The sequence below is a fragment of the Drosophila miranda genome (assembly GCF_003369915.1).
Source record: "Drosophila miranda strain MSH22 chromosome Y unlocalized genomic scaffold, D.miranda_PacBio2.1 Contig_Y1_pilon, whole genome shotgun sequence".
NCBI lineage: Eukaryota > Metazoa > Arthropoda > Insecta > Diptera > Drosophilidae > Drosophila > Drosophila miranda.
In genome coordinates, this window is record NW_022881603.1 from 4,543,421 (window position 1) to 4,687,599 (window position 144,179).

Consider the following 144,179-nt stretch of genomic DNA (forward strand, 5'->3'; position numbering starts at 1 on the left):
AAACGTGTAATATGTATAATAGAGCTTGAACTCAGTTTATTTTTGGTATATTTTTAAAATTAAACGGTATATTTTGATATATTTCTGAGGGTGGGACGGTATATTTGAGCGATAAGTCCGCGGTCACACTGCAGACGCGCGTCGCATTGCCGCCATTTGAAAAAAACGACTGGAGAATCGAGAAAAAAAGGAATTTGTTAAAATTTGTGTAGATTCTCATTTGTGCCAAATGGATGACATGTTGGATATAATGCAGCCGCTGTCGCGGCTGCAGCTGAAACTGGAGGCAATCCGGATGGTATTTTTCGGCTGCAATGGACATAGAACACGGCGATCAATATGGCGGCGCGTTTGTTTTTTTGCAGGCTCACTTTAAAGAGCTGGAAGAACTATTCTACGGCGTCAAGACCAAAGATGCCAAGGCTGCGGACAATGCCCCGGCGCAGAGCGAAACCTCCGCGGTGACACCACAGCAGACCAAGAAGCGTCCCAAACGGCTGACCGCTCTGACTGAGAACACAGATGATTCCGAAGGTGAGTTGTGCTGTGGGCCAAAGGAGACCAAGACTCACCTTGCACTCTCCCTAGATGCCCCCGATGTCACGGCAGAGTCCTCGGGCCGCCAAAGTGCGCGGTTGAGCAACTCCCAGCTCTTGGCCATTGCCGAGGTGGAGAACCTGAACAGCACAGCCTCGTTAATGCCGCCGCCACCGGCACCGACTCTAGCCGACACCACCATGAGCTCGGGCCGGCCGCAGCGGGCTGCCAAATTGAAAACGGTAAAGCTGCTCAAGGAGCACTCTCTCATCCGAAAGATGCGTCGCCCCAGCGAAGAGGATTCGATCCGGGTGAAGGTGGAGAGCGAACAGCGCGTCTCGCAGATCAACGGCAGGACGCACAACATAGCACCGGATCCCAAACCGTCAGTTGTGGAGGAGACAAAGCCACAGGAGGCACCACCAACACTACCAATAGAGCCCATCAAGAAGCCAGCCGAAGTCTTCGCCTCCAAGAATGTGTGCGTCAAAGTCAAGCGGGAGAAGTTTACCGGCGAGATGCCGCCGCCCCTACCGGCCACAGATACCACATCCACAATTTTGGAGACGGATGCTACCAGGTCGGATGAGACTGCATTCAGCCGTACTACAACGGCATCCGAGATGTCCAAGAAGGGGCGAAAGAAGAAGAAGGATGGCGCCTGCCATCGGCCCATCAAGGTAGAGCAATTTAGTGAAATTGATCAAAACTCGCCCGTCACCTCGCGGACACGCAAAAACAGCACCGAGTCGCGCAACCAGGAGCGCTCCATCTACAAAGACGCCCTCGAGGGGCCGCCCATCGAAGAACAGCAGCAGCAAGCTTCTGCTGGCGCCGCCATTAATGAAACGAACACCTTGTCCAACGCCACAATGGTGCTGGGTCCGGCTCCCACCGATGAAAGTCCCAACATTGCACCGGCCGACGCCACCTTCGAAGTTATTACTAGCAGTCTCCTGACAGAGGATGAGTCGCTGGACGACAGGGTACCAGTGGCGAAATTTCTCTCAAATGTAAAGACCATGAAGCTGCCCGGCCGCACCCATGAGCTGTTTAAGTGAGTATGAGTAAAATCTGGAGACTATTTGAATTGGAGCATCAATACTTCCCTTTTGACCTGCCCACAGTCTGCTCTTGCAGAGTCCAGTGATGATGCGCGTGGAGGCCTTCGAAAATGCGGCCATTGCCCAGAGCAACTTACGCTCCCAGCGAGCCAAGGATACGGTAAGAGTGCAGTGTTCTCCCTCGTTTGTTCGGAAATTGATGATTGATTATCCTTTTTCAGGGCACGAACACGAGCAACACGCCCAAGATTGGCAAGTTGCAGCCACCGACTGTGGGGCGCTTTAATACGCCCACTCAGACCTCAAGTCTATTGCCCGTGAGCTCGGCCCAGCCCAAGACGGCCCCCATGAGTGCCTCAAAGGCAACGACGCTGCTGAAGACTGCCACCGGGACCAACCTGAAGTCCACCAGCTCTGCATCCACCAAGAACCGGTTACGCGAGAACAGCGGCGAAGACTTCCGCAAGGGTCTGCACAGCCTGGCCGAGGAGCGCAAGAAGCTGCGTGAGCAAAAGCATCAGCACGCCGGCCAGCAGCGAGAGGCAAAGGAGCGGGAGCGAGCCGAACGCATTGCCAAGCAGACCGCGGAACGCGCCAAGAAACAGGAGGAACGAAAGAAGCTGGAGGAGCGCAAGCGGCTGGAGGTTGAGGAGCTGAATCGTAAGATGCGCCAGCAGGAGGAGGCCGAGGCCCTCAGGAAAGCCAAGATCCGGGAGCTGGAGAATCAGAAGCTGGCACAGTTGACCGGGGCCAAGAAGAAGATGCTGCCACCGCCGCCGAAGACAAAATACACATGGGACATGCTGCACGAGGATGACTCCACCGATGACGAGGGCAAGGTCACCCACAAGAGTCCGCCAGCACCCACCTGGAGTCGCAGTAAGTTAGCGTTTTGTTTAGCCAGTGTCTGATCTAATCTGAAATTTTGTGACCCATTTTCAGGCCATGTACGCGGCGAAGCGATTGCCATGCAGAGCCACTGTCCCACCGATGTCATCGACAGCTTCTTCTCGGTGGCCCCCACCACTCCGGACCTGAGACTGATTTTCCCCAACATCGATCCCAGCCAGCTGAAGCGCAACTCCAGCGTGCTCTGGTCCACGCCCCCACGCTACTCGGAGCTCCCAAAATACTAATTATACACAAACATACGCATGTATATAAAAAAATCACCTGTTTTTCTTACTGTTCTATGGAAATATAAATGAAGTTTAAATTAAATAAATTTATTTGCGAAAAGTAATGGAAGATACCGCTCGATACCACTTACATTCCACTTGATTCCCACTGACACTAATACCCAACTGCTTAAGAACTATTAAAGCCGCCGGCGTGCTCAATTAATGGTCTTCTTGGTGTCTTGCCAGGGGGCTTGATGTTTTGATGCCCCGAGGTGTTTCCATTAACAATGAAGGTGCTATTGTTGTTTTTGCTTCTGCTGCTGCTGCTGTCGATTCGTGAAAAGTGTGGAAAGGCGCAGGTGAAAAAGAAAACAAGCAACAGACACATTTTCACTGGTCATGGGGCATGGTTTTGTGTCATGATGAGCTGAGCAGCGGCAACAATCTTCGATTATACGAGTTAGTCTGATTGCCTTCATCTCGCGTTCGCGATTTTCCCGACTCCCCCCGACAGGGAAGATTTTACTCGCAACCATTCTCGTTTTCAATTGCTTTAGCTGGAAGCGAATCCGCAAATCGCAACCAAATCCCAATGGATTTCCATTTTATTTCGTGCGTTTGCAATTTGCATGGTAATTGCTGATCTGATGATTGGAATGGGATCGGATCCGATCCGATCCACCTGGAAATGGCAATTTAGCCCCGCTAACAACCGTCCCTGGATTCCCTAACTAAGGACGTTCAGCGGAGTCTTAATCTGGATCCGGATTAATGGTTGTATATTCAATAAATTGTCACTTTCAATTGTTATTGTTTCCTTTCAGGCTGCGGCTGACGTCGGCGACTTTTGGTTACCATAACATAACATAAAAGACGACATTTTATATTAGTAGCTGTTGTTTCTTATCCATTTAATTAATTATACCCGATACTCAAAATGAGTATTGGGGTATATTAGATTTGTGGTAAAAGTGGATGTGTGTAACGTCCAGAAGGAATCGCTTCCGACCCCATAAAGTATATATATTCTTGATCAGCATCAATAGCCGAGTCGATTGAGCCATGTCTGTCTGTCCGTCTGTCCGTCTGTCCGTCCGTCCGTCTGTCCGTCTGTCCGTCTGTCCGTCCGTCCGTCTGTCCGTCCCGAGCTAGAGCAACGATGTTTTGGATCCAGACTTCTGTGATATGTCATTGCTACAAAAATATTTCAAAACTTCGCCCCTCCCACTTCCGCCCCCACAAAGGACGAAAATCTGTGGCATCCACATTTTTAAAGATACGATAAAACCAAAAACGCAGAATCGTAGAGGATGACTATATGTTCTAGAGTGTAAAATCTGAACCAGATCGTATAATTATTATAGCCAGAATCAAGAAAACAATTTCATTCTTTCTCGCTCTGTCTCTCTCTAACACACAGGTTTCATGGTCGGTTTTGCCAATTGCAAAATATGAGTTCAAGGATCTCAGAACCTATAAGAGCCAGAGCAACCAAATTTGGTATCCACACTCCTGTGATATCGGACCTTGACCGTTTCGTGTCCAAATTTCGCCACACCCCCTTCCGCCCCCGCAAAGGACGAAAATCTGGGGCATCCACAAATCTCAGAGACTATTAAGGCTAGAGTAACCAAATTTGGTATCCGCACTTCTGTTAGATCTCACTATAAAACGTATATCTCAGAATTTCGCCACAACAAAGGACGATAATCTGTTGCATCTACAATATTGCAGATTCGAGAAAACTAAAAACGCAGAATCATAGATAATGACCATATCTATCAGACTGCTGAATCTGGATCAGATCGGATCATTTTTATACCCAAAAGGAACAAATCAATTTGCACTGGCTACGCAGCGCCCGACGTCACGCTCAGACTGATTTTCTGTCTCTCTCGCACGCACTCTTTGTCGTGCCGTTTAATATTAGCGGCGTCTGCCGGAGGAGAGCCATACTGACTAAGTATCGGGTATAACTGTAGAGTTGCGGTGTCCGCAGCAACTCACAACGTTCCCCTCGCTTTTATTTTATTTTCGATCACTTGCAGACAAATAATTTCAAAGACATCTCATATGCTGGACGATCTTTTGAATATCACGAAAACTAATCTAGTTAATATACAAATTTATATGAAAACTATTATTTTTTCCAAACAAAACGGAAGGCAAACATTCATTAATCGAGTCTCTGACATGAGAAAATGAAAATGCACTGAACGACACCGAAAAGTGTGTAAGCAGAAATGGAATTTGGGAAGTTATTGGTTTTCCCCCCTTTCTGAATACCTTGTTGGATGGATTCCTTTTTTATTTACTGTTTCATTCAGGAGATATTCTTCTGGCATAATTTCTGCGCATTTAATTGAGCTCCCATTTGATCTTATAGAAGTTTGGGGTCACACATGTCCATCGTTACGTGGACAAACATCACCAACTCTCGGTACCAGCTTTATTTCTTACATTTTCCGTAGCAAACGTCATCTCAATTCGTGTATACTCTTTATAAGTGCCACCAATCCGCTCTTCACCGATCGTTCCTTTTGGTGTTTCGTTTCTTTGCTGTTCCCCGACTTGGGGCTCTTGGGGCTCACCTTAGTCAGTCTCTGGCGATCGAACGGTGCACACCTGCTAGCGGGGTTTTGGTAAGACAGCGTCGACGCTGACGGCGACTGTGAAGAATGATCGTGATCTCGTGCGAGTGCGTGAAGCGTAGAAAGAAACGAAGAAGCAACAAAACAAATTGAAGAAGCCACTGCCGGGCATAAACGTGTGCACATGTGTGTGCGTGCTTAATCTATGAAAAGTGAATAACTAAAACGAGCTCAGAGCAACAAAAGTGTGTGTGCGTGTAAGAGAGTGAGTAAAGTAAAAGAAACCAACAAAAATTAGTGTTTCTTGTATCTCTAGAAGAAACAGCCGCAAAAGGCAAATACATATGCAAACATATACATAAGTGATATTTGCGTGTGGCTCAGTGTGTGTGTAGAAAAGCAAAAATATGTAAACTTTTAATAGCACGGTTTTATTATATGTTCTTCTTTCTTGATCGCCGTATTCGAATGAATGTGTGTTGGCATATCGATACTTGTCGAGGACAAGTATCGATATATCGAGTACATTGGTATTTCTTATAATACTATCGATGAGTAAATCTTAAACTAATATTCAAATCTTATAAACTAATATTCATATCTTACATTCGGGCAACCTGACTACAGATCGCCCACGATCTACACACTAAGGCATACAGTTGGTTAAACATTTCTTATTCGGTATTGTCTTACTTAACATACTATTTCATCGATTAACAACATGAGACCATGGTTTTATCCTTGCACTCTACCCAGGGTTTAAGCCTTGCTGGTTCTAATATACTTCGGAATGGCATTTGCGTCAACTGACAGTCCTCAATGTCGACAACCTCATAACGATCATTATCCAATACTCTATTGATCCTGTACGGTCCTCGATACTTTGGTGCGAACTTCTTATTGATCCCCGGTGTTGTGTCCACATGCCGGACTGCTACATAGTCACCAGGTTCATACTTTAATGGGGCTCTATGTTTATGGGCATACTTCTTCTCATTTCTTTTCTGCAACAACCGTATGTTTTTTTTTTTTTTTTTTTTTTTTTTTTTAAATAATGAATTATATATTTAAAAAACAGTCCACAAAACGGTGACATTTTGCTTAATATTAAACAAAAAAAAATTAATATTAAAAAAATATTAAAGAATTGGACAACTTAAGAGTAGAAAAAAAATACGATTGTACGATACGAACATTTTAAGAGCAGGAGCAGCAAAACAACATACATTCATACGCCACATACGACACAGGGGGGACACAGGAAAGTGCAGTAGTAAATGATTTACGGTGATCAAATAGGAATATACATATTCTATATATGTATCTATGAATATGTATAGCAATATAGCTAAGGGAAATTGCACATTGGTGGCCATGGACGGGCCGCGTGTTACGCCTGTGGCAGGTTCTGATAATAGTTGGCCAGAATTTTCCAGGCTTCAGGCTCCATGAATCCAACGGGCGGACTAGCACCAGTCTTGGCCAGTGTGCGCATCTTGGTCCCCGATATAAACTTGATATGTTCTCACTTGCTATTTCTCTTATAGTTTCCAACTCTCTAAGTTCTGACGCTAACTTCTCCTCTAGGTATTCGGTTAATTCATCTACAACGGGTCCTTTCTGGGGTATTCCAAATAACAATGTGCTAGGTGTCTTTTTCGTACTGCTGTTAACGGAGTTATTAATGGCGTGCTCTACCTTGCTCATCAACCTATACCAATCGGCTTGCTCAAGGGGCTCTGACAGTTTTCCTAACATAGGAGTAAGAACACGACTCACCCGCTCCACTTGGCCATTCGCCTGCGGTGCACCTGTAGCTACCTTAATGTGCTCTATCCCTCTCTCCTGCAGAAAACTAGAGAACTCTAACGAGGTGAAACAGGTCCCACGATCTGATATTATCCTAGTAGGGCGACTATAGAAATCAAAATATTTACTTAAGGCATCCTTCGCTTCCCGCGTGCTGGTACTATTAACCGGGAACAATTTGACAAACTTAGTGAATGCATCTATTACCACAAGGAGGTGTTTTCGCTTAGATCTAATACTCGGCAACGGACCCAAATGATCAACATGTAGGGTATGAAAAGGAACACACGTCTTTGGGATACTATGGAGCGTTCTGTTATGGATTGTTTTAGGCATCGAGTGTAGTATACACGGTAGACAGTTTCTGATGAACCTTGCCACTTTACTTCTCATTGACGGAAACCAGTAGGTCCTCAAAAGGTCACTCACGCACTTCTCTGCGGCCAGATGTCCTAGTTTTTCGTGTGACCGCCTTATCAACTGCTCTTCCATACACATTGGTACATAGAAACATAGTTTGTTTTCACAACTTTTTTCTCTTTATCTGAATTCCTACTACTAATGTACTTTACTCCCCCCACCACATCGTTAACGCTTCCTCTACATTGGCTCAAATCTCTAATTTCAATCTTCCATCCATCCTTTTCCCTATACTCACTATTCTCTATGTTATCTCTACAATCACCACCAAGGTTCTCTCTATCATCAGACTTCCACCTATTTCCCAATCTACTTCCTACTGCACTTGATTCTCCACACTCAATCGCAGGGTTCTGTACGGTACTACTACGCTCTCTATTGATATTTAATTCTCTACACTTAATCACAGGGTTCTCTACGGTACCTCTATGCTCACTACCAGTGTTGTCTCTACTTACACTATTCCTTGTATATTGCTTTCTACTCTCATCTTTTTCTAAATTAGACTTTTCTAAACCGTATTTGACTCTATAACCATCCTCTAACATATTCGTCACTTGATCTTGTCTGCTCAGCGCATCAACGTGCGCCATACTGGCCCCAGGTCTGTGCATAATGGAGTAATCATAGTTCTCTAACTCTAGGGACCACCGTGCTATCTTAGGACTAATTGACTTTCTGGTTAACGTCTGTACTAACGAATTACAATCCGTGATTATTTTGAAGGACCTATGCTCCAAATATGCTCTAAAACGCCTCAATGCATAAATTATAGCCAATGTCTCTAGTTCGAAACTATGATAACGTGATTCTCTTTCTGTTGTTTTGCCGGAATAATAGGACACAGGGTGCATCTTCCCATCATCTTGTCTTTGCATCAGTATTGCGCCATAACCGTATGAACTTGCGTCTGTATGTAATTCCGTTTCTCTATTTGGGCTAAAAATGGCTAATACCGGAGGATTTGCCAACGCATTCTTAAGAGTTTCAAACGTCTTCACCTGTTCTCTATTCATGGGAAACGGACCACCTTCTTTTAACAATTGCACCAAGGGCTTAGCTGTCGTCGCAAATGACAACATGAAACGTCGAAAATACGAAAAGAATCCCAAGCATGAGTGCAGTGCTTTTACATTTTGAGGGACTGGGTATTTTTTCAAGGCCTCAATATGGGAATCACTAGGAACTATTCCGTTTTGATTAACTTTATACCCCAGGAAATCGATGTTTCGATTGACAAACCTACACTTTTTTAGATTTATCTCTAAATTTTGCTCGCTAATCCGAATGCATAGTCTTTTTAATATATCCATGTGTTCTTCAACTGTTTTAGTAGCTACTTATATATCATCCATGTACACTACAATGCTTTTGTTCCTAATAAAGTCTCTCAAGAGCTCCGAAATAAATCTCTGAAAAATAGCGGATCCATTTTTTAACCCAAAGGGCATTCTCAAGAACTCATACTGTCCTTGCGGTGTCACAAGCGATGTATACGGAACTGATTTTTCTTCTACGCCTATTTGATGATACCCACTTTTCAAATCTATAATGGAAAAACAGCACTTGTTTTCTAAAAACTCAAGACAGTCCTTAATAAGGGGCAATGGGAAATTATCTTTAACAATTCGTTTGTTCAGACCACGGTAATCGACACAGATTCGAAGTTCTCCTGATTTTTTTTTTTACTAGGACCAACGGGGAAGCATAATGAGACTCACTATGACGGATTACTTTCTTTTCTAACAGATCATCTACTATTTCAGCTACTTTCTCTCTCTCATGGTAGGATAAACGACGCGGAGTACAATGAAATGGTGTTGTTTCTGTTACACGAATCTGCATCTGATACTTTGGTGGTGCTTTAAAGTTAAATTCTTTGTGTAAATAGTATGTCTTAATAACTTCCCTACACTTTTCTGCAAGAGTGAGGCCAAATTCGAAACCTACGTTAATATGTTCCTCTTCATCAATCTCTACCGACGCACAAAAGTTACTGAATTCGTCGCCTTGATTCATATTCTCGATGGCCATTTTGTCATTCCTTGAGTTTTCTTGTGTCTGATTTTTAAATGGATTAGACCGTTTGATTAGCTCGCTTCTTTCTGATTGATTACCATCTAACTTATCATATAGTCTTATGTTAATATTATTTTTACGTTCGGTGAATAAAGACGCGCAGGTTAAACTAATAGCTTTTTGCTTTAACGAACTTAATGATGTGTGTTGCTTCGCATTGATATTTTTCTTATGAACTAATTTTACTTCAATAACTTTAAGGGCATCGCGTCCCAACAATACCGGCAAAGGCAGCATGTTATCATCTACGATGTTTAATAAAACGATATATTTCTTTGTGCAAAATTCAATATGGTACTTAAATTTTCCCCATATGGGAATTGGTTGTCCTCCTAGTCCATAGTATTTCCTAACTTCATTATAGGCTTCAACTATAGCCGACTTCGGTATCAAAGACTTATGAATAAAACTTACAGGGCTACCTGTATCAAATTCGTCGCCTTGATTCATATTCTCGATGGCCATTTTGTCATTCCTTGAGTTTTCTTGTGTCTGATTTTTAAATGGATTAGACCGTTTGATTAGCTCGCTTCTTTCTGATTGATTACCATCTAACTTATCATATAGTCTTATGTTAATATTATTTTTACGTTCGGTGAATAAAGACGCGCAGGTTAAACTAATAGCTTTTTGCTTTAACGAACTTAATGATGTGTGTTGCTTCGCATTGATATTTTTCTTATGAACTAATTTTCCTTAAATAACTTTAAGGGCATCGCGTCCCAACAATACCGGCAAAGGCAGCATGTTATCATCTACGATGTTTAATAAAACGATATATTGCTTTGTGCAAAATTCAATATGGCACTTAAATTTTCCCCATATGGGAATTGGTTGTCCTCCTAGTCCATAGTATTTCCTAACTTCATTATAGGCTTCAACTATAGCCGACTTCGGTATCAAAGACTTATGAATAAAACTTACAGGGCTACCTGTATCAAATAGACTAAAAATACTGACGCCTCTTTGTTCACCAAACGGAAGTCATAAAGTGATTAACTGGAAAGCCGCTAAATCGTCGTTGTTTTTTTCTCCTGGTCGCTCCTCATCTTGAACTGCAGCTACCCTAGTGGCCATCTTTCGTTTCGGGCACTGCGAATATAGGTGGCTGGTACTCCAACAGTTAAAACATGCCCCATCCGGTCTCTTTGGCTGACTGCATTCCTTCATAACGTGCCCAAATTGCCGACAGTTGTAGCAACGCATTGCGCCACCACCTTGCTGCTGCCCAACTGCCATACTCACATTTAGTTTTCCCTTTGTCATACCTTCGCTACGAATTGCTACGACGCCAGGAGCTCTTCTGACCTTATCATAGGTGACCATCTTGTCACGCAACTCGTTGAGTGTGCTGCAATATAGCATGGATGCTGCCATGCCCGTCTTGTCCTGCAGTCCCTCTACGATGAATTTGAACACATCGCTCGTGGCCATGTCTGCTTGCGACGCTATGCTGCGACGAAATATTGCAATGCGCTTTCATTATTTGCAATTTTCCGTGCCTCCAGTCGCTTTCCAATGTACGCCTTCGCCGATCCGCCTAGCAGCCGCTTCGCTAATATCCAGCATTTGGACTCGGATACACCATGGAAATTCATAATGTCCTCAAAGTTACTTATCCAACTGGTTACTGCCTGGTCGTCATCTCCAGAAAATGGACGCATCAACGCCTCAATGTGTGTCAAGTCGATGCAATCTCTCGTCGTTTCCAACTCCATAGCCTCTTTCTCCGTTTTCGATATGCTTAATTTGAGATCAGCTAAGCGCTTGCGAGAAACGTACAATTGTTCCCACTGCTGCAAACGGCGCGATTCTTCTTCGTATTCATCTGATCGCATGGTCAATTTCGAACAAGCGTTGTCTTGTCGCGGCATGAATGCTTCTCGAGCCTTCTGCACATTTTCACCATATTCTTCTGGCGCCGCTTTTACTGCGTGTTGTGCACTACGGTTGTCTCTATCTATCTCGCGCTCAACCGGGACTGCAAAAATGTCTGCCTGCATAGTCTCGTCTGCGCTTGGCGCCGTATTTCCTAGCTCATGCGTGTCTTCCATGATTTTTTTCACTGCTGTACGTAATTGGTGTATGTTGGCATCTTGATCAAAATATACGTTATGTCGCTACGCAATATGTCGCTAAGTTCACTTTTGGTTTTCGCTCTTATGTCTGCATTGTTCATCGCAGTTTTTTTTTTTTGGGCAAACCCCACACCTGATATGTAAACTTTTAATAGCACGGTTTTATTATATGTTCTTCTTTCTTGATCGGCGTATTCGAATGAATGTGTGTTGGCATATCGATACTTGTCGAGGACAAGTATCGATATATCTAGTTCATTGGTATTTCTTATAATACTATCGATGAGTAAATCTTAAACTAATATTCAAATCTTATAAACTAATATTCATATCTTACAAATATATATATGTATGTATGTTGTATGTATGAAAGCAGCAACAAAAACATCAAAAACTTTCTTTTTTTCGCGCTACCTTTTGGCTGGTAACTTTGTTTTTGTGACTTGCGGCTTTTGTTTATTGCATTGTTGTTGCCTGCTGCTGTTGCCTGAGTGTCGCTGTGAAATTTGTTGCAAATTTGTTCCACGGCCAGTCTCTGGAAAAATGTTGAAAAGAATGTGAATAAATTGAAATTTGTGGAAGGAAGGAAAACGATTTAAAATAACAATAAAAACAAAACTGCAGAAAATGGAGAGAGACGCTGCGCCACTGCACTCCTAGCCGGATATGCTCCTCCGTGGTCAACCTGTCTGTCCACACACACAGGCATACAGGAACGCAAGCACACACGGATACAGGCACACTTCTCTCCCTGTCTGTCTCGCCTGCAATGTGATCCGGCCTGTCCACTCCGCTAAATTGCCAAGAGCACTTGCCCCCCCTGCCCCCCTATGCACTATGATACTCACCACTCAAGTGTCCCGTTCCAGCATTGAATACTGTTACTTGTGCCATTTTGCGCGCACTTGTGCCAATTTTGTATGCAACAGCAGTAGCAGTAGGAGCCTCTGCCGCTTGCCTCTGCCCTTCCGCTGCTTGTCGCTTGATTTTTGCTTTTCGATAATTTAAAGCTAACATGCCTTCGAGCCGCAAAAACCACATTTCTTGCAAACCCCATTACCCGCCTCGGTTTGGGGCTGGCTGGCTGGCTGGCTGGCTGGCTGGCTTTTGGAAATCTTCAATTTGTTGTGCATTTCCGTTTTTTTGCAGTTTTGTTTGGGTGAAATTCGTTCCGTTATTAACGTTGCTTGTGTGCAAAAACTAATTGAAACGAGGGGGAACGTTGTGAGTTGCTGCGGACACCGCAACTCTACGGTTATACCCGATACTAAGTCAGTATGGCTCTCCTCCGGCAGAAGCCGCTAATATTAAACGACACGACAAAGAGTGCGTGCGAGAGAGACAGAAAATCAGTCTGAGCGTGACGTCGGGCGCTGCGTAGCCACTGCAAATTGATTTGTTCCTATTGGCTATAAAAATGATCTGATCTGATCCAGATTCAGCAATCTGATAGATATGGTCATTATCTATGATTCTGCGTTTTTAGTTTTCTCGAATGTGCAATATTGTGGATGCAACAGATTTTCGTTCTTTGTGTGGGCGGAAGGGGGTGGGGCGAAATTTTGAGATACACGTTTTATAGTAAGATCTAACAGGAGTGCGGATACCAAATTTGGTTACTCTAGCCTTAATAGTCTCTGAGATTTTTGAATATCCCCAGATTTTCGTCCTTTGTGGGGGCGGAAGTGGGAGGGGCGAAGTTTTGAAATATTTTTGTAGCAGTGACATATCACAGAAGTCTGGATCCAAAACATCGTTGCTCTTGCTCTTATAGTCTTTGAGCACTAGGCGCTGAAGGGGACGGACAGACGGACAGACGGACGGACGGACAGACGGACAGACAGACATGGCTCAATCGACTCGGCTATTGATGCTGATCAAGAATATATATACTGTATGGGGTCGGAAACGATTCCTTTTGGACGTTACACACATCCACTTTTACCACAAATCTAATATACCCCAATACTCATTTTGAGTATCGGGTATAAATATCGTGCAATAGAAAGAGAAATAGAAAAAATAGAAAAGGATAGCATTAATCGAAAAACATCAATCACAAAAAATCGCATGATTAATGGCAGCGTTTTGAGGTGAGTCTGAAATGGAAGAGAAAAATAAATGAAGAAATCTGTGGACTTACGAGGGAGGGTCTGACTCAGAAAAGCATTCTGCAATCAAATCTGAGATTTGCAGAGTTAGCGCCGATGCATATGAATCGGACAGTCACAAGCGTCTTATGCAACACTCTCTCCTGCTTCTTGCGGCGGCAGACTCCACTCCTCCTCCACTCTCTCAAAAAAAAATGATGGTTACGCAACAGAAAGAGCACCAAAAAAGCTTTAATGTAATCCCATGAGTCATTTAACCCGAGAAGAAGATGGAAAAAAGCAAATGTAATTACCAACTTCAACTTCCGTTGGGCGTTGAAAGAGTCTCGAAAAGAAAGCAAATCTGGTAAAATACATACGTACTTCGGAAGAAACAGAAGTTAAGCCTAAACAAGCGCCAGCGTGGGCGAATCATTCATTGGAAAAGCCAGAGAAGAAACAACAGGAAAATGACGAAATGGAGTCATTTAATGACAGACGACGACCCGACAACTGACAACAGGCAACAGACACAACAATCCCAAAGCGACAACACGCCCACGAAACAGCAAATTGCTTGTTGTTTACAAGAAAAACTTTCTATTTCATTCGCGCTTCTCCATGCGTACCATTGCCCATTGCCTTTTTCAAGGTTCCACGCGAAAATCCCTTTCGGTTCCGATGTCCCAGACTAAACAGATATTAAACAAGAAAGAAGAGCAAACTTCAGAGACCGAACATTGAGATACCCTTTACCAGGTGTGAAAGTAGAGAGATATTGATTGAATTCTCCTGGATATAGAGACCGTCATGTACATATGTATGTATAGTTTGGTTGGTAAATCGTCTAAAACTTAAACTGAAAGCCAGAAATGCTTCCCTCTCTAGTCAGCAAACACATCTGCTAAAACAGAGTATACCCTCTGTCAGAGAATAGAAAAAACAGAAAACTGCCAAAAATCGTCTGCGGGCATGACTCAACCCCCTGTTGCACATGTTACCGGCTGAATCCGGTCGTGTCCGGCTCTGAGATCACGTAGCAGAGCAAAACAAAGCCAGCAACCTTTACCTTTACCTTTCCTTTCCTTTTCTTGCCTTTGCTTCAGCTCTGCTCTGTCTTTGCCCCCGACTGTTGCCGCTTCTCTCGATGCTTTCACTTTCCATCTAATGCTCGGCAATTGCTTTTGCGGTTTGCGAGGCCTGATCTTGTTTTGGCTTCTGATTAGCAGAGACTCGAGACACATTCGGTAATCGTTCGGTAAGGCCGCAGGATCGATTAGAGATCATAGCATCGTAATGGCTTTGGAGATCTACATATGCGAGTGGTTTGGAATTTCACTTTTGCTTTCTGACACCTCAAATTGTGCCCCAAACTTTCGCTGCAAGCCAATTTCTGTGCGCGCAGACTCTGGACATCAATCAAAATTAGCATCTCAATCAGTTGAGAGTGCAGTTAGTTTTTTTAATGGAGCCTTTAACTCGAGACTTTATGCAATCTTCGGAAAGCTGTTTCTGAAAGTATTTCTTTTCCATTGAGCCCTGGAGATACAACACCAAACAGAAACAAAGTTGGAAAACGGATTTACATAAGACAGGGGCAAGGGCCAAAGCAATTGTAGAGCACTCGGGGGGCTTATGATGGTCTCTATGGCCTGTGGCTGGCTGATGTAATACCTGCCACTTTTAATGGCTTTTAATGGTATTCCCCATCGGATTTCGTGGCATAAACAAAAGACTCAAGACACAAACTCTAGAATACATTTTGATTATTTTTCTAACCAGTTTTTTCTACTTTTTTGCAGCATAAATCTACGTGAGAAGAGCAGAAAGATGCCACCACTAAGTTCAATTCAACAATAAAAAACTCTAAAATACACAAAACAAAGCAACAGAAAGATAGAAACCCTCAAAGAGTGGCACAGAAGCGAGGAGGCACGCGAAGGAGCATTAGATTTATGCAAAAATGCGACGAAAGCCACAAAACCTAACAGAAAGTAAACAATCGAGCAGTAGAGACGGAGACGAAGACGAAGGCGGCGGAACAGTCCATAGAGGTGGCACCTCCGCATCGTCAGCAAGTTCCAACGATTCAAACAATAGAATGCCAAGAGACCATCGACACATGATGGCCGTGTGCCTGGCCTTGCTGCTGCAGCTCGTCCAAGCAACGGGTAAGTAAAGAGGGATGAGGGGGACATACAGTGACAAGCGCAACAAAAGAACTTCACATGAATTGAGTTAATAAATTGAACCTTAATTGTGTGGCAGGCAACAAGCTGCCAACTTTACCGATTTGAGAGGATGAAAGTTGCCGATAGAGCCTTTGCACGTGATCCTAAAGTACCTCTAGGCCTACGCTTTCCCACTATTCCTATTACCAATAGAACCAATACCAAGAACCAGTTAAATTCATAATATCTACTTAATTTCCACGGAATTCTGAGCGTTAAAAATGCATGAAAAATAACATAAATTCTCCCAAAACACATACATACATACATTCATACGAGAATGCCTGTGTACGTGTGCCGATGAAGATGCTCCAACACGGCTCGTACGTGCCCCGTCTTAAGCTTTTTAGAAAGCTTGCGTTTGCTGCATAATTTATTAGGCGTTACTAAGAATGCGCATAGGTTTGGAGGCTCCCCACTGTTTTGGTCTCGTTGCAAGCAAAAAACTGTGCCAAGCGTAATGAAGTGTGCCCTAGGACTGTACCTGTACTCATAGGCACAGTTTACCTGTCTGTCTGTCTATCTGCACACCCGCAGAGTCGTGTTAAATTGTTTGCCAAGAGTTTGTTAATTTTTGCTCTTTCTGCCACTGAAATACGGGTTTGACCCACTCTGGTCTGCCACATATGTATGTATCTCTCTGGAGAGTGGGGGTGACACATTTTGAAAGGTTTAAATATATTGAGAGTCGATCTCGAAACTGGGCTGCCTCCTAGAGCCGATTCCATCATCGCAGTTATCAGGGGTGATTCATTCCGGGTTTACTTTGGATTGCACAATCGCGATTATTCATGCCGCAGACATGTCTTGGACATGGGCTGGGACCTGGGTTGGGTTTTTTGTTGCCTGTTGGTCGGTTTTCTATGTCGCTTACCAAGTGCGTGACGTGCGTAAGCTCCGAGTTAATTAAAGTTTATTATGACTTGAGCAGACGCGGGTCGATAATCGCCAAGTGTCACAGCAGTGGGGATTATATAAGTAAAATTGCGTTAAAATGTAAATGTCATTAAACGGATGGCAATTGGCTTTAAATTGATGATTACGGCTAGAAGAACTATTGAAGAAATTGAGGAATATTACAGAGAAAAGTATCTGCAATCGTCTAAAACGAGGAAAATACATATACATACTGTGAGGAACCGCGGTTCCCACAGGCCGAATTCGACCAAAGCATAGCCGGATAAAGGCGGTGGGACGGTCTGATAAAGGCTGATGGCTAGCCGGATAAGGCGAAGGTCAGTCCGCATACCCACGGATATCCGGATGCGGCGAAGAGGCCAAGGGCCCCGAGAGGAGAAGTGTCCCGCTCTCAGAGAGAGGCAGAGGAGACGGCGGGATCGGGCCGGCAGTGATCCGACGCATGACCAAATAAGGGAATGGGATCACGCCACCGGCCAGGCCCCGTTACGAAGGCCGTGGAAACCAGGAGACGGCGATGGAAAATTACCGACGCCGAGCCGGGTCCCGTTAAGGCGGGGTTATAAAAGGAGGCTGCAGCGACGAAACGAGATCTTTTTCGTGGATGAGTGATCGCGCGCGCACAATTAAACCCCGCCGGAACGTAAGAGTGATACCCGGTACGGTTCGAAGAAGTGCACTGAAGTGAATACAGCACCAGGAAGACAGGCCCCGCCTGCCCCCAGAGTGAGTCTAAGTTAAGAGGTGATCCACATTTACCGGCGGAAGCTAAGGGGGAAGTGCGAGACGTGGAGTGCGGATTTGAGTGGCGGGCCAAAGGAATAGCGGAGGTCAAATTGCCCCAATCGTTAGCCTCAACGCTGCCACACCCGACGAGAGCCCGCACGTGGTGGAGATTCGTAGCTAAGTAAAATTGTCATATCTAGCCCTAAGTTCTATTATAACTACGAATAAAGCGAAATTAGATGGAAGAGCAAGGTCTTATTATTTGTCGTTGGGGGCAACAATAAAAATACGTTGCGACGAATCTGCCGACCGCTGAGCGAGCCCAGCAAACTCAAGCGGCCCAAAAAGGAGGTACGTTACAACTGGCGCCCAACGTGGGGCCTACAACGACGAATAGTAGGACAAAGGGAGGACAGATATAGACAGGAAAATGGGGAAGGGACAATGGATCCACCGGTTGAGAAAGGAGGAGCTTGTCCAATGCGGCCACGCCTTCGGCGTGCGGCTGGAGGGCACAGTGGAAAATGAGAAGAACATTTAAGGAGTGGATGAGGGAACACGAAGATGAGTCGGAGTGGGCCGATCTGATTGAGGTATGGGAGTGTCGGGCGGACAGGTCCTCGCCGACACCCAGGGCGGACGACAAACAAGCCGCGTACGAGCACCTGGCACCCCCACCCGGCGCAGCCGCGGCGGCGCTGTGGAGGTCCCCAGTCGACATACAGAGAGAATTGATCGCGAGTCTCTCAGTGCCAATACCGGAACGCTCGCACACAGGGACGCCTAGCAGGCCCCGCCACCAAGGAAGGGATCGAATCCGAGAGACCGAAAGAGGGATAACCGAACCAGCCACCATACGGCCAGCACAACTGGACTATGCTAGAGTGGCGAAACAGGTGAGAGAGTGGTCGTTCCGGTTCGACGGGACGACGAAGCCTCTCGAGTTCTTGGAGCAGGTCGAGTGGTCCGCCGAGACGTACGGTCTGGATCCGGATCTGATCCCAAGGGCGATGCCGGAGCTGCTAAAAGGGCGGGCGCTGATGTGGTTCGTGGCGAACAATCGACAGTGCAGAACGTGGAAAGAGTTCTCGTCCAGCTTCCAGGCTTACTTTCTGCCGCGGGGATATTTTGAGAAGTTGCTGCAGGAAGTGAGGATGCGGAAACAGAAATGGGGCGAGCCATTCAAAGAGTATATGGTAGAGATGCAGACACTTATGCGACCCCTGAAATATCCCCAAGAGGAGCAAACGGAGCTGATTCGTGAGAATAGCATGCCCGATCTGAGAGCGTATATGAGGCCGCACCGGTGCAAGGACCTCGACACCATGATGGAACTGGCAGACGAGTTCGAGGCGTTGGAGAGGGACCGCCTAGAGTTCCAACGGGAGAATCCAACCGTGAAAGCCCGGGCAGCGAATCCCTTCCACAAGCCAGCCGAGACGACGGCATGTCGGCGATGCAAAGACGGCCCGCTGGACGGAGCAGCACGGGAGGAAAGGGGAGCGCGTGTCCTTATGCCGACACCGACCAACGGCAATATCGAGAACGGATATGTCAAGAATCCGGCCCAGGCGTGCCGAAGGTGTGGGAGCGCGGATCATTGGAGCCGGGAGTGCAACGGCCGACCTCTCACCTACTGCTGGAGATGCGGAAAAGTGGGCATCTCGGCATGACAATGCTGCAGGAAGACGGGAAACGCCCCGCGCCCCACGCCGCGGAGGGCCGTGCCAGGGTCGCAAGAAACGGTCCCTCAAGCCTAGTCGGCAGGCTGACCAGCGAGGAGGAACAGTTATCCGCAGTAGTGGAGGTCGCGGGCATGGAACTGCAAGCCACGGTGGATACAGGAGCTACCAGCAGTTTCGTAAGCCGCGAGCTGGCGGACCGACTAAAGGGTGAAGGCCGGGAGGCGGCGGCAAGGAAAAGGGTGAGGTTGGCCGATGGCCATAGCCAGGAGGTCACGTGCCAGATTGAAACGAAGGTATGCTTTGGGAATAAGGAGATCCCAATGGTGCTACTCGTATTGCCGGGTGTGATTGATGAGTTAGTGTTGGGATGGGATTTTCTCCGCGCGGTCGGGGCAGTGATGACCTGTGCAGGGCACAGGGTGGTGATCCCTGCCCAAGATCGGGAACGAGGAGACCAGGAGGAAAGACTGTCCGTGGCGAAGGCCGAAGCAGGAGACACGGCTCCGGAGTCCGACAACGAAACGGACACGACCCTAAGAGTGGTCGCCAGAGGGGTGTCAGCGGGCATGAGGCAGAATGAGGGGGCGAGGGAAGAGTCAGTGGAGGAATTCTTAGCCCGAGAGTTAGAGGCATTTTCCAAGATCGAGGGGTGTCTAATGTGGCGGTGCACACAATCACCATGAGTGACCCGCAACCGATTAAGCAAAGATATTACCCGAAGAACCCCAAAATGCAGGCCGAGATTAACCAGAAAGTGGACGAACTATTAGAAATGGGATGCATAGAGCCGTCAAAGAGCCCCTACAGTTCGCCTATAGTGATGGTAAAGAAGAAAAATGGCAAATGGAGATTGTGCGTGGACTTTCGTCAAGTTAACGCGAGATCAGTAAAGGACGCGTACCCAATGCCCAGGATCGATTACATCCTCGATCAACTGCGGGAAGCGAAATTCATAAGCAGCCTAGATCTGAAGGATGGATATTGGCAGATCCCCCTGGCCGAGAGCAGCCGGCCGATCACGGCGTTCACGGTGCCCGGAAAGGGGCTATACCAATGGAAGGTGATGCCGTTTGGGTTACACTCCGCGTCGGCCACCTTTCAACGGGCGTTAGACCAAGTGATTGGGCCAGAAATGATGCCGCACGCGTTCGCGTACCAGGATGACATAGTGGTCATCGGGCGAACAGAGGAAGAACACCGAAGAAACCTGAAAGAGGTGTTTCGACGGCTGCGCTTGGCTAACCTGCGGCTGAACGCAGACAAGTGCGAGTTCTTTAGGAAAGAGCTGCGGTATCTAGGCCACAAGGTGACCGGCGAGGGGATATGTACAGACCCCGAGAAAGTCGCAGCCATAGCCGAATTGAAACCGCCGACAAATGTCAAGGAGCTGAGACAGTACTTGGGAGTGGCCTCATGGTACCGGAGGTTCGTGCCCGACTTCGCCACCCTCGTGCAGCCCCTGTCCGGGCTCCTCAAGAAGAAGACGGAATGTGTCTGGACACAAGAACGGCAAGAAGCATTCGAGGAGGTGAAAAGACGACTAGTGGCGGACCCCGTGCTGGCGTGCCCCGACTTCTCGAAGAAGTTCATCCTGCAGACAGACGCCAGTGATTACGGGCTGGGTGCGATTCTCACGCAGGAGACGGAAAGGGGCGAACGGGTAATATCATATGCTAGCAGGACGCTAAATGGACCCGAAAGGAACTATTCGGCGACCGAGAAAGAATGTCTGGCCATTGTATGGGCCATCCGCCGGTTGAGGCCATACTTGGAAGGATATCGCTTCAAGGTGGTCACGGACCACATGGCTCTGAAATGGCAAAATAGCATAGAAAGTCCGTCGGGAAGAGTGGCGAGATGGGCATTACAGCTACAGCAGTACGACTTTGAAGTCGCGTACAGGAAAGGACAGCTCAACGTGGTAGCCGACGCACTCTCCCGACAACCGGTGGAGGAGCGTGGCCGTCGGATAAGAAATGAGGAGGGAACACAACCAGTAGGCGAGCCGCCCTGCAAGTGGTTAGAGGGCATGGTAGAAAAGATCAGAAAAGAATCCCCGAAGTACCCCGACTATGTGGAGAAGGGGGGAAACTTGTACCGGCACATTCCTCACCGGGCAGGGAGCGAAGAAGTCGCCTCGTGGAAGTTATGTGTGCCGAAATATGCCCGAGAAAGGGTTTTAAAGGAAAGCCACGATAGCCCGGAAGCAGGCCACGCCGGCGGAAGGAGAACCGCGGCACGGGTGGCGGCAAGATATTACTGGCCAGGGATGTACAGGGACGTGAGGGCCTACGTGCGGAAGTGCGAACTATGTCTTCGCTTTAAGCCAAGTCAGCTACAAGCGGCAGGAGAAATGTTGACACAGGTGCCGGAAGAACCATGGGCAACGGTATGCGCCGACTTTGTGGGTCCTCTGCCGAGGTCGAAACATGGGAACTCGATGCTGTTGGTGCTGGTGGATCGATTCTCCAAGTGGACCGAGTTGGTGCCGCTGAGGAAGGCCACAGCAGAGGCACTAATAAAGCCCTGTCGAGAGCGCATAATAGCCCGTTTTGGCACGCCCAAAGTCTTCATTACGGACAATGGGGTGCAGTTTGTAAGCAGGGCATTTACAAGATTCCTGGAGCAGCTAGGAGTTCGCCACCAGTTTACGGCGCCATACACGCCGCAAGAGAATCCGACAGAGCGAACGAACAGAACGGTAAAGACCATGATAGCTCAGTTCACCGAGGGTGATCAAAGGTGTTGGGACGAAAAATGGCCGGAGCTGATGCTGGCCATGAATTCGGGAGTGTCGGATACAACGGGATATTCACCGGCGTTCGTGGTGCAAGGAAGGGAACCCCGGCTGCCAAAGGCCGTATATGACGAGGAGACGGTAGGCACGGGACAAGGCACAGAGACGCCGGATGAAAATGCGAAGAAATTAAAGGAGCTGTTTCAGTTGGTTCGACGCAACTTGGAAAGGGCAGCCCAGGATCAGGCCAGGCATTACAACCTGAGAAGAAGACCGTGGAAACCCAAAGTGGGAGAGGTCGTGTGGGCCAAACAGCACCACCTTTCCAATGCAGCGGAGGGATTCGCCGCGAAGCTGGCACCAAGGTACGATGGGCCATACCAGACAGGGCCATACGGACTTTATATCCCCGGTTATCTGCAACCTAAGAAAGGAGGGCGACAGGAAGAAGAGAACGGCACACATACGAGATCTGAAACCCCAACCCGAGGAGCGAGAGACACAGGGGTGAAGGAGAATGGCTGTAATAGGTCGCCCTAAAGGGTCACGCAGGACCAGGAACGGTAGAGTGCCACGCAGGACACTGGGGAAGGGTGCCGCGCAGGACACGCACGAGACTCGTCAGCACGCAGGGTGATGGACTTGTGCACTTAGATTAAAAAAAAAACGAGGCGGAACGTTGTGAGTTGCTGCGGACACCGCAACTCTACGGTTATACCCGATACTAAGTCAGTATGGCTCTCCTCCGGCAGACGCCGCTAATATTAGACGACACGACAAAGAGTGCGTGCGAGAGAGACAGAAAATCAGTCTGAGCGTGACGTCGGGCGCTGCGTGGCCACTGCAAATTGATTTCTTGCTTTTGGCTACAAAAATGATCCGATATGATCCAGATTCAGCAATCTGATAGATATAGTCATTATCTATGATTCTGCATTTTTAGTTTTCTCGAATGTGCAATATTGTGGATGCAACAGATTTTCGTTCTTTGTGGGGGCGGAAGAGGTTGGGGCGAAATTTCGAGACACACGTTTTATAGTAAGATCTAACAGGAGTGCGGATACCAAATTTGGTTACTCTAGCCTTAATAGTCTCTGAGATTTTTGAATATCCCCAGATTTTCGTCCTTTACGGAGGCGGAAGGGGGTGTGGCGAAATTTTGACACAAAATGGTCAAGGTCCGATATCACAGGAGTGTGGATACCAAATTTGGTTGCTCTGGCTTTCATAGGTTCTGAGATCCTTGAACTCATATTTTGCATTTGGCAAAACCGACCATGAAACCTGTGTCTTAGAGAGAGACAGAGCGAGAAAGAATGAAATTGTTTTCTTGATTCTGGCTATAATAATTATACGATCTGGTTCAGATTTTGCACTCTAGAAGATATAGTCATCTTCTACGCTTCTGCGTTTTTAGTTTTCTCGTATCGTCGAAATTGTGGATGCCACAGATTTTCGCTCTTTGTGGGGCGGAAGTGGGCGGGGCGAAGTTTTGAAATACTTTTGTAGCAGTGACATATCACAGAAGTCTGGATCCAAAATATCGTTGCTCTAGCTCTTATAGTCTTTGAGCACTAGGCGCTGAAGGGGACGGACGGACAGACAGACAGGGCTCAATCGACTCGGCTATTGATGCTGATCAAGAATATATATACTTTATGGGGTCGGAAACGATTCCTTCTGGACGTTACACACATCCACTTTACCACAAATCTAACATACCCCAATACTCATTTTGAGTATCGGGTATAACGAGGGGGAACGTTGTGAGTTGCTGCGGACACCGCAACTCTACGGTTATACCCGATACTAAGTCAGTATGGCTCTCCTCCGGCAGACGCCGCTAATATTAAACGACACGACAAAGAGTTCGTGCGAGAGAGACAGAAAATCAGTCTGAGCGTGACGTCGGGGGCTGCGTAGCCACTGCAAATTGATTTGTTCCTATTGGCTATAAAAATGATCTGATCTGATCCAGATTCAGCAATCTAATAGATATGGTCATTATCTATGATTCTGCGTTTTTAGTTTTCTCGAATGTGCAATATTGTGGATGCAACAGATTTTCGTCCGTTGTGGGGGCGGAAGTGGGCGGGGCGAAGTTTTGAAATATTTTTGTAGCAGTGACATATCACAGAAGTCTGGATCCAAAACATCGTTGCTCTAGCTCTGATAGTCTTTGAGCACTAGGCGCTGAAGGGGACGGACAGACGGACAGACGGACGGACGGACAGACAGACAGGGCTCAATCGACTCGGCTATTGATGCTGATCAAGAATATATATACTTTATGGGGTCGGAAACGATTCCTTCTGGACGCTACACACATCCACTTTTACCACAAAACTAATATACCCCAATACTCATTTTGAGTATCTAGTATAAAAACGAGGGGGAACGTTGTGAGTTGCTGCGGACACCGCAACTCTACGGTTATACCCGATACTAAGTCAGTATGGCTCTCCTCCGGCAGACGCCGCTAATATTAAACGACACGACAAAGAGTGCGTGCGAGAGAGACAGAAAATCAGTCTGAGCGTGACGTCGGGCGCTGCGTAGCCACTGCAAATTGATTTGTTCCTATTGGCTATAAAAATGATCTGATCTGATCCAGATTCAGCAATCTGATAGATATGGTCATTATCTATGATTCTGCGTTTTTAGTTTTCTCAAATGTGCAATATTGTGGATGCAACAGATTTTCGTCCTTTGTGTGGGCGGAAGGGGGTGGGGCGAAATTTTGAGATACACGTTTTATAGTGAGATCTAACAGGAGTGCGGATACCAAATTTGGTTACTCTAGCCTTAATAGTCTCTGAGATTTTTGAATATCCCCAGATTTTCGTCCTTTGCGGTGGCGGAAGGGGGTGTGGCGAAATTTTGACTCAAAATGGTCAAGGTCCGATATCACAGGAGTGTGGATACCAAATTTGGTTGCTCTGGGTTTTATAGGTTCTGAGATCCTTGAACTCATATTTTGCATTTGGCAAAACCGACCATGAAACCTTAGAGAGAGACAGAGCGAGAAAGAATGAAATTGTTTTCTTGATTCTGGCTATAATAATTATACGATCTGGTTCAGATTTTGCACTCTAGAAGATATAGTCATCTTCTACGCTTCTGCGTTTTTAGTTTTCTCGTATCGTCGAAATTGTGGATGCCACAGATTTTCGCTCTTTGTGGGGGCGGAAGTGGGCGGGGCGAAGTTTTGAAATATTTTTGTAGCAGTGACATATCACAGAAGTCTGGATCCAAAACATCGTTGCTCTAGCTCTTATAGTCTTTGAGCACTAGGCGCTGAAGGGGAAGGACAGACGGACGGACGGACGGGCGGACATTCGGACAGACGGACGGACGGACAGACGGACAGACAGACATGACTCAATCGACTCGGCTATTGATGCTGATCAAGAATATATATACTTTATGGGGTCGGAAACGATTCCTTCTGGACGTTACACACATCCACTTCTACCACAAATCTAATATACCCCAATACTCATTTTGAGTATCGGGTATAAAAAGCAAAAATTAGTAAAAAGAAAGGAAAATAAAACGAGAAGAGGAAAAGCTCAGCAAACCTGAACAGGAAACGCGTCACCCAAAGCTGGGCGGTGAATCCATGGTCGGGGAGGGTAATCTCAGACAGCGGATGACCAGGAAAAACCCAGGGGCCAGGCTCACGCCTCAACGCGGAATCACGGGGCAACTACGAGCGTCGGGCCGGAACGACGGGTGCCGCTCATGCGTGGACTACCGGGCGAGGAGTCGGATGATCCTCGGGTCCGAGCCACTGTGTGAGGGAGACCCCTGTCAAAAGAGTCCGGCCGGTGGCGCATAGGAGTTGCCCTGGGATGTGAGCCCAAGATTCCAGCCCGGGCGGAGGGTCGGAGGACCCATTGTTCACGAGCGGAATCGCGGCAAGCGGCCCGCATTGAGGGAAGAGGGCGAGCTGGAAAGGGAGAAAGGATTGAGTAAAAGTCATCCGGGTCGGGAGAACTCGCCCAGGCCAAGGAGGGTCCGAGCACGGGATGAAGAAGACAGGTCGGCGGTGGAATGTAAGAATAAATAGCAATTTTTATAACGATTAAAAGTAAATAATTTGCAATCCATTAATCCATTAAATAGCAATTAAAATAAACAAGAATAAAGGGCTAAATAAAAATTGTGAATAAGCAAAAATAAAATGGGGGAATAAAAAGCAAAGTAATCATGAACGGGAAGGGGGTGGGTCCATCAAAGATGGAAAAGTGTTATCCATGAGCCAACAGAGAAACGCGGCGAGAACACAACAGTATCCAAAAAAAAGGGATAAGGCGAAATCGGATAGAGAGCGGAGAGCGCGACGGCACTCACACAACCAGGGGAAAGATGCCGTTAGAGAGCGCGGCCGGCAGAGAGACGAGGCTGAGGGCGATGAGTACAAACGCAACAACCGTTAGAACCAGGCAGGAGAGACCGAAACACGGAGCACCGGCACCGGTAGAGGGAACGATTGGCAATGCAACGCGTGTATATAGGCGGGGGGAAAACGGAACAGCGAACACTTGAAGGTAATTATCACCAGAAAGAACGCAAGAAAAGCAGCAAGAAAAAAAATGGAGATGAAACGCGGGCTCAACCACGAGGATGGCAGGAAGAAGATGGAGGATATTAGGGCCTTCCTGGAGGAGCAACAGGCGATCGTGGGAGAAGGGGGCTATCGCGCCGGTACTTCTCGTCAGCGACGGTCGTCTCTGCTCTCGCGTAGCGACGAGGAGGATTGGTGCGATGGCTCCCAGTTTCTTCAACTGCTGGCCTCGCCGTTGGTGTCACCGGCGCCATCGGAACACGACTCGGTGTCGCCGACGGTGTCATCGGATGAGGAGGAGGAGGACGACGACGAGGTCATATGCACCGAAGGCCCGCGCGCGCCAACCGCTCAGGAGAAGGCCAGATGGAGACGGCAGCAAAGGGCGGAGCCGGAGACGAGGAATGGAAGGCCGCTGACCCTGCGCGACAAAATCGAGGCGGTGAGGCGGAGGTTTCAGTAGGCGACGCCGGAGGAGAAGCAGCCCCGGACCGACGAGGCGGAGACCGAGGGAACGCCGCCCCAGGCCACGGGCAAGCAGGCTACGAACCCCGAGGCCGAGTGGCAGCGGCGGCTGCAGCAGGCCGAGGAGGAGGAAGGCCAGCTGTGGCAACCTACGCCACCGGCCGAGGATGACGAGGGCCCCGAGAGGCGGCAGCCGCAGGCCGAGGAGGAGCAGCACCAGCAGCACCAGCAGCAGCAGCACCAGCAGCACCAGCAGCAGCAGCACCAGCAGCACCAGCAGCCGCATCACCAGCAGCAGGGGCAGGAGCAGTGGCAGCAGCAACCACAGTGGAGGGGACCGGAGGCGGCCGTAATGGGACCGTATGTATCGCAGGAGGTGCGGACCGCCGTGCGCCAGGGGATGGTGTGGCACCACCAGACCCTGCACATCATGTGGGCCTCGGGGCCCGCCCCGAGCGAAGCCCAGCCAGAGGCCGGCGCCCGGGTGTGGGAGGAGAGTCCACGCGGCAGCAACAACAGGGACCCGCGGAGGAGGGACCCCGGACCCGCCCCCACGACCTCAGCGGCAGCAATGGCGACGGCGGAGGCAGCGACGCGGACTGCAGAAGCGGCGAAGGTGACACCAGAGACTCAGGCCGCGGAAATGGCGACGGCGGCCCAGACGGCGACGGCGGCCCCGACGGCGACGGCGGCCCCGACGGCGACGGCGGCCCCGACGGCGACGGCCGAAGCAGCGGCAGCCACGGCGACGGCGGAGGCGGCGATGCGAACGGCAGAGGCGGCGACGACGGCAGCAGGGACGCAGACCGCGGAAACGGCGACGGCGGTCCAGACAGCGACGGCCGAGGCAGCGGCAGAGGCGGCGACGGCGGCAGCAGGGACGCAGACCGCGGAAACGGCGACGGCGGCCCAGACGGCGACGGCCGAGGCAGCGGCAGAAGCAGAGACGCGGGCCGCGGAAACGGCGACGGCGGCGACAGCACCGACGGAAGTGGAACTCGAGGCGTGGGAGCGCGGACCGTGGGTGTGGCCCGCACCGGAGTGGTCGACGGCGGCCGAGCGCCCGGCTCTGAAGCGGCAGGCCTCCTGCCCGGAGCCCTGTGCAGGACCGAAGCGACCGGCCCTGCAACGGCAGAGCTCGGCACGGGCAGCCATGGTCCACTGGACGGCGGCGGTGGTCCGCGCGCAGACCCAGATTCGCCTCGTGGGTAGGAGGGTGAAGAAGCTGGTGAGCGAGCTAGGTACCCGGTACCGCATTGCGATGTCGGCCACACGCACGGAGGTGTTCCGCGAACAGAAGTAAGGAAAACGAGGGGGAACGTTGTGAGTTGCTGCGTACACCGCAACTCTACAGTTATACCCGATACTAAGTCAGTATGGCTCTCCTGCGGCAGACGCCGCTAATATTGAACCACACGACAAAGACTGCGTGCGAGAGAGACAGAAAATCAGTCTGAGCGTGACGTCGGGCGCTGCGTGGCCACTGCAAATTGATTTCTTGCTTTTGGCTACAAAAATGATCCGATCTGATCCAGATTCAGCAATCTGATAGATATAGTTATGATTCTTATTATCTATGATTCTGCGTTTTTAGTTTTCTCGAATGTGCAATATTGTGGATGCAACAGATTTTCGTCCTTTGTGGGGGCGGAAGGGGTGGGGCGAAATGCTGAGATATACGTTTTATAGTGAGATCTAACAGAAGTGCGGATACCAAATTTGGTTACACTAGCCTTAATAGTCTCTGAGATTTGTGGATGCCCCAGATTTTCGTCCTTTGCGGGGGCGGAAGGGGGTGTGGCGAAATTTTGACACGAAACGGTCAAGGTCCGATATCACAGGAGTGTGGATACCAAATTCGGTTGCTCTGGCTCTTATAGGTTCTGAGATCCTTGAACTCATATTTTGCAATTGGCAAAGCCGACCCTGAAACCTGTGTGTTAGAGAGAGACAGAGCGAGAAAGAATGAAATTGTTTTCTTGATTCTGGCTATAATAATTATACGATCTGGTTGAGATTTTACACTCTAGAACATATAGTCATCCTCTACGATTCTGCGTTTTTGGTTTTATCGTATCTTTAAAACTGTGGATGCCACAGATTTTCGTCCTTTGTGGGGGCGGAAGTGGGCGGGGCGAAGTTTTGAAATATTTTTATAGCAGTGACATATCACAGAAGTCTGGATACAAAACATCGTTGCTCTAGCTCTTATAGTCTTTGAGCACTAGGCGCTGAAGGGGACGGACAGACGGACAGACGGACAGACAGACAGGGCTCAATCGACTCGGCTATTGATGCTGATCAAGAATATACCCCATATACTTTATGGGGTCGGAAACGATTCCTTCTGGACGTTACACACATCCACTTTTACCACAAATCTAATATACCCCAATACTCATTTTGAGTATCGGGTATAAAAAAGGGGGAAAGGGAAAAAAAAGCAAAAAGGAAGAAAAAAGAAAAAAAACAAGGGCGAAACACGCGGGAAGAAAATGAATAAAGAGAAGACGAACGAGGGGGAACGTTGTGAGTTGCTGCGGACACCGCAACTCTACGGTTATACCCGATACTAAGTCAGTATAACTCTCCTCCGGCAGACGCCGCTAATATTAAACGACACGACAAAGAGTGCGTGCGAGAGAGACAGAAAATCAGTCTGAGCGTGACGTCGGGCGCTGCGTAGCCACTGAAAATTTATTTCTTGCTTTTGGCTACAAAAATAATCCGATCTGATCCAGATTCAGCAATCTGATAGATATGGTCATTATCTATGATTCTGCGTTTTTAGTTTTCTCGAATGTGCAATATTGTGGATGCAACAGATTTTCGTCTTTTGTGGGGTCGGAAGGGGGTGGGGCGAAATTTGGACACAAAACGGTCAAGGTCCGATATCACAGGAGTGTGGATACCAAATTTGGTTGCTATGGCTCTTATAGGTTCTGAGATCCTTGAACTCATATTTTGCAATTAACAAAACCGACCATGAAACCTGTGTGTTAGAGAGAGACAGAGCGAGAAAGAATGAAATTGTTTTCTTGATTCTGGCTATAATCATTATTCGATCTGGTTCAGATTTTGCACTGTAGAAGATATAGTCATCCTCACCGATTCTGCGTTTTTGGTTTTATCGTATCTTTAAAAATGTGGATGCCACAGATTTTCGTTTTTTGTGGGGGCGGAAGTGGGCGGGGCGAAGTTTTGAAACATTTTTGTAGCAGTGACAGATCACAGAAGTCTGGATCCAAAACATCGTTGCTCTAGCTCTTATAGTCTTTGAGCACTAGGCGCTGAGGGGGACGGACGGACGGACGGACGGACGGACGGACAGACGGACAGACAGACAGGGCTCAATCGACTCGGCTATTGATGCTGATCAAGAATATTTATACTTTATGGGGTCGGAAACGATTCCTTCTGGACGTTACACACATCCACTTTTACCACAAATCTAATATACCCCAATACTCATTTTGAGTATCGGGTATAAAAAGAGAAAAGTGGAATACTTACTGGGGAGAGATATCGAGTGGATCGCCTAAACAACCCTACACCTTATCGATAGGCGGGGATTCGGCCCCAGCCAGAAAATTGCAAGGGCTTCCAGCGCCGCCTGAGCAAAGGAGCCAGAGGGCGCCAGGGCGCCCGTGATCCCAGATGCAGTAAGAAGCGCGCGTAAAATGGGGCCGTTTGAATGGGGAAAACACCCTCCGTCGCAAGGTCGCGGAAAACGGGAGTATTCCGCTGCGGGAAGAAAGAGGGGGGCGTGAGGAACCGCGGTTCCCACAGGCCGAATTCGACCAAAGCATAGCCGGATAAAGGCGGTGGGCCGGTCGGATAAAGGCTGATGGCTGGCTGGATAAGGCGAAGGTCAGCCCAGATACCCACGGATATCCGGATGCGGCGAAGAGGCCAAGAGGAGAAGTGTCCCGCTCTCGGAGCGAGAGAAACCGCGAGAGGCAGAGGAGACGGCGGGATCGGGCCGGCAGCGATCCGACGCATGACCAAATATGGGCATGGGATCACGCCACCGGCCAGGCCCCGTTACGAAGGCCGTGAAAACCAGGAGACGGCGATGGAAAACTACTAACGCCGAGCCGGGGCCCGTCAAGGGGCTATAAAAGGAGGCTGCGGCAACGAAGCGGGTCACTTTTGCCGTGGAGAAGTGACCGCGCGCGCACATTGAAACCCTGCCGAAACGTAAGAGTAGTACCCGTTACGGTTCGAAGAAGTGCAGTGAAGTGAATAGCAACAGGCCCCGCCTGCCCCCAGAGTGAGTCTAAGTTAAGAGGTGATCCACAGTTGCCGGCGGAAGCTACGAGGGGAGTGCGAGACGTAGAGTGCGGATTTGCGTGGCGGGCCAAAGCAATAGCGGAGGTCAAACTGTCCCAATCAATAGCCTCAACGCTGCCACACCCGACGAGAGCCCACGCGTGGTGGAGATCCATAGATAAGCTGAATTGTAGCATCTAGCCCTAAGTCCTAATATAAGTAGGAATAAAGAGAAATTCGATTAAAGAAAAGGAAGGTCTTATCATTTGTCGTTGGGGGCAACAATAAAAATACGTTGCGACGAATCGGCCGACCGCTGAGCGAGCCCAGCAAACTCAAGCGAACCAAGAAGCAGGTCCGTTACAATACATACATATATACAATTGCATATTAAATTGTTGTAATGAGAGTATTGTGTCTTTTGCTGTTAAGAATACTTTGCTAAGCTTTGTTAAGACAATCCATTTTCATTTGCCTGAACATACAATCCCATTCCATTCCACAGCATTTTCCATGCATTAAAACTACGTGCAAATTCCCCAATTAAGAGCCATACCCGCATGTTTGTGGAAGGCATTCCACATGCTCGTGCGATGCTTGCTTATGCATTCCAATAGAAAGCACCCCAGCATTCGGCATTAGGCAGCCACTGTAATTGCGTTTAATTGCGATCCACAACACGTGGGGAAGGGGAATCAATTAAAATTAAAGCTAACTGCACTGTTTACTGGGCCATTTAAGGCAGCCCCACTTGTGGCTGCAGCTGGAGCTGGAACTGGAACCTTTCATGCAGCTAATAAGCATCTCGTTTCCTATCCAAGCGGAATTTACATAAGCCTGCAAACAAGGTAGCGGCTAAATTGGTTAAAGTGAAAAGATCAGTGCGGCAGCAGCAGCAAACTTAATTAAAAACGAGAGGGAACGTTGTGAGTTGCTGCGGACACCGCAACTCTACGGTTATACCCGATACTAAGTCAGTATGGCTCTCCTCCGGCAGACGCCGCTAATATTAAACGACACGACAAAGAGTGCGTGCGAGAGAGACAGAAAATCAGTCTGAGCGTGACGTCGGGCGCTGCGTAACAACTGCAAATTGATTTGTTCCTATTGGCTATAAAAATGATCCGATCTGATCCAGATTCAGGAATGTGATAGATATGGTCATTATCTATGATTCTGCGTTTTTAGTTTTTTCGTATCTTCAATATTGTGGATGCACAAGATTTTTGTTCTTTGTGTGGGCGGAAGGGGGTGAGGCGAAATTTTGAGATAAACGTTTTATAGTGAGATCTAACAGGAGTGCGGATACCAAATTTGGTTACTCTATCGTTAATTGTCTCTGAGATTTGTGAATATTCCCAGATTTTCGTCCATTGCGGGGGCGGAAGGGGTGTGGCGAAATTTTGAAACAAACTCGTCTCGGTCCGATATATTAGGAGTGTGGATACCAAATTTGGTTGCTCTAGCTTTTGTAGTCTCTGAGATCTAGGCGCTAATGTATTACTCTAAGCAAAGCCGCCTATGCTACGTGTGTGTTAGAGAGAGACAGGGCGAGAAAAAATGAAATTGTTTTCTTGATGCTGGCTATAATAATAATACGATCCAATTCAGATTCTGTAGTCTAAAAGATATAGTCATTCTCTACGCTACTGCGTTTTTGGTTTTCTCGTATCGTTAAAATTTTGGATGCCACAGATTTTCGTCCTTTGTGGGGGCGGAAGTGGGCGGGGCGAAGTTTTGAAATATTTTTGTAGCAGTGACATATCACAGAAGTCTGGATCCAAAACATCGTTGCTCTAGCTCTTATAGTCTTTGAGCGCTAGGCGCTGAAGGGGACGGACAGACGGACAGACGGACGGACGGACAGACGGACAGACGAACGGACGGACAGACGGACAGACAGACATGGCTCAATCGACTCGGCTATTGATGCTGATCAAGAATATATATACTTTATGGGGTCGGAAACGATTCCTTCTGGACGTTACACACATCCACTTTTACCACAAATCTAATATACCCCAATACTCATTTTGAGTATCGGGTATAACGAGGGGGAACGTTGTGAGTTGCTGCGGACACCGCAACTCTACGGTTATACCCGATACTAAGTTAGTATGGCTCTCCTCCGGCAGACGCCGCTAATATTAAACGACACGACAAAGAGTGCGTGCGAGAGAGACAGAAAATCAGTCTGAGCGTGACGTCGGGCGCTGCGTAGCCACTGCAAATTGATTTGTTCCTATTGGCTATAAAAATGATCTGATCTGATCCAGATTCAGCAATCTGATAGATATGGTCATTATCTATGATTCTGCGTTTTTAGTTTTCACGAATGTGAAATATTGTGGATGCAACAGATTTTCGTCTTTTGTGTGGGCGGAAGGGGGTGGGGCGAAATTTTGAGATACACGTTTTATAGTAAGATCTAACAAGAGTGCGGATACCAAATTTGGTTACTCTAGCCTTAATAGTCTCTGAGATTTTTGAATATCCCCAGATTTTCGTCCTTTGCTGGGGCGGAAGGGGGTTTGGCGAAATTTTGAAACAAACTCGTCTCGGTCCGATATATTAGGAGTGTGGATACCAAATTTGGTTGCTCTAGTTTTTGTAGTCTCTGAGATCTAGGCGCTAATGTTTTACTCTAAGCAAAGCCGCCTATGCTACGTGTGTGTTAGAGAGAGACAGGGCGAGAAAAAATTAAATTGTTTTCTTGATGCTGGCTATAATAATAATACGATCCAATTCACATTCCACAGTCTTAAAGATATGGTCATTCTCTACAATTCTACGTTTTTGGTTTTCTCATATACTCAAAATGAGTTGGGGTATATTAGATTTGTGGTAAAAGTGGATGTGTGTAACGTCCAGAAGGAATCGTTTCCGACCCCATAAAGTATATATATTCTTGATCAGCATCAATAGCCGAGTCGATTGAGCCCTGACTGTCTGTCCGTCCGTCCGTCTGTCCGTCTGTCCGTCCCCTTCAGCGCATAGTGCTCAAAGACTATAAGAGCTAGAGCAACGATGTTTTGGATCCAGACTTCTGTGATATGTCACTGCTACAAAAATATTTCAACACATCGCCCCGCCCACTTCCGCCCCCACAAAGGGCGAAAATCTGTGGCATCCACAATTTTGACGATACGAGAAAACTAAATCGCAGAATCGTAGAAGATGACTATATCTTCTAGAGTGCAAAATCTGAACCAGATCGTATAATTATTATAGCCAGAATCAAGAAAACAATTTCATTCTTTCTCGCTCTGTCTTTCTCTAACACAAAGGTTTCATGGTCGGTTTTGCCAAATGCAAAATATGAGTTCAAGGATCTCAGAACCTATAAAAGCCAGAGCAACCAAATTTGGTATCCACACTCCTGTGATATCGGACCTTGACCATTTTGTGTCAAAATTTCGCCACACCCCTTCCGCCCCCGCAAAGGACGAAAATCTGAGGCATCCACAAATCTCAGAGACTATTAAGGCTAGAGTAACCAAATTTGGTACACACATTCCTTTAAGATGTCACTATAAAACGTATATCTCAAAATTTCTGCCCCCACAAAGGACGAAAATCTGTTGCATTCACAATATTGCAGATTCGAGAAAACTAAAAACGCAGAATCATAGATAATGACCATATCTATCAGATTGCTGAATCTGAATCAGATCAGATCATTTTTATAGCCAAAAGGAACAAATCAATTTGCACTGGCTACGCAGCGCCCGACGTCACGATCAGACTGATTTTCTGTCTCTCTCGCACGCACTCTTTGTCGTGTCGTTTAATATTAGCGGCGTCTGACGGAGGAGAGCCATACTGACTTAGTATCGGGTATAACTGTAGAGTTGCGGTTTCCGCAGCAACTCACAACGTTCCCCCTCGTTTTCTGTCTCTCGCACGCACTCTTTGTCGTGTCGTTTAATATTAGCAGCGTCTGCCGGAGGAGAGCCATACTGACTTAGTATCGGGTATAACTGTAGAGTTGCGGTGTCCGCAGCAACTCACAACGTTCCCCCTCGTTTTATTTTGGGTTTTTGGCACATTTCTGTTACATGGCCCACTTGCCGCAAAGAGAGTCGGAGAGAGAGGGAGAAAATATAAATAATCAAAAGGAAAAAACGAAAAAAATTGTGGCTCAATGCGCCAGAAGAAGAAGAAGAAGAAGAAAAGAAGCCGCCGTCGTTGCCGTTGCAGCCTGAAAAAAAACTTATCGCTTGAGATTTTATTGGGTCAAGAGGCAGGTTCGTTTGGCAGGGTTTTTCTTTGGTTTTGTTGGGTCTTTCTCTGGTGTGGATTCTTGGTGGGCTCCGTCCGGCCACTCAAAATCACTTGGAATGTTGACGCAATTAATTATGGGATATTTTTGTGAACAGGTGTGCCCGATGGAACCCCTATGGAGTAATCCACGTCAAAGAAGAAGATCTCGATCGAACTGAGAGTGGGGATGTTCCTTTCTTGAATGGGAATCCCATTAACTTCTGGGTTCTACAGAGTTCCCCTAAGAGTCCTCTCTCTTCCTTTCCCCTTCTGTAATTATGAAAGTTCAGCATCTGATGCTCGTTAATCAGACCACATGCTGATCTTCTGCTGATCTTTCGTTTTCAAATAACGTAAACGTTTCCTCGCCCCAACCTGAGCCCCAACCCCTGTCGGGGATCTTTCAATCGGAGGCGAGCACTGCCTGAGCCTGGAAGCGGCTCCCAATCACAACACGAAACTGAATCCGAACCCGAAGCCGTATCAATAACTGCATACTTTCCCTTTCCCGTGAGAAGAGATACTCTCTCAGAGTTTCGGATAAAAGATGCCCAAAATTGTACAATTTTCCGAATGGAAAAACATAAAATTCTCTTTAGTTTTTCCCAAAAAATAACATAAATACCAAAAGAAACGAGGGGGAACGTTGTGAGTTGCTGCGGAGACCGCAACTCTGCATTTATACCCGATACTTAGTCAGTATGGCTCTCCTCCGGCAGACGCCGCTAATATTAAACGACACGACAAAGAGTGCGTGCGAGAGAGACAGAAAATCAGTCTGAGCATGACGTCGGGCGCTGCGTGGCCACTGCAAATTGATTTCTTGCGTTTGGCTACAAAATTGATCCGATCTGATCCAGATTCAGCAATCTGATAGATATTGTCATTATCTATGATTTTGCGTTTTTAGTTTTCTCGAATGTGCAATATTGTGGATGCAACAGATTTTCGTCCTTTGTGTGGGCGGAAGGGGGTGGGGCGAAATTCTGAGATCTACGTTGTATAGTGAGATCTAACAGAAGTGCGGATACCAAATTTGGTTACTCTAGCCTTAATAGTCTCTGAGATTTGTGGATGCCCCAGATTTTCGTCCTTTGCGGGGGCGGAAGGGGGTGTGGTGAAATTTGGACACGAAACGGTCAAGGTCCGATATCACAGGAGTGTGGGTTCTGAGATCCTTGAACTCATATTTTGCAATTGGCAAAACCGACCATGAAACCTGTGTGTTAGAGAGAGACAGAGCGAGAAAGAATGAAATTGTTTTCTTGATTCTGACTATAATAATTATACGCTCTGGTTGAGATTTTACACTCTAGAACATATAGTCATCCTCTACGATTCTGCGTTTTTGGTTTTATCGTATCTTTAAAAATGGGGATGCCACAGATTTTCGCCCTTTGTGGGGGCGGAAGTGGGCGGGGCAAAGTTCTTGTGGCAGTGACATATCACAGAAGTCTGGATCCAAAACATCGTTGCTCTAGCTCTTATAGTCTTTGAGCACTAGGCGCTGAAGGGGACGGACAGACAGGCTATTGATGCTGATCAAGAATATATATACTTTATGGGGTCGGAAACGATTCCTTCTGGACGTTACACACGTCCACTTTTACCACAAATCTAATATACCCAAATACTCATTTTGAGTATCGGGTATAAAAACCAAAAGAAAGTCATATAAATCGAACTTTACATTTAGTCGAAAGCCCCAGTAGCTGTCCTGCTCTATCAATCCTATTACGTCGCCTGGGCTTTATAAGAGAGAAAATAATATACACAGCATTTACTTAAAATAGTTTTCCATGAATCCGTGAAGAAAGCGAACTATCATACAATTGCAAACAATCTTTAGAGCTTGAAAATAGTATTCTTCTGCAAATATTTTCCTTATAACTCTATAAGCTCTGGGAGGTAAAGCGCCGTTAAATGGGTGCAGTTAGGCACGCACACACCTGTATCTATCTGGGCCTACGGCCTGGCATGACACAATAATGCCCACGCACACACAGACACGCACTCTCACAGACACTTTACCCATTTCTACCAGTATTTGGCACGCCAGTCAGAAGTAGCCTAATAAAAAGCTGGCTGACAGACAGAGAGACAGACAGAAAGACCGAAGAGTTTATGCTGTACACATATATGTAATTTTAGATTCTCTTTATATACAGACGAGCCGGTTCTGTTGGTCACTTGTTGTAGACTTTTATTTGACGCGCACACACACAGATAAACAGATACACAGATCAAGAAACATAAACAGATACACACATACAGATACAGAAACAGAGACTTGAACTTGTCACAGACCATTAAGACCATATTGGCCGGCAACTTGTTTCCGTTTGGTGGCTACTGTGGGTACATTGACACAGTTTCATTTGGTGAGAAGAAACATAGACACACACAGAGAGAGAGAGAGAGAGAGAGAGAGAGAGAGAGAGAGAGAGAGAGAGAGAGAGAGAGAGAGAGAGAGAGAGAAAGAGATGATGGAGAAATGGTGCGAGAGAGCAGCTTATCAATCAATAAATTCTCAACAGAGTTATCCAAGCAACGTGGAACGTGTTTCTCTGACAGACTCGCCTGAAGGGGCGTTATTTCTGTGCCCATTCTTAGCCATGTTGTAGTATTTCCAGTGTTCTATTTACTCTCGCATTTAAAATATGATTTTTAATTGTTCAATTAGTGCTCCCCCTCCACCCAGATCGACAGAGAACGCTCCATCGTAACTCTGGGTTACTGACCCAAGAAGCGGCATGGGAAATACTTTTCCCGACACAAGTGGCAGTGGGCACGACAAAGATTTCAAATATGCGCCAGCACATTCCTTGTCCAGAGATCGTGCAGATCGCTTATCGCCTGCTAAATTGCAGCTAGTTATAGGGCTACAATCTTGTTGCTTGTTGCATGTTCTTGTTCTTGTTCTGGGACTGGGACTGGCCATTAGCGCGGGTCTGGCCATTGTTCTGGCTAGAACTGGAATGCGTTGTGGCTTCTTCCCCCACTTGCCGCTCTTAATTAAGCATCTCTTTGGGAGAATTAGATTTCATAAGTGGCGAAGATGTTTTTCTTTCCACTGTTCATTTTTGTTCGGCGTGTACGAGTACGCCTTCGAACCATAGGAGCTATAAGAGCCAACAGAGCGCATCCAGCGGATGCTAATAAATTTCCCTCTCCTTCTGATGGTTGTGTCTTGGATTTTGGCTTAGACATGCCCCTCCGCGGGGGCCAGGCTGCGGAGCGTAACCAGCAGCAGCAGCAGAAATTCAGACCGCTGCAACCGGCTATGGCTTCGGCTTTGGCTTTGGCTCTGACTCTAGCATTGAGTCTGGGTTTAAGGCGGTTAGATCAGAGCCAGACCTTGATTAAGGTCATTCGCTTTGAAACCTTCGCTTCAGTCTAGTCCCAGGGTCCAATACAGTCCCAGGATGCTACAAAGTACACTCGAAGAAAAGGAAAGTTTCTTAGCTTAGGATAGGATACTAGGGACTATTTCTTCTAGTATTTTTGTGAGATTTCCAAAAGCCACTTCGATTTGGGTGTATCTAATGCGAAGACACGAGCTGCCAAATGCAAAATGCAAAAACTTAAAGGCCAAAGGCCAAACGTCATGGTCAACCAGAAAGAAAAGCGAGAAGACACGATGGTTATGGATGGTGCTATGGAAAATCAGTTTTCAGAGAAGAAGACACATTTCTAGTTCTTTTCAACACTTCAGTGCTTCTCCGTCATCTGCTGCTGCTGCCCCATGGCCAATTGTTTGTGCAGACACAACTGTGAAACAACAGCCGAGTGATTGTATGAAATGTTCCTCTATTTGCTTTGCTAATGAAATATGTACATATATACATACATATCTACGGAATGACGTTGCATTCGGAGAAGTGAATCCACGACTTTCCTTTGTGGCTCACTTTTCGTTTATAGTTTTACGGCCGTCCCAGGAATGCCCCAAAGCAAATCAATTAGCACTAAATCAAATTTTAAATGCCACAGCTTGGACAACGCCCTCAAAAAAGAAGGGGACCCGAAACCAAATCCGGACCCGGACCCCGGATCCCGAACTGGAACTGGAACTGAGGCGTGCCTCACAGATGATGGGTCTGTTCCTATAAAAGAAAACTTGGCCAAAAGCCAAAAGCCGAGTAAAATAGCCACAGACAATGTTTATGAGTGGAAAAGAAACAAATGTAAAAGCGAGGTGGGGATTAGATTCGTTTAGATACCAGTATATTGTCTGAGATTGCTTTGAAAGAGTAGAGGAAATCGCCGTATGAGAAATGTGAATGGTTATGTGATGTTTAGGCCTGACCAAATGATGCTTTTATAGGGGCCTCTTAGATAAAAGTTTTAAGGAAATTTAATCAGTAACATTCATAGCTATAACTGTGTGCTTTGTTTAAGGCAGACTTAACCTTTTTTCAGATATGAAAGGCTTATTTCACGCAATTTCTATGGTAAAGAATTGTTTATTTGTGTCTGAGATTGTCTTTAAGCTTGAATGAAAAAACACAACACAAAGCAGTTCCTGCTTTCAATTACCTTCACTTTCGACTCTTAACTTGAGGTATTATTTATATATAATTACATAAATGTATTTATTTATGGTGAACACATGACAAATTTTCGACTGTTGCCTCTGCAGCAAACCATAAAATAGTATTATTGCACAATCAGTGCCCCGCCTCCTGATTCACCGCCGAAAGGCCCCACCGAACTGTGTGTCTTAGGGATGACACGTCGTATACGTAGTGCGGCTGTACGTGTGCCAAATATTGGAGTATTCGTATGTATTTCATAAGCAATTATCCACGCCAGCTCCGGTCTGGCCTTCTCGCAGAGTCTGTGCCTTTTTTGGGAAATCTAGCTCCGTCCGAGAAGTGCAGCGAAATAGAAAGTGATTTTCTGTCGTCAATTTGCTGGCGCTGAAATTGCCAATTTGACTGGAGACTTGGAGTTGGAGACGGAGTGGGAGTTGGAGTGTATGTTGAGACACAAATCGTGCTGCCTCCCACTCCCCAATTGGGCCGCTGTCGTGGGGGCTGAAGTAGCGTTTAAATTAGTGTAGGCAAGCGCTGGAACTAATGACGATGTTGCCACAGTCGGAGTTGTCATCTAGCCAAGGTGCATTCAACCCGGCGTGCAGCCCCGAGAGTCCCAATTGAAAGAGTTTTACTTTCATTAGTGGCAGCAGCAGAAGCAGCACAAGCAGCCGCCCGCCTGTTGTCCGTGAAAGTGCTGCCTGCAATTCAATTTTTGAGATTTTCAAAATGTGTGATATACATTTACCCAACTCTGTCCATGTTCATGTTCATGTCCATGTCCACGTAAACGTCCAGGTCCCAGGTTGAGGTCCGAGTCTGGTAATTTCACAGCCTCTGGCTGCGGATCAGAGCCAATCCAGAGACAGACTCACTTTCAGCCAATTCAATTTGGAATCGATTAAAAGTGAAAAATGAAAAACAAAATAACAACAACAACAGCAACAGCGAGCGAGGAAAGTGAAAAGTGTGTCTCTGGCCATATTTGAGCGGCCTTTTGTCAGAGTTGGCCAAAAGGAAGCGCTAATTATATTAAGTAAAATGAAAAAAATGCCAGCAAATAAAGCGAGTAGAAAGTGAAACAGAGTATTTCATATTTCAATCAGAGTTTGATCCCGTTTAGAGCGACAGGCGAAAGCGAAATCTCTGTCCCAAAACACGATCGAGAGCCAGAGCCAGAGCCAGAGCCCAGCACCAGCGCCAGCACCAGACCCACAATTGGGTTAAGCTCAATAGCTAAACGTGTTCCGAGCTGTTCCGGAGTGTTAAAGTGTGAATTATGAGCCCATCATAGCAGATTTATGTACGTTTTAGCCTTTAACTGGTTCCGGCCTGGTCATAAGAAAGTAGTGTATATTTAAGTCCGGCTCTTCTCAGGATGATGCTCTGTAAATACTAATAAAACTCCAGAAACATGTATCTGGGGGTCCCCTCTACAAAAAACAGGTCAAGAACTGAGAGGAGATGCACTTTTCAGAACAAACTATATTTCAAACTCTATAATTTTCTTTTTGCTTTGGGTTTCTATTTAATCCTCGAATCTTGAGGATCGTTTTGATCAGGCTACACATTCAGCAGACCAAAGACTCGCTGGAGGAAGTCTCAAGTGCTTGTCCTCATTCGATTGCAATCTGAGCAAAACAATCTATATTTAAGTTGGCTTTTCTCATTAATCTGCAATAGCCAGAGGAAAATGATGAAAATCAGCAGTGGCAGCGGCAGCGGCAGCGGCATCAACAACCACCTATTCGTACAACATGCAATACACGACGATGTCTTGGCATCTTTTCAACGCTTGACGTAGCAATTTGTGAAATTTGAAATTCTTCCTACCGCAGCAGAGTGCAGATCTATCTGTATCTCCGAGTATATCTGTATCTGCGTGCTCTTACCTTGTGGCAACTTATAATGGAATGGGCCTTCACAATTGTGACAGATATGCAAGCAGCAGATGTATGACTACGAGTGCGATGTGTGCAAGCCCACAATTTCCAAGGCAAACTAAATACAATTACAAATGTGTATGCATGTACGAGTGTGTACGAAAAGAGAGTGAAAAGAATACCCCAGAGCCCACGGCACAGAGGGGAAAGAAGGTGAAGAAGGAGATGGGGGCGGACACACTTGACATGGAAAACAAATGATGCCTGGAGATGGAAACTGATCTTGGAATGGGCTGGGCTGGGCTGAGCTTTGTTTGCCTCACGAATGCAAATGAAGCTCGTTGACAATGACAGAGCGAACACAGAAACAGAAATAGGAACAGAAAGAAACGGAGACCCTGAAAGAGGTGCAGGGGGCAGGCGCATGTGGCAAGATGGCAAGTGAAAAGTGAAACCTGCAGTGGGAAGGTTCTTTCAGGGCGGTGATGGATGCGAGTGAAAACTGAATGCCCAGGCCAGGGCCTAGGAATGTCACCAAAAGGGGAAATGCACCCAGAGAAAAAAGACCCCTGAAATTGTAATATTTAAACGTAGATTTGAAAATGTACACCAACATATTGGCTCCGAGGGTACTTACATTTTGAAATCAATATTTTATTTAAATTGGTATATTCATATTTAATTAAATGCATTGCCTTTCCAATTTAATATACATATGTACATGTAATGTAATCCATACGCCAAATTCCCCACTAAACAATTAAATAGTTGTTAAGTTAACTACTATTGTGGTGTTCAACTAATCTTCTTTTTCTGAACCTTTCCAAATGCAAACTTATGACATTTTACCGTCGCGCTCCTCATTTTGTCTCATATGTTCTAGGAAATCATGTCCTTGAGCGAATTTCGAGTTCAAATGACCTCGGAGTCCTTTTTGATCATAAGATGTGTTTCAACACCCATATAGCTGCAACTGTAAATAAAGCTAAGGGTGTTTTAGCGTTCATCAAGCGTTGGTCCAAGGAGTTTGACGACCCGTACGTTACGAAACAATTGTACATCTCGTTAGTACGTCCTATATTGGAGTATTGTTCTTGTGTGTGGAGCCCGCAGTATAAAGAGCAGCAGGCTGTTATTGAATCCGTGCAAAAGCAATTTTTAATTTTTGCCCTTCGGAACTTTAACTGGGACTCGGGTAGAATCTTGCCACCCTACCGGTCTAGGCTAAATCTTATTGACCTGCCGTCGTTGCACCATCGCAGAATATGCAATGGCGTAATGTTCGTGCACAAGCTCCTTCTTGGGACTGTTGACTCCCAAACTCTCTTGGGTCAGATTGACTTGGCCGTTCCATCCAGACCTACCCGTACTTTTAGGCCTATCCGTCTACCCATATGTAGGTCTAATTATGCTGATCATGAACCTTTTAGGGTTTTATGCCATAATTATAACTCCCTCTGTCTAACCCTATCCCCTGAACTGTCTCTTAAACTAATTGCATGCAATATTTATAATCATTTAAATTTAGCTAACTTTTAACTTATCTTTTTCTGCCTTTAGTAACTAAGTACCATTATTAACAGATAATTTGTTAATTTAATAAATAAATAAATAAGTCCTCGGACAGATTTAAAACGAGGGGGAACGTTGTGAATTGCTGCGGAGACCGCAACTCTACATTTATACCCGATACTTAGTCAGTATGGCTCTCCTCCGGCAGACGCCGCTAATATTAAACGACACGACAAAGAAAGCGTGCGAGAGAGACAGAAATCAGTCTGAGCGTGACGTCGGGCGCTGCGTAGCCACTGCAAATTGATTTCTTGCTTTTGGCTACAAAAATGATCCGATCTGATCCAGATTCAGCAACCTGATAGATATGGTTATTATCTATGATTCTGCGTTTTTAGTTTTCTCGAATGTGCAATATTGTGGATGCCACAGATTTTCGCTCTTTGTGGGGGCGGAAGTGGGCGGGGCGAAGTTTTGAAATACTTTTGTAGCAGTGACATATCACAGAAGTCTGGATCCAAAATATCGTTGCTCTAGCTCTTATAGTCTTTGAGCACTAGGCGCTGAAGGGGACGGACGGACAGACAGACAGGGCTCAATCGACTCGGCTATTGATGCTGATCAAGAATATATATACTTTATGGGGTCGGAAACGATTCCTTCTGGACGTTACACACATCCACTTTACCACAAATCTAACATACCCCAATACTCATTTTGAGTATCGGGTATAACGAGGGGGAACGTTGTGAGTTGCTGCGGACACCGCAACTCTACGGTTATACCCGATACTAAGTCAGTATGGCTCTCCTCCGGCAGACGCCGCTAATATTAAACGACACGACAAAGAGTGCGTGCGAGAGAGACAGAAAATCAGTCTGAGCGTGACGTCGGGGGCTGCGTAGCCACTGCAAATTGATTTGTTCCTATTGGCTATAAAAATGATCTGATCTGATCCAGATTCAGCAATCTGATAGATATGGTTATTATCTATGATTCTGCGTTTTTAGTTTTCTCGAATGTGCAATATTGTGGATGCAACAGATTTTCGTCCGTTGTGGGGGCGGAAGTGGGCGGGGCGAAGTTTTGAAATATTTTTGTAGCAGTGACATATCACAGAAGTCTGGATCCAAAACATCGTTGCTCTAGCTCTGATAGTCTTTGAGCACTAGGCGCTGAAGGGGACGGACAGACGGACAGACGGACGGACGGACAGACAGACAGGGCTCAATCGACTCGGCTATTGATGCTGATCAAGAATATATATACTTTATGGGGTCGGAAACGATTCCTTCTGGACGCTACACACATCCACTTTTACCACAAATCTAATATACCCCAATACTCATTTTGAGTATCTAGTATAAAAACGAGGGGAACGTTGTGAGTTGCTGCGGACACCGCAACTCTACGGTTATACCCGATACTAAGTCAGTATGGCTCTCCTCCGGCAGACGCCGCTAATATTAAACGACACGACAAAGAGTGCGTGCGAGAGAGACAGAAAATCAGTCTGAGCGTGACGTCGGGCGCTGCGTAGCCACTGCAAATTGATTTGTTCCTATTGGCTATAAAAATGATCTGATCTGATCCAGATTCAGCAATCTGATAGATATGGTCATTATCTATGATTCTGCGTTTTTAGTTTTCTCAAATGTGCAATATTGTGGATGCAACAGATTTTCGTCCTTTGTGTGGGCGGAAGGGGGTGGGGCGAAATTTTGAGATACACGTTTTATAGTGAGATCTAACAGGAGTGCGGATACCAAATTTGGTTACTCTAGCCTTAATAGTCTCTGAGATTTTTGAATATCCCCAGATTTTCGTCCTTTGCGGTGGCGGAAGGGGGTGTGGCGAAATTTTGACTCAAAATGGTCAAGGTCCGATGTCACAGGAGTGTGGATACCAAATTTGGTTGCTCTGGGTTTTATAGGTTCTGAGATCCTTGAACTCATATTTTGCATTTGGCAAAACCGACCATGAAACCTTAGAGAGAGACAGAGCGAGAAAGAATGAAATTGTTTTCTTGATTCTGGCTATAATAATTATACGATCTGGTTCAGATTTTGCACTCTAGAAGATATAGTCATCTTCTACGCTTCTGCGTTTTTAGTTTTCTCGTATCGTCGAAATTGTGGATGCCACAGATTTTCGCTCTTTGTGGGGCGGAAGTGGGCGGGGCGAAGTTTTGAAATATTTTTGTAGCAGTGACATATCACAGAAGTCTGGATCCAAAACATCGTTGCTCTAGCTCTTATAGTCTTTGAGCACTAGGCGCTGAAGGGGAAGGACAGACGGACGGACGGACGGGCGGACATTCGGACAGACGGACGGACGGACAGACGGACAGACAGACATGACTCAATCGACTCGGCTATTGATGCTGATCAAGAATATATATACTTTATGGGGTCGGAAACGATTCCTTCTGGACGTTACACACATCCACTTCTACCACAAATCTAATATACCCCAATACTCATTTTGAGTATCGGGTATAAAAAGCAAAAATTAGTAAAAAGAAAGGAAAATAAAACGAGAAGAGGAAAAGCTCAGCAAACCTGAACAGGAAACGCGTCACCCAAAGCTGGGCGGTGAATCCATGGTCGGGGAGGGTAATCTCAGACAGCGGATGACCAGGAAAAACCCAGGGGCCAGGCTCACGCCTCAACGCGGAATCACGGGGCAACTACGAGCGTCGGGCCGGAACGACGGGTGCCGCTCATGCGTGGACTACCGGGCGAGGAGTCGGATGATCCTCGGGTCCGAGCCACTGTGTGAGGGAGACACCTGTCAAAAGAGTCCGGCCGGTGGCGCATAGGAGTTGCCCTGGGATGTGAGCCCAAGATTCCAGCCCGGGCGGAGGGTCGGAGGACCCATTGTTCACGAGCGGAATCGCGGCAAGCGGCCCGCATTGAGGGAAGAGGGCGAGCTGGAAAGGGAGAAAGGATTGAGTAAAAGTCATCCGGGTCGGGAGAACTCGCCCAGGCCAAGGAGGGTCCGAGCACGGGATGAAGAAGACAGGTCGGCGGTGGAATGTAAGAATAAATAGCAATTTTTATAACGATTAAAAGTAAATAATTTGCAATCCATTAATCCATTAAATAGCAATTAAAATAAACAAGAATAAAGGGCTAAATAAAAATTGTGAATAAGCAAAAATAAAATGGGGGAATAAAAAGCAAAGTAATCATGAACGGGAAGGGGGTGGGTCCATCAAAGATGGAAAAGTGTTATCCATGAGCCAACAGAGAAACGCGGCGAGAACACAACAGTATCCAAAAAAAAGGGATAAGGCGAAATCGGATAGAGAGCGGAGAGCGCGACGGCACTCACACAACCAGGGGAAAGATGCCGTTAGAGAGCGCGGCCGGCAGAGAGACGAGGCTGAGGGCGATGAGTACAAACGCAACAACCGTTAGAACCAGGCAGGAGAGACCGAAACACGGAGCACCGGCACCGGTAGAGGGAACGATTGGCAATGCAACGCGTGTATATAGGCGGGGGGAAAACGGAACAGCGAACACTTGAAGGTAATTATCACCAGAAAGAACGCAAGAAAAGCAGCAAGAAAAAAAATGGAGATGAAACGCGGGCTCAACCACGAGGATGGCAGGAAGAAGATGGAGGATATTAGGGCCTTCCTGGAGGAGCAACAGGCGATCGTGGGAGAAGGGGGCTATCGCGCCGGTACTTCTCGTCAGCGACGGTCGTCTCTGCTCTCGCGTAGCGACGAGGAGGATTGGTGCGATGGCTCCCAGTTTCTTCAACTGCTGGCCTCGCCGTTGGTGTCACCGGCGCCATCGGAACACGACTCGGTGTCGCCGACGGTGTCATCGGATGAGGAGGAGGAGGACGACGACGAGGTCATATGCACCGAAGGCCCGCGCGCGCCAACCGCTCAGGAGAAGGCCAGATGGAGACGGCAGCAAAGGGCGGAGCCGGAGACGAGGAATGGAAGGCCGCTGACCCTGCGCGACAAAATCGAGGCGGTGAGGCGGAGGTTTCAGTAGGCGACGCCGGAGGAGAAGCAGCCCCGGACCGACGAGGCGGAGACCGAGGGAACGCCGCCCCAGGCCACGGGCAAGCAGGCTACGAACCCCGAGGCCGAGTGGCAGCGGCGGCTGCAGCAGGCCGAGGAGGAGGAAGGCCAGCTGTGGCAACCTACGCCACCGGCCGAGGATGACGAGGGCCCCGAGAGGCGGCAGCCGCAGGCCGAGGAGGAGCAGCACCAGCAGCACCAGCAGCAGCAGCACCAGCAGCACCAGCAGCAGCAGCACCAGCAGCACCAGCAGCCGCATCACCAGCAGCAGGGGCAGGAGCAGTGGCAGCAGCAACCACAGTGGAGGGGACCGGAGGCGGCCGTAATGGGACCGTATGTATCGCAGGAGGTGCGGACCGCCGTGCGCCAGGGGATGGTGTGGCACCACCAGACCCTGCACATCATGTGGGCCTCGGGGCCCGCCCCGAGCGAAGCCCAGCCAGAGGCCGGCGCCCGGGTGTGGGAGGAGAGTCCACGCGGCAGCAACAACAGGGACCCGCGGAGGAGGGACCCCGGACCCGCCCCCACGACCTCAGCGGCAGCAATGGCGACGGCGGAGGCAGCGACGCGGACTGCAGAAGCGGCGAAGGTGACACCAGAGACTCAGGCCGCGGAAATGGCGACGGCGGCCCAGACGGCGACGGCGGCCCCGACGGCGACGGCGGCCCCGACGGCGACGGCGGCCCCGACGGCGACGGCCGAAGCAGCGGCAGCCACGGCGACGGCGGAGGCGGCGATGCGAACGGCAGAGGCGGCGACGACGGCAGCAGGGACGCAGACCGCGGAAACGGCGACGGCGGTCCAGACAGCGACGGCCGAGGCAGCGGCAGAGGCGGCGACGGCGGCAGCAGGGACGCAGACCGCGGAAACGGCGACGGCGGCCCAGACGGCGACGGCCGAGGCAGCGGCAGAAGCAGAGACGCGGGCCGCGGAAACGGCGACGGCGGCGACAGCACCGACGGAAGTGGAACTCGAGGCGTGGGAGCGCGGACCGTGGGTGTGGCCCGCACCGGAGTGGTCGACGGCGGCCGAGCGCCCGGCTCTGAAGCGGCAGGCCTCCTGCCCGGAGCCCTGTGCAGGACCGAAGCGACCGGCCCTGCAACGGCAGAGCTCGGCACGGGCAGCCATGGTCCACTGGACGGCGGCGGTGGTCCGCGCGCAGACCCAGATTCGCCTCGTGGGTAGGAGGGTGAAGAAGCTGGTGAGCGAGCTAGGTACCCGGTACCGCATTGCGATGTCGGCCACACGCACGGAGGTGTTCCGCGAACAGAAGTAAGGAAAACGAGGGGGAACGTTGTGAGTTGCTGCGTACACCGCAACTCTACAGTTATACCCGATACTAAGTCAGTATGGCTCTCCTGCGGCAGACGCCGCTAATATTGAACCACACGACAAAGACTGCGTGCGAGAGAGACAGAAAATCAGTCTGAGCGTGACGTCGGGCGCTGCGTGGCCACTGCAAATTGATTTCTTGCTTTTGGCTACAAAAATGATCCGATCTGATCCAGATTCAGCAATCTGATAGATATAGTTATGATTCTTATTATCTATGATTCTGCGTTTTTAGTTTTCTCGAATGTGCAATATTGTGGATGCAACAGATTTTCGTCCTTTGTGGGGGCGGAAGGGGGTGGGGCGAAATGCTGAGATATACGTTTTATAGTGAGATCTAACAGAAGTGCGGATACCAAATTTGGTTACACTAGCCTTAATAGTCTCTGAGATTTGTGGATGCCCCAGATTTTCGTCCTTTGCGGGGGCGGAAGGGGGTGTGGCGAAATTTTGACACGAAACGGTCAAGGTCCGATATCACAGGAGTGTGGATACCAAATTCGGTTGCTCTGGCTCTTATAGGTTCTGAGATCCTTGAACTCATATTTTGCAATTGGCAAAGCCGACCCTGAAACCTGTGTGTTAGAGAGAGACAGAGCGAGAAAGAATGAAATTGTTTTCTTGATTCTGGCTATAATAATTATACGATCTGGTTGAGATTTTACACTCTAGAACATATAGTCATCCTCTACGATTCTGCGTTTTTGGTTTTATCGTATCTTTAAAACTGTGGATGCCACAGATTTTCGTCCTTTGTGGGGGCGGAAGTGGGCGGGGCGAAGTTTTGAAATATTTTTATAGCAGTGACATATCACAGAAGTCTGGATACAAAACATCGTTGCTCTAGCTCTTATAGTCTTTGAGCACTAGGCGCTGAAGGGGACGGACAGACGGACAGACAGACAGGGCTCAATCGACTCGGCTATTGATGCTGATCAAGAATATACCCCATATACTTTATGGGGTCGGAAACGATTCCTTCTGGACGTTACACACATCCACTTTTACCACAAATCTAATATACCCCAATACTCATTTTGAGTATCGGGTATAAAAAAGGGGGAAAGGGAAAAAAAAGCAAAAAGGAAGAAAAAAGAAAAAAAACAAGGGCGAAACACGCGGGAAGAAAATGAATAAAGAGAAGACGAACGAGGGGGAACGTTGTGAGTTGCTGCGGACACCGCAACTCTACGGTTATACCCGATACTAAGTCAGTATAACTCTCCTCCGGCAGACGCCGCTAATATTAAACGACACGACAAAGAGTGCGTGCGAGAGAGACAGAAAATCAGTCTGAGCGTGACGTCGGGCGCTGCGTAGCCACTGAAAATTTATTTCTTGCTTTTGGCTACAAAAATAATCCGATCTGATCCAGATTCAGCAATCTGATAGATATGGTCATTATCTATGATTCTGCGTTTTTAGTTTTCTCGAATGTGCAATATTGTGGATGCAACAGATTTTCGTCTTTTGTGGGGTCGGAAGGGGGTGGGGCGAAATTTGGACACAAAACGGTCAAGGTCCGATATCACAGGAGTGTGGATACCAAATTTGGTTGCTATGGCTCTTATAGGTTCTGAGATCCTTGAACTCATATTTTGCAATTAACAAAACCGACCATGAAACCTGTGTGTTAGAGAGAGACAGAGCGAGAAAGAATGAAATTGTTTTCTTGATTCTGGCTATAATCATTATTCGATCTGGTTCAGATTTTGCACTGTAGAAGATATAGTCATCCTCACCGATTCTGCGTTTTTGGTTTTATCGTATCTTTAAAAATGTGGATGCCACAGATTTTCGTTTTTTGTGGGGGCGGAAGTGGGCGGGGCGAAGTTTTGAAACATTTTTGTAGCAGTGACAGATCACAGAAGTCTGGATCCAAAACATCGTTGCTCTAGCTCTTATAGTCTTTGAGCACTAGGCGCTGAGGGGGACGGACGGACGGACGGACGGACGGACGGACAGACGGACAGACGGACAGACAGACAGGGCTCAATCGACTCGGCTATTGATGCTGATCAAGAATATATATACTTTATGGGGTCGGAAACGATTTCTTCTGGACGTTACACACATCCACTTTTACCACAAATCTAATATACCCCAATACTCATTTTGAGTATCGGGTATAAAAAGAGAAAAGTGGAATACTTACTGGGGAGAGATATCGAGTGGATCGCCTAAACAACCCTACACCTTATCGATAGGCGGGGATTCGGCCCCAGCCAGAAAATTGCAAGGGCTTCCAGCGCCGCCTGAGCAAAGGCGCCAGAGGGCGCCAGGGCGCCCGTGATCCCAGATGCAGTAAGAAGCGCGCGTAAAATGGGGCCGTTTGAATGGGGAAAACACCCTCCGTCGCAAGGTCGCGGAAAACGGGAGTATTCCGCTGCGGGAAGAAAGAGGGGGGTGTGAGGAACCGCGGTTCCCACAGGCCGAATTCGACCAAAGCATAGCCGGATAAAGGCGGTGAGCCGGTCGGATAAAGGCTGATGGCTGGCTGAATAAGGCGAAGGTCAGCCCAGATACCCACGGATATCCGGATGCGGCGAAGAGGCCAAGGGCCCCGAGAGGAGAAGTGTCCCGCTCTCGGAGCGAGAGAAACGCGAGAGGCAGAGGAGACGGCGGGATCGGGCCGGCAGCGATCCGACGCATGACCAAATATGGGCATGGGATCACGCCACCGGCCAGGCCCCGTTACGAAGGCCGTGGAAACCAGGAGACGGCGATGGAAAACTACCAACGCCGAGCCGGGGCCCGTCAAGGGGCTGTAAAAGGAGGCTGCGGCAACGAAGCGGGTCTCTTTTGCCGTGGAGAAGTGACCGCGCGCGCACCTTGATACCCCGCCGAAACGTAAGAGTAGTACCCGGTAGTTCGAAGAAGTGCAGTGAAGTGAATAGCAACAGGCCCCGCCTGCCCCCAGAGTGAGTCTAAGTTAAGAGGTGATCCACAGTTGCCGGCGGAAGCTACGAGGGGAGTGCGAGACGTAGAGTGCGGATTTGCGTGGCGGGCCAAAGCAATAGCGGAGGTCAAACTGTCCCAATCAATAGCCTCAACGCTGCCACACCCGACGAGATAAGATAAGAGATAAGATAAGATATCCATAGATAAGCTGAATTGTAGCATCTAGCCCTAAGTCCTAATATAAGTAGGAATAAAGAGAAATTCGATTAAAGAAAAGGAAGGTCTTATCATTTGTCGTTGGGGGCAACAATAAAAATACGTTGCGACGAATCGGCCGACCGCTGAGCGAGCCCAGCAAACTCAAGCGAACCAAGAAGCAGGTCCGTTACAATACATACATATATACAATTGCATATTAAATTGTTGTAATGAGAGTATTGTGTCTTTTGTTGTTAAGAATACTTTGCTAAGCTTTGTTAAGACAATCCATTTTCATTTGCCTGAACATACAATCCCATTCCATTCCACAGCATTTTCCATGCATTAAAACTACGTGCAAATTCCCCAATTAAGAGCCATACCCGCATGTTTGTGGAAGGCATTCCACATGCTCGTGCGATGCTTGCTTATGCATTCCAATAGAAAGCACCCCAGCATTCGGCATTAGGCAGCCACTGTAATTGCGTTTAATTGCGATCCACAACACGTTGGGAAGGGGAATCAATTAAAATTAAAGCTAACTGCACTGTTTACTGGGCCATTTAAGGCAGCCCCACTTGTGGCTGCAGCTGGAGCTGGAACTGGAACCTTTCATGCAGCTAATAAGCATCTCGTTTCCTATCCAAGCGGAATTTACATAAGCCTGCAAACAAGGTAGCGGCTAAATTGGTTAAAGTGAAAAGATCAGTGCGGCAGCAGCAGCAAACTTAATTAAAAACGAGAGGGAACGTTGTGAGTTGCTGCGGACACCGCAACTCTACGGTTATACCCGATACTAAGTCAGTATGGCTCTCCTCCGGCAGACGCCGCTAATATTAAACGACACGACAAAGAGTGCGTGCGAGAGAGACAGAAAATCAGTCTGAGCGTGACGTCGGGCGCTGCGTAACAACTGCAAATTGATTTGTTCCTATTGGCTATAAAAATGATCCGATCTGATCCAGATTCAGGAATGTGATAGATATGGTCATTATCTATGATTCTGCGTTTTTAGTTTTTTCGTATCTTCAATATTGTGGATGCACAAGATTTTTGTTCTTTGTGTGGGCGGAAGGGGGTGGGGCGAAATTTTGAGATACACGTTTTATAGTGAGATCTAACAGGAGTGCGGATACCAAATTTGGTTACTCTAGCCTTAATAGTCTCTGAGATTTTTGAATATCCCCAGATTTTCGTCCTTTGCGGTGGCGGAAGGGGGTGTGGCGAAATTTTGACTCAAAATGGTCAAGGTCCGATATCACAGGAGTGTGGATACCAAATTTGGTTGCTCTGGGTTTTATAGGTTCTGAGATCCTTGAACTCATATTTTGCATTTGGCAAAACCGACCATGAAACCTTAGAGAGAGACAGGGCGAGAAAAAATTAAATTGTTTTCTTGATGCTGGCTATAATAATAATACGATCCAATTCAGATTCTGTAGTCTAAAAGATATAGTCATTCTCTACGATTCTGCGTTTTTGGTTTTCTCGTATCGTTAAAATTTTGGATGCCACAGATTTTCGTCTTTTGTGGGGGCGGAAGTGGGCGGGGCGAAGTTTTGAAATATTTTTGTAGGAGTGACATATCACAGAAGTCTGGATCCAAAACATCGTTGCTCTAGCTCTTATAGTCTTTGAGCGCTAGGCTCTGAAGGGGACGGACAGACGGACGGACGGACAGACGGACAGACGAACGGACGGACAGACGGACAGACAGACATAGCTCAATCGACTCGGCTATTGATGCTGATCAAGAATATATATACTTTATGGGGTCGGAAACGATTCCTTCTCGACGTTACACACATCCACTTTTACCAGAAATCTAATATACCCCAATACTCATTTTGAGTATCGGGTATAACGAGGGGGAACGTTCTGAGTTGCTGCGGACACCGCAACTCTACGGTTATACCCGATACTAAGTCAGTATGGCTCTCCTCCGGCAGACGCCGCTAATATTAAACGACACGACAAAGAGTGAGTGCGAGAGAGACAGAAAATAAGTCTGAGCGTGACGTCGGGCGCTGCGTAGCCACTGCAAATTGATTTGTTCCTATTGGCTATAAAAATGATCTGATCTGATCCAGATTCAGCAGTCTGATAGATACAGTCATTATCTATGATTCCGCGTTTTTAGTTTTCTCGAATCTGCAATATTGTGGATGCAACAGATTTTCGTCCTTTGTGGGGGCGGAAGAGGGTGGGGCGAAATTTTGAGATACACCTTTTATAGTGAGATCTATCAGAAGTGCGGATATCAAATTTGGTTACTCTAGCCTTAATAGTCTCTGAGATTTGTGGATGCCCCAGATTTTCGTCCTTTGCGGGGGCGGAAGGGGGTGTGGCGAAATTTGGACACGAGACGGTCAAGGTCCTATATCACAGGAGTGTGGATACCAAATTTGGTTGCTCTGGCTCTTATAGGTTCTGAGATCCTTGAACTCATATTTTGCAATTGGCAAAACCGACCATGAAACCTGTGTGTTAGAGAGAGACAGAGCGAGAAAGAATGAAATTGTTTTCTTGATTCTGGCTATAATAATTATACGATCTGGTTCAGATTTTGCACTCTAGAAGATATAGTCATCTTCTACGATTCTGCGATTTAGTTTTCTCGTATCGTCAAAATTGTGGATGCCACAGATTTTCGCCCTTTGTGGGGGCGGAAGTGGGCGGGGCGATGTGTTGAAATATTTTTGTAGCAGTGACATATCACAGAAGTCTGGATCCAAAACATCGTTGCTCTAGCTCTTATAGTCTTTGAGCACTAGGTGCTGAAGGGGACGGACAGACGGACGGACGGACAGACGGACAGACGGACGGACGGACAGACGGACAGACAGACATGGCTCAATCAACTCGGCTATTGATGCTGATCAAGAATATATATACTTTATGGGGTCGGAAACGATTCCTTCTGGACGTTACACACATCCACTTCTACCACAAATCTAATATACCCCAATACTCATTTTGAGTATCGGGTATAAAAAGCGAAAATTAGTAAAAAGAAAGGAAAATAAAACGAGAAGAGGAAAAGCTCAGCAAACCTGAACAGGAAACGCGTCACCCAAAGCTGGGAGGTGAATCCAGGGTCGGGGAGGGTAATCTCAGACAGCGGATGACCAGGAAAAACCCAGGGGCCAGGCTCACGCCTCAGCGCGGAATCACGGGGCAACTACGAGCGTCGGGCCGGAACGACGGGTGCCGCTCATGCGTGGACTACCGGGCGAGGAGTCGGATGATCCTCGGGTCCGAGCCACTGTGTGAGGGAGACCCCTGTCAAAAGAGTCCGGCCGGTGGCGCATAGGAGTTGCCCTGGGATGTGAGCCCAAGATTCCAGCCCGGGCGGAGGGTCGGAGGACCCATTGTTCACGAGCGCAATCGCGGCAAGCGGCCCGCATTGAGGGAAGAGGGCGAGCTGGAAAGGGAGAAAGGATTGAGTAAAAGTCATCCGGGTCGGGAGAACTCACCCAGGCCAAGGAGGTTTCGAGCAGCACGGGATGAAGAAGACAGGTCGGCGGTGGCATGTAAGAATAAATAGCAATTTTTATAACGATTAAAAGTAAATAATTTGCAATCCATTAATCCATTAAATAGCAATTAAAATAAACAAGACTAAAGGGCTAAATAAAAATTGTGAATAAGCAAAAATAAAATGGGGGAATAAAAAGCAAAGTAATCATGAACGGGAAGGGGGTGGGTCCATCAAAGATGGAAAAGTGTTATCCATGAGCCAACAGAGAAACGCGGCGAGAACACAACAGGATCCAAAAAAAAGGGATAAGGCGAAATCGGATAGAGAGCGGAGAGCGCGACGGCACTCACACAACCAGGGGAAAGATGCCGTTAGAGAGCGCGGCCGGCAGAGAGACGAGGCTGAGGGCGATGAGTACAAACGCAACAACCGTTAGAACCAGGCAGGAGAGACCGAAACACGGAGCACCGGCACCGGTAGAGGGAACGATTGGCAATGCAACGCGTGTATATAGGCGGGGGAAAACGGAACAGCGAACACTTGAAGGTAATTATCACCAGAAAGAACGCAAGAAAAGCAGCAAGAAAAAAAATGGAGATGAAACGCGGGCTCAACCACGAGGATGGCAGGAAGAAGATGGAGGATATTAGGGCCTTCCTGGAGGAGCAACAGGCGATCGTGGGAGAAGGGGGCTATCGCGCCGGTACTTCTCGTCAGCGACGGTCGTCTCTGCTCTCGCGTAGCGACGAGGAGGATTGGTGCGATGGCTCCCAGTTTCTTCAACTGCTGGCCTCGCCGTTGGTGTCACCGGCGCCATCGGAACACGACTCGGTGTCGCCGACGGTGTCATCGGATGAGGAGGAGGAGGACGACGACGAGGTCATATGCACCGAAGGCCCGCGCGCGCCAACCGCTCAGGAGAAGGCCAGATGGAGACGGCAGCAAAGGGCGGAGCCGGAGACGAGGAATGGAAGGCCGCTGACCCTGCGCGACAAAATCGAGGCGGTGAGGCGGAGGTTTCAGGAGGCGACGCCGGAGGAGAAGCGCCGGATGCACCAAGTGCTGGAGAGGGCGCGGGCGATCAGGCGGCGGAGGGACGAGCGGATGGAGGCGCGGCGGCGACAGGCGAAAAGAGCCGCCAGTACGGAGGAGCACGGCCAAGATAGCGACGAGGCGCCGCCACCCCCACCATTCCGGGTGGTGCTGCCGCCGATGCAGCCCCGGACCGACGAGGCGGAGACCGAGGGAACGCCGCCCCAGGCCACGGGCAAGCAGGCTACGAACCCCGAGGCCGAGTGGCAGCGGCGGCTGCAGCAGGCCGAGGAGGAGGAAGGCGAGCTGTGGCAACCTACGCCACCGGCCGAGGATGACGAGGGCCCCGAGAGGCGGCAGCCGCAGGCCGAGGAGGAGCAGCACCAGCAGCACCAGCAGCAGCAGCACCAGCAGCACCAGCAGCAGCACCAGCAGCAGCAGCACCAGCAGCACCAGCAGCCGCATCACCAGCAGCAGGGGCAGGAGCAGTGGCAGCAGCAACCACAGTGGAGGGGACCGGAGGCGGCCGTAATGGGACCGTATGTATCGCAGGAGGTGCGGACCGCCGTGCGCCAGGGGATGGTGTGGCACCACCAGACCCTGCACATCACGTGGGCCTCGGGGCCCGCCCCGAGCGAAGCCCAGCCAGAGGCCGTCGCCCGGGTGTGGGAGGAGAGTCCACGCGGCAGCAACAACAGGGACCCGCGGAGGAGGGACCCCGGACCCGCCCCACGACCTCAGCGGCAGCAATGGCGACGGCGGAGGCAGCGACGCGGACTGCAGAAGCGGCGAAGGTGACAGCAGAGACGCAGGCCGCGGAAATGGCGACGGCGGCCCAGACGGCGACGGCGGCCCCGACGGCGACGGCCGAAGCAGCGGCAGCCACGGCGACGGCGGAGGCGGCGATGCGAACGGCAGAGGCGGCGACGACGGCAGCAGGAACGCAGACCGCGGAAACGGCGACGGCGGCCCAGACGGCGACGGCCGAGGCAGCGGCAGAAGCAGAGACGCGGGCCGCGGAAACTGCGACGGCGGCGACAGCACCGACGGAAGTGGAACTCGAGGCGTGGGAGCGCGGACCGTGGGTGTGGCCCGCACCGGAGAGGTCGACGGCGGCCGAGCGCCCGGCTCTGAAGCGGCAGGCCTCCTGCCCGGAGCCCTGTGCAGGACCGAAGCGACCGGCCCTGAAACGGCAGAGCTCGGCACGGGCAGCCATGGTCCACTGGACGGCGATCCCGCGTGAGGAGTGGCCGGCGGCGGTGGTCCGCGCGCAGACCCAGATTCGCCTCGTGGGTAGGAGGGTGAAGAAGCTGGTGAGCGAGCGGGGTACCCGGTACCGCATTGCGATGTCGGCCACACGCACGGAGGTGTTCCGCGAACAGAAGTAAGGAAAAAAAGGGGGAAAGGGAAAAAAAGCAAAAAGAAAAAAAAAAGAAAAAAAACACGAAACACGCGGGAAGAAAATGAATAAAGAGAAGACGAAAAAGAGAAAAGTGGAATACTTACTGGGGAGAGATATCGAGTGGATCGCCTAAACGCCCCTACACCTTATCGATAGGCGGGGATTCGGCCCCAGCCAGAAAATTGCAAGGGCTGGCAGCGCCGCCCGAGCAAAGGCGCCAGAGGGCGCCAGGGCGCCCGTGATCCCAGATGCAGTAAGGAGCGCGTCGCAAGGTCGCGGAAAACGGGAGTATTCCGCTGCGGGAAGAAAGAGGGGGGCGTGAGGAACCGCGGTTCCCACAGGCCGAATTCGACCAAAGCATAGCCGGATAAAGGCGGTGGGCCGGTCGGATAAAGGCTGATGGCTGGCTGGATAAGGCGAAGGTCAGCCCAGATACCCACGGATATCCGGATGCGGCGAAGAGGCCAAGAGGAGAAGTGTCCCGCTCTCGGAGCGAGAGAAACGCGAGAGGCAGAGGAGACGGCGGGATCGGGCCGGCAGCGATCCGACGCATGACCAAATATGGGCATGGGATCACGCCACCGGCCAGGCCCCGTTACGAAGGCCGTGGAAACCAGGAGACGGCGATGGAAAACTACTAACGCCGAGCCGGGGCCCGTCAAGGGGCTATAAAAGGAGGCTGCGGCAACGAAGCGGGTCTCTTTTGCCGTGGAGAAGTGACCGCGCGCGCACATTGAAACCCTGCCGAAACGTAAGAGTAGTACCCGTTACGGTTCGAAGAAGTGCAGTGAAGTGAATAGCAACAGGCCCCGCCTGCCCCCAGAGTGAGTCTAAGTTAAGAGGTGATCCACAGTTGCCGGCGGAAGCTACGAGGGGAGTGCGAGACGTAGAGTGCGGATTTGCGTGGCGGGCCAAAGCAATAGCGGAGGTCAAACTGTCCCAATCAATAGCCTCAACGCTGCCACACCCGACGAGAGCCCACGCGTGGTGGAGATCCATAGATAAGCTGAATTGTAGCATCTAGCCCTAAGTCCTAATATAAGTAGGAATAAAGAGAAATTCGATTAAAGAAAAGGAAGGTCTTATCATTTGTCGTTGGGGGCAACAATAAAAATACGTTGCGACGAATCGGCCGACCGCTGAGCGAGCCCAGCAAACTCAAGCGAACCAAGAAGCAGGTCCGTTACAATACATACATATATACAATTGCATATTAAATTGTTGTAATGAGAGTATTGTGTCTTTTGCTGTTAAGAATACTTTGCTAAGCTTTGTTAAGACAATCCATTTTCATTTGCCTGAACATACAATCCCATTCCATTCCACAGCATTTTCCATGCATTAAAACTACGTGCAAATTCCCCAATTAAGAGCCATACCCGCATGTTTGTGGAAGGCATTCCACATGCTCGTGCGATGCTTGCTTATGCATTCCAATAGAAAGCACCCCAGCATTCGGCATTAGGCAGCCACTGTAATTGCGTTTAATTGCGATCCACAACACGTGGGGAAGGGGAATCAATTAAAATTAAAGCTAACTGCACTGTTTACTGGGCCATTTAAGGCAGCCCCACTTGTGGCTGCAGCTGGAGCTGGAACTGGAACCTTTCATGCAGCTAATAAGCATCTCGTTTCCTATCCAAGCGGAATTTACATAAGCCTGCAAACAAGGTAGCGGCTAAATTGGTTAAAGTGAAAAGATCAGTGCGGCAGCAGCAGCAAACTTAATTAAAAACGAGAGGGAACGTTGTGAGTTGCTGCGGACACCGCAACTCTACGGTTATACCCGATACTAAGTCAGTATGGCTCTCCTCCGGCAGACGCCGCTAATATTAAACGACACGACAAAGAGTGCGTGCGAGAGAGACAGAAAATCAGTCTGAGCGTGACGTCGGGCGCTGCGTAACAACTGCAAATTGATTTGTTCCTATTGGCTATAAAAATGATCCGATCTGATCCAGATTCAGGAATGTGATAGATATGGTCATTATCTATGATTCTGCGTTTTTAGTTTTTTCGTATCTTCAATATTGTGGATGCACAAGATTTTTGTTCTTTGTGTGGGCGGAAGGGGGTGAGGCGAAATTTTGAGATAAACGTTTTATAGTGAGATCTAACAGGAGTGCGGATACCAAATTTGGTTACTCTATCGTTAATTGTCTCTGAGATTTGTGAATATTCCCAGATTTTCGTCCATTGCGGGGGCGGAAGGGGTGTGGCGAAATTTTGAAACAAACTCGTCTCGGTCCGATATATTAGGAGTGTGGATACCAAATTTGGTTGCTCTAGCTTTTGTAGTCTCTGAGATCTAGGCGCTAATGTATTACTCTAAGCAAAGCCGCCTATGCTACGTGTGTGTTAGAGAGAGACAGGGCGAGAAAAAATGAAATTGTTTTCTTGATGCTGGCTATAATAATAATACGATCCAATTCAGATTCTGTAGTCTAAAAGATATAGTCATTCTCTACGCTACTGCGTTTTTGGTTTTCTCGTATCGTTAAAATTTTGGATGCCACAGATTTTCGTCCTTTGTGGGGGCGGAAGTGGGCGGGGCGAAGTTTTGAAATATTTTTGTAGCAGTGACATATCACAGAAGTCTGGATCCAAAACATCGTTGCTCTAGCTCTTATAGTCTTTGAGCGCTAGGCGCTGAAGGGGACGGACAGACGGACAGACGGACGGACGGACAGACGGACAGACGAACGGACGGACAGACGGACAGACAGACATGGCTCAATCGACTCGGCTATTGATGCTGATCAAGAATATATATACTTTATGGGGTCGGAAACGATTCCTTCTGGACGTTACACACATCCACTTTTACCACAAATCTAATATACCCCAATACTCATTTTGAGTATCGGGTATAACGAGGGGGAACGTTGTGAGTTGCTGCGGACACCGCAACTCTACGGTTATACCCGATACTAAGTTAGTATGGCTCTCCTCCGGCAGACGCCGCTAATATTAAACGACACGACAAAGAGTGCGTGCGAGAGAGACAGAAAATCAGTCTGAGCGTGACGTCGGGCGCTGCGTAGCCACTGCAAATTGATTTGTTCCTATTGGCTATAAAAATGATCTGATCTGATCCAGATTCAGCAATCTGATAGATATGGTCATTATCTATGATTCTGCGTTTTTAGTTTTCACGAATGTGAAATATTGTGGATGCAACAGATTTTCGTCTTTTGTGTGGGCGGAAGGGGGTGGGGCGAAATTTTGAGATACACGTTTTATAGTAAGATCTAACAAGAGTGCGGATACCAAATTTGGTTACTCTAGCCTTAATAGTCTCTGAGATTTTTGAATATCCCCAGATTTTCGTCCTTTGCTGGGGCGGAAGGGGGTTTGGCGAAATTTTGAAACAAACTCGTCTCGGTCCGATATATTAGGAGTGTGGATACCAAATTTGGTTGCTCTAGTTTTTGTAGTCTCTGAGATCTAGGCGCTAATGTTTTACTCTAAGCAAAGCCGCCTATGCTACGTGTGTGTTAGAGAGAGACAGGGCGAGAAAAAATTAAATTGTTTTCTTGATGCTGGCTATAATAATAATACGATCCAATTCACATTCCACAGTCTTAAAGATATGGTCATTCTCTACAATTCTACGTTTTTGGTTTTCTCATATACTCAAAATGAGTTGGGGTATATTAGATTTGTGGTAAAAGTGGATGTGTGTAACGTCCAGAAGGAATCGTTTCCGACCCCATAAAGTATATATATTCTTGATCAGCATCAATAGCCGAGTCGATTGAGCCCTGACTGTCTGTCCGTCCGTCCGTCTGTCCGTCTGTCCGTCCCCTTCAGCGCATAGTGCTCAAAGACTATAAGAGCTAGAGCAACGATGTTTTGGATCCAGACTTCTGTGATATGTCACTGCTACAAAAATATTTCAACACATCGCCCCGCCCACTTCCGCCCCCACAAAGGGCGAAAATCTGTGGCATCCACAATTTTGACGATACGAGAAAACTAAATCGCAGAATCGTAGAAGATGACTATATCTTCTAGAGTGCAAAATCTGAACCAGATCGTATAATTATTATAGCCAGAATCAAGAAAACAATTTCATTCTTTCTCGCTCTGTCTTTCTCTAACACAAAGGTTTCATGGTCGGTTTTGCCAAATGCAAAATATGAGTTCAAGGATCTCAGAACCTATAAAAGCCAGAGCAACCAAATTTGGTATCCACACTCCTGTGATATCGGACCTTGACCATTTTGTGTCAAAATTTCGCCACACCCCCTTCCGCCCCCGCAAAGGACGAAAATCTGAGGCATCCACAAATCTCAGAGACTATTAAGGCTAGAGTAACCAAATTTGGTACACACATTCCTTTAAGATGTCACTATAAAACGTATATCTCAAAATTTCTGCCCCCACAAAGGACGAAAATCTGTTGCATTCACAATATTGCAGATTCGAGAAAACTAAAAACGCAGAATCATAGATAATGACCATATCTATCAGATTGCTGAATCTGAATCAGATCAGATCATTTTTATAGCCAAAAGGAACAAATCAATTTGCACTGGCTACGCAGCGCCCGACGTCACGATCAGACTGATTTTCTGTCTCTCTCGCACGCACTCTTTGTCGTGTCGTTTAATATTAGCGGCGTCTGACGGAGGAGAGCCATACTGACTTAGTATCGGGTATAACTGTAGAGTTGCGGTTTCCGCAGCAACTCACAACGTTCCCCCTCGTTTTCTGTCTCTCGCACGCACTCTTTGTCGTGTCGTTTAATATTAGCAGCGTCTGCCGGAGGAGAGCCATACTGACTTAGTATCGGGTATAACTGTAGAGTTGCGGTGTCCGCAGCAACTCACAACGTTCCCCCTCGTTTTATTTTGGGTTTTTGGCACATTTCTGTTACATGGCCCACTTGCCGCAAAGAGAGTCGGAGAGAGAGGGAGAAAATATAAATAATCAAAAGGAAAAAACGAAAAAAATTGTGGCTCAATGCGCCAGAAGAAGAAGAAGAAGAAGAAAAGAAGCCGCCGTCGTTGCCGTTGCAGCCTGAACAAAAACTTATCGCTTGAGATTTTATTGGGTCAAGAGGCAGGTTCGTTTGGCAGGTTTTTTCTTTGATTTGGTTGGGTCTTTCTCTGGTGTGGATTCTTGGTGGGCTCCGTCCGGCCACTCAAAATCACTTGGAATGTTGACGCAATTAATTATGGGATATTTTTGTGAACAGGTGTGCCCGATGGAACCCCTATGGAGTAATCCACGTCAAAGAAGAAGATCTCGATCGAACTGAGAGGGGGGATGTTCCTTTCTTGAATGGGAATCCCATTAACTTCTGGGTTCTACAGAGTTCCCCTAAGAGTCCTCTCTCTTCCTTTCCCCTTCTGTAATTATGAAAGTTCAGCATCTGATGCTCGTTAATCAGACCACATGCTGATCTTCTGCTGATCTTTCGTTTTCAAATAACGTAAACGTTTCCTCGCCCCAACCCGAGCCCCAACCCCTGTCGGGGATCTTTCAATCGGAGGCGAGCACTGCCTGAGCCTGGAAGCGGCTCCCAATCACAACACGAAACTGAATCCGAACCCGAAGCCGTATCAATAACTGCATACTTTCCCTTTCCCGTGAGAAGAGATACTCTCTCAGAGTTTCGGATAAAAGATGCCCAAAATTGTACAATGAAATTCGGCACAACGAAAGTTGTACACCCAAATAAAGAGGGGGAGAAGGAGAAGGCGGTGAAGGAGAAGGAGAGAGAGACTCCCATTGGGGCAGGTAGACTGAAAGAAACATCTCTGAACCCACAATTTATCTCGTTTTTCCTCCATGTTCGTTCTTCTTAAATGGGTTGTCCTGCCTCCGGCGGCGGCATCTCTGGGACGCAACTCGAGTCTCAGAGTTGGATAAAGACTGGGAGAGGGAGAGAGGAACCCTTTCATGTCGCGGCGTTGACAATCAATGGCAATCAATGAAGATATGTATGTTGCCCCTTTCGAACCGGTTCGCATTGGAATATCTTTCCAGCTGGTATTCTTCCATCCCCGACATTCATTTTTGCATAAACGTATCTACGGCGCAACAGACAAAAGACTTGGACAGCAAACTTCCCTTTACCCCAACCCAAGCCCCAAACCCTGTCGGGGATCTTTCAATCGGAGGCGAGCACTGCCTGAGCCTGGAAGCGGCTCCCAATCACAACACGAAACTGAATCCGAACCCGAAGCCGTATCAATAACTGCATACTTTCCCTTTCCCGTGAGAAGAGATACTCTCTCAGAGTTTCGGATAAAAGATGCCCAAAATTGTACAATTTTCCGAATGGAAAAACATAAAATTCTCTTTAGTTTTTCCCAAAAAATAACATAAATACCAAAAGAAACGAGGGGGAACGTTGTGAGTTGCTGCGGAGACCGCAACTCTGCATTTATACCCGATACTTAGTCAGTATGCCTCTCCTCCGGCAGACGCCGCTAATATTAAACGACACGACAAAGAGTGCGTGCGAGAGAGACAGAAAATCAGTCTGAGCATGACGTCGGGCGCTGCGTGGCCACTGCAAATTGATTTCTTGCGTTTGGCTACAAAATTGATCCGATCTGATCCAGATTCAGCAATCTGATAGATATTGTCATTATCTATGATTTTGCGTTTTTAGTTTTCTCGAATGTGCAATATTGTGGATGCAACAGATTTTCGTCCTTTGTGGGGGCGGAAGGGGGTGGGGCGAAATTCTGAGATCTACGTTGTATAGTGAGATCTAACAGAAGTGCGGATACCAAATTTGGTTACTCTAGCCTTAATAGTCTCTGAGATTTGTGGATGCCCCAGATTTTCGTCCTTTGCGGGGGCGGAAGGGGGTGTGGTGAAATTTGGACACGAAACGGTCAAGGTCCGATATCACAGGAGTGTGGGTTCTGAGATCCTTGAACTCATATTTTGCAATTGGCAAAACCGACCATGAAACCTGTGTGCTAGAGAGAGACAGAGCGAGAAAGAATGAAATTGTTTTCTTGATTCTGACTATAATAATTATACGCTCTGGTTGAGATTTTACACTCTAGAACATATAGTCATCCTCTACGATTCTGCCTTTTTGGTTTTATCGTATCTTTAAAAATGGGGATGCCACAGATTTTCGCCCTTTGTGGGGGCGGAAGTGGGCGGGGCAAAGTTCTTGTGGCAGTGACATATCACAGAAGTCTGGATCCAAAACATCGTTGCTCTAGCTCTTATAGTCTTTGAGCACTAGGCGCTGAAGGGGACGGACAGACAGGCTATTGATGCTGATCAAGAATATATATACTTTATGGGGTCGGAAACGATTCCTTCTGGACGTTACACACGTCCACTTTTACCACAAATCTAATATACCCAAATACTCATTTTGAGTATCGGGTATAAAAACCAAAAGAAAGTCATATAAATCGAACTTTACATTTAGTCGAAAGCCCCAGTAGCTGTCCTGCTCTATCAATCCTATTACGTCGCCTGGGCTTTATAAGAGAGAAAATAATATACACAGCATTTACTTAAAATAGTTTTCCATGAATCCGTGAAGAAAGCGAACTATCATACAATTGCAAACAATCTTTAGAGCTTGAAAATAGTATTCTTCTGCAAATATTTTCCTTATAACTCTAAAAGCTCTGGGAGGTAAAGCGCCGTTAAATGGGTGCAGTTAGGCACGCACACACCTGTATCTATCTGGGCCTACGGCCTGGCATGACACAATAATGCCCACGCACACACAGACACGCACTCTCACAGACACTTTACCCATTTCTACCAGTATTTGGCACGCCAGTCAGAAGTAGCCTAATAAAAAGCTGGCTGACAGACAGAGAGACAGACAGAAAGACCGAAGAGTTTATGCTGTACACATATATGTAATTTTAGATTCTCTTTATATACAGACGAGCCGGTTCTGTTGGTCACTTGTTGTAGACTTTTATTTGACGCGCACACACACAGATAAACAGATACACAGATCAAGAAACATAAACAGATACACACATACAGATACAGAAACAGAGACTTGAACTTGTCACAGACCATTAAGACCATATTGGCCGGCAACTTGTTTCCGTTTGGTGGCTACTGTGGGTACATTGACACAGTTTCATTTGGTGAGAAGAAACATAGACACACACAGAGAGAGAGAGAGAGAGAGAGAGAGAGAGAGAGAGAGAGAGAGAGAGAGAGAGAGAGAGAGAGAGAGAGAGAGAAAGAGATGATGGAGAAATGGTGCGAGAGAGCAGCTTATCAATCAATAAATTCTCAACAGAGTTATCCAAGCAACGTGGAACGTGTTTCTCTGACAGACTCGCCTGAAGGGGCGTTATTTCTGTGCCCATTCTTAGCCATGTTGTAGTATTTCCAGTGTTCTATTTACTCTCGCATTTAAAATATGATTTTTAATTGTTCAATTAGTGCTCCCCCCTCCACCCAGATCGACAGAGAACGCTCCATCGTAACTCTGGGTTACTGACCCAAGAAGCGGCATGGGAAATACTTTTCCCGACACAAGTGGCAGTGGGCACGACAAAGATTTCAAATATGCGCCAGCACATTCCTTGTCCAGAGATCGTGCAGATCGCTTATCGCCTGCTAAATTGCAGCTAGTTATAGGGCTACAATCTTGTTGCTTGTTGCATGTTCTTGTTCTTGTTCTGGGACTGGGACTGGCCATTAGCGCGGGTCTGGCCATTGTTCTGGCTAGAACTGGAATGCGTTGTGGCTTCTTCCCCCACTTGCCGCTCTTAATTAAGCATCTCTTTGGGAGAATTAGATTTCATAAGTGGCGAAGATGTTTTTCTTTCCACTGTTCATTTTTGTTCGGCGTGTACGAGTACGCCTTCGAACCATAGGAGCTATAAGAGCCAACAGAGCGCATCCAGCGGATGCTAATAAATTTCCCTCTCCTTCTGATGGTTGTGTCTTGGATTTTGGCTTAGACATGCCCCTCCGCGGGGGCCAGGCTGCGGAGCGTAACCAGCAGCAGCAGCAGAAATTCAGACCGCTGCAACCGGCTATGGCTTCGGCTTTGGCTTTGGCTCTGACTCTAGCATTGAGTCTGGGTTTAAGGCGGTTAGATCAGAGCCAGACCTTGATTAAGGTCATTCGCTTTGAAACCTTCGCTTCAGTCTAGTCCCAGGGTCCAATACAGTCCCAGGATGCTACAAAGTACACTCGAAGAAAAGGAAAGTTTCTTAGCTTAGGATAGGATACTAGGGACTATTTCTTCTAGTATTTTTGTGAGATTTCCAAAAGCCACTTCGATTTGGGTGTATCTAATGCGAAGACACGAGCTGCCAAATGCAAAATGCAAAAACTTAAAGGCCAAAGGCCAAACGTCATGGTCAACCAGAAAGAAAAGCGAGAAGACACGATGGTTATGGATGGTGCTATGGAAAATCAGTTTTCAGAGAAGAAGACACATTTCTAGTTCTTTTCAACACTTCAGTGCTTCTCCGTCATCTGCTGCTGCTGCCCCATGGCCAATTGTTTGTGCAGACACAACTGTGAAACAACAGCCGAGTGATTGTATGAAATGTTCCTCTATTTGCTTTGCTAATGAAATATGTACATATATACATACATATCTACGGAATGACGTTGCATTCGGAGAAGTGAATCCACGACTTTCCTTTGTGGCTCACTTTTCGTTTATAGTTTTACGGCCGTCCCAGGAATGCCCCAAAGCAAATCAATTAGCACTAAATCAAATTTTAAATGCCACAGCTTGGACAACGCCCTCAAAAAAGAAGGGGACCCGAAACCAAATCCGGACCCGGACCCCGGATCCCGAACTGGAACTGGAACTGAGGCGTGCCTCACAGATGATGGGTCTGTTCCTATAAAAGAAAACTTGGCCAAAAGCCAAAAGCCGAGTAAAATAGCCACAGACAATGTTTATGAGTGGAAAAGAAACAAATGTAAAAGCGAGGTGGGGATTAGATTCGTTTAGATACCAGTATATTGTCTGAGATTGCTTTGAAAGAGTAGAGGAAATCGCCGTATGAGAAATGTGAATGGTTATGTGATGTTTAGGCCTGACCAAATGATGCTTTTATAGGGGCCTCTTAGATAAAAGTTTTAAGGAAATTTAATCAGTAACATTCATAGCTATAACTGTGTGCTTTGTTTAAGGCAGACTTAACCTTTTTTCAGATATGAAAGGCTTATTTCACGCAATTTCTATGGTAAAGAATTGTTTATTTGTGTCTGAGATTGTCTTTAAGCTTGAATGAAAAAACACAACACAAAGCAGTTCCTGCTTTCAATTACCTTCACTTTCGACTCTTAACTTGAGGTATTATTTATATATAATTACATAAATGTATTTATTTATGGTGAACACATGACAAATTTTCGACTGTTGCCTCTGCAGCAAACCATAAAATAGTATTATTGCACAATCAGTGCCCCGCCTCCTGATTCACCGCCGAAAGGCCCCACCGAACTGTGTGTCTTAGGGATGACACGTCGTATACGTAGTGCGGCTGTACGTGTGCCAAATATTGGAGTATTCGTATGTATTTCATAAGCAATTATCCACGCCAGCTCCGGTCTGGCCTTCTCGCAGAGTCTGTGCCTTTTTTGGGAAATCTAGCTCCGTCCGAGAAGTGCAGCGAAATAGAAAGTGATTTTCTGTCGTCAATTTGCTGGCGCTGAAATTGCCAATTTGACTGGAGACTTGGAGTTGGAGACGGAGTGGGAGTTGGAGTGTATGTTGAGACACAAATCGTGCTGCCTCCCACTCCCCAATTGGGCCGCTGTCGTGGGGGCTGAAGTAGCGTTTAAATTAGTGTAGGCAAGCGCTGGAACTAATGACGATGTTGCCACAGTCGGAGTTGTCATCTAGCCAAGGTGCATTCAACCCGGCGTGCAGCCCCGAGAGTCCCAATTGAAAGAGTTTTACTTTCATTAGTGGCAGCAGCAGAAGCAGCACAAGCAGCCGCCCGCCTGTTGTCCGTGAAAGTGCTGCCTGCAATTCAATTTTTGAGATTTTCAAAATGTGTGATATACATTTACCCAACTCTGTCCATGTTCATGTTCATGTCCATGTCCACGTAAACGTCCAGGTCCCAGGTTGAGGTCCGAGTCTGGTAATTTCACAGCCTCTGGCTGCGGATCAGAGCCAATCCAGAGACAGACTCACTTTCAGCCAATTCAATTTGGAATCGATTAAAAGTGAAAAATGAAAAACAAAATAACAACAACAACAGCAACAGCGAGCGAGGAAAGTGAAAAGTGTGTCTCTGGCCATATTTGAGCGGCCTTTTGTCAGAGTTGGCCAAAAGGAAGCGCTAATTATATTAAGTAAAATGAAAAAAATGCCAGCAAATAAAGCGAGTAGAAAGTGAAACAGAGTATTTCATATTTCAATCAGAGTTTGATCCCGTTTAGAGCGACAGGCGAAAGCGAAATCTCTGTCCCAAAACACGATCGAGAGCCAGAGCCAGAGCCAGAGCCCAGCACCAGCGCCAGCACCAGACCCACAATTGGGTTAAGCTCAATAGCTAAACGTGTTCCGAGCTGTTCCGGAGTGTTAAAGTGTGAATTATGAGCCCATCATAGCAGATTTATGTACGTTTTAGCCTTTAACTGGTTCCGGCCTGGTCATAAGAAAGTAGTGTATATTTAAGTCCGGCTCTTCTCAGGATGATGCTCTGTAAATACTAATAAAACTCCAGAAACATGTATCTGGGGGTCCCCTCTACAAAAAACAGGTCAAGAACTGAGAGGAGATGAACTTTTCAGAACAAACTATATTTCAAACTCAATAATTTTCTTTTTGCTTTGGGTTTCTATTTAATCCTCGAATCTTGAGGATCGTTTTGATCAGGCTACACATTCAGCAGACCAAAGACTCGCTGGAGGAAGTCTCAAGTGCTTGTCCTCATTCGATTGCAATCTGAGCAAAACAATCTATATTTAAGTTGGCTTTTCTCATTAATCTGCAATAGCCAGACGAAAATGATGAAAATCAGCAGTGGCAGCGGCAGCGGCAGCGGCATCAACAACCACCTATTCGTACAACATGCAATACACGACGATGTCTTGGCATCTTTTCAACGCTTGACGTAGCAATTTGTGAAATTTGAAATTCTTCCTACCGCAGCAGAGTGCAGATCTATCTGTATCTCCGAGTATATCTGTATCTGCGTGCTCTTACCTTGTGGCAACTCATAATGGAATGGGCCTTCACAATTGTGACAGATATGCAAGCAGCAGATGTATGACTACGAGTGCGATGTGTGCAAGCCCACAATTTCCAAGGCAAACTAAATACAATTACAAATGTGTATGCATGTACGAGTGTGTACGAAAAGAGAGTGAAAAGAATACCCCAGAGCCCACGGCACAGAGGGGAAAGGAGGTGAAGAAGGAGATGGGGGCGGACACACTTGACATGGAAAACAAATGATGCCTGGAGATGGAAACTGATCTTGGAATGGGCTGGGCTGGGCTGAGCTTTGTTTGCCTCACGAATGCAAATGAAGCTCGTTGACAATGACAGAGCGAACACAGAAACAGAAATAGGAACAGAAAGAAACGGAGACCCTGAAAGAGGTGCAGGGGGCAGGCGCATGTGGCAAGATGGCAAGTGAAAAGTGAAACCTGCAGTGGGAAGGTTCTTTCAGGGCGGTGATGGATGCGAGTGAAAACTGAATGCCCAGGCTAGGGCCTAGGAATGTCACCAAAAGGGGAAATGCACCCAGAGAAAAAAGACCCCTGAAATTGTAATATTTAAACGTAGATATGAAAATGTACACCAACATATTGGCTCCGAGGGTACTTACATTTTGAAATCAATATTTTATTTAAATTGGTATATTCATATTTAATTAAATGCATTGCCTTTCCAATTTAATATACATATGTACATGTAATGTAATCAATACGCCAAATTCCCCACTAAACAATTAAATAGTTGTTAAGTCCTCGGACAGATTTAAAACGAGGGGGAACGTTGTGAGTTGCTGCGGAGACCGCAACTCTACATTTATACCCGATACTTAGTCAGTATGGCTCTCCTCCGGCAGACGCCGCTAATATTAAACGACACGACAAAGAGTGCGTGCGAGAGAGACAGAAATCAGTCTGAGCGTGACGTCGGGCGCTGCGTAGCCACTGCAAATTGATTTCTTGCTTTTGGCTACAAAAATGATCCGATCTGATCCAGATTCAGCAATCTGATAGATATTGTCATTATCTATGATTTTGCGTTTTTAGTTTTCTCGAATGTGCAATATTGTGGATGCAACAGATTTTCGTCCTTTGTGGTGGCGGAAGGGGGTGGGGCGAAATTCTGAGATATACGTTTTATAGTGAGATCTAACAGAAGTGCGGATACCAAATTTGGTTACTCTAGCCTAATAGTCTCTGAGATTTGTGGATGCCCCAGATTTTCGTCCTTTGCGGGGGCGGAAGGGGGTGTGGCGAAATTTGGCCACGAAACGGTCAACGTCCGATATCACAGGAGTGTGGGTTCTGAGATCCTTGAACTCATATTTTGCAATTGGCAAAACCGACCATGAAACCTGTGTGTTAGAGAGAGACAGAGCGAGAAAGAATGAAATTGTTTTCTAGATTCTGACTATATTAATTATACGATCTGGTTGAGATTTTACACTCTAGATCATATAGTCATCCTCTACGATTCTGCCTTTTTGGTTTTATCGTATCTTTAAAAATGGGGATGCCACAGATTTTCGCCCTTTGTGGGGGCGGAAGTGGGCGGGGCAAAGTTTCGAAATATTCTTGTAGCAGTGACATATCACAGAAGTCTGGATCTAAAACATCGTTGCTCTAGCTCTTATAGTCTTTGAGCACTAGGCGCTGAAGGGAACGGACAGACGGACAGACGGACGGACGGACAGACGGACAGACAGGCTATTGATGCTGATCAAGAATATATATACTTTATGGGGTCGGAAACGATTCCTTCTGGACGTTACACACGTCCACTTTTACCACAAATCTAATATACCCCAATACTCATTTTGAGTATCGGGTATAAAAACCAAAAGAAAGTCATATAAATCGAACTTTACATTCAGTCGAAAGCCCCAGTAGCTGTCCTGCTCTATCAATCCTATTACGTCGCCTGGGCTTTATAAGAGAGAAAATAATATACACAGCATTTACTTAAAATAGTTTTCCATGAATCCGTGAAGAAAGCGAACTATCATACAATTGCAAATAATCTTTAGAGCTTGAAAATAGTATTCTTCTGCAAATATTTTCCTTATAACTCTAAAAGCTCTGGGAGGTAAAGCGCCGTTAAATGGGTGCAGTTAGGCACGCACACACCTGTATCTATCTGGGCCTACGGCCTGGCATCACACAATAATGCCCCCGCACACACAGACACGCACTCTCACAAACCCTTTACCCATCTCCCCCAGTATTTGGCACGCCAGTCAGAAGTAGCCTAATAAAAAGCTGGCTGACAGACAGAGAGACAGACAGAAAGACCGAAGAGTTTATGCTGTACACATATATGTAATTTTAGATTCTCTTTATATACAGACGAGCCGGTTCTGTTGGTCACTTGTTGTAGACTTTTATTTGACGCGCACACACACAGATAAACAGATACACAGATCAAGAAACATAAACAGATACACACATACAGATACAGAAACAGAGACTTGAACTTGTCACAGACCATTAAGACCATATTGGCCGGCAACTTGTTTCCGTTTGGTGGCTACTGTGGGTACATTGACACAGTTTCATTTGGTGAGAAGAAACATAGACACACACAGAGAGAGAGAGAGAGAGAGAGAGAGAGAGAGAGAGAGAGAGAGAGAGAGAGAAAGAGATGATGGAGAGATGGAGAAATGGTGCGAGAGAGCAGCTTCTCAATCAATAAATTCTCAACAGAGTTATCCAAGCAACGTGGAACGTGTTTCTCTGACAGATTCGCCTGAAGGGGCGTCATTTCTGTGCCCATTCTTAGCCATGTTGTAGTATTTCCAGTGTTCCATTTACTCTCGCATTTAAAATATGATTTTTAATTGTTCAATTAGTGCTCCCCCTCCACCCAGATCGACAAAGAACGCTCCATCGTAACTCTGGGTTACTGACCCAAGAAGCGGCATGGGAAATACTTTTCCCGACACAAGTGGCAGTGGGCACGACAAAGGTTTCAAATATGCGCCAGCACATTCATTGTCCAGAGATCGTGCAGATCGCTTATCGCCTGCTAAATTGCAGCTAGTTATAGGGCTACAATCTTGTTGCTTGTTGCCTGTTCTTGTTCTGGGACTGGCACTGGCCATTAGCGCGGGTCTGGCCATTGTTCTGGCTAGAACTGGAATGCGTTGTGGCTTCATCCCCCACTTGCCGCTCTTAATTAAGCATCTCTTTGGGAGAATTAGATTTCATAAGTGGCGAAGATGTTTTTCTTTCCACTGTTCATTTTTGTTCGGCGTGTACGAGTACGCCTTCGGACCATAGGAGCTATAAGAGCCAACAGAGCGCATCCAGCGGATGCTAATAAATTTCCCTCTCCTTCTGCTGGTTGTGTCTTGGATTTTGGCTTAGACATGCCCCACCGCGGGGGCCAGGCAGCGGAGCGTAACCAGCAGCAGCAGCAGAAATGCAGACCGCTGCAACCGGCTTTGGCTTCGGCTTTGGCTTTGGCTCTGACTCTAGCATTGAGTCTGGGTTTAAGGCGGTTAGATCAGAGCCAGACCTTGATTAAGGTCATTCGCTTTGAAACCTTTGCTTCAGTCTAGTCCCAGGGTCCAATACAGTCCCAGGATGCTACAAAGTACACTCGAAGAAAAGGAAAGTTTCTTAGCTTAGGATAGGATACTAGGGACTATTTCTTCTAGTATTTTTGTGAGATTTCCAAAAGCCACTTCGATTTGGGTGTATCTAATGCGAAGACACGAGCTGCCAAATGCAAAATCCAAAAACTTAAAGGCCAAAGGCAAAACGTCATGGTCAACCAGAAAGAAAAGCGAGAAGACACGATGGTTATGGATGGTGCTATGGAAAATCAGTTTTCAGAGAAGAAGACACATTTCTAGTTCTTTTCAACACTTCAGTGCTTCTCCGTCATCTGCTGCTTCTGCTGCTGCTGCCCCATGGCCAATTGTTTGTGCAGACACAACTGTGAAACAACAGCCGAGTGATTGTATGAAATGTTCCTCTATTTGCTTTGCTAATGAAATATGTACATATATACATACATATCTACGGAATGACGTTGCATTCGTGAATCCACGACTTTCCTTTGTGGCTCAATTTTCGTTTATAGTTTTACGGCCGTCCCAGGAATGCCCCAAAGCAAATCAATTAGCACTAAATCAAATTTTAAATGCCACAGCTTGGACAACGCCCTCAAAAAAGAAGGGGACCCGAAACCAAATCCGGACCCGGACCCCGGATCCCGAACTGGAACTGGAACTGAGGCGTGCCTCACAGATGATGGGTCTGTTCCTATAAAAGAAAACTTGGCCAAAAGCCAAAAGCCGAGTAAAATAGCCACAGACAATGTTTATGAGTGGAAAAGAAACAAATGTAAAAGCGAGGTGGGGATTAGATTCGTTTAGATACCAGTATATTGTCTGAGATTGCTTTGAAAGAGTAGAGGAAATCGCCGTATGAGAAATGTGAATGGTTATGTGATGTTTAGGCCTGACCAAATGATGCTTTTATAGGGGCCTCTTAGATAAAAGTTTTAAGGAAATTTAATCAGTAACATTCATAGCTATAACTGTGTGCTTTGTTTAAGGCAGACTTAACCTTTTTTCAGATATGAAAGGGTTATTTCACGCAATTTCTATGGTAAAGAATGGTTTATTTGTGTCTGAGATTGTCTTTAAGCTTGAATGAAAAAACACAACAAATTAAACCAAAAATTTATTTGAATTATGTTTTTCTCAGTTCCTGCTTTCAATTACCTTCACTTTCGACTCTTAACTTGAGGTATTATTTATATATAATTACATAAATGTATTTATTTATGGTGAACACATGACAAATTTTCGACTGTTGCCTCTGCAGCAAACCATAAAATAGTATTATTGCACAATCAGTGCCCCGCCTCCTGATTCACCGCCGAAAGGCCCCACCGAACTGTGTGTCTTAGGGATGACACGTCGTATACGTAGTGCGGCTGTACGTGTGCCAAATATTGGAGTATTCGTATGTATTTCATAAGCAATTATCCACGCCAGCTCCGGTCTGGCCTTCTCGCAGAGTCTGTGCCTTTTTTGGGAAATCTAGCTCCGTCCGAGAAGTGCAGCGAAATAGAAAGTGATTTTCTGTCGTCAATTTGCTGGCGCTGAAATTGCCAATTTGACTGGAGACTTGGAGTTGGAGACGGAGTGGGAGTTGGAGTGTATGTTGAGACACAAATCGTGCTGCCTCCCACTCCCCAATTGGGCCGCTGTCGTGGGGGCTGAAGTAGCGTTTAAATTAGTGTAGGCAAGCGCTGGAACTAATGACGATGTTGCCACAGTCGGAGTTGTCATCTAGCCAAGGTGCATTCAACCCGGCGTGCAGCCCAGAGAGCCCCAATTGAAAGAGTTTTACTTTCATTAGTGGCAGCAGCAGAAGCAGCACAAGCAGCCGCCCGCCTGTTGTCCGTGAAAGTGCTGCCTGCAATTCAATTTTTGAGATTTTCAAAATGTGTGTTATACATTTACCCAACTCTGTCCATGTTCATGTTCATGTCCACGTAAACGTCCAGGTCCCAGGTTGAGGTCCGAGTCTGGTAATTTCACAGCCTCTGGCTGCGGATCAGAGCCAATCCAGAGACAGACTCACTTTCAGCCAATTCAATTTGGAATCGATTAAAAGTGAAAAATGAAAAACAAAATAACAACAACAACAGCAACAGCGAGCGAGGAAAGTGAAAAGTGTGTCTCTGGCCATATTTGAGCGGCCTTTTGTCAGAGTTGGCCAAAAGGAAGCGCTAATTATATTAAGTAAAATGGAAAAAATGCCAGCAAATAAAGCGAGTAGAAAGTGAAACAGAGTATTTCATATTTCAATCAGAGTTTGATCCCGTTTAGAGCGACAGGTGAAAGCGAAATCTCTGTCCCAAAACACGATCGAGAGCCAGAGCCAGAGCCAGAGCCAGAGCCCAGCACCAGCGCCAGCACCAGCGCCAGCACCAGCGCCAGCACCAGACCCACAATTACGCGAAGCTCAATAGCTAAACGTGTTCCGAGCTGTTCCGGAGTGTTAAAGTGTGAATTATGAGCCCATCATAGCAGATTTATGTACGTTTTAGCCTTTAACTGGTTCCGGCCTGGTCATAAGAAAGTAGTGTATATTTAAGTCCGGCTCTTCTCAGGATGATGCTCTGTAAATACTAATAAAACTCCAGAAACATGTATCTGGGGGTCCCCTCTACAAAAAACAGGTCAAGAACTGAGAGGAGATGCACTTTTCAGAACAAACTATATTTCAAACTCTATAATTTTCTTTTTGCTTTGGGTTTCTATTTAATCCTCGAATCTTGAGGATCGTTTTGATCAGGCTACACATTCAGCAGACCAAAGACTCGCTGGAGGAAGTCTCAAGTGCTTGTCCTCATTCGATTGCAATCTGAGCAAAACAATCTATATTTAAGTTGGCTTTTCTCATTAATCTGCAATAGCCAGAGGAAAATGATGAAAATCAGCAGTGGCAGCGGCAGCGGCAGCGGCATCAACAACCACCTATTCGTACAACATGCAATACACGACGATGTCTTGGCATCTTTTCAACGCTTGACGTAGCAATTTGTGAAATTTGAAATTCTTCCTACCGCAGCAGAGTGCAGATCTATCTGTATCTCCGAGTATATCTGTATCTGCGTGCTCTTACCTTGTGGCAACTTATAATGGAATGGGCCTTCACAATTGTGACAGATATGCAAGCAGCAGATGTATGACTACGAGTGCGATGTGTGCAAGCCCACAATTTCCAAGGCAAACTAAATACAATTACAAATGTGTATGCATGTACGAGTGTGTACGAAAAGAGAGTGAAAAGAATACCCCAGAGCCCACGGCACAGAGGGGAAAGAAGGTGAAGAAGGAGATGGGGGGCGGACACACTTGACATGGAAAACAAATGATGCCTGGAGATGGAAACTGATCTTGGAATGGGCTGGGCTGGGCTGAGCTTTGTTTGCCTCACGAATGCAAATGAAGCTCGTTGACAATGACAGAGCGAACACAGAAACAGAAATAGGAACAGAAAGAAACGGAGACCCTGAAAGAGGTGCAGGGGGCAGGCGCATGTGGCAAGATGGCAAGTGAAAAGTGAAACCTGCAGTGGGAAGGTTCTTTCAGGGCGGTGATGGATGCGAGTGAAAACTGAATGCCCAGGCCAGGGCCTAGGAATGTCACCAAAAGGGGAAATGCACCCAGAGAAAAAAGACCCCTGAAATTGTAATATTTAAACGTAGATTTGAAAATGTACACCAACATATTGGCTCCGAGGGTACTTACATTTTGAAATCAATATTTTATTTAAATTGGTATATTCATATTTAATTAAATGCATTGCCTTTCCAATTTAATATACATATGTACATGTAATGTAATCCATACGCCAAATTCCCCACTAAACAATTAAATAGTTGTTAAGTTAACTACTATTGTGGTGTTCAACTAATCTTCTTTTTCTGAACCTTTCCAAATGCAAACTTATGACATTTTACCGTCGCGCTCCTCATTTTGTCTCATATGTTCTAGGAAATCATGTCCTTGAGCGAATTTCGAGTTCAAATGACCTCGGAGTCCTTTTTGATCATAAGATGTGTTTCAACACCCATATAGCTGCAACTGTAAATAAAGCTAAGGGTGTTTTAGCGTTCATCAAGCGTTGGTCCAAGGAGTTTGACGACCCGTACGTTACGAAACAATTGTACATCTCTTTAGTACGTCCTATATTGGAGTATTGTTCTTGTGTGTGGAGCCCGCAGTATAAAGAGCAGCAGGCTGTTATTGAATCCGTGCAAAAGCAATTTTTAATTTTTGCCCTTCGGAACTTTAACTGGGACTCGGGTAGAATCTTGCCACCCTACCGGTCTAGGCTAAATCTTATTGACCTGCCGTCGTTGCACCATCGCAGAATATGCAATGGCGTAATGTTCGTGCACAAGCTCCTTCTTGGGACTGTTGACTCCCAAACTCTCTTGGGTCAGATTGACTTGGCCGTTCCATCCAGACCTACCCGTACTTTTAGGCCTATCCGTCTACCCATATGTAGGTCTAATTATGCTGATCATGAACCTTTTAGGGTTTTATGCCATAATTATAACTCCCTCTGTCTAACCCTATCCCCTGAACTGTCTCTTAAACTAATTGCATGCAATATTTATAATCATTTAAATTTAGCTAACTTTTAACTTATCTTTTTCTGCCTTTAGTAACTAAGTACCATTATTAACAGATAATTTGTTAATTTAATAAATAAATAAATAAGTCCTCGGACAGATTTAAAACGAGGGGGAACGTTGTGAATTGCTGCGGAGACCGCAACTCTACATTTATACCCGATACTTAGTCAGTATGGCTCTCCTCCGGCAGACGCCGCTAATATTAAACGACACGACAAAGAAAGCGTGCGAGAGAGACAGAAATCAGTCTGAGCGTGACGTCGGGCGCTGCGTAGCCACTGCAAATTGATTTCTTGCTTTTGGCTACAAAAATGATCCGATCTGATCCAGATTCAGCAACCTGATAGATATGGTTATTATCTATGATTCTGCGTTTTTAGTTTTCTCGAATGTGCAATATTGTGGATGCAACAGATTTTCGTCCTTTGTGGGGGCGGAAGGGGGTGGGGCGAAATTCTGAGATATACGTTTTATAGTGAGATCTAACAGAAGTGCGGATACCAAATTTGGTTACTCTAGCCTTAATAGTCTCTGAGATTTGTGGATGCCCCAGATTTTCGTCCTTTGCGGGGGCGGAAGGGGGTGTGGCGAAACTTGGACACGAAACGGTCAAGGTCCGATATCACAGGAGTGTGGATACCAAATTTGGTTGCTATGGCTCTTATAGGTTCTGAGATCCTTGAACTCATATTTTGCAATTGGCAAAACCGACCATGAAACCTGTGTGTTAGAGAGAGACAGAGCGAGAAAGAATGAAATTGTTTTCTTGATTCTGGCTATAATAATTATACGATCTGGTTCAGATTTTGCACTATAGAAGATATAGTCATCTTCTACGATTCTGCGTTTTTAGTTTTCTTGTATCGTCGAAATTGTGGATGCCACAGATTTTCGCTCTTTGTGGGGGCGGAAGTGGGCGGGGCAAAGTTTTGAAATATTCTTGTAGCAGTGACATATCACAGAAGTCTGGATCCAAAACATCGTTGCTCTAGCTCTTATAGTCTTTGAGCACTAGGCGCTGAAGGGGACGGACAGACGGACAGACAGACATGGCTCAATCGACTCGGCTATTGATGCTGATCAAGAATATATATACTTTATGGGGTCGGAAACGATTCCTTCTGGACGTTACACACATCCACTTTTACCAAAAATCTAATATTCCTCAATACTCATTTTGAGTATCGGGTATAAAAATATTTGATAATGCTACATACAATTTTGATTTACTTAAAATAAATATATTTCATATATAAAAGATATATATTTTATATTTTAATTAAATATTTTCATACATATTTAGATTGAATATACTTTCTTCGAATTTAATATTTAACGAGGGGGAACGTTGTGAGTTGCTGCGGAGACCGCAACTCTACATTTATACCCGATACTTAGTCAGTATGGCTCTCCTCCGGCAGACGCCGCTAATATTAAACGACACGACAAAGAGTGCGTGCGAGAGAGACAGAAATCAGTCTAAACGTGACGTCGGGCGCTGCGTAGCCACTGCAAATTGATTTCTTGCTTTTGGCTACAAAATTGATCCGATCTGATCCAGATTCAGCAATCTGATAGATATTGTCATTATCTATGATTTTGCGTTTCTAGTTTTCTCGAATGTGCAATATTGTGGATGCAACAGATTTTCGTCCTTTGTGGGGGCGGAAGGGGGTGGGGCGAAATTCTGAGATATACGTTTTATAGTGAGATCTAACAGAAGTGCGGATACCAAATTTGGTTACTCTAGCCTTAATAGTCTCTGAGATTTGTGGATGCCCCAGATTTTCGTCCTTTGCGGGGGCGGAAGGGGGTGTGGCGAAATTCTGAGATATACGTTGTATAGTGAGATCTAACAGAAGTGCGGATACCAAATTTGGTTACTCTAGCCTTAATAGTCTCTGAGATTTGTGGATGCCCCAGATTTTCGTCCTTTGCGGGGGCGAAAGGGGGTGTGGCGAAATTTGGACACGAAACGGTCAAGGTCCGATATCACAGGAGTGTGGGTTCTGAGATCCTTGAACTCATATTTTGCAATTGGCAAAACCGACCATGAAACCTGTGTGTTAGAGAGAGACAGAGCGAGAAAGAATGAAATTGTTTTCTTGATTCTGACTATAATAATTATACGCTCTGGTTGAGATTTTACACTCTAGAACATATAGTCATCCTCTACGATTCTGCCTTTTTGGTTTTATCGTATCTTTAAAAATGGGGATGCCACAGATTTTCGCCCTTTGTGGGGGCGGAAGTGGGCGGGGCAAAGTTTTGAAATATTCTTGTAGCAGTGACATATCACAGAAGTCTGGATCCAAAACATCGTTGCTCTAGCTCTTATAGTCTTTGAGCACTAGGCGCTGAAGGGGACGGACAGACGGACGGACGGACAGACGGACAGACAGGCTATTGATGCTGATCAAGAATATATATACTTTATGGGGTTGGAAACGATTCCTTCTGGACGTTACACACATCTACTTTTACCACAAATCTAATATACCCCAATACTCATTTTGAGTATTGAGTATAAATATTAATACTATTATTAACATTTATTTTAAAGTTTTATAAAATTTATTCTGGGACTAACAATGGTTCGATGTCAAGATTAAAAGGTAAATCAAATGAACTTTCTGTGGACTACCATTGTATCTGATGGGGGTATAGAGTAGTAATTCCAACCAAACTGAGGCAGATTGATTTGGAAAAAGTAAAAGCCAAAATGTTAGCACGTTCCAATGAGTGGTGGCCTTGCTTGGGTTCTGAGACTGAGAAATTAATTCGAGATTGTATTCCTTGTCAAGAACTGCTTATTCACTGCCTAGTGACAGCACTACACTATGTTTATATTTAAAGAACTAAGTATTTATGTAAAGGACAGTGTATCAAGCAGTTAGCACTATCCCATCTAAATTAACATTTGAACTTAAGATACCATCGATAAGACCTAACCGATATAACCAGACTTAACCGATGTTTAAAAGATCTAACCGATAAGGGGTTATCGATACGGGAGTCGGTTGTTGGAAGTAGAAGCAGAAAGTTGAACAAAAAGTCGGAAGAACAGACTCATTAATTGCACATCTTAAATCATACACTTTGTACTCTTTTTCGAAAAACACTATTAATAAACGATACATTATTATTAATCTTACATTTGGGGGCTCGTCCGCGTCGAATACAGAGCTCGGAGTGTGTGAAAAAGGAAAACAGAAGAAAGCAGAAGCTGATGCAAGAAGAGGATTGTTGAAAAGTTGTTAAAGTTGTTGTTTGTAGCTACATAAAGTTGTAAAGTTGTTGTTGGTGGCTATAAACATTAAGTTGAACAATCCAAATTCTGTGAGCCTAACAGTAGACACGGAGTTTAATAAAAGATCGGTCGTTTAATTCGGTTGGAAAATTGTGAAATTCATTGTCGCGCCGCAGCGTCGCCTTGTCCGTGCGCAGTACGTACACAAGCAGAAAAAACACGCACAGACACGTTGTGTGTGATACACACTTATAAACAGAAAAGACAAGCACTCGTCGGGTACACAGACACAAGTCGAAAAGAGCCGCAAAATGATGCAAACACCGCCGCCGTTGCACTGGAAAGAGAGAGAGAAGGAAGAAGCTGTACCAGGAACGTCGCGCCCGAGTGCAAACGAGATGGAAGATTTAGAAAATGCAGAAAACAATAGTGATGACAAGATTGATCAAATGATAAAGTTGCTAAGTTTGAAACTGCTTTGCGATGAGCAACGAGAAATGAAGATCGCTCCAGATAATTTTACAAAAGTTGTGAGCGATTGTGATGGAAAATCGGTTGCCATAGAAAAATGGTTTGAGATATTCGAAAAAAATGCCGACGCATATGAGCTTACTGAAAAGCAAAAGTATGTGCAGGCCAGAGGAAAAATGACCGGTGCAGCTAAGCTTTTCCTTGAAGCTGAATGCGTGTGCACCTATGAGGAACTCAAGAACGTATTATTGGATGAATTCACATGTAGCTATAACAGTGCAGACATTCATAAGCTGCTGCAAGAAAGAAAGAGGAAGAGTAGTGAGTCGATGCACGAGTACTTGCTGCAGATGAGAAAAATAGCAGCAGTCGGACATGTTGAACACGCGGCTGTTATAAGCCATATTGTAAACGGTCTGGACATAAGAAACGAGTATAAGTATGCCATGTATCGCTGTAAGACCTTCAGGGCCTTGAAAGAAGAGTTCGATATCTATGATCGTTTGAACATATCGGAGAAGAAGGGCAATAACGAACAGCATAAAACGAGTTTCAAGCAGCAAAGTGGGCTAAGCGGTAAAAAAGAATATTGCTATAACTGTGGATCAGGAGAACACAAACGCAAAGACTGCAAAGCCGAAACAAAGTGTTTTAAGTGCAATCAGAATGGTCACATTTCGCGTAACTGTCCTTATGAAGCTGATAAAGTTGATAAAGTTCGCGTCATTTTGGATCGCAGTCGCATGAAAAAAATTCAAATAAACGGCATTGTTTTTGACTGTCTTGTGGATACAGGGTCAGATGTAACCATAATCAAAGAGAGTATGTTGAAGACCATGAAAAACGTTAAACTTTTGAAGTGCACAACTATGTTGCGCGGTCTGGGTCAGATATCAACAAAGCCTGTTGGATACTTTAATGCAGAAGTTACCGTGGATAAGTTGCAGACCACACAGAAGTTTTTAGTAGTCCCCAGTAGCCAGATTGATTTCGACGCACTTTTGGGGCATGATTTCATTAAAAAGTTCCGTTTCGTCGCTGATATGCAAGGATACACGTTTTTGAAGCATGACGCAGATCCTGTGCCAATAGATGAGCATGCTCTTATATATAATGTAACTGAAGAGTCATCCTTTGTAGCTCCGCCGCAATATCGAAAAGACGTTGAACAGATGATAAGAAACAGTTACCAAATGCCCACAGAAGTTGCAAAGCAGTCTCCAATCCAACTGAAGATAGTTCCCGACGGAGTAATCAAGCCGTTTCATCACTCACCGAGTCGTTTATCAACAGACGAAGCCAGTGCCGTAAAGAAGCAAGTCGAAGAATGGATAGAGCAAGGAATCGTGCGCAAGTCGTCTTCAAATGTAGCGAGCAGAGTTGTCGTCGTGAAGAAAAAAGATGGTACACTTAGAGTTTGCGTAGACTACAGGAAGTTAAACAGCATGGTATTGCTGGACTGCTTCCCAGTCCCGATCATGGAGGAAGTCTTGGAAAAGCTGCAGTCGGCTAAGTGGTTTACCATAATGGACCTTGAAAACGGATTTTTCCATGTGCCTTTGGAAGAACAAAGCAAGTCGTATACGGCCTTCGTCACAAAGGAGGGATTATTCGAGTTTAATAAAGCGCCTTTCGGATTCAAGAACTCGCCAGCTGCGTTCATTAGGTTCGTAAGCTATATTTTTCAAGAATTAATCAACTCTGACATTATGCAGCTTTATATGGACGACATAATTGTTTACGCCGCGTCGCCCGAGGTATGCATGAGGAAGACGAAGTTGGTCCTGAAGACAGCTGCGCAGTTTGGCCTAAAGATCAAGTGGAAGAAATGTAGCTTCATGCAGCCACGCATTAGCTTTCTGGGCCATATCATTGAGGACGGGAGAATCTGGCCCGGCAAAGAGAAGACAGCAGCTGTCAGTCGGTTTGCTACGCCCAAAGACATTAAAGCAGTTCAAGCATTTCTGGGACTCACAGGCTTTTTCAGAAAGTTCATCCCTGGCTATGCACAAATTGCCCGGCCGCTCACGAATCTACTCAGGAAGGAAGCAGTTTTCAACATTGGCGAAGCAGAGCAACAATCGCTACAAACCTTAAAGAATCTGCTTGTAGTCGCACCTGTATTACATTTATACTCACGAGAAGCGCCAACGGAACTCCACACGGATGCATCCAAAGAAGGTTTCGGAGCAGTTTTGTTGCAGCAGTTTGATGGCAATTCCCCCCCGATTTACTATTGGAGTAAAAAGACTACACAAGCCGAGTCCAAACGTCACAGTTACTATTTGGAGGTCAAAGCTGCATACCTCGCACTCAAGAAGTTTCGTCACTACCTGTTGGGGATCAAATTTGATATTGCCACTGACTGTGCGGCGTTTAAGCAGACAACAACGAAAGTAGATATACCCAGAGAAGTTTCCCAGTGGATTCTGTATATGGAGGACTTTACATTCAAAGCAGTACACCGCCCAGGGGACAGAATGAGACACGTGGACTGTCTCAGTCGTTTTCCGCAGACATGCATGTTCGTGACGACGGAGCTAACAGCTCGGATAAAGAAAGCACAGCAGGATGACGATTTCATCAAAGCCACAGGTGAGATCCTGAAGCAGCACCCATATCAAGACTACAAGCTTAAAGGAGGTCTTCTCTTCAAATCTGTAAATGGCAATGACGTATTGGTGGTTCCAAGGCTGATGGAAAGGGAAATCATTCAAGGATCGCATGAAGTTTGTCTTTTCTCCACAGCGAAGACAATGCACTCAGTTCAGCAGCAATACTGGATTCCGCACCTTGAACGGAAAGTAAATAAGTTGATTACTAATTGTATCAGTTGTATAATTTTCAGCAAAAAGTTGGGCAAACAAGAAGGCTATCTTCATTGCATTGACAAGGGTGACACACCACTATACACGCTGCACGTTGATCATTTGGGACCAATGGATGCGACAGCCAAGCAATACAAGTACATTTTTGCTGTGGTAGATGCATTCTCCAAGTTTGTGTGGCTGTTCCCAACTAAGTCAACAGGTCACGAAGAAGTTGTGAAGAGGCTGAGAGATTGGTCATTTGTGTTTGGTTTTCCCAAGCGCATAGTCAGCGACAGAGGAGCAGCGTTTACATCCAACGCATTCAGCGAGTTTCTCAACGAGAACAAAGTCGAACATGTGTGTACAACGACAGGTGTGGCGAGAGGCAACGGTCAGATTGAGCGGGTGAACCGTTCAGTTTTGGGTATCATCGCAATGCTCTCAGCTCAGGAGTCAACGAAGTGGTACAAGCATGTGACACAGGTCCAGATGGCGATTAATTCGCATGTGCATTCTACGTTGAAGTCGTCGCCATTCGAGGTCATGTTTGGGACAAAGATGCACAGACAAGCTGAAAGTCGACTATTGGAGGTGCTCAACGAGGAGTTGGTTACGCAGTTTAACAACGAGCGCCAAGAACTGCGTGACCAAGCAAAACAAAACATTGAGAAGGCGCAAGAGGTGTACAAGCGCAATTATGATAAAAAACGACGACCTGAGCACGGCTACAGACTAGGAGACATGGTCGCGATCAAGAGGACGCAGTTCGTCGCAGGACGCAAGTTGACCAGCGAGTATCTAGGCCCATATGAAGTCACCAAGGTAAAGCGGAACGGTCGCTACGACGTCAGAAAGGTTGCTCAAGTCGAGGGGCCAAATATCACAGCAACGAGCAGTGACAATATGAAGCTATGGCGTTTTGTCTCAGAGAACGATGATATATTATCATCTGGGACAGATGAAGATGAGCAGGAGGGCCGAATGTAAAGGACAGTGTATCAAGCAGTTAGCACTATCCCATCTAAATTAACATTTGAACTTAAGATACCATCGATAAGACCTAACCGATATAACCAGACTTAACCGATGTTTAAAAGACCTAACCGATAAGGGGTTATCGATACGGGAGTCGGTTGTTGGAAGTAGAAGCAGAAAGTTGAACAAAAAGTCGGAAGAACAGACTCATTAATTGCACATCTTAAATCATACACTTTGTACTCTTTTTCGAAAAACACTATTAATAAACGATACATTATTATTAATCTTACATTTATTTTAAATATTCGTGTTTTTTTTTACTATGCCATTTTTCTCTGGGTGTATTTTTATACCCGATACTCAAAATGAGTATTGGGGTATATTAGATTTGTGGTAAAAGTGGACGTGTGTAACGTCCAGAAGGAATCGTTTCCGACCCCATAAAGTATATATATTCTTGATCAGCATCAATAGCCGAGTCGATTGAGCCATGTCTGTCTGTCCGTCTGTCCGTCTGTCCGTCCGTCCGTCTGTCCGTCCGTCCGTCTGTCCGTCTGTCCGTCCCCTTCAGCGCCTAGTGCTCAAAGACTATAAGAGCTAGAGCAACGATGTTTTGGATCCAGACTTCTGTGATATGTCACTGCTACAAAAATATTTCAAAACATCGCTCCGCCCACTTCCGCCCCCACAAAGAACGAAAATCTGTGGCATCCCCATTTTTAAAGATACGATAAAACCAAAAAGGCAGAATCGTAGAGGATGACTATATGTTCTAGAGTGTAAAATTTTAACCAGAGCGTATAATTATTATAGTCAGAATCAAGAAAACAATTTCATTCTTTCTCGCTCTGTCTCTCTCTAACACACAGGTTTCATGGTCGGTTTTGCCAATTGCAAAATATGAGTTCAAGGATCTCAGAACCCACACTCCTGTGATATCGGACCTTGACCGTTTCGTGTCCAAATTTCGCCACACCTCCTTTCGCCCCCGCAAAGGACGAAAATCTGGGGCATCCACAAATCTCAGAGACTATTAAGGCTAGAGTAACCAAATTTGGTATCCGCACTTCTGTTAGATCTCACTATACAACGTATATCTCAGAATTTCGCCCCACCCCTTTCCGCCCCTACAAAGGACGAAAATCTGTTGCATTCACAATATTGCAGATTCGAGAAAACTAAAAACGCAGAATCATAGATAATGACCATATCTATCAGATTGCTGAATCTGGATCAGATCGGATCATTTTTGTAGCCAAAAGCAAGAAATCAATTTGCAGTGGCCACGCAGCGACCGACGTCATGCTCAGACTGATTTTCTGTCTCTCTCGCACGCACTCTTTGTCGTGTCGTTTAATATTAGTGGCGTCTGCCGGAGGAGAGCCATACTGACTAAGTATCGGGTATAAATGTAGAGTTGCGGTCTCCGCAGCAACTCACAACGTTCCCCCTCGTTAAGTTTAGAAAACTAAATCTCGGATTCTGCTAACGTGTCCCCTTTTCCTGTTTTACAGTGGCCCAGCACGAGAGCATCTCCCAGATCTCCCCGATGTCGAGCAGCCAAGGGAATGACCGCCTGAGCATCGGGAGCACCATTGCGGACTCCATCAACGGCCTGGCCGAGAGAGAGTCCACGCTGCAGGACGACAACGAGAACGAGACGCGGGCGGAGCGAGTGGAGCGATCGGCCTCGCCCATCCTGCATGACCAGCACAACCAGGGGAATGGCGGGAAGGCGGGCGGGCGGCCGGACGACGTGCACTTCCCCCAGGACCAGGAGAAGGACGTGTCCGCGGGCAGGTACTTCCGCTACAACATCAAGCCCACGGGAACCTATGACAGCCAGGAGGAGCAGTCCGAGCAGACGCAGAGGATCAGAGCGGGAAAGACTCTGTCGGGGAGTAGTAGCAGCAGCAGCTTGGAGAAGTCTTTTTTAGGGAAGGGGGACCTGCGACCGCTTACGTCGGGGTCCCCAATCAGGCCGAGCAATACCGCCACCTCGTCGACGGGGGCCAGTGCCACCCAGGCGCCGCATAGTCCCCGGCAGAACGGCAACCCGGACATCCAGGACATCATCACGGGCATTGTGAAGCTGCTCAATGGCAACGTGAATGTACACGCGAACACCCAGGGCGTGCGCCGGCCGTCGGCCAGCAGGATCAACAATCGGGGACCACCGCGGATTTCGGGGACGCAGAACCTCCCGCCCATCGACTACGAGGCCCAGAAGCCGGGAACTTCGATGCGTCCGCCTCCGTATCCCTTCGACCGACCGGAGCGACCCTTCATCACGGGCGTGCCCATTCCCGAGCAGATAGTGCCCCTCCGCCCGGGCTTCGTCAGCAATCGGCCGCCCTGGTACCGCAACAAGCCGCGTCCGCCCATCACCACGAGTGTGGGCGGCAGTCGGCGCCCCCTGCCGCAATACAAACCCCTTTCCGCTCCCCAAGTGCTGCCCTCGCCACAGCCCCAGGATAAGCTGGAGCAGCAGGATCTGCTGGAGAAGCAGCACCAGCTGCAGTTGCAGCAACAGCAGCAGCAGCAGTCGTTGCAGGCGCAGGATGACGGTGTTCCGCCCACGGATACCACCTACGACTCGGAGTTCTGCAACGAGGATGCCAATGCGCAGTATATTGAGGTATCCGACCAGGACACAGATTCCACCGGTGGCGGCGAGATCGATGATGAGCTGCAGCCGCCTCCTCCCGGCCCTCTCTCAACGCCCAATCCTCCCGCAACCACGCCCACATCTCCCAAGAAGAAGCACAAGCCAAAGCCCGTTAGCGAAAAGAAGAAGGTGCCGCAGGAGGAGCCGGAGCTGCCACCAGATGGTGGCTACACTACCATCGTGGAGACCAGCTCCGTGGTCCACACCGTCATGGGCGGGATGTCCTCCACCTACGTGCCCATGTCGATGGACAGCTCTGAAGCCCTTGATCTGGATCCCTCCACCGAGGAGGTGATCTTCATGACGGCCAATCGTACACCCGGCCTGGAGACGGTTGCCACCTCTCACTTGACCACATCGGGCATCAGCACGGCCATCGCCGCCACTCCTTCGCTGGCCATCGAACCGTCGCCCTCTAAAGATCGCACTACCACTACTAGCACCTCAACCACCACTACAACCACTCCGAGTACCACCTCAACCTCAACCACCACTGAAAGAGCGCCCAGTACCAACTCCAACCCCAACTCTAACACCAATGCCACTCCGCCTGCCCCTACCATCCCCGCCCCGGCATCGTCCTCGACGATCCCGAGTTCAAGCCCGGCGGCAGGCCACGCCCGCCAGCTGGCAACCAGCGACCGGCGGCGCCTCCACCGCAGCCCAATCCCCCCATCCAACCCACACGGCAGCATCTGCCGCCTGGCTACGGGGAGATCTTCGACGTGACGCTGTCGGCCATCCAGGGGCCGGGGCCCAAGGGAAGCGGCTCCAAGCAGACGATCAACATCAAGCCGTACGGATCGTATGGAGCGGGTGGCCAGGGCGGAGGACAAAGGCAGGACGACATTATTGTGTCGGCATCAGGTGACGAAGACTTCGTCTCGATCGATGGCAAGCGCACTTACATTAATCTCTTTGGTGATCCCACAGATCCCCCGGCGGGGGCCACAACACCGGCCACACGTCTACCCCAGTTGCCGGGCGCGGGAACGTCTCCGGGAGGAGGTGGTGTTGACCTTGGTGGTGGTTCTGTTGCTGGTTCTGCTTCTGCCTCATCTGCATCGGCTCCCGCGAACGCCGTCACTCAGAGCAGCGGCGGATACGTCGTGCCGGAAACGGAACTGGTGGATCTCCAGGGACAGAGCCAGTCCACCGGAACTGCCGCAGGAGCGTCCACAACAAACGCGGGGCCCACGCGACCGCACTATCGCCAGCGACCCACTCTGCCGCCAGTGAGGATCGATACCTGCATAGTGGGCGACGATTCCACCTGCGATCAGGCGCAGCATGAAAGCTGCAAGACGGACAGCGGCGTCTCCAGCTGCCACTGCAGGCCAGGTGAGATTCCGTCGGCCAGAGGGCTCCTTCTCATGCACCAATAATGACCCCCTTTTTGGGATTCCCTCTCCACAGGCTACTCCCGTCGCAAGCATCGCGAGCCATGTCGTCGGGCCATCTCCTTCCATCTGGGCCTGCGTGTGGATCGCATCTATGAGCATCGCATCGTGTGGGACCACAAGCTGATGGATCGCCATAGCGAACCCTTCGGGCAGCTTAGCTACGAATCCATTCGAGCGGTAAGCATCTTCCAAAGAAATACAGAAACGAGGTCTAAGGAAAATCCTTTCCAGCTGGACTCGGCCATGTCAATGACGCCCTACTCAGATGAATTTATGGAGGCCAAGGTGAACAACATCTATCGGGGAGATCCCAATCTGGGCGGCAACGGAGTCTACGTGAACATGACCCTGAAGGTGAGCATGCCATTCCGATTGAAATACCTATTCATATATTGATTCCCCTGCAGCTGGACGCGAGCGTGGAGACGTTGCGTCCCAATCTGCGCAGCGATGTGCAGAAGCATCTGCTGGGTGTGCTCCATCGCCGGAACAACAATATTGGCAACTCCGTTCTGTATGTGAGCTCTCCGGAGGGCGCTGTCTCGGCGCTGCAGGACCTGGATGAATGCCAGTCGCCGGACCTGAACGACTGCCATCCCGGTGCCACTTGCAGCAACACGTGGGGCAGTTTCCGGTGCGCGTGCGAGGCAGGACTGCGCGATCCCTGGGCCGATCAGCCGCAGCGGGCGGGCTGCGAGTGTCAGGCGTGTTTGGACTCGTTCTGCAACAACCATGGCTCCTGCAGCTACAACGATGAGGGCAGCCAGATCTGCACCTGCGACTCGAGCCACTACGGGGTGCAGTGCGAGATCGATGGCGAGGTACTCGGCGTGGCCATAGGCGCCTCCGTGGCGGCCATCATCATCATTGTCCTCACCCTGGTCTGCCTGATCATGTGGTCACGTCGCTGGCAGCGCGAGCAGAAGAACGCCATGGGATCGCCCGTCTTCGGCTACATGAACACGGCTCCGCTGAAGTCTGCGGGGCTGCCGCAGGCTGGCTACCAGGTGACGCTGGAGGATCGCATGCGCTGGGCACAGATAGCAGATGTCATGGCCCAGACGAATCACTATGGGGTAAGTGCAGGCAATTCCGTAGTGAGCGCCATAATCGATTGTTGAATTCCTATTCTTTCTGCTCCTGACAGCCGGAGCCTATTGGACCCACGCGTCCTTCCTCGGCCATGTTCGCGTACCCAAATCTGGGGGCCATGGGCATGGGAATGGGCACTCTGGCAGGGATGTCGCTGCAGAGCACCATGCAGATGCATCACAGTGCCACTCTGGCGCCGCCAGTGCCATTGCCCAGGTATGAGCACAGCCATTATTCCCCCATTCGCCATCGTCTAATCCACGTTTCACTTTGCACTTAGAAGACTTGGCCTAGGTCCGCGCTCGAACGGAATGCGCACGCTGGAGAACTCCAGCTCGAGCGAGGAGGAGGATCGCGCCGATCTGCTGGTACGCAATTTCCAAGTGCCACGCCCGAAGAGTCGCGGCAACGGCAGCATAGCGGTAGGATCACATTATCCATCCATTATCTCCTGAAGATCCTGTAGCTAAAATCTGTACTCTCTCTTTATCAAAACAGAACCAGTCGGGCATCTACTACGATGTGGACTACGAGCCTTCGGGCAACGGCATAGGCAACAGCAGTGTGGATCATCTGTATGGATCGCAGAATCCGTCTGTGACGCATTCATCGGGCAACAACCACATCCCAGGTCCCCAGGGCATACCAATGAGCACATACACCTCCGGTCGGGCGCCCAGCAGCTAATACATGAAGTGACCGGATTAGAGAGCATCCCAGTTAGCCCTGTGTACATATGCAACCTAGATTTAGAGATTTCGATGATTCAGTGGCCTAAAATACTTTTCCACTGCAGTCCCCGCGGCGACTGTAGCTGAGACGCGTTTTGTGCGACCTTCCCTACCCTGACCTGTCCCTCCCATTTAGAATGAGAAGCGTAGACTTAGGACTTAGATTATCCATAGGTTCGAATAAGGGTTAACCTATGCAAACGACAACTAATCATTAATTTTAAACCTTAAACTAAACCTCTAAATTATTAAAATGCAATCCAGTCCAGAAGTCCAACCCATGAAATTAGCCTTAGCTTGTAGCAATCTATCGATTTATTTAGGTTACCCTACCAATATAGTTTGTGTGTATGTAAATAAATGAATAAAAGATCTTAAAAGATCTGACGGGAATATTTGGTTAGAGGGACAGTGCCTTTCGTTTGATTAGTTTTGAAACAAGTTTTGAATCTTGGCGCCCAGTGCTTCACAAACTGTACAACTCTTCAGTTTATAGTTTCATCTCGCTCTAACGTATGCATTATGCGCATCCACTACTAGTCTTTGTTGTGTGAGCGAGACAGCTAGTACATCAAGTCTCGTCAACTTTTGCCAGTGCTGTTAAGTGTTCCTCAAACTTTCAAAGGGCGCGCATTTCAAAATATCAGCAACCAAATATTTTTTTTTAACAGGTTATAACTTGTACGTATTGAAAGTAATTAAAAGGCCTGTTAGTCATATATTTCCTAAACAGAATACTCTAAAAAAAGCGAAAATTAATTGATGTTTTAATACAAATCAAATTCAGTTCTGTCTCTTCATAGTTTCTTCTTCATTAATAATCCCGACAGAGCCTCATCTGTTCATGATTTATGACATTTCACCACTCACGTCAGCAAAAGAAAACGAGAGCCACTTCAAGACACTTCGCTTGGTTCACACGCACAAAAAAACACTCGGGATGGGATGGCGGAAAGAATGAAGAAAATGAAAATTATTTTCGGGGCTGCCCGTGCGTGCCGCAGACGGAATGGCTTGTTAGCCAGTGGAGGCAGGGAGGGCTCTTGCGCAACCGACAAGTGACGGGACGGATCGGTTAGAGGCGCCTCTGAAATGCCCATAGACCATACTTGAACTCGTTATTCGTGATCGTAGAGGGATGTGTGGAGAACGCCCCCCATAATGACTTGACAAGTCAACAGCTGCTTTGAGCAGATTGATCATCAATATCTGGCTATTAGCACCGTACCAGCACCAGCACCAGCACCAGCACTACTCAATGTCTGTCGACTTGCATGAAGTTCAATGCCGTGCGCTTCATAGCGTTCAAAGGTCGAGCCCGTCACTCGGGCACCTCTAAATGGCACTTAATGGCGCTTATTTGATAATTATCAAAACGCTGTGGCTAGCTGCTCCTCTCCTCTGGAGGCTTGCACAAAATGTTTAATTGAAATGATTTGAATTCGATTTCATTACATCTGCAGATTATGTTTTGCCCACGAATGCTGACCCCTTTTCCCTTCTTTTCACATTTATTTATGCCATTTTTCTGGATTTTTTCTTTCTTACAGCAATGACGCTGCAATCTTACAATTTCATCAAAGACGTTCGTTCCAACCAAATCACGTAGATCCGTGCCGTGCCGTGTAGTAGTGGCATAGCGTGGCGTGGCCATAAAAATGCCCAACAGAAATTCCATTAGGTTATTGGGTTATATTAGGTTATATTATGTCATAGGGGCACATTGATTGATTACGGTCTTCGGAGGGTATCCCTTTTGAGATACAACTAAATGTAAATCAATCAGATTGAAATGTTCCTCATTCTCCGGCAGATGCAATCGGACTGTGCAACGTCATGGGCAGAATGGTTTTCCCTGACGCTCTTGCTGCTGCAGTACCGGAACCACTGATAGTTGGCGACTTGCAACAAAATGTCGTTAAAGCTGAAGCCATAAACACAATTCGCACACACACAGCTGTCTGTCCGCCAGTCGAAATCCAAGTGCTCTGTTCGGCCGCCACTCGCCTGTTGTCTGTTGCCTGTTGCTTGTTGCCAGTTTGGTGTTCCAGTTAGGTACATTGTTGCGTCTTCAAAAACGGCAATGACAATGCCAAAGTCTGTCGTTGGCCGTCGCAGGTGTTGCAGCTCGTGTGACGTGTGGCAACGTTTCAGCTTGGTCTTGGAGGTGACACGGCACTGTTTGTCGTTTGTCATAATTGGGCGCGCGTGGAAGATGCTCTTCCAACTTCTTTGTTGGCATTGTTGCTTCCAAGTCATCGCCACCGTCACCGTCACCGTATGCCTTGCCTGTCAATCTGTGGCAAATGAGCAAACAAAAACCACGACTATCTTTATAAAATCTACGAAAAATTATGACTAAACAAATCAAAGTGGAATTTTAGTAGGGGATAAAGAATAAGCGTATTATTATTATTAGATTTTTAACAAGGAAATGTTGTGGTTAACGATTATTAGGTGCATGGGATAAAAACCTTAGTTCAGGTGCATAATAACAGGGGGAACGTTGTGAGTTGCTGCGGACACCGCAACTCTACATTTATACCCGATACTAAGTCAGTATGGCTCTCCTCCGGCAGACGCCGCTAATATTAAACGACACGACAAAGAGTGCGTGCGAGAGAGACAGAAAATCAGTCTGAGCGTGACGTCGGGCGCTGAGTGGCCACTGCAAATTGATTTCTTGCTTTTGGCTACAAATATAATCCGATTTGCGTGGGTGGAAGGGGGGGTGGCGAAATTTTGACACAAAACGGTCAAGGTCCGATATCACAGGAGTGTGGATACCAAATTTGGCTGCTCTGGCTCTTCTAGGTTTTGAGATCCTTGAACTCATATTTTGCAATTGGCAAAACCGACCATTAAACCTGTGTGTTAGGGAGAGAGAGAGCGAGAAAGAATGAAATTGTTTTCTTGATTCTGGCTATAATAATTATACGATCTGGTTCAGATTTTACTCTCTAGAACATATAGTCATCTTCTACGATTCTGCGTTTTTAGTTTTCTCGTATCTTTGAATTTGTGGATGCCACAGATTTTCGCCCTTTGTGGGGGCGGAAGTGGGCGGGGCAAAGTTTTGAAATATACTTGTAGCAGTGACATATCACAGAAGTATCCGGACTTCTCTAGCTCTTATAGTCTTTGAGCACTAGGCGCTGATAGGGACGGACAGACGGACAGACGGGCTCAATCGACTCGGCTATTGATGCTGATCAAGAATATATGTATATACTTTATGGGGTCGGAAACGATTCCTTCTGGACGTTACACACATCCACTTTTACCACAAATCTAATATACCCCAATACTCATTTAGAGTATCGGGTATATAAATGGCATAGTAAAAAGAAACGCACCAATATTTAAATTAAATATAAGAGTTTCAAATACTAAACATTATTGAAATTAAAAAGAATTCACTTTGATTTAAATATAAATGCATTACAAACATTAATCTAAATATAAAATTCTTTAAACTACAAGTATTATAAAAAACGAGGGGGAACGTTGTGAGTTGCTGCGGACACTGCAACTCTACGGTTATACCCGATACTAAGTCAGTATGGCTCTCCTCCGGCAGACGCCGCTAATATTAAACGACACGACAAAGAGTGCGTGCGAGAGAGACAGAAAATCAGTCTGAGCGTGACGTCGGGCGCTGCGTAGCCACTGCAAATTGATTTGTTCCTATTGGCTATAAAAATGATCTGATCTGATCCAGGTTCAGCAATCTAATAGATATGGTCATTATCTATGATTCTGCGTTTTTAGTTTTCTGGAATGTGCAATATTGTGGATGCAACAGATTTTCGTCCTTTGTGGGGGCGGAAGGGGGTGGAGCGAAACTTTGAGATATACGTTTTATAGTAAGATCTAACAGGCGTGCGGATACCAAATTTGGTTACTCTAGCCTTAATAGTCTCTGAGATTTTTGAATATCCCCAGATTTTCGTCCTTTCCGGGGGCGGAAGGGGGTGTGGCGAAATTTTGAAACAAACTCGTCTCGGTCCGATATATTAGGAGTGTGGATACCAAATTTGGTTGCTCTAGCTTTTGTAGTCTCTGAGATCTAGGCGCTAATGTTTTACTCTAAGCAAAGCCGCCTATGCTACGTGTGTGTTAGAGAGAGACAGGGCGAGAAAAAATGAAATTGTTTTCTTGATGCTGGCTATAATAATAATACGATCCAATTCAGATTCCGCAGTCTTAAAGATATGGTCATTTTCTACAATTCAACGTTTTTGGTTTTCTCATATCTTTAAAATTGTGGATGCCACAGATTTTCGTCCTTTGTGGGGGCGGAAGTAGGCGGGGCGAAGTTTTGAAATATTTTTGTAGCAGTGACATATCACAGAAGTCTGGATCCAAAACATCGTTGCTCTAGCTCTTATAGTCTTTGAGCACTAGGCGCTGAAGGGGACGGACACACGGACAGACGGACGGACGGACAGACAGACAGGGCTCAATCGACTCGGCTATTGATGCTGATCAAGAATATATATACTTTATGGGGTCGGAAACGATTCCTTCTGGACGTTACACACATCCACTTTTACCACAAATCTAATATACCCCAATACTCATTTTGAGTATCTGGTATAAAAACGAGGGGGAACGTTGTGAGTTGCTGCGGACACCGCAACTCTACGGTTATACCCGATACTAAGTCAGTATGGCTCTCCTCCGGCAGACGCCGCTAATATTAAACGACACGACAAAGAGTGCGTGCGAGAGAGACAGAAAATCAGTCTGAGCGTGACGTCGGGCGCTGCGTAGCCACTGCAAATTGATTTGTTCCTATTGGCTATAAAAATGATCTGATCTGATCCAGATTCAGCAATCTGATAGATATGGTCATTATCTATGATTCTGGCTATAATAATAATACGATCCAATTCAGATTCCGCAGTCTTAAAGATATGGTCATTCTCTACAATTCAACGTTTTTGGTTTTCTCATATCTTTAAAATTGTGGATGCCACAGATTTTCGTCCTTTGTGGGGGCGGAAGTGGGCGGGGCGAAGTTTTGAAATATTTTTGTAGCAGTGGCATATTACAGAAGTCTGGATCCAAAACATCGTTGCTCTAGCTCTTATAGTCTTTGAGCACTAGGCGCTGAAGGGGACGGACAGACAGACAGACGGACAGACGGACGGACGGACAGACGGACAGACAGACATGGCTCAATCGACTCGGCTATTGATGCTGATCAAGAATATATATACTTTATGGGGTCGGAAACGATTCCTTTTGGACGTTACACACATCCACTTTTACCACAAATCTAATATACCCCAATACTCATTTTGAGTATCGGGTATAATAAATATGTATATTTGTAGTAAATGAAATTTTTCTTCCTAATTGCATCAAATAAAGGCATAAAATAAATTTAAATCTAAGAGTAACTATTAACTAAGAGAGCTCAGGGCGGTTTTCTCTGGGTGTATGCATATCTGAATATACATATGTATGTACATATGTAGGTATTGCTCTATGATTTTGGACATGTAATTATATTTGCGTATTCATAAATTATTGAGCTGGATTTAAGCCAAGGGTTACATTCATGAACTCTGCGAGTAGGAGTACCTAAAACCAAACAAATTCACAGATTTACATGACCCGGACAAGTGAAGGTTTCAAGCCGCGTGAATTTGCCACAAACTCTCTCACATGTCATAATAGAAGGGAGAAGCAGCGGATTCGGATTCGGAATCGGACTCGAAGTTTTAGAGTTTTAAAGACCCACTTGTATCTGGGATACCTAACCGAATCGGTGGCTCTTTTCTGCCGTCTGCTGTCTGCAGGCGGAACAGCCGTAACGAGGAGTGTTAAGGGTTGTACGACTATGTGCCACTGCAAATATGTAACTTTGGTCGCGCGACTGCAACAGCCACTGGCAGGCACTCACTCCACTTACACTCGGTGTCCCAGAGGCAGTCTGCAGTCTGCAGTTGCACTCCAATAAATACCGTAAAAACAAGAGTTGAATGAATTTGCGTATTAATGAGCAAAAATGTAAACACCAGGCAGCAGAGCCATTCGCACGCACGGCAATCAGTCAATTTTTCTTATAGAGCCACTTGCTACCTGCTTGTGGCCACTGAATGGCTTCCCTTACGCCCACCTGCGATGGCACGTCTGGTAATCATTCATAAGTCGTTGTGCTGGAAAGAGAGAACAGAAAGAACACCCAACATCAGCAACAACAACAACAACAACAACAACAACAAAAACAATGATGATGATGAAGAAGAGTGAAAGGGGATCTCACGTAATGCGGTTGCATCTTCTTTTGCCCCTCACAGTCCACCTCATATCGATGGGGCTGGTCACGGCCCCCGATTGCGCAACATCCAATTGTGTTGCAGGAAGCCGAAGAAGATGTGTCTCCTAAGTAGTTCCGCTGTGGAGTGGGGTGGATTTAGCTGGTTTTGCTGCTTCTGCTGCCCCACTCCGGTTGCTGTGTGCCTCTCACCTCCCCAGTTAGCCAATCGGGTGGCCAGGTGGCATGTATAATATGACGTTTAATTAGCAATATTTGTCAAAGTGCTATAACATACTGCATATGCAGGTCCCATTTCAGGTGCCGGTGTCTTCATCACCAATCCGCGAGCTGGTCTGCAGCTTACGTACACTGGACGAAATTCGAGAAGGAACAAAGGTCAGCCCGTTAACATTCTTTGGATTGATAATGCTATCAAATATGAATCTATATATCTATTTGATTCCTTTTGAACTCTCTCAATCCCATCTCAGTAAACTGCAAATCCCTCTTTTCCACTGCATATATGTATTTTCAGCCGTGTAGCAATGAGGAAATCAAATGCAGCGGGTGCAGCTGCCTGGATGCCAATCGCATGCAACATGGGGAATGGAGCATGGTGCAGGAGTGGCTAGCAGCAACTCCAGCAGCAGCAACAGCAACATTTTGGGGAACTTTTGGCGAACTTTTGGAATGCGAGACCTCTGACTGTGCGAATAAGATGGCTGGCTTAGCTTCGCTTTTGGCCAAATATTGCGTAATGGTCAGAGAGCCACTGAGCCACTGAGCCGGTTTCGGCTCAGATCCAGTATGTGGCTGGTAGCTAGCGATATTCATATTTTTTTGGGTCTGCATCTGTATCTGTATCTGTGGCTTGCTGTGTTCAAAGGACGACAGCCATAATCAATGTTCCGTCTGCGGCTCAGCATCTTCTTGTTTAATGGCCATTGCAACAGGCAGCACACACACAGATCGAGGGAGGCCGCTCTTGTTGTTGTTGCTGCTATAAATAACCGTTAATACCATTACCAGTTCCCGTGTCCGTACCCGTGCCCGTACCCATGCCCGTTCCCGTACCCGCACCTGTGGCCAGTGCTCAACATGTTGTTAATTCAAAGTCTTGTCGACCTTGGCGAAGATACTCGTACTCGTACTCGTAGCAGTGAAGTGCCTCTCGCATACTGCCCATCTTTCCCTTGCAGACTTCGAATTGCGAAGCCACCTGCTGCTTAATCCGCTGGCCAAATGGACACGCACTTTCAACTCCAGTTGCCTGGCCAATTAATCTGGCGTTGCATTTAAGCCGACTAAATGTTTGAGAGGGTTTTAACTCCGCACTTGCAACATCTCTGCAAGTCACTTATATCTCCAACTCAGCATGGACTTATAAGGCGGCGATCAACCACCACGAACTTGTTAGAGTTTACCTCTTTCATTATTAAAGGCTTTCAAGGTAACTTACAGACGGATGTTATTTACACCGACTTTAGTAAAGCATTCGACTCTGTAAACCATTCCCTTTTAGCGCATAAACTTGACCTTTTAGGGTTTCCGCCCAACCTCCTGAGATGGATTTCTAGCTATCTTTGTTCTAGGTCTCAAAGAGTCCTCTTCAAAAACTCCCTCTCTTTCCCAGTAAAGGTTTCTTCGGGAGTACCACAAGGCAGCCATCTAGGCCCCTTACTCTTCACACTCTTTATTAATGACTTACCTTCAGTATTAACATACTCTCGAGTACTTATGTATGCGGATGATGTTAAACTCTGTGTCCAGTACAAGGACATTTCATTTCATTCTCGCTTGCAATCCGATCTCAATAACTTTCAGTCATGGTGTTGTGCAAACTTGTTACACATTAATGCCTCGAAATGCAAAGTTATGACATTTCATCGTTCTAGCCCTTTGTTGGCTCCTTACACCCTATTTGGTGGTTCTCTTGAGAGAATTACCCTGGTGGATGATCTGGGTGTTATGTTAGACCCCAAGTTAAAGTTTTCCGAACACATTTCTACCATGGTAAATAAGGCCATGAGCGTGCTTGGGTTTATAAAGAGGTGGTCAAAGGAATTTGACGACCCCTATATAACAAAGACTCTCTATACCTCGCTTGTTCGTCCGATCTTAGAATACGGCTCCTGTGTATGGTGCCCTCAGTACAAAGTACACCAGGACCGTATAGAATCAGTACAGAAAAAGTTTTTACTCTTTGCTCTGCGGGGCCTTAACTGGGATGCGGGTGTAAGACTCCCATCTTACTCTAGTAGACTACTATTAGTAAAACTCCCATCCTTAGTTAACCGTAGAAAAATGCTTGGTGTGATATTTATGCACAACTTGATCAGGGGTGACATAGACAGCCCTGATCTGTTGAGCCGCATAAACTTCACGATTCCTATTAGACTGACTTGAAATTTTATACCGTTGTTCCTTCCACTTTGTAGATCGAATTATTCCTTGCATGAACCGTTTAGGGTCTTATGCTCGGATTATAATTCCCTCTACCATATTATATCCACCACTAATTCTCTCCCTCTTATTAAATTATTAATCCTTACACACCTTTCTATTAATTAGTAACTGTAGTGGTATTTGTACTTTGATTGCATACTTAGTTTCTTAGTAAGTTTAGTACTAATTTTCCTCGAATGTTAGTCTAATAGCTATCTTTCTTGCATGTTCGCGTTTGGTTCGGCTACGCACCGCGCGTCATGCGGCAGCGCCCCTCGGTCGGTTGGGCGGGAGGAGGGCTGCGTTTTGCCTGGGATCCGCGCGTAACAGCCTTCTGCTGGTGTCACACGGGCCACTTGACGGTGCAGTAACTGCATCGCCTCTTGAAAGATGCAGTCATTGCATGTCAACGTCCACACTAAACGCACCCACCGCCTCCAATTGGCTGCCTGCGGGGTGATGCAACTGCAATGAAATCAATTTACTCCCATTCGAGGCCCTGCCGATCGGAGCTGCAATTAGCCATCGGTTCATTTACCATGTATGTGGGTCAACACCATCGGAGCCGAGCTATGCTGGAGCCGAGCCGCGGCAACAATGACATTAACGTCAACACTTGAGCACCTGCCGCTCCAGAGCGCCTGCTCGATGCTGCCTGCTCGAACACGTAACGAATTGGGGCAGCCAAGTGCCAACTGAAGAAAGCCACAAGCAATTACAGGCGCAATCTGTCGAATGAGATGACGACGATGACGATGACGTTGCAGACTGCCTTGGAGGCCATTACCCCTCTCCGTTACGGTGGTCACATTTGGATTAGGCCTGATCCGAGAAGAGAGAGAGCCTAATTGAAGGTTAACCATGCGATGAGAGTGTTGTCTTATGGCTTATTGTTCTCGAGATAAGTGCAAGATATTTCTAGCTGCCAGCCGCGTTGCAACAGAGCCGCACTCAATGGGGCGTATTTGCCATAAAGTTAGGTATACGCTCAGCGGTGTCTGGGAAATGCATTTGCATTTGAATGTCAAGAAGTTCAATTGACAAATTGATTAAAACATACGACTGTTGGACGTACCACATACACATTAATTTCCCTTGTTGTAATCCCACCCAACCTTTCTCTTAAGCCAATCCACAAATGCTTTTCCCAAGGCATTTTCCAGGCAATTTAACACGCTTCCTATCCCATCCATGAATGGCTAACTGAAGCTGAAACCTGTCCGCCTGATCGGAGTCACGTCACAGCGGCATAATATAAGGCAAGGCACTATATAACCTACATATATAAACGTTCAGATCAATAAAAAGATGCCGTAAATTATGCAACTGGGTGAACAGGGACGACGACTGCGGCGAAAGGTGTTTCCAGAGCTCCTCCATCCATCTATCCATCCATCCATACATCCATACATCCATCCTCCAATTGAAGTTTGGGCACCATCTCCATCTCCAGCCACGACATCTTCGACTGGTGCTAGTGGCCAAAACCAAACTCAATTTGCCAGTCCGCCGAAGACAGTCGCCCAAACCGCTGGGCACGTTTCAGGAATTTCAATTTCATTTTGCCAAACAAAAAGCGCAAAGAGCAAAAGTAAAATCCCAGCCAGACGACGACACGACAGTTGGAGCTGGGAGTAGAGTCGAGTCGAGTAGCAGAGCCTGTTGCACATTCTTCATTATACGTATATTGGTGGTTTTATACCTAATTTCGAGTTTTGGTTTTGATACCCGATACTCAAAATGAGTATTGGGGTATATTAGATTTGTGGTGAAAATGGATGTGTGTAAAGTCCAGAAGGAATCGTTTCCGACCCCATAAAGTATATATATTCTTGATCAGCATCAATAGCCGAGTCGATTGAGCCATGTCTGTCTGTCCGTCCGTCCGTCCGTCCGTCTGTCCGTCTGTCCGTCCCCTTCATCGCCTAGTGCTCAAAGACTATAAGAGCTAGAGCAACGATGTTTTGGATCCAGACTTCTTCGCCCCGCCCACTTCTGCCCCCACAAAGGACGAAAATCTGTGGCATCCACAATTTTAAAGATACAAGAAAACCAAAAACGCAGAATCGTAGAGAATGACCATATCTTTTAGACTGCAGAATTTGAATAAGATCGTAATATTATTATAGCCAGCATCAAGAAAACAATTTCATTTTTTCTCGCCCTTTCTCTTTCTAACACACACGTAGCATAGGCGGCTTTGCTTAGAGTAAAACATTAGCGCCTAGATCTCAGAGACTATAAAAGCTAGAGCAACCAAATTTGGTATCCACACTCCTAATATATCGGACCGAGACGAGTTTGTTTCAAAATTTCGCCACACCCCCTTCCGCCCCCGCAAAGGACGAAAATCTGGGGATATTCAAAAATTTCAAAGACTATTAACGCTAGAGTAACCAAATTTAGTATCCGCACTCCTGTTAGATCTCACTATAAAACGTATATCTCAAAATTTCGCCCCACCCTTTTCCGCCCCCACAAAGGACGAAAATCTGTTGCATCCACAATACTGCACATTCGAGAAAACTAAAAATCATAGAATCATAAATCGCAGAATCATAGATAACAACCATATCTATCAGATTGCTGAATCTGGATCAGATCGGATCATTTTTGTAGCCAAAAGCAAGAAATCAATTTGCAGTGGCCGCGCAGCGCCCGACGTCACGCTCAGACTGATTTTCTTTCTCTCTCGCACGCACTCTTTGTCGTGTCGTTTAATATTAGCGGCGTCTGCCGGAGGGGAGCCATACTGACTTAGTATCGGATATAACTGTAGAGTTGCGGTGTCCGCAGCAATTCACAACGTTCCCCCTCGTTATAAATTGGTTTAACATGTCTTTGTGTTGTGTTGGGTTGTGTCTTCGCTTGCTTTTATTTTGCAGTGCCTGCATTGAAGGCCGTTCGCCTGGCAACTGCCAATTCAAGCGTCTGCCTCCACCTCCGCCTCTGCCCCTGCCTCCTTCGGGTGTGATGTAACTTCTGGTCTGGGGCGTCGGTTTCGGCTTCTTCTGCGGTGTGGTGTGGTGTGGCCACCTTGTGGACACTGTCGGATTCGATTTGTGCATATTATTTACGAGGCATTCGGATCGTCTCAAAGGGTCAGCCCCAGCGGCCGATCTTTTGCGATCTTCTGCGGTCGGAGAGTCCGTTTCTCGAGTGTTAATTGCAGTTCAAAACAGTTGCCAACTGTTTGGTCTTGGCGCATTTATCAAAACCTAATGTCCAACTTATTTGGGTGTTCATAAAACGCTGGCCTAATTACCATGCTAAAAAGTACATTTGGCCCCCGGTAGCCACTGAAGCAGTACGACCACCAGACGGCGGCTTTCGGCTTACGGCTTTACGGTTTACGTCTTCATGCTACGTCGTCCCGTTCGCGGAGGTCGCTAGCCATTTTAGCAGCTAGGGTCGTCCCGTCCCGTCCATAAATGGCTTTTGTTGTTGTACTCGCGTGTTAGCTTTGCCAAATGTCTTTGGCTCTGCCACTGCCTCTACCTCTGAGTCGGCGGTGTCTTTCTTTCTTATTTCGATAATAATTGCGATGTGTACATACACATCTGAACTGTGCTAATTGTGCTGTCGAACTCAGGTTCGACGAGCAGTGGCAGACTCGTACATGGTTAATCGTGCCATATAAAATGCGGGCACGTAGCTCCAATTTCTTGTAGCTTAGCACTACTTAGCTGTGGGCACGGGGCAGCACTAGACAAACACCCACAGCAATTGACCTTATCTATGGAGGGAGGTGAACCACTATGCACAGCGCGAAGTGATAGATTCGTCTTGAGGATGGCAATATTTTCCATAATTGCGAATTGAATTTGTTTATGGATGTTGATTAATGGCAACAGTACTAATAAGTGATTATATGTAATGTAACGAACCTAAAAGGGTTCGATACAATCCGTCCCCCGACTTATAATGAGCGTATCGAACAACAACCCGCAACCAACGCCCCCTCTCCACACGCAGCCACCGATCAACACGCACCAACTCCATAACGCTGACCAAAGACATCAGGTCACGCGGACTTTCCCCACTCCAGGCCAAGCCATCGGCCAAGTGCAGTCTTCCGGGTTCATCAACTGCGGAAAGATGACACCGCGAAAGTCTGCGACGGTCACCAAGAACGGCGAAGTGCACCCCGACGCGGAAGTGCACTTTCAAACCCGCGGACCCAGCAATACGGGCCTATAAAAAGACGACGACGAGAACCAAGAAGCAACTAACGCAGAAACCCGGCTCATAGTACGGACGTGGTAGAAAAAACTTACGCAGAAACCCGGCTCAGAGCACGGACGTGGTACCAAAAACTTACGCAGAAACCCGGTTCGAAGTACAGACGTTGTACCCGGAACTCGCAAGAAAGCATCGGCCACCAATTAAAATAAGTTCATTTAAAGTGCTAAGAAATACAATAAAGTGTCGAATTATCAAAGTAAAACACCCGATTGCGTAAGTTCACTCCAATTAGCCGAGGCACCGACGCCACCCCACCCCGAGTGTACGCAGCCGTTTCGTATACACGACGAGCGACGCCCATTCTAGCCCCGATCCACCTCTCTACGATAGGCCGCCCCCTGACGCCGCCCTTAAGGTTCCATCCAATTTCTACAAATTTCTTGTGGATTGACCCCTGGACGTGACTGAGCTTACCTCAGCCTGAAATAGGTCCATCACAAGTGGCGCCCGAGCAGGGACCCAAGGGAACGTCAGCGAGGGTTTGTGGAATAAAACCCCACGGCCACTAGAGCAAGAACACAAGAGAACAACCAGAAGAAAACCCCGACCTCGTACAATACCAACGGCAAGAGTTGCGCAACGAGCAGACGAGAGCGCGACACAGCGACAAAGAAACGCTAACAGTGCCGTCACCCCCGAGAAGAAATTCGAAGCGTCAGCCGCGAAGCTCGACACAGTGCCCTAGTGAAGGAAAAGCGCAAGCCCAGCGAAACAGCCAACTCGAGTAAAAACCGGAGCGATGGAATCCCATACAGCGGAACAGCCAAGTGGGTATTACCCTGGAGAATTTGTCGCCAACCCAGGGGTGAGTACCGGCTGGATACACAAACGCCGCCGAGAGGAGCTGGAGTCCTTCGCGGAGGAATTCGGATTCAGCCGCGAGGGTAACGTGGAAGATTTGCGGAGAAATTTTGCCGAACTAGTCGCCAGGCCCCTCGAACACGATGCCTGATCGCCAGGACGAGCCAGATCGCCCCAGCCCGACATCTCAGCACTAACAGAGAAGCGGAAGACGGACCCCAAACTCAGCCTACAAGTTCCAGGAGTCATGGAGGGCAAAGCCAGCACCTCCCCGACATCGATAACCGTCGAAGATCTACCGAAGCCCCCGCCCCCGGAGCCAAGGCCTTCGCCCATGAGAAGTATCTTGCCGACAGCAGGAGGAAATGGCCCCACAGACGGTCATTACTACAGTCACGCCGCACAGATGGCGGAACGGATCCGAAAGTGGGGAATCCAGTTCGACGGGCAGGACGACCCACTGTCGTTCGTCGAACAACTGGAAGAGCGTGCCCTCTCGTACGGGATAGACATGAACTACGTGCCGCGAGCCATGGCAGAGCTCCTCACCGACCGAGCCAACCGTTGGTTCCGCACCAGCCGACTCCAGAGCGCCTCTTGGGCCGATTTCCGCCAGGAATTCCTAGCCTTTTTCCTGCCTCCCCGGTACTTCGAGCAATTGGAAGACCAGATCAGGGACCGCAAACAAGCGGTGGGCGAACCGTTCAAGGACTTCGTCATCGAGCTCCGGTTGCTCATGCACCACGCCGGGTACGACGAAGCCAGGGAACTTAGCCGGATCTAGGACAACACCCTCCCGGCGTACCAGCTGTACGTGCGAAGGCACGAACTGAGAAGTCTGACGCAATTAACAAAGTTGGCCACAGAGTTCGAGAGTATCCAGGAACGAAACGTACCAGCGACCCTCATCCCCCCACGACAACCACCCAGGTACACGCGACCAACGGCACAACAAAACGAAAGCGGGACGAATCGGGCCCAATTCCGAAAGCCTCACTGGAACACCTCGGAGCCCGCGAGGAAGCCGCACTAGGCCGGCGCTCCAGCACAGGAAACTGCGCATCGAATGATCACCACCCCCATCGCCAACCCACACGCAGCCTGTCGACGCTGCGGAGAAGCTGGACATGTTTCTCGCGACTGCACCAACCCATCGATCCTCTTCTGTTGGGAATGCGGCAGGCGCGGAACGCGCACCGTGGGCTGTTGCCGTCGGGACCCGTCGGGAAACGACTCGCGTCCCCAGCTGACACGGGAACAGCCGGGAACGACGCTTCCTCAGACAACCAACTAAGAAACCCGCTACAAGTACACGACGGCCGGATAATGGCGAGAGTGACCATCGGAGGAAGGCGCGCGGAAGCCACGGTCGACACGGCGTCCCGAAGCTTCATCAACGCCGACCTCGCCCGCAAACTCGGCCGCGATAACGACCTGCGAGCCGCATGCGTCCCGATACGCCTAGCCGACGGCTCAGCTCGCGAGATAACTCAGATCTTGCTAGCGCGCGTCAAACTAGACGAACAAGAGGTACAGATGCCACTCCTGGTACTACCCAATATGGTAGAGCAAGCCATCATAGGGATGGATTTCCTATGCGCCATTGAAACCATGATACAATGCGGCACCACGCGCCTCCACCTCCAAGGCTCCCAACGCCCCATCCCAAACACGCCGATTATCACCGCTAGCCAAGTACACGCACCCGGACCCACGAACTCGAGACCTCCGCCGCCAACGAATTCCCCGCCACGACACGAGACAAGAGCACAAGGAACAAGGAACACCGAACCCACGGCCACTACGAAGCACACTAGCCCCAGGCCCACTCCGAGAAACCAAAAACTAAGCAAGGCCACAAAGAAAGCGAGCCGGTCTCCCGAGGGCACCGACGCGGTTCCACCAACGAAGGGAAAGGAACCCAGGACGCCCCTCCAGAAGACAACCCGGCCCCAGCAACGACAGCCGCCACGCAGCGGCCAGGCGCTCGAGGTACCACCTCCGACCACCACCCTGGCCCACGAGCGCGTCGACACCGCCCTCGACGCGAAAACGACCCCTACGACACCGACCAACCCGCTACTCCCGCGTCCTCTCAGGCAGGAACCGGGAAAGGCGATCACTGCCACACGAGGCACCCATCGGAACCCCGACGCACCTGGAGCCGACGCACCATCGATCGTCCCCGACATCATGGAACGCCTCCCGGGCAACACCTCGTACGGCGCCGACATGCGGCCCAGCACCACGCCTGGAGCCATATCGGTGAACCTCACCGCCCAAACTAGCCGTCGGTCAAACGCTACGATAGCCATCGAGACCCGCACGTTCGTACATCACGCTGAGTACAACGTCGCGCAAGCACCCCCCAGGACACACACGAGCCCCCTACTCATGATAGAGGCACCCGCCATCCTCGCCAGCATAAGCGAATACACTCGCAAGGTCGAACCACCAAGCGCATTCCACACAACAACCCTCCCCGAGAACCCCGACCACACTTGCGACCAAGGAATCGACGACCCACCCGAGGACGATTCGGAACGAATCTCCGACCCATGGCCTCCCGACATCGCGCCGAAAATACGGAAATTCCTAGACGAGGAACTGCCAACACTCGCGGGCCTCCGAGGGACGACGGGCCTGACGGAAAACACCATCGTCATGAGGGACAATAAAACATAAAACAGCGGTACTACCCGAAAAATCCAGCCTTGCGGCGGATCATCGATGAACAGGTCGACCAACTGATAGCTGAGGACCTAATCGAACCATCCCGGAGCCCCCACAGTGCGCCAATCGTCTTGGTCCGCAAAAAGGACGGGAGATGGCGCATGTGTGTAGATTATCGGCAGCTAAACGAGCGTTCCATCAGCTACATACTAGCGCGACTCCGAAATGCCCGCTTCATCACGACCCTGGACCTGAAAAACGGGTATTGGCAGATACCAATGGCCCGCGACAGCCGGGAAGCCACGGCATTCACGATACCCGGCCGAGGATTACCAATGGAAAGTGATGCCTTTCGGGTTACACTCCGCGGGAGCCACGTTTCAACGGACCCTCGACGCCGCTATCGGCGCAGACGTGGAACCGTTCGCGTTCGCATATCCCGACGACATCGTCATCGTCGGAAAAAGCTTCAAGGAACACCTGAACAACGTGAAAGAAGTTTTCGCACGACTGCGGAAGGCAAACCTACGGGTCAACACGGACAAGTGTGCCTTCTTCCAACGCCGGATCAAATACCTGGGCCACATGATCAGCGAAGAAGGTATCCACACGGACCCCGACAAAATCGCAGCCGGATCTGAGGCCGCCGACCAACCTGAAGGAACTACGACAATGCGTAGGCATGGCCGGGTGGTACCGCAGATTTGTCCCAAACTTTGACACCGTAGTCCAACAAATGTCACTGCTGCTGAAGAAAGGGAAAGCATGGACATGGGGCCAAGAACAACAAGACGCCTTCGACGAGCTGAAAACACTGCTCACCACCGCACCGGTACTCGCCTGCCCAGACTTTAACGTCAAATTTTCCCTGCAGACGGACGCAAGCAACCTTGGAGTGGGCGCGGTCCTCACCCAAGAGATCGAAGGGAAAGAGCGGGTCATCGCATACGTCAGTCGACGCCTCAACAAGGCAGAAGAAAACTACTCGGCCACCGACAAGGAATGCCTCGCCGTCTTCTGGGCGATCCGAAAACTGCGATGCTATCTCGAAGGCTACCAATTCGACGTCATAACCGATCATCTCGCACTAAAGTGACTGAATACCCTCGAGAGCCCTTACGGTAGAGTAGCAAGATTGGCGCTCGAACTACAGCAATCCCAATCCGACGTGCACTATCGGGCCGGCAACCAGAACGTAGTCGCAGACGCACTGTCAAGACAACCACTGGAGACCCTCTCCCGCATCGAGGAAGACGACACAGCATGCACCTGGCTTAAACAAAGGATCCAACAAGTCCAAGACGAACCCCAGAAGTACCCAGACTACACGTACGAAAATGGGCAGCTATACCGATATCTAGGATACGGAGCCGACGACGACGACCACATACCGTGGAAACTATGCGTGCCCAAAAACGGCCGGTCGAGAGTACTCCGCGAATGCCATGACGAACCAACGGCAGGACACCTTGGCGTCCGGAAAACCATCCTGAAGGCAACACAACGATACTACTGGCCAGGACTACACCGAGACGTGCGACGGTACGTGCAGGGCTGCGTAAGCTGTCAGAAGTTCAAAACCACGCAGCGCAAGGCCGTGGGCAGGATGCTCACACGTAGACCCGAAGAACCCTTCGCCACCCTGTGTGCCGACTTCGTCGGACCATTACCACGGTCCAAGCACGGGAACACCATCTTACTGGTATTCTTCGACACTTTCTCCAAGTGGGTCGAACTGGTACCCCTCAAGAAAGCGACAACGGCTAACCTCGAACGAGCCTTCAGAGAACGAATACTGAGCAGCTTCGGCGTGCCGAAACTATTCGTCTGCGACAACGGGACCCAGTTCACCAGCCGATCGTTCAGAACATTCATGCGAAGCGCACAGCCCCGTATTGCCCCCAAGAAAACCCGACGGAGAGAGCCAATCGGACTGTGAAAACGATGATCGCCCAGTTCGTCGACGACCACCAGAATACATGGGACGAGCTCCTACCCGAGATTACATTGGCGATCAACTCCAGCGTCTCCGAGACGACCGGATTCAGCCCCGCCTTCCTCCTGCAAGGAAGAGAGCCCCGACTCCAAGGAGTACGCCAGAGACGGCCACCAGCAAAGCGACGAGGCTGAAAGAAGTATTCGCCATCGTCCGAAACAACATCCAGAGAGCCAGTCAAGAGCAAGGGAGACATTACAACCTCCGCCGGCGACTATGGCGCCCCGCCGTCGGGTCGTTGGTACTACTACGCCAACACCACCTCTCAAACGCCGCCGAGGGCTTTGCGGCAAAGCTAGCCCCGAAGTTCGACGGCCCCTATCGGGTCAAGAGTTTTCCATCGCCAAACATCGCCAAATTACAACACTGCGAAAGCCGGAAACACAAAACCGCAAATATCAACGACCTGAGAGAGTTCCACGATCACGAGTCCGAAGAACCCACTGACCTACTCGAGAATGCTGACATCGACGAGGAAAGCAACGAGACATTAACCCGACGTCCCAACCACGGCACCGTTGAGTCAGCAAAACCCGGGACACCCGGCCGAAAGACAGCAGCGGCAAAAAGCGAGCCCGATGGCATAATACCGCCGAGAATACAATCGCAGCGAACCGCGCGACCACCAATTAATCGAACAGCGATGACTCCAGCGAGAGAAGTAACGTAACGCTCACGAGAACGCGGAAACCCCAACGCCCACCACAGAAGGAACCACAAGAGCCCGGCCCACGAGTCCTTGTAACTCTCGTCGGGGAAGAAAGGGGACGGTGTAACGAACCTAAAAGGGTTCGATACAATCCGTCCCCCGACTTATAATGAGCGTATCGCACCACACCCCGCAACCAACGGGGCGTCCACCAATCAACACGCGCCAACTCCATAACGCTGACCAAAGACATCAGGTCACGCGGACTTTCCCCACTCCAGGCCAAGCCATCGGCCAAGTGCAGTCTTCCGGGTTCATCAACTGCGGAAAGATGACACCGCGAAAGTCTGCGACGGTCACCAAGAACGGCGAAGTGCACCCCGACGCGGAAGTGCACTTTCAAACCCGCGGACACAGCAATACGGGCCTATAAAAAGACGACGACGAGAACCAAGAAGCAACTTACGCAGAAACCCGGCTCAGAGTACGGACGTGGTACCAAAAACTTACGCAGAAACCCGGCTCAGAGCACGGACGTGGTACCAAAAACTTACGCAGAAACCCGGCTCGGAGTACAGACGTCGCACCCAAAACTCACAAGAAATCATCGGCGACCAATTAAAATAAGTTCATTTAAAGTGCTAAGAATTACAATAAAGTGTCGAATTATCAAAGTAAAACACCCGATTGCGTAAGTTCACTCCAATTAGCCGAGGCACCGACGCCACCCCACCCCGAGTCTACGCAGCCGTTTCGTATACACGACGAGCGACGCAAATTCTAGCCCCGATCCACCTCTCTACGATAGGCCGCCCCCTGACGCCCCTAAGGTTCCATCCAATTTCTACAAATTTCTTGTGGACGTGACTGAGCTTACCTCAGCCTGAAATAGGTCCTTCACAGTAATTAAATGACACAGTGAAGAAAAAAAGTACCAATTGATTGTGCCTGTATTATGTTTATATATATATATATATATTTTTTTTTAAGATCTCTGACTCATTTACTTTTATTTTAATTAATGGGTTCTTAGTAGTACCTACTTTTACTCTTCTTTTCTCCCTGTGTACCTTTTCATAGTAGTGGTAGTGTCCGAGTACTCGTACAAATCACTGCTGCCAACAACATAATTATTGGTATATCACATTCTAGCTGTGGATCATCCATTCCATTGCTGTGAAGAGGCCGGACTTTGACTTCGACTCGAAAGCCAACGCATATACTTGAGTCCAAGAGCAGACCAAATACACTGGCATTGTTTTTGGACGGTATGGTACACCTGGGCTGAAACTGCGGCCGAGGCTCCGCTTTACCTTGGGAGGGGTCCAAGACCAAATCCGAGTTCGAATTCATGAGCTGGAGCTGGAGCTTGTGCTGTTGAGCACCGAGCAGAGCCGCCGCTTTACTCTCACTCTCTTGTGGTTTTAGCTTTTGCTTTCGATGGTACGTTGCGTGCATGGAACATGGCCGAAGAGCAGAGAGAAGAGCGAGAGCTTTGCTTTGGTTACAGTTTTTGTTTTGTCAAATTGTTGTTGGGTCTTCTGCCGCTGCTGCTGTCGCTGTCTCGGCTGCTGTCGACGCTGACGCTGGCGCTGGAGTTGGAATCTCAGAGACCGAGACCGAGACCATTCAAAATATAAATAGATGTGCATGTAGGGAAATGCGAATATTGTTCATAGAAGACCTCATCGGAGGCACACATCAGCTCCCTTTTGTTTTGACGCGCTGTTGGTGGTACAGGGATACCAAGCATGAGATCCCTCAGTTTATTGGTTAGTGTTTCTGCCAGTGCCCGCCCCCAAAAAATAATCAATCCAATGTGAATCCCCTGTGAATCCTTCATGATTGTGAAAAAATCATTGCCAAAGAACTGCATGAAAATGAAACAGTTGAAGTGAAAACACTAGTGCTAAAAATACCCAAAAATAAACTACAAACAAATGTTGAAATTATCATGAGAAATACAGTGAACTCTGTAAACGGTGTAAACGAACATCAAGTAACCCTCCCAACCATTTGCCTTCCCCCAGCTACTCGGCGCCAGCTGCGCGCTTGTCATAAGCTTCGCCTTCGCCCATCCCCCCGAGGGAGTGTGGAAGAAGAAGCTCTCGTGGAAAGAGGACTGGGTTCAGGTTTGGAAAACCATCAAGAAGGAGGCATGGGAAACGAATTGGAAAAAGGTTTCCGTGCCAATTTGGAAGGAAGTTAAGGTAGGGCTCAAGGACACTCAACCCACAGATTGCAGATGATAATCGCAAACTATCCGAACCGTAGGTACCCGTCTGGAAGGAAGAGAAGGTGCCAGATTGGAAAATAGTGAAAAAGCCCAAGTTGGAGGAGAGGGAAGTACCTGCCTGGAAGGAGGTCAAGGTGGCCGAATGGAAGAAGATCACAAAGCCAATTTGGGTGCCCACCAAGGTGGCCGTGTGGAAAGAAATCCAAGTTCCCGTTTGGAAGGATGTTCAGGTCGCATTCTGGAAAGAGATCCAAGTGCCTGTTTGGAAAGAAGTACAGGTGGCAGACTGGAAGCAAATGTTTGAGCCTCAGTGGGTAAGTTCAGCTCTACTTCCGGTGGACGAGATTGGACCAGATAATTAACCTGAACTCTGCTCAGGTGAAAATGGGCATTCCCGGCGAGAAGTTCCTGGGCAAGGATCACGAGGGCTGGGAATACACTAGCCACGATCTGTGGCGCAAGAAACTCGTCTGGAAACCCGTGTGGAAAAAGGTGTGGCGCACCGAGAAGAAACAGGAGTGGAAAACCGAGAAGAAGGAGGAGTGGCGCACCGAAAAGAAACAGGAATGGAAAACCGAGAAAGTCCAGGAGTGGAAACAGGACAAGAAGCTGGAGTGGAAGGATGAATGGATTCAGGTTGGTCCCCCATCACTCCCTATACCCATTAAGTTCAACGATTAGCTATGTGTTTTTCTTTGCTCAGGTCTGGAAGACAGTGAAGAAGCAGATCTGGATCAAGGAGAAGCGTGAGACTTGGATCGAGGAGAAGGTGCAGATCTGGCGTACCGAGAAGCGTCAGGTCTGGGCAACCGAGAAGCGGCAGGCGTGGAAGGACGAATGGCAGTCGGTGAACGTGCCCGTCGTCAAGGAGGTGAAGGTTCAGGAGTGGAAAAAGGTGTGGAAGCCCGTTTGGGAAAAGGTCTGGGTGCCAGCCCCCCATGGTCACGGATGGGACTGAGTCGATCTGCGGAATGGGTTCTCTGGTTTAGCCGCAAGCTATGCGACAGCACTGATATCTAATAACTGATCCATGTCGCCCTTCTTCACTCTCTGTTCATCCATCCTCACTTCACAGAACACCATTGTGTACAACCGACATTGTTAAATAGATTTAAGCTCGTAAGGCATTCATTCCCCCACTGCATCATGTTGTATAAAACATTTCATTATTTCAGTTTTCGATATTTGTTTAACTCTTCAGTCCACTCTCTCTTCCTCTCTCTCTCTCTCTCTCTCTCTCACGCTACCTTTGTGTATATCTCCTTCTCTCTTCCTCAAGTGTACAAATTAGTCATGCGCGCGATTTTGTCTTTAAGTTATACAAAATAAAATCAAAATTCAATGAAACAACGAACAAATGTATACAAATTTTGGTATTTTCTACATATGTGTGTGTTTGTGTGAAATCTGGAAACTATCCACAAACGCAATTGCCTTGTAAATATGTACTTAAACATAATTATAATCCACATTAAGCTTACACAAGAAAACACTTCATGTAAAACTGAAACAAAAAATGAAAATGATTAAAAAAAATAATAAACATACAAATTAAATGCTTTTAATTACGGTTTAGCGTAAATAACGAACTTAACGCATCCCCAGACACATTTCATATCTCTCGGGCCTCTCGGAAGGTGATGGCTACGACTACGAGGAGTCGTGTACTTTCATTGGTCAGTTGGGGATGATGCATTTTCGTGTTTTTTGGGATTTTTCGATGCCCAACAAACGGCGAAGATGCAACTAATAAAATTTCAATCGCAGCCCACGATTTGCGGAAGTTAGATAACAGCCGAAAAAGGCGAAAACACAGTTGAAGAAGTCATCGTCGTAGCGGCGATCGGTTCAATTCAGCTGGAATTGGAAAAAAAGTCTCGTCTGAAGATGAGAGAGGCCATGAGCCAAAGTCAAAAACTGCTACATGTTGTGGCATCAGCATCGTGATGATGTTACTGATGACGATGATGATGAAGATGATGCTAAGACTGTCAATGATCGTGATGATGACGATGGCTCTAGGCATTTGCAGCTTGCTAGATGCCAAATAAATCTCAAGGAAGCATCTCCCCTGAAGATAAGCAGCAACAATACCGTTTCCACTTCCTGTTACCAAGTTGAAGTTGAATGCAGCTGCCTCGTGTCTGCCTGCCAGACAGCCTGTGGTGTCGTGGTGCTGTGGTGCTGATGTCTAACAGCCTTACAGTTCCAAGTCATTCGGTCGCGTCGCCTGTTCGGTTGCAACATGTTGCTTTAATTGACTTGCCACCCGCCTGCCCCTCTCCCTGTGACTGGCTTGCAGTGTGTCTGTGTGCCAGCAGCAAAACCCACATAAGGTTAGCCGAGGAAGCCAACTGCTGCACTGGTTGCAGTTGCAATTCGAGCCCCAAAAGCGGTGCTGGCGCTGATTAGGTAACCGCCGCCAAAAGTTCGAGTTCAAGCAAACATTCCATTGGGAAACTTTAGGCGGTAGTTGATGCAGCCGCTGCCGATTCCCTCACGTTATCTTAATGATGTTGCCGAATCTTTTCCTTGGCAAATCTACAATTGATGTGGCAGACAAATGGGCATTTGGGGGCGTCTCTGAAAGGGAAATCGCTCCATCGGGAGAAAGATTAGCTCGGAAATAGGCGATTTTTAGTGGAAAACCTTGTTGAGTTTCAATGCAAGCGATTTCCTTAATGTTTTCCCAAATTTCCATAAGCTCTTTCGAGCTGAACAATTAGCCGCTAATTCAGCCAAGGTCTGTGTGAAACTTCTTTAGATACATATACAACAATGTAAATCTAGTCGATTTCCAAGACATTTTCAACGTGTTGCAATCCCAAATCTCTGCCATCTTTTGTTTTCCCTTTTGACACGGTATTTTGTCACATTTTCAATTTGTTATTAATACGGTCTTTCGGACCAGATCGAAAGTCCGCTCTTCGTTTTATTGCAATTGCGCGACATGGCGTATGAGCAATGTGGATGCTTGACGGAGGCCCGAATTGCATTCCGTTTTTATATTACCAGCAGGCAAGTTTCATGCGAAACTGAGATTTACCAACAACAGCAACAACAATAGAAGCAATAGCAACGAACACTTAACGCATTTAAGTGAAGCACATAATTGTTGTTGTTTTAATTATTAAAGCAGCGGCAGCAGCAACATCAAAATCAACATCAACATCTGTGGCATTGCACAAGACAAAAAAAACCAAAACAAAACGAAGCAGCCACACAAAACGAGCGAAAGAAATTGAAAAAATGTAATAAAAATACATTTTGATGAACAAAACAAAAACTAGACACAAAACAACGAGCAAAACCGAAGCGACAGAAATATTTTGTTGTAATAAATCTTTTTTTTCCACCCGATACACCCAATTTTAGCCACCACCAAGATAGAAAGACTCTCATCGAGGGTCGGAGCTTTTGATACCCTATCATTCCTATAATTCCCACGGTAGACACATGTAGTACGGCTGATCTATGTATGTAACCAATTTTGATTGGTGGATTTTGCCAATTTTTGCATTGTAAGAGATAGACCGATGGACTGCTGAAATCATAATACCCTCTGAATTGGCCAACAAAATATTTCTTTTATAAATATAAATAAATATAAGTCCAATAGCAGCTCAGGTTCAAGTTACAAACCGCAGCAGCAGCCGCAAATCTGAGTGGCGCACCGAGGAGCAGAGCCAGAGCACGTGACGCCTTTGGCGCCGCCGTTTGCCAAGCGTGAAACTGCAGCACTCGGCTGGATGTGATGACGTATGGGGGTTGTTGCTCGCCTCGCCTCGCCTCGGAGTGCTCTGCACCACCCGGTGCTGTTGACTCCGGCGTGCGGCATATGTGGGTCGAACGAAAGCGATATCGGAGAATTGGAGCACAGCCTCTCCCTGGCGCACCCTGGCTGGCTGGATGACTGGCTGTGACAAACGTGCTGTTGTCCGTGCCCAAGTGCTGCAAGGCAAGGTCGTCCGTCAACTGTGGCTGATTAAAAAGAAGCAGTGGAACGGCAGAAGGGAAGGAAATTAGCGGCCGGCCGTAAAGAGACTGAGAGATGAAGTAACTAACGAAGAAACTAACGAAATGTTGCAAACGAGACGTTGCCCCTTCAGGTACGGGCGGGCACTTTACTTGCATCCATTCGAGCCGTTAAAAATGATTAAAGCGCGGTTTGGAGATTGCGTTGTCAACGCGCTGCTCTCGTATCTGGGATCCATATAAACGATATATTACGGCTCTGGCCCGCTAACCAATCGGTCCCAGACAAAAGACTCAGGCAACGAACTCGTTTGTCTGAAATAAAGAAACGACTCACAGCCGAAACTTACTTTTATCAAATTTATTCAATTTTCGCTGAGTGTATAGCATTTGATTATTGTTTTATTTTGATTGCTGCATTAACATTTAATTATTTTATATTTTTATTTTTTATAAAGTTTTATTTTACTTGCTATGTTTTTTATTCTTAAATAATTTAGTATATGGATCTAATTAACAGATCATTTTATTGAGTCAAGTTCATATTTTAAACTGAAAATATATTTTTTCCCCTTCTGACTGACAGATCTGCGGCAGATGAAAAGACCTCGAAAGAGTGAAAGATACTCGTAGAGCCAGGGAAGAGATGATGCTACCCGGAGGTATTATCACGAGCTACATGCCTAATGCACTTTTTCATTCTTCCCATCTCTTAATCCAAGTTATTTCTAATTTATTTCATCTAATATTCTTTTTCTAATTTATTTCATCTAATATTCTTATTTAATATACTTTGTATTTCCGTTCATTTCTAACCCTATTTTCATTGAGATTACGAGTATGTACCTGTTAGCACAATTACCGTTTTGGCCTACTTGTTGCACCTGCTGCCACGCCTCCTCATAACAAAATGTTGGCCACGCTTCAGCTCCAGCTCCGGCTCCGGCTCCACTCTTGATCCAGCTGGTTCCCCCTTTCATTCATATGCAAACGATGTGATTGTCAAACATTGTTATACCCGATACTCAAAATGATTATTGGGGTATATTAGATTTGTGGTAAAAGTGGATGTGTGTAACGTCCAGATGGAATCGTTTCCGACCCCATAAAGTATATATATTCTTGATCAGCATCAATAGCCGAGTCGATTGATCCATGTCTGTCTGTCCGTCTGTCCATCCGTCCGTCTGTCCGTCCCCTTCAGCGCCTAGTGCTCAAAGACTATAAGAGCTAGAGCAACGATGTTTTGTATCCAGACTTCTGTTATATGTCACTGCTACAAGAACACTTCAAAACTTTGCCCCGCCCACTTCCGCCCCCACAAAGGACGAAAATCTGTGGCATCCACAATTTCGAAGATACAAAAAAACTAAAAACGCAGAATCGTAGAAGATGACTAAATCTTCTAGAGTGCAAAATCTGAACCAGATCGTATAACTATTATAGCCAGAATCAAGAAAACAATTTCATTCTTTCTCGCTCTGTCTCTCTCTAACACACAGGTTTCATGGTCGGTTTTGCCAGAACCCATAAGAGCTAGAGCAACCAAATTTGGTATCCACACTCCTGTGATATCGGACCTTGACCGTTTTGTGTCAAAATTTCGCCACACCCCCTTCCGCCCCCGCAAAGGACGAAAATCTGGGGCATCCACAAATCTCAGAGACTATTAAGGCTAGAGTAACCAAATTTGGTATCCGCACTTCTGTTAGATCTCACTATAAAACGTATATCTCAGAATTTCGCCCCACCCCCTTCCGCCCCCACAAAGGACGAAAATCTGCTGCATCCACAATATTGCAATATTGCATGTCGTTTAATATTAGCGGCGTCTGCCGGAGGAGAGCCATACTGACTTAGTATCGGGTATAACTGTAGAGTTGCGGTATCCGCAGCAACTCACAACGTTCCCCTCGTTTTTATTATTATTTCGCTCTTTTGTTTTATTTTATCTCTATATTTCCCGCCTATATAGCTGGCTCTTTCTCTGGCGGCAGAGCTGGCTGATTTATTGCAACGCTTTAAGAAAATTGCAGTTTACGACTTCCTCCGGAGTTCTGCGGCCGATACGCTAAGTGATCAATATTTGATGGGAGTACGAATACGAGTACGAGTACGAGTACGGTACGGGTATTTGTCATGTTTCCATCGTCAGTAGCCAGCTCGTCGTTTAGCATCTAAACGTTTGACTAACTCCTTCACCGCCCCCTTGCGCCCCATTTGCATGTTGTAGATTCTGTTATGCAGCAGCAGCATTGAAGACAATGCACAATTGTCGGCTGGGTACTGTGAGACGGGGATGGGGCAGGTGGCTCGGCTCGGCTCGGCTCGTCGATTGCGGGGCGTCAAACGCAATTGTTTGCGAATAGTTTTTCTCCATTTTTTTTATACCCGATACTCAAAATGAGTATTGGGGTATATTAGATTTGTGGTAAAAGTGGATGTGTGTAACGTCCAGAAGGAATCGTTTCCGACCCCATAAAGTATATATATTTTTGATCAGCATCAATAGCCGAGTCGATTGAGCCCTGTCTGTCTGTCCGTCTGTCCGTCCGTCCGTCCGTCCGTCCGTCCGTCCGTCCGTCCGTCCCCTTCAGCGCCTAGTGCTCAAAGACTATAAGATCTAGAGCAACGATGTTTTGGATCCAGACTTCTGTGATATGTCACTGCTACAAAAATACTTCAAAACTTCGCCTCGCCCACTTCCGCCTCCACAAAGGACGAAAATCTGTGGCATCCACATTTTTAAAGATACGATAAAACCAAAAACGCAGAATCGTAGAAGATGACTATATGTTCTAGAGTGTAAAATCTGAACCAGATCGTATAATTATTATAGCCAGAATCAAGAAAACAATTTCATTCTTTCTCGCTCTGTCTCTCTCTAACACACAGGTTTCATGGTCGGCTTTGCCAATTGCAAAATATGAGTTCAAGGATCTCAGAACCTATAAGAGCCAGATCAACCAAATTTGGTATCCACACTCCTGTGATATCGGACCTTGACCGTTTCGTGTCCAAATTTCGCCACACCCCCTTCCGCCCCCGCAAAGGACGAAAATCTGGGGCATCCACAAATCTCAGAGACTATAAAGGCTAGAGTAACCAAATTTGGTATCCGCACTCCTGTTAGATCTTACTATAAAACGTGTATCTCAAAATTTCGCCCCTCCCCCTTCCGTCCACACAAAGGACGAAAATCTGTTGCATCCACAATATTGCACATTCGAGAAAACTAAAAACGCAGAATCATAGATAATGACCATATCTATCAGATTGCTGAATCTGGATCAGATCAGATCATTTTTATAGCCAATAGGAACAAATCAATTTGCAGTGGCTACGCAGCGCCCGACGTCACGCTCAGACTGATTTTCTGTCTCTCTCGCACGCACTCTTTGTCGTGTCGTTTAATATTAGCGACGTCTGCCGGAGGAGAGCCATACTGACTTAGTATCGGGTATAACCGTAGAGTTGCGGTGTCCGCAGCAACTCACAACGTTCCCCCTCGTTTTTTTTGTTTAACTACCGACCACATCCACATCCATACATCCACACACATACCCTTTACCCGAGCAGCCGCACAGTTTGAATTGGAAGGCGTTAACTCTGAGGCGTCGCAGAAAATTGTTGATAGCCATACGGATTTATATTTAATGTTGCTCATTTGGGACTGGATTTTGCAACAATTAATTGTATTACGCAAGGCGACTGGCCATTGAGAGAGTAAAATTGTAAATTACTTTTGATTGATTGGGCAACTGAAGTATGCAAATGATGATTATGGCCACAATTGGGTAATATCTGACGCGTATTGGCGGTTTTGGACTTGGAGTTGCCGTTGCCGGTGTCAGTGGGTAACTGAAATTGTCATGTGGCACTGCATTTGTTCTTTGCAGAGAATTAACTGGCAACTAAATACATGTGTTTGGCCAATAGTTCAGTCATCAGTCTAGTACGGTGGCCACAAGTAATTCAAAGTTCACTAACCCGATCCCTGATCTCTTATTTGTTGTCAGCAAAATACAAAAATCAATATACAATATTGATATGCTAACAGCTTACTCTCTACTTAGGTGGGCAGAACTAATCTCAAAGTCCCAAAAAAGTATAACAAAAGTTACCTTTTACCCTCTTTCCAGATTTAAAACGTTATGGAAAATCAGACAGTTTAAGCGAGAGATATATGTATATACTTACTTTTTAGTGGAACTTATCGCAGTTCCAGAGCAATGGCAGAAGAATGGCCACAGCTCTTTGACTGATAGCACTACAGACGGCGGACTATATTCTATTTTGTTGTTGTTTTGGCATTGATTTGAGAACCAAAAACGATTTTTGAGGCAGCAATTTTAATGAACAAATTAATTAATTTAGGAACTATTTAAAAAAATTGTAAAATTGAATTTTTCTGTAACTACACGGAATGGAATTTTCCTTAAAAAAAATTGATATTTTTTTTCAAACGATCCGGGTTTTATCCAGTTTGTGTTATGTGTTTTAAATTGTATTCGGGAATGTCGGTAGTGTGAATACATGCAAACTCAGCCTGAAAGTATGCAATGCATAATCAGTCGTTGAGTGGCTTCTTAGGCGCGCTTTCCACTCAGTTGTGCACGCTGATCCCCCTTTGGGCGCCTCCGCCTCTGTGTTCCGATAGGAGGATGTAATGTGGCAGAAATTCATATTCGTAGAGGTGTGAGATTGTATGTACGGATGGAGGTTGTACATACTTTTTTTTGACGGTCAGACACCAATAGTATAGCAGGATTTCGGAACGTGTACCTCTAGCTATGCTCTAACTAGCTCGCCGGAATGTCGTGGGATCTTTCCTACTCTCCTATCTGCTATACGAACACATTCGCAAAGATGTTTTAGGTACACTTGATTTAATGTTCAAAAGGAACTCTACAAAAGAAATCAAAAAGAAAAGAATGTGAATTTTAACTAACTGGTTAACCGACTACCGACAAATAGTCAGGCTATATTCCGTCGCTCTTGGGGAACTCAGATGACTTTGACCCCTTCTCTACCCTCCCTACCTTTGTATGCCGTTTAATCGACAGCATAACCCTAATCGAGCGCATCTCTATTTGATCATCGGACTTCCTCAGGCTCTACTCAGGACAAACACGAAAGGTTTAATGTTCCATTATTATCTACTAATTATTATTTAATAATTCAAAATTTAAGGGTTTGGATTCATGGTTTTCCAGATAAGTATAAACTTAGCATAAAGTAATTAAATAAAGAAGGAGGAAATAGTAGCAAGCTATACCTAGTTATATGTGTATATGTATATAGGACTTATGTGTAGAGAATATGGCGTAAAAGAAATTAAATTGGAAAGAAGAGAAAAATATGATAATTATATAACTAGAAGGCAAACGTGAAAGAAAAATTAGTAGCCGATCCGCTTTAAATTATGGCACGGATATGGTTGTTTTATATACCGGAATAGAAGTTTTATCAGACAGATATATATTTCGAAAATACTCGAGAATTCCGTTTAAGGAAGTTTCGTAACTCACTCATACTTTATACGAATTATCCGGCGTGTCCGTTGAGCTCAAGGGGCGACGTAGGAACATATTCTGAGGAAGGGAGAAAAATTATGAATATACAGGTCTTCACTTCTAATTCGGATGAAACACCGATTTTCTTTCCATTTCCATACCCGTGCGACGACGATTTGCCACTCAACGGCTGATCTTAAAAAAATGTGGTTTTCATTTGCGCTAATTTCTAATTATGGGTAATTATATACATTATTGGTTTTTTTTTTCTTTTTAAATCTATACAATACAAAAATAGTTAGTGCGTAGCCTAATCTTTAATAAATGGAAAATCTCACGACGAGACTCAAAACTAATACTTTGGTACATTTTCACACGACGACTATTAAACTACAGTGTGGATCGGCGCAGAATAATGTTTTATTTTCACAGTTTGAGAACCACTCCACACACTGCGAAGAACTACATGCGAAAGCCTTAGCCGCGCGCTTGATTCATAAGCGAGAAGGGTGACGAGTGCGGCATATTAGTTTCTCCGAATTTGCAAGAAAACCATTCTTCTCGTCTTACTCCAAAATGTACTTCAGCTCAAGTATGCATCCACATAACTTCGGGTTTCACTCTAGTATATCTTCGGACGGCTCTTTCTGTTTTATTCGGTTGTAGTTATCGTTGGTTTATGTAGATGCTGGTTCCTGGGAAATCCGAGGTCTTTCCCAGATCTACTAAGAAATCTATGGACTTTGACGACCTCGTTCTTGGAGGGGGGGTCAATTGGTTTTTCTTTCCCAGTGTCGAACGTAGTAAGATTTCCAGCCCTATGATACGAGACTGTTAAAGCTGTGTCACTATTGTAAGGTCCAAATACCTTTTATTTTTCTTAATCCCAAAAGGAATAATGTAGTCCACCAGAACTTCAATTTACTTGGCACGTGTTTGATTGCACAACGTTTTCAAATTCACTTGGATATATATATTTGTATAAAAAGACACATCCGAATTCGCACAGCTTCACTATAGCAATGATCTAGCCAGAAGTTCTATTACTTGCATTAGCCCTTACGATCGGAACTTTACCTTCCACAACCAACGGGGTAATCGTACGATTTTAGACAAAGCTTACACCTTGCTTCCCTAGATAACGGAGTAATCGTACGATGCTAAGCAAAGCTTACACATAACTTCCACGACTAACGGAGCAATCGTATGATTTCTAGTAAAGCTTTAAAACATAACTCCCACAGATCCACGCTGCTTCTCTAAATTAGACATTAAGCTCTTCAATGGAAGCTTTAACTACTGCTCTCTTGTAATTGATCTCTTATCTTGTTTTTTGTAAAGAGCAGAGTTAATGTTAAACGCGAGGGCCGTACTTCCCAAGCTGTTCTCTGGAGTTTTAGAGTCACAACTGGCCACTACAAGGAGGGCTGCCGACTACCGTTGCATTGCAGTGCCGAGAAGTAGGGCAGACTAGTTCAGATTGAAGGAGGGTTCGTAATGTTCACTTTTTTCCCTTTCTTGCCGCACTGTGGGGCTTGCGGTTCGTAAGGTGGCCTTACGACCTTGAAGGGTGTGGACCGAAGGCTTCCTCCTTACAGTATATTGGCTGCGCAATGTAGATTATATGTAAGAATCACGTAGAAATGAATGTATAAAATATAGATATATTAGGGGCTAGTATACTAGTGCGCCAACCCCCGTCCCACTTGTTAAAGCAAGCAAACAAATGATTCGCTCAATGGAATGCGATTTATCAAGAATTTAAGAGCAGAAATTGTAGGCCTCAAATGTCAAGAATTAACGTGTCGGTCATGTGCGTCTGTGAACATAAAATTTCGGGTGACGACGACGACCCAAAATTATTTTAAATAATAGAGAGATCGAAAGGACTTACCGTTCTACATGTCCTTTTCCTCTTTTCTTTCCGATTTTCGGTGCTTCAGGAGCAAACAAAATATCAGTTTGGTTTTATCCAACATAAATTGGCATTTATTTAATTTAAATTGGTTTCTGTTTGATTCGAATGACACTGAAACTGGAAACTGACAAATTTTTGTGCATGCAAGTGTGATCGAAAACTTATAGCTACCACCACACGTACCACCCGTAGAGAGCAGGTTCGTTCTGGCCATGGTTACGCCCTAAGCATGTCTCTTTTGTTGTCAATTCAATACATTCGATATTTAATATAGTTAATATATGTATGCGTTTGTAATTGTAATTAGTAATACACATATTTGTAGTATAATGCCGCGCTTAATGATTACGAATTTCGCCTCTTGGGGGTATTGATTCTTCTCTTAATTTCGTATAATATTTGTTTCTGCTAAGAAGGAGCGAGTGATTAGTATAAATGCGTTTCAAACTGCTTGTCTTGTCCCATTTGGATATACAATACATATACTTCCAATGTCTTTTCTTCCTGCTTAGGTCCTTGTGGATGTTGAGTCTGATGTGCGTTGAAGTTGAATGTCGGTTATGTGTCTGGTGTGAGTGTTTGACTTTTTCATTTACTCGTAACTTTCTTGTTGTTTTATTTTTTTGCGATGGAAGTTAAATTTTGATTAATGCATTTTATGTAAAGTTAAGTAGAAAATTAGTTATGTATATATGTATGTATGTTTAATTGAAAAATAGCCTTTTCTTTAATCAATGGATACCGCGGATACGGATACCCCTCGCGTATTCCCTTTGGCAATGAAGCAACACAAAAAGCGATCGATTTGATTCGATTATGCATGCAAGTTAACGTACCCAATTCTATTGAGCTCTTATACGAGTTGTAAACAATCTTTGGCTTTCCAAAACGAAAACAATTTCAATCTTGGGCCTCCGCCTAATTGATTTCTAAGATGTACAATCTCAATGGCTCCCGCCACAATCCCAATCTTTGACACCCGGCTTCTCATAAACAATCTCCCACCCGGCTTTCTGCAGATCCTGCACTTTAGGCATTTTACAGTTCTCTCTTTGGATGACGAAATCCAATACTTTTGCCCACACCCGGCTTCTCATAAACAATCTCACACCCGGCTTTCTGCAGATCCTGCACTTTAGGCATTTTACAGTTCTCTCTTTGGATGACGAAATCCAATACTCGGGATGGCGAAATCAATTGAAATGTTTATAGAAAAACTATTCCCGAAAGGTATCGACGATGCAAAGATCAAAAAGTTCAAGTCAGTCTTGATCCAGAAGCGACACCGAAAAGTCGAGCTAAAAACTAAGATCTCGCAAACGCTTTGTCCGGAATCCTTTGTGACCCTCAACTGAAATCTATATCTGTAAACTTAGAAGTTAAATAAAAACTTTTTAAAAACGCAATCCGCTACCGCAGTTATTTAATTGGCGCCCAACGTGGGGCGACGTTGTATAAAAAGCACCGAATAATAAAAGTTTTGCGTCGTGCCGAAACCCGAAGGACAATTAATTAATGGAATAAATCAAATATAAACTAAATCCGATCAGGTATTAGATTATCAGGCAGAAACAATAGACGAGACAATAAAAGATGACACCACATTAAAGGTAATAGAATCCCTACCAATTTTCAATGGTGGATTGAACCAATACGTAGGATGGAGGGAAGCTGCAGAAACTGCAGTGAAATTATATAAGAAAGGAAGTAAGCAATATTATATTGCCTTAACAATTTTAAGAAACAAAATAACAGGACCAGCACATGACGCACTGACCAACCACGGGACAGTTTTAAATTTTGATGCCATACTTTCCCGACTTGACTTTGTTTACAGTGACAAGAGTCCAATTTACATAATAGAACAGGAGTTAAGCGTTCTCCGACAAGGGAACCTTTCAATAATAGATTTCTATAACAAGGTTAACAAGAAAATGACCTTGTTAATAAATAAGACAATAATGACTCACGGAAAGGACAGTGAAATCACAAAAGAATCAAATAAAAAAATGAGAGACAATGCCTTACGCATTTTTGTCACTGGCCTAAACGGCGGCATTGCAGAAATCCTATTTTCATTGAATCCCCCAGATTTACCGAATGCCTTGGCAAAGGTACAGGAATTGCAATCAAATAACATTCGGGCCCAATTTGCCTACCAATTCAGTGGCCCCAGAAATTCAGGGAATAATAATTACAATACATTAAGATTCAACCAGCGACAATCAAGGACTAATAGTTCACCATTCGACCAAAAAAGGGATTTTCAGAGGAATAACATGTCATGGGGACAACCCTATTTCTTGGGTAATAGACAACAAAATCAGGCCCCAGAACCAATGGATGTAGACGAATCATTACAAATCCAGAACCGACAGAACAGCAATCAATTCAGGGGAAATAATAATAATAATAATAATAAAAGTTATTATCGGGAGAATACTAATGGTTATTATAGGAGAAATAATAACAATTATAACCAAGCTCAGCATTTTAGGGCAAACGTAGTACCGAATAATCAATCTAACGCAAATCAAGCGCAGAAACGAAAACCAAATGAAACGTCGGAACAACCGTCTAATAAAGCAATGAGGATAAATAACATTGAAGAGGGCCATTGTTTAGATCAGCCCCCGAAGTAGGTCTGCCCTACCTAAAAAGAGTAGATAAAAAATTAAACAAAGAATTAAAAGTTTTGATAGATACGGGAGCAACTTCCTGTTATATAAAAAAGGGAATTTACGAAAATAAAAAAAAATTATCAATTTATAAGAAAGTTGCTACAGTAAATGGGTTTTCGATAATTAAATATTTTCATAATATAACTATTTTTAACACAAAACAAGTGTTTTACGAAATAGATGGAATGGAGGCAGATTTACTAATAGGATTTAACCTATTAAAGAAAATCGGAGCTGTTATTGATACAGGAAAGGGGACTTTAAGTTATAAAGACAATGAAGAGAAACTTATATATGATGAGGTTCTTTCTTTAAACAAATTAACCTTTATAGAAGGAAAAACCATCCTTCCATTGAAGGAATTTATAATAAAAAAATATTTTGAAGAAGAAAAAGAAATGAAAAGTGATTCAGTAAAGGTAGAAGGAAGTTTATATAGCTTGGGATCAAAAAATCCTGAGCACGCCGACGAAGAATTATCCGTCAATAGTTTGGGATTCAAATATCCTGAACCCGCCGTCGTTGAATTATCCGACATCCAAAGTTTTAATAGTTTGGGATTCAAATATCCTGAACCCGCCGTCGTTGAATTATCCGACATCCAAAGTTTTAATAGTTTGGGATTAAAATATCCTGAGCACGCCGTCGTTGAATTATCCGACACTAAAAGTTTGAATAGTTTGGGATTAAAGAATCCTGAACACGCCGTCGTTGAATTATCCGACAATGAACGATTTAAAAGTTTGGGATGCAAAAATCCTGAACGCGCCGTCGTAGAAATATCCGACATACAAAATTATGCAAATTCTGAATTGAAAAAAATGAAATTGTATAACACAATAACTTACAAAGAAGACAATTTAGAAAACCTCAGAGAGAAAATGGTATCTATCATAGAAGAAGACCATGCCAAAATAGATTTACAGTTACCGTTCAGAACGGATATAAAAGGAGAGATTAACACTGAACATGATAGACCGGTATATGACAAACAGTATCCATACGCTTATTCGATTAACGATTTCGTTAATAACGAAATAAGTAAAATGTTAGATGAAGGTATAATCAGACCTAGTAAAAGCCCATATAATTCACCGGTAATAGTAGTACCAAAGAAGGGAGTAAATGAGGACGGAACTCCTAAGCATAGATTAGTAATAGACTTTAAGAAACTTAATGAAAACACCATACCGGATAGATACCCTATGGAAGATCCTTCAGTAATCCTTGCCAATTTAGGTAAGGCAAAGTATTACTCGGCCATTGATTTAGAGTCAGGTTTCTATCAGATTTTAATGAGAGAATCAGATATTGAAAAACATCTTTTTCCATAAATAACGGCAAATATGAATTTCTAAGAATGCCTATGGGATTGACAAACGCTCCCAGGATTTTCCAAAGGGCAATGGACGATAGAGAACAAGTTGGGAAAACTTGTCACGTCTATATGGACGATATAATAATATTTTCAAAAACTATAGAACAACATTACAAAGATCTAATTCATATAATACAGATATTTCAAAACGCTAATATGAAAATTTCCCTAGAGAAGTCTAAATTCTTTCAATTGGAAACCAAATTTCTGGGATACATTGTTTCCCAAAATATCATTAAAACAGATCCAGACAAAATCTCCACAATACAAAACTATCCAATTCCTAAAAATATCAGAGAGCGTGGAGTAAATGGGAAAGTTTCACGAAGGGCATCCAAGAAAACATTAATACAGCTGGATGAACCAGCAATTGGAGCATTTAATAATTTAAAGGACAGTTTAATAGCACATATTGAATTAGTACAACCAGATTACAATAAAAAATTCACATTAACCACAGATGCATAAGATGGGCATCCCATAACATTTATTTCTAAAACTTTAAGTAAAACCGAGCAATTATATGCTACTAATAAAAAGGAATTATTAGCTATTGTATGGGCATTAAAAAATTTGCGAAATTATTTATACGGAGTGAGTGGAATTGAAATACATACAGATCACCAACCTTTGTACTTTGCAATGTCGCAAAAAAAACCAAATGTTGAAATGAAACGTTGATATTACTTCATAGAAAGTTTCACACCAAAAATCATTTATAAGCCAGGCTCAACTAACGTAGTAGCGGACGCTTTATCTCGGATTAAAATAAATCATATGACAGATAGTGATGTCGACCAGACAGAATCAGAATCAGACATAAATACTCAGCATTCAGCAGAGAGTAGTTTTGAAAACGTCATTCAAGAGACTAGCAAGCCTCTAAACCAATTCAAACAGCAGCTACTATTAGCGCAAGGGAGATTCACAGCTCATGAGTTAGTAAAAGTTTATGAAAATACCCGACATATTATTGAATTTGATACGGTTGACAATCTGCTAATCAGTTTAAAAGAATTTATTCAGCCTCACTTAACCACAGGAATACACTGCACTTTAGAATATTTATACCTTATCCAAAATAAGCTAAAGGAAAACTTCATAAATAAATTTCTCTTCACGAGAAAGTTCCTCAAAGATGTAGTAAATTCAGAAGATAAAGCTATAATTATAGAAGAAACACATTGCAGAGCCCATAGAGGACTAGACGAAAATTACAAACAAATAACTAAGTTGTATTATTGGCCAAACCTGCACAAAAAATTAAAAGAATATATAAAAAATTGTGAGATCTGTAACAAAAACAAATATCACAGACACCCTGTAAAAATTCCAATTGGGGAAGCTCCCATTCCAGCAAAAGAAGGAAATCAATTACATTTAGACATATACTATGCCCAAAACCTAACATTCATAACTTGTATAGATTCTTATTCCAAATACTTGGTGGTCAAGGAAATTCAAAGTAAATTAAACATTGAAAATAAGGTAATGGAAATTTTGCAACACTTTCCGTTAGCAACATCATTAATGACTGACAACGAACCAAGCTTTACTTCAGCACAATTTAGATCATTCATACAAAGAAGTAACTTAACCATTTATTATGCTGATCCCAGACACAGCACCTCAAATGGTCAGGTAGAAAGGGTACATTCCACACTAACAGAAATAGCGCGGTGCATCAAGGATGAACTAAATCTAACAGATTATTCAGAAATAATAATAAGGGCGGCACTGAAATATAACCTGACGATACATTCAACGACCAATCAAATGCCATATGACATATTGTGTAACAAAATAGAGCACAAAAATAATCCAATATTACTTAAGGAAGCTCAGACCAAAATGCTTAAGCTACATAACATAGATAGAAGAGAAAAAGATTATAAATTAGGAGAAGTAGTTTATGAAAAGAAATTCGGGGAAAGAAATAAACTTCAATCCCGATACAAAAAGCAGGTAGTTAAGGAAAATCGACCGAATAAAATTGTAATCAGCAATAGAAACAGAATTATACATAAAGATAACATTAAATATTAAATATTTTTTCCAGAAAATGTATGCGAATATACTTATACTGACTTTTGTTATATTGACGACTTCGGAAGTAATTGACTATACGCATAGTGACTATCTATTGCTCAAAGACGACAGAGACGTTTACACTTATGAAACATACGCTGAACTTTTCCATATTACTAATTTGAGTTTTTATAGAGAGATAATTGATATAGAATCCAAATATGTCAACAAATCAATTAATTCAGACGATGAGTGGGAAATATCAATGGACTTAAGTCTATTAAAATTAATGATTTCAGAATTAGTTCCAAAACGGAATAAAAGGGGAATTACTGAATTAGGTACCATTTGGAAATGGATAGCAGGCAGCCCTGATCATGACGACTTTTTGAAAATACAAAATAAAGTAAATGAATTAACTGAAAATAATAATAAACAATTTGTAATAAATTCCAAATTTTTCAAAGAAATTGAATTGCTATCAAATTCATTAAAAAATGTCATCTTCAATGAAGAAACGATACTGAGAAAGCATCGTTTAAAATTAATAACTTTTGACCTACTAAATTTAGTTGATACCATAACCCTCTAAAAGTAAACATTTTCAATACAAAAATTTTAAATAAAAATGAAATAGAGGACATTTATAAGCATGAAAAACATCCTGTTGAACTGTCTGATCTGCTGGACATTGCAACGGTGTAATGTGCCAGAAATTCATATTCGTAGAGGTGTGAGATTGTATGTACGGATGGAGGTTGTACATACTTTTTTTTGACGGTCAGACACCAATAGTATAGCAGGATTTCGGAACGTGTACCTCTAGCTATGCTCTAACTAGCTCGCCGGAATGTCGTGGGATCTTTCCTACTCTCCTATCTGCTATACGAACACATTCGCAAAGATGTTTTAGGTACACTTGATTTAATGTTCAAAAGGAACTCTACAAAAGAAATCAAAAAGAAAAGAATGTGAATTTTAACTAACTGTTTAACCGACTACCGACAAATAGTCAGGCTATATTCCGTCGCTCTTGGGGAACTCAGATGACTTTGACCCCTTCTCTACCCTCCCTACCTTTGTATGCCGTTTAATCGACAGCATAACCCTAATTGAGCGCATCTCTATTTGATCATCGGACTTCCTCAGGCTCTACTCAGGACAAACACGAAAGGTTTAATGTTCCATTATTATCTACTAATTATTATTTAATAATTCAAAATTTAAGGGTTTGGACTTCATGGTTTTTCCAGACAAGTATAAACTTAGCATAAAGTAATTAAATAAAGAAGGAGGAAATAGTATCCAGTTATACCTAGTTATATGTATATATGTATATAGGACTTATGTGTAGAGAATAGGGCGTAAAAGAAATTGAATTGGAAAGGAGAGAAAAATATGATAATTATATAACTAGAAGGCAAACGTGAAAGTAAAGTTAGTAGCCGATCCGCTTTAAATTATGGCACGGATATGGTTTTTTTTTATATACCGGAATAGAAGTTTTATCAGACAGATATATATTTCGAAAATACTCGAGAATTCCGTTTAAGGAAGTTTCGTAACTCACTCATACTTTATACGAATTATCCGGCGTGTCCGTTGAGCTCAAGGGGCGACGTAGGAACATATTCTGAGGAAGGGAGAAAAATTATGAATATACAGGTCTTCACTTCTAATTCGGATGAAACACCGATTTTCTTTCCATTTCCATACCCGTACGATGACGATTTGCCACTCAACGGCGGATCTTAAAAAAATGTGGTTTTCATTTGCGCTAATTTCTAATTATGGGTAATTATATACAATATTGGTTTTTTTTTTTCTTTTTAAATCTAGACAATACAAAAATAGTTAGTGCGTAGCCTAATCATTAATAAATGGAAAATCTCATGACGAGACTCAAAACTAATACTTTGGTACATTTTCACACGACGACTATTAAACGGCAGTGTGGATCGCCGCAGAATAATGTTTTTATTTTCACAGTTTGAGAGCCACTCCACACATTGCGAAGAACTACATGCGAAAGCCTTAGCCGCGCGCTTAATTCATAAGCGAGAAGGGTGACGAAGAAAACTATTCTTCTCGTCTTACTCCAAAATGTACTTCAGCTCAAGTATGCCTCCACATAACTTCGGGTTTCACTCTAGTATATCTTCGGACGGCTCTTTCTGGTTTATTTGGTTGTAGTTATCGTTGGTTTATGTAGATGCTGGTTCCTGGGAAATCCGAGGTCTTTCCCAGATCTACTAAGAAATCGATGGACTTTGACGACCTCGTTCTTGGAGGGGGGTCAATTGGTTTTTCTTTCCCAGTGTCGAACGTAGTAAGATTTCCAGCCCTATGATACGAGACTGTTAAAGCTGTGTCACTATTGTAAGGTCCAAATACCTTTTATTTTTTCTTAATCCAAAAGGAATAATGTAGTCCACCAGAACTTCAATTTACTAGGCACGTGTTTGATTGCACAACGTTTTCAAATTCACTTGGATCTATATATTTGTATAAAAAGACACATCCGAACTCGCACAGCTTCACTATAGCAATGATCTAGCCAGAAGTTCTATTACTTGCATTAGCCCTTACGATCGGAACTTTACCTTCCACAACCAACGGGGTAATCGTACGATTCCAGACAAAGCTTACACCTTGCTTCCCTAGATAACGGAGTAATCGTACGATGCTAAGCAAAGCTTACACATAGCTTCCACGACTAACGGAGTAATCGTATGATTTCTAGTAAAGCTTTAAAACATAACTCCCACAGATCCACGCTGCTTCTCTAAATTAGACATTAAGCTCTTCAATGGAAGCTTTAACTACTGCTCTCTTGTAATTGATCTCTTATCTTGTTTTTTTGTAAAGAGCAGAGTTAATGTTATGTTCCCAAGCTGTTCTCTGGAGTTTTAGAGTCACAACTGGCCACTACACCACAGTTGAGGAAGCGCTAGTTTTAACTGGCGAAGCCTAAACGGAAAAAGGACAGTTGCCTAGTGTTTCACTTGTATGTCTTTGAGGTGAAATATTCCTAAGTTTTTACCCTGTTCGTTCTTCAGTTGATAATAGGATGAGCCAACTCGTCTAGATACCACGGCTGAAATAAAAACCGGCGCTAACTTTGCATTGAACTTTTTAATAGCATTGCTTTGGCAGAAATTGCGGGCAAGTACTGGCTCTCCAACCTTAAACTCTACTTTCCGACAGCGTAGATTATATCGCCTAGCATTTTGTTCATGGGACTCTTTCGCCTTTTTCTTTGCCGATTCGCGAATAATTTGTAGTGCTTCCGGATAACTAATGCGGCTATCCTCCGATAAGAGTCTTAAGTGGCGAAGCAACTCATAGTCTTTGCCATTCAGAATCATATTTTGTCCAAAGGTTAGGAAATAGGGCGAGTACCCGGTGCTTTGGTGAATGTTGGATCTGAGAGCAGCACTGATTTCCGGTAATTTGGTATCCCAAGTGGAATGATCCCGGCTTATGTAAGCTCTTATAGCTGCTAACACCGATCTATTGAGTCTCTCACTGGCATTCGCCTGTGGTGAATATATCGCCGTACGAATATGTTGTATCCCAAAGCGGGTTAGAAAAGCCTGAAAGGCTCCAGAAACGAATTGAGATCCGTTATCTGTTAATATCACCTCGGGGACTCCAAATGTACAGAACAAATAATTTTCGAGGTAATCGCACACCCGATTGGAAGTAAACACCCTAAGGGGGCATAGGAAATGAAATTTTGTGATGTGATCTACGATAATAAGTAAACCAATATGCCCTTTCTTGGATCGGGGATATGGACCCAGCAAATCCATATAAAGCTTTTGAAACGGACGATCAGACACCATTGGTTTTCCCATGGGTGGTTTCAACACGGTGTTCGGGTGTTTGGTGTGACGACACACTTCACAGTGAGTTACATACTCACGTATTTGCTTGTTCATTTTTGGCCAAAACAAATATCTTTTAATCTTTTCGATGGTTTTCCCTACTCCACTGTGAGCGGCATTGGGCGGATCATGAGCCCGCGAGATTACACCCTGGGTGAGTTCCCTAGGAATCCACAATTTCCAAGATAGATTATCTACACCATTATTTCCCTGATCAGGTTCGGTTCTTTTGTAGACAAAATCATTGAGAATCTTCAAGTCTGGTAATTTGTCTTGCTTAGCGCGAATATTATCAATTAAGGTCATATATTCTGGTGATTTAAATTCTGCGGCAGATAGATCAACTATCGGACCCTGCTCTTCCATTTCAGAGACAGTAATTTCCTCTTTACGCGATAGGGCATCCGCTACCACGTTTAGTGAGCCCTTCCGGTGCGTTATCTCAAAAGAGAATCCCTGTAGTTTTATGGCCCATCGAGCTAATCTACCAGACAACTCCTTCTGACGCATAAGCCATTGTAATGAGGCATGATCGGTTATCACCTCGAATGCCTGACCTTCTACATAAGCACGAAACTTTTTAATTCCCTTTATCACCGCTAAGCATTCTAATTCCGTGACTGAGTAGTTTTTCTGAGCTTTAGATAGCTTCTCGGACATGAATGCTACGGGTAATTCTTCTCCTTCTTCGTTTTTCTGAGCTAACACACAACCAATTCCTACAGTACTAGCATCACATAACAGCAAAAAGGGTTTTGAGAAATCAGGAGTAGACAAAATGGGAGCTGACGTCAAGCACTGTTTAAGTTTTTCAAATGCCTGATTGGCCAAAGGGTTCCACGCATACGCTTTCGGTTTTTTTAATAGTTCTGTGAGGGCGCAACTTACCGTTGCATAATTGTCGACGAAACGACGGTACCACCCAGCAAGACCAAGGAATCGTCGCAATTGTTTCACCGTCTTGGGAACGGGGAATTCTTTAATAGCTTCAATTTTACTCGGATCCGTCTTTACCTGTCCGTATCCAATGATGAACCCCAGATAATTAATCTCACGCATGCAAAAGTCGGACTTGGCAATGTTTATCGTAAGATTAGCCTTTCGTAAGTGTACTGCAACTTCTCTCAGTAACATTAAATGGGATTCGAAATCGTCTGATAAAATTAGTAAGTCATCGAGGTAAACAAACACTCTCGTACGCAAGTTAGCAGGTATTACCTTATCCATTAAACGACAGAGGGTTTGTGAGGCATTGGTTAGACCAAAAGGCATAACTTTGTATTGATACAGCGGTCGGTTAGGTATGGTAAACGCGGTGTATTGGCGTGAAGACTCCTCTAGGGGAATTTGCCAATAAGCATGCTTCATATCGAGTCCCGTTATGTATTTGGCAGGTGGCAATCGACTGAGTATCCCATCTATATGGGGAAGGGGGTATGCATCTTTTCGGGTATATTTGTTGATCTCTCGAGAATCAAGGCATAACCTATTCTTGTTCCCTTTCTTTACTAGGACGCAATTGCTACTCCATGGACTATTTGAAGGTTCTATCACGCCCAGCTTAATCATCTTCTCTACTTCTTCGAACATCACTTTCTCTTTCGCGGGGGAAATGGGCCAATGTCGTTGTTTGACGGGTACTTCGGCATTGATTACCATAGAATGTTGTATTACGACCTAGTCCGTCGCATTCATATGACGGGAAGGTTCTTATTACCGCCTCTAATTGGTTTCTTTGTTCTTCATTTAGGGAATGCATTTTAGGCGTTTCCTTCATAATCGTGTCGTCTCTATTCTCCAAACAGCTCACAGTTCCTTCTCGGGTCAATAATTGGGATAGAAGACCGAAATCTTTCCAAAAGTCAACTCCTAAATAAACATCTTGCTTTAAATCTGGTATGATAAAGAACTCTACTTCCTTAACTATTCTACGGAATTCAATCGGGACCACCAATTTGGACACTACGGTACAAGCTTCGTTGCTGGCAGTGCGTATGGTTCCCAAACACTTCTGAGACTGTGGGTGATGTGCTAAAAAGGTTGCTGCTCTCCCACCCAAACAACTAATAGTTGCTCCTGAATCCAGCAAAGCCTTATAAGTTTGCCCTTCGATCATTACCTCCGTGTACAATCGGTTATCTGAACTCAGAATAACTGCTGAGACTAAACGTTTTCGAACAGATTGGACCTTTTTCCAGAACGCTCGCCTCCGGACCGTCGATCGTTTGGGCTTAACTATCAATTTAAACCACGTATTCACATTTTCTGAATCTAACTCTTTGCTCTCCATCGTTTGAGTCGCTACATCTATACCTGTACAAATTTGGTGTAGTATCATATCCGGTTTTACGTCAACTACCCCTTCGGAAAGCCCTCTTAAGGTAGTTGGTTTACTTTCGTTTAGTTGCTGTTCTTGGTCGGATGTACTGACTGGGCTCCGGTCGGTACATCCCGTTTCAAGTTTTTCGCTGGGTTACATTTGACGCATCGAGGTTTATAAATATCCTTAGCACCACACCCATAGCAGAAAATTCGCCTTTCTCCTAAACAATCATCAAAACGATGCCCTTCCTGGTCGCAGTTCCAGCATACCAGTTTCTTACGATAAATCTGCGAAACGTCTTCTTCCTCCATATCTTCATTGTCCGTAAGTATTTCTGCTACATTCGGTTTGCTGAATTTACCTCGTGGAAAAGGGTTATGGTTGTCTTTACAGAAGTTTTCATGCTTGCGAACTTCTTCTCTCAGGCCAGTTCGATCGCTGATTTTGAGATGCAAGAGTTCATATCTGAGGGCCGTTTTTGTGTTACGTTTTAAAATGTCTACTAACTTATTTTCGCTAACCTCGTGTGAGAGCCTGGACACTAATTCTTCGACGGCCGTCTGGTAATCGTCAAACGATTCACCCTCTCTCTGACGGCGTTTTCTAATCAACTCCCACAAGTCGAAATCATCTTTAGCATCATCGAATCGTTGTCTAAATGAGGCAGAAAAAGTTTGCCAAGAAAACTGTGGGTTCTTTCTATGGAAGTTCCAAAACCAATCGCTGGCTTTAGACGAGAAAAGCAGATGCATATTGTCACAGAGTAATTCGTAATCGTTATTTAAAGTGGAGGATGTAAGTGAACGAACCCTGTATAGGAATTCGTCGACGTGCATAGCGTCTTTGGATCCGTCAAACTTTAGTCGCCAACTGGCTAAGATATTAGCGGCCTTCCCAGGAGCTATTGCCCTGTTAGAAACATTTGGATGTGGTAATCCCCTTTCCCTTTCATTTTCTGAAGACAACGAGTTTCCTGTTATATTAGGCTCGTGATTTTGCCTTGGCGCTTGCACAGGCGTGCTATCTGAAGCTATAGTCATCCTACCTAATTGTCCGCGTAGATTTTCTTCGATCAAATTCTTAACGAATGAACTTAGCTCCACCATCATATCTTTCTGCTCCCCTTTTATCAGGGCTTGTATAACCTCAAGGGTTCTTTCCGACATATCTCCTTCGCCCGACCTATGGCTGATGCTGCCAAAAGAATTATCCCGAAATTGTTGAGACTGCAACCTAGTATGCATCCCTCTGCGCGATGTAGTTCCTCGTCCCTGTTTAGGCCTAGCCCCTCTTGACTTTTGAAGTCCTCTCTCTGAAGCGTTTGACTCCGGGTTGGATCCCCCTTCTAACGGCACTATACCCGAACCCATGTCGGGTGGTAATTCGGCTGCTAGAGTATTCTCATCAAACGAAAGTTCCTCCGGATTCAACTCCGCCCTACATACGGGGCAATTTCTGTTCTTTTTCACGAATTCTTTCATGCAAGTATCATGATACCTGTGCCCACAAGATGCAGTACATATTAGTTGACTTCTGCTTATGGCTTCTTGACATATACCACAGATCTGGGCGTCCACGTCACCCGACGCCTTGCCCCCTGGGGTACGTTGTACTGGTGACATGTTAAGGTAACCCAGTAATACGAGTTCTGATCACTAAATGTGGAAATCCCTAATTATAGGACCAAAGCTTCAATAAATTCTATAAAATTTTCCTAAATACCCAATATTTGTCCTTTTCGAGTTTGACTCCGTCCGATATACGCTTTCTCTTGTCGCCGGAATATAACCTCAATGAAATCTAAATTGGTCTATGGTATGTTTATGTGGTCAGTAACCTTGGCAATGGCTAATTTCCAAATCTATATCTAGAAAATTAAACTTCCGAAAGCCATCGATACTCTTCCCTCATAAACTCTTTTGGGGTTATCCTATTATAATTTGGCCGACCTATCCGCCTTTGTGAATAGCTGTCGTATATTCGCAAATTAATTCTGGTAAGAAAAAAAAATCAGTTTCCATCCCTTGCTACCTGGCGGATTCTATTTGGTTAGGTATTCCGAAACTCAGAATCTTAAACCCAAAATTCCATCAATATCCTCCGTTACAGTAGTTGGACGGGAAGTATTAATTTTAATGTGGAATTTAAAATTGCAACGAGCAAAGTTTTTGGGGGTTTTAACCAGTAGTAACTCGTACTCTGGCCCCACGTTGGGCGCCAATCTATGTAATGTGCCAGAAATTCATATTCGTAGAGGTGTGAGATTGTATGTACGGATGGAGGTTGTACATACTTTTTTTTGACGGTCAGACACCAATAGTATAGCAGGATTTCGGAACGTGTACCTCTAGCTATGCTCTAACTAGCTCGCCGGAATGTCGTGGGATCTTTCCTACTCTCCTATCTGCTATACGAACACATTCGCAAAGATGTTTTAGGTACACTTGATTTAATGTTCAAAAGGAACTCTACAAAAGAAATCAAAAAGAAAAGAATGTGAATTTTAACTAACTGTTTAACCGACTACCGACAAATAGTCAGGCTATATTCCGTCGCTCTTGGGGAACTCAGATGACTTTGACCCCTTCTCTACCCTCCCTACCTTTGTATGCCGTTTAATCGACAGCATAACCCTAATCGAGCGCATCTCTATTTGATCATCGGACTTCCTCAGGCTCTCCTCAGGACAAACACGAAAGGTTTAATGTTCCATTATTATCTACTAATTATTATTTAATAATTCAAAATTTAAGGGTTTGGACTTCATGGTTTTTCCAGACAAGTATAAACTTAGCATAAAGTAATTAAATAAAGAAGGAGGAAATAGTATCCAGTTATACCTAGTTATATGTATATATGTATATAGGACTTATGTGTAGAGAATAGGGCGTAAAAGAAATTGAATTGGAAAGGAGAGAAAAATATGATAATTATATAACTAGAAGGCAAACGTGAAAGTAAAGTTAGTAGCCGATCCGCTTTAAATTATGGCACGGATATGGTTTTTTTTTATATACCGGAATAGAAGTTTTATCAGACAGATATATATTTCGAAAATACTCGAGAATTCCGTTTAAGGAAGTTTCGTAACTCACTCATACTTTATACGAATTATCCGGCGTGTCCGTTGAGCTCAAGGGGCGACGTAGGAACATATTCTGAGGAAGGGAGAAAAATTATGAATATACAGGTCTTCACTTCTAATTCGGATGAAACACCGATTTTCTTTCCATTTCCATACCCGTACGATGACGATTTGCCACTCAACGGCGGATCTTAAAAAAATGTGGTTTTCATTTGCGCTAATTTCTAATTATGGGTAATTATATACAATATTGGTTTTTTTTTTTCTTTTTAAATCTAGACAATACAAAAATAGTTAGTGCGTAGCCTAATCATTAATAAATGGAAAATCTCATGACGAGACTCAAAACTAATACTTTGGTACATTTTCACACGACGACTATTAAACGGCAGTGTGGATCGCCGCAGAATAATGTTTTATTTTCACAGTTTGAGAGCCACTCCACACATTGCGAAGAACTACATGCGAAAGCCTTAGCCGCGCGCTTAATTCATAAGCGAGAAGGGTGACGAAGAAAACTATTCTTCTCGTCTTACTCCAAAATGTACTTCAGCTCAAGTATGCCTCCACATAACTTCGGGTTTCACTCTAGTATATCTTCGGACGGCTCTTTCTGGTTTATTTGGTTGTAGTTATCGTTGGTTTATGTAGATGCTGGTTCCTGGGAAATCCGAGGTCTTTCCCAGATCTACTAAGAAATCGATGGACTTTGACGACCTCGTTCTTGGAGGGGGGGTCAATTGGTTTTTCTTTCCCAGTGTCGAACGTAGTAAGATTTCCAGCCCTATGATACGAGACTGTTAAAGCTGTGTCACTATTGTAAGGTCCAAATACCTTTTATTTTTTCTTAATCCAAAAGGAATAATGTAGTCCACCAGAACTTCAATTTACTAGGCACGTGTTTGATTGCACAACGTTTTCAAATTCACTTGGATCTATATATTTGTATAAAAAGACACATCCGAACTCGCACAGCTTCACTATAGCAATGATCTAGCCAGAAGTTCTATTACTTGCATTAGCCCTTACGATCGGAACTTTACCTTCCACAACCAACGGGGTAATCGTACGATTCCAGACAAAGCTTACACCTTGCTTCCCTAGATAACGGAGTAATCGTACGATGCTAAGCAAAGCTTACACATAGCTTCCACGACTAACGGAGTAATCGTATGATTTCTAGTAAAGCTTTAAAACATAACTCCCACAGATCCACGCTGCTTCTCTAAATTAGACATTAAGCTCTTCAATGGAAGCTTTAACTACTGCTCTCTTGTAATTGATCTCTTATCTTGTTTTTTTGTAAAGAGCAGAGTTAATGTTATGTTCCCAAGCTGTTCTCTGGAGTTTTAGAGTCACAACTGGCCACTACAACGGTTAAAATAATTCGAAATGCAGATTTAATAATCATTTATATAAAATATCCTCAAATTAAAGATATTTGCAAGTTTTACCATGCAAGAGCCATCTCACAAAATGATGGAATGTTAGTTATAAGTGAACAAGTTTGTGAATGTAGGTTAGGTTAGGTTTGAGGCGGCTGCCGGGCTCGCTCGGAACCCGTCACACTTAGGCCGGTTTCGGCCCGTTATGTTGTGAATGTAAGGAGAAATACTATTTAATGAATAATTTTAAAAGTGAAACTTTTAACAATTACGCACAAATAAATTTAAAGAAGACCTGTTTTACCAATTTACTTAATGGCTTTAAAGCCAACTGCACTAAAAAAAGTGAAAAAAACAAAGAAATAGACATCATTCAGGATGGTGCCATATTAGTTTCAGGCAAAAATATTGTAGACAATACTACTTTGTTAGGTTCGTATCTTCTTATATTCAACAACACAATTTTAATAAATAATATAACCCACATAAATGATAAGGGTAAAATTCTAAGATATATATGTTAATATTTTAAATCCCCTTATAACATTAGGTAATACGGCCTTACCATTAACAACATTATTTTTAATCATTTTGATATTGATAATGTTATTTTAAACTAACCAAATTTGTACTTATTAAATCAATAAGAATACCGTCAGAAGAAATAGTGGAAAGCAGCATTCAAATACTGTCAGAAGAAATTAGAGCTCTATCAGAACTTCAAAATGTATCAGGACGAAACATTTAAGAATGGGGGGAGTTAACGTACCCAATTCTAGTGAGCTCTTATACGAGTTGTAAACAATCTTTGGCTTTCCAAAACGAAAACAATTTCAATCTTGGGCCTCCGCCTAATTGATTTCTAAGATGTACAATCTCAATGGCTCCCGCCACAATCCCAATCTTTGACACCCGGCTTCTCATAAACAATCTCACACCCGGCTTTCTGCAGATCCTGCACTTTAGGCATTTTACAGTTCTCTCTTTGGATGACGAAATCCAATACTTTTGCCCACACCCGGCTTCTCATAAACAATCTCACACCCGGCTTTCTGCAGATCCTGCACTTTAGGCATTTTACAGTTCTCTCTTTGGATGACGAAATCCAATACTCGGGATGGCGAAATCAATTGAAATGTTTATAGAAAAACTATTCCCGAAAGGTATCGACGATGCAAAGATCAAAAAGTTCAAGTCAGTCTTGATCCAGAAGCGACACCGAAAAGTCGAGCTAAAAACTAAGATCTCGCAAACGCTTTGTCCGGAATCCTTTGTGACCCTCAACTTAAATCTATATCTGTAAACTTAGAAGTTAAATAAAAACTTTTTAAAAACGCAATCCGCTACCGCAGTTATTTAATTTGTCTGACACGAGTACGAGTACGAATACGAGTATAGTATGAAAAACGACTTGACACTTTCGTGATCGTTAATACATGCATATATGTATGTATGCAATGGTATTTGTACTTAGCCTAAGTTGTTATAATCTCAAACCGCTTTGTTGAATTAATTCGTTTTTAATGCCAAAAGTGTAATTATTAATTGGTATTATTAATTTGCCGAAAAGTTTCTAATTATTTTGTGGGTACTTAAAATCTGGTTTCGTTTCGTTACAATTTCTGAAATCCAACGTCGTCCGACCTGATTATCGCTGATTATTGCTTGCTATTTGAATTACTCGAAAATTTGTATGTGATTCCTTATCATTTTTGTTGTACCGATTAAATGCTTTTGTTTTTGTTTTCCACTAAACACTACTTAATAATTTAATTTGTAGTTCGTTTACCATGAAAATTTGTTATACATTCTATCTGAAGTTCTCATAATACACAAGCAAGATTTATTCTCTTCTCTTTGTTTGTTTGGCTTTGTTTTCTCACAACGCTACATTTATATATATATGTATTTGTATATACTCGTATATTTATATAAAATTGGTAGAGTAGTCTGGGTAAGAGTGGATATAGAGTGTGGTTAGCTTGAGAGGGAACTAAAAGCGAATGAAATGAAGCGAACTTAACAGTAGAATGTAAATTTCCTATAAATGTTTCCGTCGTTTCCCCGTTTTCCCGGATTTAGGTAAATGCAGTTCGTGATGTGCACATAGTCTGGGTATATTTGTATTAAAATCCACTCCGGATAGACCTGTTTTACCAATTTACTTAATGGCTTTAAAGCCAACTGCACTAAAAAAAGTGAAAAAAACAAAGAAATAGACATCATTCAGGATGGTGCCATATTAGTTTCAGGCAAAAATATTGTAGACAATACTACTTTGTTAGGTTCGTATCTTCTTATATTCAACAACACAATTTTAATAAATAATATAACCCACATAAATGATAAGGGTAAAATTCTAAGATATATATGTTAATATTTTAAATCCCCTTATAACATTAGGTAATACGGCCTTACCATTAACAACATTATTTTTAATCATTTTGATATTGATAATGTTATTTTAAACTAACCAAATTTGTACTTATTAAATCAATAAGAATACCGTCAGAAGAAATAGTGGAAAGCAGCATTCAAATACTGTCAGAAGAAATTAGAGCTCTATCAGAACTTCAAAATGTATCAGGACGAAACATTTAAGAATGGGGGGAGTTAACGTACCCAATTCTATTGAGCTCTTATACGAGTTGTAAACAATCTTTGGCTTTCCAAAACGAAAACAATTTCAATCTTGGGCCTCCGCCTAATTGATTTCTAAGATGTACAATCCCAGTGGCCCCCGCCACAATCCCAATCTTTGACACCCGGCTTCTCATAAACAATCTCACACCCGGCTTTCTGCAGATCCTGCACTTTAGGCATTTTACAGTTCTCTCTTTGGATGACGAAATCCAATACTTTTGCCCACACCCGGCTTCTCATAAACAATCTCACACCCGGCTTTCTGCAGATCCTGCACTTTAGGCATTTTACAGTTCTCTCTTTGGATGACGAAATCCAATACTCGG

The 144,179-nt window shown here is 45.7% G+C and overlaps 2 protein-coding genes and 1 pseudogene across 2 annotated transcripts; all 3 read left to right on the forward strand.

The window, feature by feature from the left end:
- Window positions 1–229: 229 nt before the first annotated feature.
- On the forward strand, window positions 230–2,826 carry LOC117190488 (caldesmon-like). The gene is made up of 6 exons (XM_033395555.1): window positions 230–298; window positions 366–534; window positions 589–1,594; window positions 1,665–1,761; window positions 1,823–2,480; window positions 2,544–2,826. Exons 1-6 carry the CDS (start codon window positions 230–232, stop codon window positions 2,735–2,737), a joined length of 2,193 nt encoding a protein of 730 aa, XP_033251446.1. The 3' UTR covers window positions 2,738–2,826.
- Window positions 2,827–15,752: 12,926 nt separating this feature from the next.
- Window positions 15,753–91,683, forward strand: LOC117190481 (annotated as a pseudogene).
- Window positions 91,684–112,531: 20,848 nt separating this feature from the next.
- LOC108158300 (golgin subfamily A member 6-like protein 1) lies at window positions 112,532–114,525 on the forward strand. The gene is made up of 5 exons (XM_017290541.2): window positions 112,532–112,567; window positions 112,826–113,005; window positions 113,070–113,345; window positions 113,410–113,667; window positions 113,735–114,525. The coding sequence occupies exons 1-5, from the start codon at window positions 112,547–112,549 to the stop codon at window positions 113,987–113,989; spliced, it is 990 nt and encodes a 329-aa protein (XP_017146030.2). The 5' UTR covers window positions 112,532–112,546; the 3' UTR covers window positions 113,990–114,525.
- The last annotated feature ends 29,654 nt before the right edge of the window (window positions 114,526–144,179 follow it).

Excerpts from the sequence above, each read along its gene's own strand:
- LOC117190488 (XM_033395555.1), top strand. The coding sequence starts at position 230 with ATGGATGACATGTTGGATATAATGCAGCCGCTGTCGCGGCTGCAGCTG. Across the intron at positions 1,595-1,664 it reads CGCACCCATGAGCTGTTTAA|TCTGCTCTTGCAGAGTCCAG; the intron begins GTGAGTATGAGT and ends ACCTGCCCACAG. Across the intron at positions 1,762-1,822 it reads CCCAGCGAGCCAAGGATACG|GGCACGAACACGAGCAACAC; the intron begins GTAAGAGTGCAG and ends ATCCTTTTTCAG.
- LOC108158300 (XM_017290541.2), top strand. The coding sequence starts at position 112,547 with ATGAGATCCCTCAGTTTATTG. Across the intron at positions 112,568-112,825 it reads TGAGATCCCTCAGTTTATTG|CTACTCGGCGCCAGCTGCGC; the intron begins GTTAGTGTTTCT and ends GCCTTCCCCCAG. Across the intron at positions 113,346-113,409 it reads AAATGTTTGAGCCTCAGTGG|GTGAAAATGGGCATTCCCGG; the intron begins GTAAGTTCAGCT and ends AACTCTGCTCAG.